Raw genomic sequence first — 144,179 nt, 5'->3', positions numbered from 1 at the left:
AGACATGCTTCCATTTCTTTTTTCAGATTTGTTGTGAAAGTGCCTGAACATTTAACATTCTCGATACATACCTCATGTCCATTTTTTATTCCATATCTGTATGTCATTAATTTTGTAAATTTGGTTGCTAAATTGGTTTTAGTTTTTTTTATTAAGTCACACTTGTGATGGTGAGAAAAACAGTAAGACACTAAGTTGGAGTTTTGACTAGAGCCTCATTCTCTTTACCGACAATTTTAATTGACCAAATTAAGTAACTTTTGACTTACATTTTTTAGCAGACACAATCTTAAACAACTGAATAACACAGTTTGTTTTTTTCTATATAGTATACCTTACATGTTTGATATATAGGAAAGATAGGATTAGTTTTTTTATACCTATAAGGTTACATTTACACTACATGAAATTAATGAAAATTGGATAACTACTGCTGATCATAATAAAAAGGTCAATTCCGGTAAATTCAAGTTATCCAAATTGGCGCTAACTGTCGTTTTTGATTGATACCATGCAAAAACCTATTTCCAACTTACAAAACTTCATGTGGTGTGACTGCAGTCTGACTTTGATTGCTAGAAAAGAAAAGGTTAAACAAGGGAAGAAGCTTAAGACCAATATCTTTCACTAATGAACTTAATAATTCCTAAATAAGTTAAAGGTAAAATTATGAGTATGATGCATGCATGAGTATTCAAATGAGGTCAAATGATTGTTTTGTGGGAATAACTTATGCAAAATTGAGGTTTTCAATTTATGATGACAAAATTAAACCAAACTGACTGCTAATAGTGAAAAATTGTTCAATATTTTTGCAACAGTATTAGATTGATAACTTCTTGTTTTCATCTTTTTTAAATGAAGGATGGAGCCTTTGGTTCAACTCCTCATGTTCTGTTACTTGTGGAGATGGTGTGATAGTGAAAACCAGAACATGTGACAATCCCCCACCGTCTGACGATGGACTGAAATGTGTTGGTTCCAGAACTGAAACATCACTTTGCAACTTAGGAAAATGTCCAGGTAAATTCTTTAAATACATCAGATTAAAATCAACATTACCTTATAATTTAATTGTTAACCAGAGCGGAACACTTCTTTTTAGAACTTATTAAAACCTGTTAAATCTATCATTATATTCTGTGAAGTCAGAATAAAAAAAAAACATTGAAGATGTAAGGCTTTTTCGCCATACGCGTGTTTCTTCTACGTGAGACTCATCTGTAGCGTTTGAATGAAATCAGTTTTGAGCTAAGATCAAATACATGGTAAAGGGAATAAAAAAGTAAAGTACCAAATATGGTTAAGGCAATCAAAAAACCTTAGCGTTTCCAAAAATTTCAACATTTCAAAAACAATAAACAGTCAGGGCAATAATATTTCTTTAAATCACTTATTCAAGTAACATTTCCTCCAGAAATGCTGCAAGTAAGAGTAGTCTTCTTTATCAATCACCTATTTAAATAGTACATTTAAATCACTAGGCTAAGTAGCTTTACATATATAATATTCATGATCCTGGAATTAATTATGATGTTAAATTTATCAAAAACAACATCTGTGTTGATAGGATGATCTGTCATGTCAGATGATGACCCTGTACTGAAAATGGGATAATGACATGAAAATCACTCATATCATACTTGTGTTTTCTTAACTGTCCTCTCCCCCACTCACACACACACACACACACAAACACACACACACACACACACGGTATTTTCAAAATCCCCGAACAGTTAATTTTTTATAGCGAACAGTAAAATTTTATTACATTATCTAAAAACCGAAACCTTGAATTTTACAGAAAAATACGCCCACTCATGGGAAAAATCTGTTTGGAAAGTATAAGATCATTATGTAAAGCCTTCATTGTAGCATTATTTTCAACAATTTTAGAATTTACAGAAGAATGATTGCATAGAAGGCGTAAACAATGCTACCTAACAGTATTTTTTATTATTTTTTTCAAATAATTAGATATAATCTCAACCTGTGTGTTTTTGGCAAAACTACAAAATCACAGAATTTCTAATTTGCTACTCAAATGAGTGATTTAAAAATCACTTATTTCATTAAATCCCCTGAATCATGAATTGACAGAAAATGAACAAATTATTTATATATCATGTCAACATGAAAGTGCTGATAACTGGCGTGGTGATACCCTTGGGTCATCGACCCGGTGGTAAACATCTTTATTTCAAAGCTGAAGCTGATTTTTGCTAACATGATAAATTGATACTGTTATTCTGAAAAGTATTTATAAATCTATTTTCCCAACCAAAAAACAAAAATAAACCAAAAAAGCTACAGGGTAACATACACTCAGTCTTCCTTACTAGACAGGTATCCATACAACATTTCACGCTTGCATTTATCATTCTAAGTTTGTTTAAGTTGTTAATAGGTTTAATAGAATAATTCAAGGATATGCCATTACTATCCAAATAAGAAAACAAGTTTAATGTGACATTAGGTGTTTGTTGTTATTCTGTGGTTTGCATGTTGAAATGTACTATTTAATTATTTATTTACGTATTTCTCTGTTCTGAAAGTTCTTGCATTTATTCGTACTGTGTTTCTGTAACGTAATGTTGTCATTTTAGCGGTATGTTTAACATTGCAATATATGCGGGAGGTTTGGCTAGCCATAAAACCAGGTTCAACCCACAATTTTTTCTTAAAATGTCCTGTACCAAGTCAGGAATATGGCAGTTGTTATCACATAGTCCGTTTCTATGTATGTTGGCGTTTGTTTTTGTAGCAGTCCAGTGTTTCTGTTGTTCCGTTTTGTTTCCTCTTATAGTTGATGTGTGTCCCTCAGTTTTGGTTTGTGACTCGGATTTGTTTCAGTTATTATATAGATTGATGACTATTGAACAGCGGTATACTACTATTGCCTTTATTTATAAAACAATTACTGATAGTCAAGATGGGTCTATAAAAGTCTCACTGTATTTAGCGAAATCTTGAGTCAATGAGATTGTATATTGTTCATATCTTTTTACAGAATCATGCCGTCACTCAAACAAAGGATCCAACAACAAATCAGTAGACAATTTGGACAATAAATCAGGTAGATTTCCCCCATAATCTTTTCATTCATTATGACAACCAGAAGTTATGGTCGACATTAATACAATGTTAGCACTGGCTACGGTTACCCGCAAAAAGTAACAATAAGAAATAATTATTGTTACTATTGATACTGCTTGCCGAGATATTTTACCAAGTGGGACCCGATTTCATACGGAAATTGCAGGTAACAATAATATAATGTGTTATTGTTACCTGCAGTAATTATTACCCGCAAAATATATTCAGGTAGGCACTGGTCTAAAAAAAATGTTTGATTTGCGAGCAATCTAGGAAATAAATTTAAACAATTAAATTATGATGTAACATTAAAAATGATTAAACTTCCAGATAAATTGACCAATATGACGTTTATTATTGCCATAGGGTGGTCGATTAAAGCAGCTCACTATTCGTTACTCGAATGAGCAAACTGTCCAATTTGTGGTCAGTGAAAAGTTTATATCTTTTAAAAATTTTAATTATAAACTTCAACAATTCCAAGATGCAAATTCTGTTCAATTATATAGAAGAAGTTGTGATTATAACCCCAGAGGAACAATTTCTTTCATTTGAGAAATTTCCTACGAAATTGCTCGACGAAAACATTAATCTCAATAGAATCATAGAATATTTTTCTAATGAGTCATGGAAAATGCAAAAAAAAAAACAGATATAGCAGAGGAAGAACACAGCAGAGTGGAATTGCTTAGTGTGTGGTATTCACTTCCATATATATGAATCTATTGTTTGCAACAGGTATCAGGGTACCACCTAAGATGTGTTGGCCTCAAAGTGTCAAGTAAGGCTATATACTCGATGTGCCAGAAGTGCCACCAAAATAAATAGCTATAATACTTCTTATTATGTATAAATGTATAAATGTTGCTGTGTTCATTAAATAATTTCTATTCAATTTTTTTTTCAAATATGTTAACCAAAGAATACGGGGCAATGACAGGAAGACGTACAAAGTATCCAGATGCTACACAAAAAAAATATGATTTGCAAATGTAAAATTTTGTGAGTAACTATAACTGCCGGTAACAATAAAAAAATATTTTATTGTTACCTGCAGATTCCGTATGAAATTGGATTCCTCTCCAGAAATAAATTTCAGGAATTAGTCTCAGAAGTAAAAATAATCTTTTTTTATTGTTACTTTTCGCGGGTAACCGTAGCCAGTGCATACAATTTTTGTCTCGCCTGTGATAAAAGTCGCGGAAAGCGAAATATAGGGATTGCATTTCCGGCGACGGCAACGATGGCGTCAACAATTGTTAAGTTTTCTGCCTAAGTTAGTTTGAAAGGAATTACTTGTGATAGATCATTGATATTTAATACAAACTTGCATTACTATCAGTACATATTAGTTTGACGGCCATTTTGAGGTCCTGTCCCTAGGTCATGGTTCTGCGACTTTGAATGAACTAACAATTTTAAATGTTAACTTTTCTACTTAACATAGTTTGATAGGATCTACTTTTGATAGATCAATTATATTTAATATAAGGTTGCATTACTATCAGTACATATCTGTTTGACGACTATTTTGAGGCCCTGGCCCTTAGGTCATGGTTCAGCGACTTTGAATTAATTATGAATTTTCAATGTTAAGTTTTCTGCTGAAGTTAGATTGCTAAGAACTGCTTACAATAGACAATGATATTGTCTATATAGTTACATTACTGTCTGTACATCTAAGTTAGTGATCATTTAAAGGCCCTGCCCACAAGATCATGGTCAAATGACTTTGAAATAATAAGCAATGTTACTGTCCATCAGATTGTCTATTTCTGACTTTTATGCCTACAGGCGAGACATATCTTTTTGTCATCAGTTTATTGTTGTGTCAATGCAGTTAATATTATTTTCCAATTTTGAATTTATTACGACATTGATATATCACCCACCATGTTAATCCACACTCAGTCGAAATATCACACATGTAAGACAGTGCGGCTGGTCATTTATTTATTCTTTTTCTTCCAGGAAAAAAACTGCGTAAATTGAAAGCCATGAACCAAAAAAGAAGGGACAAGTTTGATTGGAAAAAATAAAAACAAAGTGGATCGATTTCATTCTTATATAAAACTGAGGGACAATTCTAACATGGTTTGAATTTTATCATCATCATTGTGGGAAAAGTCATTCTTTGCTTTCGTTTCAATCGTTTCAATCGATACAATCTGTGTGGTTTATTTTCTCTCGAGTGCAAACTTACTTAGTCTTACTTGTATGTTGTAATCTTGAATTCAGTTATTAGGTTAGATGAGTTTTATTGGACCACCTATTATAGCATTGCATCTGTTTATTAATAATATGTATGACATTAAATTTGTAAAAGTGTGTGAGAATAAACGTTTTGTTATATCGTTTGAGGGTGTTTTGTGGGATATACATTAGCTACATGTTACATTTTTTTGGTGATATTTTGTGGGAATATTCATTGGTATTTTCAACTTGTATTTGAATAATTGATATATGTGATTTTTTTCTCAATAAATGCGGGTATAAATTTAATAGTACATGTTTCCATATTTTTTTTCCATATAAATATCAAATGATCAAGGCAAATGATTCATAATACCATATACATATAATTCACAACCAGGAGGTAAACTTGAATTCAGTTATTAGGTTAGATGAGTTTTATTGGACCACCTATTATAGCATTGCATCTGTTTATTAATAATATGTATGACATTAAATTTGTAAAAGTGTGTGAGAATAAACGTTTTGTTATATCGTTTGATGATATTTTGTGGGATATACATTAGCTACATGTTACATTTTTTTGGTGATATTTTGTGGGAATATTCATTGGTATTTTCAACTTGTATTTGAATAATTGATATATGTGATTTTTTTCTCAATAAATGCGGGTATAAATTTAATAGTACATGTTTCCATATTTTTTTTGCCATATAAATATCGAATGATCAAGGCAAATGATTCATAATACCAAATACATATAATTCACAACCAGGAGGTATACTTATTTTCAACTTTCAGTAACTCCAAATTACTGATGGGTGTAGTTGATGGTAAAATGAGACCCAAGTGAACCAAAACTATACACTTTATCTGAATAGATCAGAGCTATTCAGTCGTGCATTCAGAAGGGGATTCAAACTCTACGAATAAAATGAGCACATGGGTTTTTAATCCTTTCAAAAAATCCATTGTGCATGCTGTATCCTCTCTTCACGACAAATGTGTTGATGTTACAGCCAACACAGTCATTTACTGTTGTTTTTATATGGTAACATCATTATTTTGAGTGTATAATAGAGGCAAAGGATACCAAAAGGATAGTCGAACACATAAGTCGAAAAACAAAGTGACAATGCCATTGCAAAAAGCAAAAAAAGGATGGATAAGCAGGTAATCATCCACATGTTTCTCTCGTCTAACTAATGTATGCAATATCATCATTCACGAAGGGGAATATTTCATTAAATGAAAAACGTGACCTTCTCTCCTTTAGTATTAACATTAAAAGGACTATAAAAAGCTCAGTCCAAATATTGGGTAAAAAACTTCCAAAAAACCTTTAAAAAACTGCATATAGCCGGTGTCATAAGGTATTTTGAACCCCCTGAAAAGTGAACCCGGGGTAAAATACCATATGGAAAATTGACTCCGGGGTCATTATACCGCATGGTATTTTGACCCCCGGGGTAATTTTTCCCATATGTTATTTTGAACCCCACCTTGAAAAATTGAACCCTCCTGTTTTAGTCAAAAGCATTGCAGATTTTTAAATGTACAATATGTTGGCTATGTTTTTTTTTTAATTGGAGGTGTATAGTAAGGGGTTTAATATACCATGGCAGGGGGGTCGAAATACTATGGTTAAGTAAAATTTTCCAAACATCTTTATAGCCATGTTTAATACATACCAATTACTGATTGGAGTATAATTACTATTAAGAGGGGTTAAATTAGTTATAATATTTGAAATTGGAGGTGTATAGTAGGGGGTTCAATATACTATGGCAGGAGGGTCAAAATACTATGGTTAAGTAAAATTTTCCAAACATCTTTATAGGCATTTTTAATACATACCAATTACTGATTGGAGTATTATTACTATGTAAAGGAGTTAAAATAGCTATAATATTTGAAATTGGAGGTGCATAGTAGGGGGTTCAATATACTATGGCAGGGGGGGTCGAAATACTATGGCTAAGTAAAATTTTTCAAACATCTTTTCCAGCATGTTTAATATATACCAACTACTTATTAGAGTATTATTTTTATGTAAAAGAGTTAGAATAGCTATAATTCTTGAAAATGGAGGTGTATAGGAGTGGGTTCAATATACCATGGCAGGGGGGTCAAAATACCATGACTAAGTAAAATTTTCAAACATCTTTATAAGCATGTTTATTACATACCAACAACTTATTGGAGTATTATAACTATGAAATGGAGTTAAAAAGCTATATTTTTTTAAATTGGAGGTGTATAGGAGGGGGTTCAATATACCACGGCTGGGAGGTAAAAAAACCATGGCTAAGTAAAATTTTATAAACATCTTTATAAGAATGTTTAATACATACCAACTACTTATTGGAGTATTATTACTATGTTAGGGAGTTAGAAAAGCTATATACCTCCATTTGCAAGAATAATAGCTATTCTAACTTTTTTACATATAGTAATAATAAGTAGTTGGTGTGTATTAAACATGCTTATAAAGATGTTTTAAAATGTGTACTTAGTCATGGTATTTTGGCCCCTCTGCCATGGTATATTGAACCCCCTACATACATGTAGTAATAATACTCCAATAAGTACTTGTTATCTATTAAACCTGCTGGAATAGACGTTTCAAAATTTTAACTTATCCATAGTATTTTGACCCCCCTGCCATGGTATATTGAATCCCGTCCTATACACCTAAAATTTCAAAAAAAAAATATCTATTCAAACTATATTACATAGTTATAATGCTGTGACTAGTATTTGGTATATATGAAACATGTTGGAAAAGATTTTTTTAACAATTTTACGTAGCCATGGTATTTTGACCCCCTGCCATGGCAAATTGAACCCTCTTGTCTATACATCTCCAATATCAACAATCAAATCATTTAAACTTCTTTTCAAAGTTTTAATACTCTAATAAATATATGGTATATATAAAACATGTTGAAAAAGATGGTTTGACTATTTTACTGAGCCATGGAAACTTGACCCCCTCCCCCTTGTTTACCATGGAAAATTTAACTTCCTTTATATGTTAGGATTTCAAATAATCAAAGCATTTAAGCTACATAGTCTAGTTATGATGCTTCAATATTATTTTGATTGAAATTATGTTGGTAAAGACTTCAGAGCACTTATACCAAGCCATGTGGTTTTGTTTTTTTTTACCTACCATGGAAAATTGACCTCCCTTTTTTGTATGTCTGATTTTCAATCTACAATAAGCTTTAAAGTAATGTATCATGTTCTAATAATTATTTAGAAGGAAAAAAATAACATGGGGGTCAATTTACCATTGGGGGGGGGGCATCAATTTTCCATACAGAGGGGATTCAATTTACCATAGCGGTATTTTGACCCCGGGGTCAATTTTCAATGGGATTCAAAATACCATATGACACCGGGTCGTCAAGATGTTCAACTAAATTTCTTGCTAAAGTTCTTACTACCATTTATTCAACAATGATGAAAGGCATTCCGAAATTCATTTTTTCACAAAAATATTACGATAAAAATTGATCGGAAGTTACACTGAAATGCTCTGTGACTTACGAGTATTTTTTCTCGTAAGATTTTTTTGTGATATGAGCAGCAGGCTTTCATATAGATCTTAAAATAAATCTTACTCTTACTTATCAAACATAATGAATAGGTCAAAACCGACAGAAAACGAAACTTAAAGTAACTGAAATTAAAAAATAAATTGATTTACACAAAAAACTTTAACCTATTAATCTAATGAAAACAATGCTGATATTTTCCTGGCCAAGTAAAATTATGGCATAAAGTACAAATAGGTTATTGAAATATCATCATTTATTACGAAGAATAATCTATATTAAAGGATAAGTGTTGTATCACCCTTGATTGGGGGGGGGGGGGATTATCTCGACCCCCCCCCCCCTATTTGTTAACAAAGAGAGGTATCAGGGTCTTGTCTTTTACTCTTTTTTAGCATTCAAATGAAATGACACGTAAAATAGTTTCTCCTGACTATATGTAGATATGTCAAATTTGTCAAATGGCTTCATTTAAAATAAACAAAACGAAAAACATGGGACTATTACACTAACATATATATTATGTCCCAGAAAAAAAAATATTAAACAAGGTCTGCAAACAAATTGATTGTTTGACATATTTTGATATTTCTAAGAAACTCACTGTTTGTGTGTGTTTATAGCAAGCTTGCACTATGTGTATATAACAGTCACACATCACCTCTAATCTTTAAGATCAACAATGCAACATTAGTGTATTACTGTTGACAAGATGCCCTAATTCTTATAACACTTGAATTTTTCGTGTTGCTCAGTCTCTAGTTTCTATGTTGTGCTTTGTGTACTATTGTGTGTTTGTCTTTTTCTTTTTAGCCATGGCGTTGTCAGTTTATTTTCGACTTATGAGTTTGAATGTCCCTCTGGTATCTTTCGCCTCTGTTTTTAAAAAAAAAAATACTAGTTATGCATCCCTTAATAAAAGGTTTGTTTCTTCAACATTTCAAAACTGTATATCACTGCTGAAAATAATCTTGAATAAAGTTAACAATAGTATACCGCTGTTCAATAGTCATGAATCGATTAAGCGAAAACAAATCCAGGTCACAAACCAACACCGAGGGACAATAACGGAACAACAGACAACACTGAACTGCTACAAAAACAAACGCCAACATACATAAAAAAGTCAAATCCGGATTTCAATCAAATGTAACATTCATCTTCAAAACTTTTTTATTAGATAAAATTGACCAACATGACCAGAAATTCTCGAATAAGCATTGATCACGCATGACATACTCTCTCTGAAGTATTAAACGTGCCGAGAAAAACTTATAAGTATTGCTTTGATAATTTTTAAACAGAAAAATCAGTGTTAAGACGTTCCACGATGTAACTCTAATTTATTATAATTTTTATATTTAAAGTAATCAAAACGCTCTAATGAGGGTGTGGAAAGGGGGTGTCCTTCTTTTCTGTATTCTTTAATTTTTTATGTCATTTTTCTCTATTCTTATTTTCTCCCAATTATTCTCTATTCAGCCTATACGAGAAGTATAGCACGTGTCTATAAAAACACAAGTTTGTCTAAAAGGATAGCTGTGGAAAAAGCCAGGCCTACGTTAAACTGATATCCAATCAACTGCCTTCGGAAACATAAATTACAAAAATCAAACAAGGAAACAAAGATTTGGTTGCGCATTTAATATTTGAAAAGGTTTATATATAATTAAACGTCAAATAATGGGAAATTGGTGGGTACAACAATCAGCCCCTCTTTTTTATACTATATTTAAACTGAGAAATACAAAATATTACCGTACTGCAATATTTGCGATTTTACAAGCATTTTATACATCGATTTCCCGCAATTGTCATATCAGAGACATATATACACATGTGCTTTAATATATGTCTCTGGTCATATTTAAAATTTGACAGAGCTAGATAATATAATGTCTACCTATCTAGTGCAGAACAAACCATCAAATTCAATAAAATTAACAAACTAGAACATTTTTTGGATTATACAATTATAGCCTTTGTATGAGATCGATACGAGGTGATATCGACCTAAGAGAAGTATATTGACTAAGGACGAGGTCCGAGGTCGATAAGCTTCTCTAGGTCGATATAACATCGTATGGACTTCAACCAAAGGCTACAATTGTTAAATTATCAATTAACAACTATTGCATGAACAATGTTAAATTGGGGATTTTGCTGTAACATGCTGTATGCCCTGTTCAATATGCTGTTTTTGACCTCAGCACAACAGTGTTTTTGTGTAAACTGAAAGGGCTCCAAAATGACTAGTGTCAAACAAATGTGCATACAAATGCAACTGGCTTAAATGTTTTAACAGGCGCCAACCTTCACCCTAACAGGAAACAGTAGTGTAGCATTACAACTTAAAAAGACACACTATAAAATATCAATTGAAATGATTTAAATCGATCAAAAAAGACATATAAACAAAAACAAGTAAACATACACTGAACGAGTACATTTGATCTATGACACAATATAAATACAATATTACTAAAAAAGATGAATAACAATGTCAAAAAGACAACTCTTACCTAGGACAAAATGGCGATAAATAAAATATCGTACACAGGTAAATTTAACTATAATAATTTTGTTGTTAAGAGTACGGAAATATTTTTTACAAAATAGATACATTTGTTTTTAACAGTACGAGTACAGAAGTGAACATTTATCGTCATACTAAATACTTATCAAAGGTGGTACATTTTAAAAATAGTGAGACGAAATATATCACAAACTAAGTAAACATTGAATAAAAAAAAACGCATTACAAATTATGTCTACATGTCAAATTAACACGAAAGTACGATTTGAGAGTACTCGCAGTTACTGAAAGCTAGTTTAAAGCCAAACACAATTAATACTAAACAATCATGCATAAGAGACTAAAATCAATTAAAACACAACCAAGGGATCTAGTGTTTTAACGCCATGGACAGTCAAAGAAGTCATGACTAGTGCAATGCTAAAATAAAAGTATCGACAGGCAGCAGGATAGTTAGGATATAACCTCATAGTAAATTTGTATAATGTTATATATAGATAAAGTAATCTCTAAACATAAAAATGAACGTGGATGTGTATTTATACATAAAAAAAAACATTCGAAAGGAATACAAATTTAGTTATGTTTTAATTCGTTGATGACAAAATCGATGTCAGTGCCAATGTAAACAATATTCAAAGATCTTATTACAACATTTATAAGATAACCTTTACTAATAAGTTTGTTTAAAGGTTCGATGAGTTTACATGGATTACATAGTGATTTTCGCGCTTTTAGTACAACATTACCGTAAAATTTAGGATGTGAAATACCGTTTGTAATAAGTTTTCTACAGGAACAGCCAAATTTACTAATCAAATCTTTGTATCTATGAAAGAATTTAGTGAATGTTTAAGGTAATTTATGGTAACGAAATCCCTCCCTTAATAACTTACCAGTATACCGCGAACATGAGGTGCACAAACTTGTACACCATATCCGGATTTCGACAATTAATGTCTCTTCAGTGATGTTAGGGATCGAAACGGTATTTGGAAGGCCATATAATTTACATCAATTTTGGATAGACTCTTGAATTTTAAAGAGTAGCAATAGGATGAACGGATCATATAAACCCAAAGGAAAATATAATACAAGCCCAAACGAAAAATATAAACAAGTCTGAATTGAAAACAACGTTCAAACTTGTGATTGCGTTGGATAAAAACCGCAATTTTTATACGTGTGCATGCAAAACATATTTCTTGGTAGATGGGCCTAAATACAGCGCAAACAACATTTTCCAAAACACCAAAAAAGTGGAAAAGTATATTTGAACAAAACGCATTTGACTAGCAGATCGAAAAGAGAGGTGAAAGATACCAGAGGGACAGTCAAACTCATCGATCGAAAAAAAACTGACAACGCCATGGCTAAAAAAAGAAAAAGATAAACAGACAAATAATAGTACACAAGACACAACATAGAAGACTAAATTCTAAGCAACACGAACCTCACCAAAAACTGGGGGTGATCTCAGGTTCTCCAGAAGGGTAAGCAGATCCTGCTCCACATGTGGCAACCTTCGTAATGCTCATGTTATTACAAACCCGGTAAATAGTCTTATTCGGTAGGTCGCATTTGTGAAAAGGGAAGGGGAACATATCCGATATCATCAGTGAAACGGTTATTCCATAACGGTCAACCAACTCGTGATGGCGTCCGTAAGATTTACGACGGGATGATATCAACTTCGCCATTTGGAACTCTTGGTTTAATAGCTTCCTTGTAAGCAGCCACCCTCTTTCAAGGGAATAATGATAGGAAAAACAAGCCCGGGAATATCGTATCAATTAGGAGATACATATTCCGTATGTTGGCGCAGCCGGAATGTTGCTACATAGAAATGAAAAGTTCACAATTGGAAAGCTGAAATCATCTCTTTTGTCGTAAAGTTTTGTTTTCAACCGACCCTCATTGTCAATTTCTAGATGGACGTCAGGATATGAAACAGACTTAACTGTATCTGTTGTATCCTTTAAATCTAGTTCGATGGGATAGATGCGTTCAACATAGTCACCAAATTTGAGTTATTTAGTGGGAGAATATCATATATATATAGCGGAAAGTAAAGTTTAAGAATATTGCTAACTTCTCTTTTTTCTTCCTCAGAAGTTCCTCTATGATGTCAGCCTCATAATGATAAAGGAACAAGTCGGCAAGAAGAGGGGCACAATTGTTTCTCATTGGAATGCCGACAGTCTGTTGAAAAACTCTTCCTCCAAACGTTACAAATATGTTGTCAATCAAGAAATCAAGCATCTTGATAATGTCAGTTTCAGAGAATTTTCTGTTTGAATCACAGTGATTCTTTACAAAGTAGGATTTATCCCTCCCTAAGACAAGATACTTGTTTTTACTTTGGCCATTCCTTTTTATGAAACAAGGCAATACCAACTCTTTCAATTTGTATTTTAGTTTTGAATGGGGTATACTTGTGTAAAGTGTAGAAAGGTCAAATGTTTAATACTATTGTAATATGAAAGAATCTCAGATTGTATGTACTCTAAAAGATCTTTGGAATCTTTTAGTATCCACATCTGATTCACGCCACCTCTAGAATAGGCAGTTTCACAATAACTTTGAAGCCCGGCTTTGATTGTTGATAAAATAGATGTTAATAATTTAGAAAGAGGTTTCGTGGAGCACTTAGAAGACCCAGCAGTATACCATTGTTTGTAAAGACTCTTATGTAGTTTAGGTATCCAATACAGTGAGGGAAGATCCAGTTCTTCATCTTTGGTTGAAATTTCAAAGGAACATAGAACAGACCTATGATTAATCAGGATTTCCTCTTTGGTAAGTGTCGTGAGCGTATATGTTGAATTTCCAAGTTCCTAATTCATTTATCAAGCAGTTTATGTGGTGAGATTTACACACAAAAACGATGTTGTTTGGGGCTTTATCTGCGGGGACAAAAACATATTTGTCATGAAGGTAGGACAAGTGTTTTGCAACATCTGGGTCTTTAAAGATTGACGTAGCATAGGTATTGATAGACCTATTCAGTTTCTTAATTCCGATTTGTATCAACGACCACACAGCCTTAATCCATTCGAAAAGAGTGTCTATGTCTTCTTTTTTGCGTTTAGCCCATTGTCTGGCATAATCCTTTGACTGAATCCATCAGTATTTTTATGTTGTATGTCCAATTGATGGATTTAGACTCACGATATTTCGGACATTTGGATAACACATTTCGCAAAGAAGTGTTATAGACAATGTTGAGGTCACCGGTAATAACGTGGCTAGCCAGTGGAATAACGGATATTCTTAAACCCTACTGACTGCTATTTGCGATTTCCAAATAAACGAAATGGATCTTAACTATTGATTTAATACCAAACAGAATACAATAAACGTGCGGAAAAGATGGTATACCGCACACAAATAGTGAAAACATTTGTACACCATATCCGGATTTCGACAATTAATGTCTCTTCAGTGATGTTAGGAATCGAGACGGTATTTGGAAGGCCATATAATTTACCTCAATTTAGGATAGACTCTTGAATTTTGAAGAGTCGAAATAGGATGAACGGATCATATAAACCCGAAGGCAAATGTAATACAAGCCCAAACGAAAAAATATAAACAAGCCTTAATTGAAAACAACGTTCAAACCTATGATTTTCCAAAAGTATATTTTAAATATATGTGTGTGTGTGGGAGGGGGGGGGTGTTTGTGTGTGTGTGTGTGTACCGACGCACATACTGAACTGGGGACTTGCATAGGTTACACCAAAGGGCAAGTGGGGATTCTTACTCTAGTGGGGACTTGACTCGGGTCCCCACTACAAAATCCTCTTTGTTGTCTTAAATATTGATCATATTTGGTCACAGAAAGACTTCCTGGGTCTAAAGCTCTTAAATATTGCCAAAAAGTAATGTTCCAGGGATTCACATTGCGTTAAATGCTCATTTTCACAGTATGTATTTAGGTCCCCATTCGCATGTGACGTTTGACACATATTTATACACAATTTGACATCAAAGTTACACGTAACCGATGAACGCACCTGCGTGATTTCCCGCAGAAATTAAATATTCAAACATTCTAGGAAATATGCAAGAAAAAAATGTTATCAAAACGAAAAATTAAACTTCACAATACTTTGGCGTCTCATATTTAAACAGATTAAATAAACTTTATATTTTCTTGAGCATGCCTTTAGGTCATGACCTCACAAGGAAAATGGCAGCTTACAGGTGCACATCATTTTTCTCGCTGGTTTCCTTCTTTTGTTTTTTATATTTTTCAGTTCAAACGAAACTGTATTTGGAACAATTGGTAGGATGTTTTGCTATTGTTTCTTCTTAATCACATGATTTAATCCTATAGTATAAGTTTTCGTTCGGTTCACATGGTTCATATTGTTTGCTGTTTGCATGTTTGGATTCTGTTTGCATTCAACGGTGATTGGATATTTTTTTGTTTATATTAACAGTTATGGTTAGTATAAATAGAACGCCTTACCTGCTTACATGACGCCTGCTGTATCAATTTCTTATAGCCCGTTACAAGATGGTATTTGGACAGTAATAAATCTAGTGCGAATAATTTGGGGGGAGGGGTGGTTCTGTAGCGCACCAAATCATGGCAGTATAATCAGTTTGTTGATTGTGGCCATTATCTGGCAGAAGAATAAGCGATTCTGATATCTCAACATCTATAAGTGAGTGGTTTCTGGAAACAGAGCACCAACCTATCCTTTTACCCAAGTTGTATGGGTGTAGGATTTCATTGTAAACATGCACACATCAGATACCGAATGGTGGAGGGAGTAACAGCACTGTATATAGTAGTCCAAATACTTGGGCAAGATTGCCGTTTGGCTTTACTGTCAGGCGTCAAATGGTTATTTTTGGCAACAGTTAGCATCAATTGGTTAACAATTTACCGTGATTTGTCGAATTATCTAATCATGATTTGTCAGAGTTAGTTCTCTCGTTTGAATTGTTTTACATTGTCTTTTCGGGGCCTTTTATAGCTGACTGTGCGGTATGGACTTTGCTCATTGTTGAAGGCTGTTCTGTGACCTATAGTTGTTTAAAATTTCTGTGTTATTTGGTCTCTTGTGTGGAGTTGTCTCATTGGCAATCATACAACATCTTATTTTTTATACATTTGGAAATATGGTTCCTCTACAATGGGGGTTTTAAGATAAGTTTAATTAGATTAGATTAAGTGAACCGTGAAAAAAAAACGTTGAATGCAAACGATATGAACCAAACGAAGACTTGTTTTATCTGTTTATCATGTTTACAGCACTTTCACACGATTCTGAGCATCACAACCACAAAGTGAAACAGACCTTTATCATAATTATTAGCTTCAACTGATATATAATAACATTTTAACATGTTTAATCAATTGAATTGACGGATGTCAAGTTGTTTCAATATTCAACATTCAACATTCAACATTCAAATTTTTTTTTTTTTTTTTTTTTTTTTTTTTTTTTTTTTTTTTTTTTTTTGAGGGGGGGGATTGTTCCATTCATTTTCAACATACAACATTCGATTTCAACATTCAACATTCAAAAAATTTTTTTTGTTTAACTTTTTTTTCAATTTGTTTTCATTTCTTTTTTTTTTTTTTTCAACTTTTGTTTGTATTGTTTTTGAATTGTAGGTGTAGTTCTAGGAATTAAGGATTATGTAGTTTTCTTGAGGCTTGGCTATATATAGCTATATATTGAGACATACATGATACATTCCCCTGTTGTTAGTTGACCTGTTCACATTTGACCCTAACCTTTAATTTCGAGATCCAACTTTATTTCAACTTTTCTGTATGGGTGTATATCAGTATATTATGACTTGTGTCTAACTAAAGGTTCCTCTAAAGTAAAATAATAGCAATGCTGCAGGGCTTAGAAATTGAACATGTTAAATGTTTGTCTACAAATTATCATGAAGGGTTTACCGTTACAATAAAAACAGAAATTATGCGTCTTAGAGACTGTTATTTCATGTAAAATGTAAAATGACTTTCGTGTACATCATTTGATCGTACTTATTTCAAACAAGCGAGGTCAAATTCATATGTTTTTTTTTACGCCCATTTACTTGACGTACTATGGTATACTGTTGTCTGTCTGTCCGTCCGTCCGTTAATTGTAACTACTTGGGCATTCTCACTCACTTACATTAACGTAAATGTAAGTGTAGCCATAAGGTTGGAGAATCAGAACTTGGTCCCTGTTGGAATTTAAATCTTTTGTCCCTGGCTAAAATTTTGTATTCTGATAGACAATCGGCACCTGTTCATAGAATTTTCTTTTTCGTGTTTTTATAACACACAATATAGAAGAGGTAGAAAAAGTACATCCCGTGCCAAAGAAGGTAGTTTATTTAAATACTGAAAACAGAAACATATTCTGAGGAATATAGAAATGTCATCCATATTGACATGATTAATAATTCACTCGTGGAGTAATAACTCTGTGTGCAATGACACTGGACATGAAATAATTATCCATCATCATGATCATGTGCATCACCCTGATCAAATATTTATAGTGACTGTTTTGCTGCTTACATGGAGAATACTTTGGTAACATTTATCATCATACACATGACAATGAATAAATTTTACCCAGAGTTTAAAAGTCATGATGAAAAAAAAAAAACAATACATTCAGGAATATTGGAGCGAAAACCCCAATTCAATCTTTGCCTGAGGGATGAACTTAAACTGATGATTCAAAAGAAAAAAATATTTCACTCAATTGCCAAAAAAATGAGGAGTAAAAAACTTAATGAGCTCTGGGTAAGACATTATTTTTTTCTCTGAAAACCTGACTGATCCATATTAAATTAAAAATTTTAAGTTGGTTGTGCAGCTCTTTTTCCTGACCTTAACCATGTTAACCATGATTTAAAATTATATAACAACATGTATACATAGAACTGAGGGATGGTACTTATTTTCATGATACCTGTAGCTTTCATTTATATTTGGATTTTAATAAATTAACGCCTCGTTTTTGTGCATCAGAATTGATGTTAATACGTATACACACATATATATTTAAAAATTAATCATACATTTGTAAATGCACTGTCTTTTTAAACTTCTGTAACCTTTGCACCTGGGTTGTATTGGTAAAACATACTAGTAAATAGGGACTTTGGTTGTATTGGTCACACACACTAGCAACTGGAGACCTCAACTCAATTGGGGACTTGTTTCAGGTCCACACTAGATTTTCTCTCCTATTTCCTCTGATGTTAATTTTGGTCAGTGTCTGAGTGGTCTACACTACTGTGTCACTTGTCAACACTGAGGTTGTGAGTTCAAAGCATGCATGTCTGTTTTCCTACTGAAGGTTGGGGCTTCCTCCACCAATAATGACTGACTGCCACAAAATAGCACTATAGTGGTGAAACAGAAAGTGGCATTAAACACTAATCAAGCAATCAATCTTATTTAAATTTGTATGCATTTCTACATGACTAGGCTTTATAAGATAGTGAATGTACATGTATCAGGGCCATAACGACTGATGAGGCAGACAAGGCAATTTGGTCGTCCAAATTTCTGGATAAACAAATTTATTAAGAAACAAAAAGGAAAATTGAGAAAGCTAGGCATGGAGGCGTAAAAAACATCCTTGCATTTTCATATCAAGAATTAAGTAATGCATACTTTGAAATTAGTAATTAATGTTGACGTGCACTCTCTGTCTGACATTAAGTATCAACGTTTCTGTCTGATTAACATCGACAGTTAGTAAAGCGGCTTTTGGTTCTGCAATTATTTACATGTACATGTACATCTGTTTATTTTATATACCATGAATTGATGGTCTTGAAAACACTTCATCAGACTCCTGAATTCCTGCACAAGTTGACAACAGAAAAGAATTTTCAATTGTGCTACAGCAAAGTATTGCACAATAGATGCAATAGCAAGAAATTTTCAATAGCACATTACTGCACACAACAGCACAGTATTGTGCAATAACAAAAAATCTGCAATCATTTGTCAATTGAAAATAAATACGAATCTCATGAATCTGTTAACCAATTTCAATGGGATTAATTTTAAATCTTTTGTTTGTCTTTTAAGCTCACCTCCCCCAAATATAACTTTTCATACGACCGCACAAAATTTTGTGGTCGTATATTGGTATCACGACATTTAAAACAGAGAATGTGGGGGGGGGGGGGATTTTATTTCCTCAAGATTTCAAATATTATTTTTGCCCAAAAAGGGGGATGTAAAATTTTATATTTTTTTTTTGGGGGGGGGGGTCAATTCGCAACAGCATAGTGTACTAAAAAAAAGGGGGTAATTTTATTTAGGGGAGGGGGGGTCGATTTGCAACAGCATAGTGTATTGCACAATAGCAAAAAATTGAATGTAAATTCAAATCAAATAACCAATTCTGTGTTGTCAGGGTTCTCACTAGGAATTTTTCATGGTGAGTCCTGAGACTCATCACTTTTAGAAATGGTGAGTCCCAATAAATTTTGATGAGTCCAGGATACATGTAATTTTTTGTGTCTTAATATGATGAAATAAAACTAAAACGACGCGTGTTGGATAGTTAGTTTTTATTATATCAATAAAAGTTATGATCTCTTAAGTTATTGTTTATTACAACATATATCGACTGTTATTTCCTCTCTTTGTTTGGTTTAGTTGGTGTAGCGACTAAAGTTGTTGTTTCTGAAGATCTTTCTATGTCTATCAATTCTTGGTGTAGTGGGTCATTGACTCTTGGGTCTTTTACTTGGTTCAGATGATTCAATGTCATCAGGTTCCATTTTGAAGGACTTTAACTTTGACTGACTCTGACATTGTGATACTGATGTCATTTTTTTTTTTTTTTTTATAAGCCAGTATTTCTAAGAAATTGGGATTGCATAAACACACACTTGTCACAGTTCATATTAATCATTATTAATCACTTTTAATTATACAATGTATCTAATCATTGAGTTAATAATCACTTTGATGTTTGCATCATGATAATTTTTATAATCTTTGAAAAAAACAAGCAAATCTGAAGTGAACACCGTAACCGTACATAATTTTTTATCGGATTTGTTTCAATTTCAAAACATTTTTCACCTTTGTTTACCTTTGCCACATCTTGCTTTTTTCTCTTTTTAGATTACCAAGGCCTGAATGTCAGCTTATGCCATCACTTGGTTACTGACGTCATCGTTCGTCTGTCCTTGTTGTCGTAAACTATTTCAACAAACTTAGTTGGTAATTTTAAGGAAATTTTGCAGATTTTGATTATTATCTTGAATATTATTAATGATAAAGATAAACTGTAAACAGCAAAAATGTTCATCAAAGTAAGATCTACAAATAAGTTCGTATGACCAAAATTTTCAATTGTCCCCTTAAGGAGTTATTGCCCTTTGAAATCAATTTCTCGCAATTGCATGAATTTGTTCATTTAGTTTGCTTACTTTAAACAAGAGGCTCTCAAGAGCCTGAATCGCTCACCTGTAATTTTTTGCTTAAATCTTTCATCAATGATTATTTTTGCTTTTTAATATATATTAATGAGTGGCTTAAAAATTCCATTGAGATGTTCTTTGTATCTGTCATATTTTCTTCAATAGCATAGAAATACATTTTACCCCTATGTTCCATTTTAGCCATAGTGGCTATGTTTCTTGACGTACAAGAAAATAAAATAAAAAAAATATACTAGATTATCTGAAACTCATTCAGCCCAAGTTTGGCTGAAATCGATTTATCAGTTTCAAAGGAGAAGATTTTTTAAAGTTAGCAAACTAGATGAACAAATTGTGAAAAATTGTCTTTAAAGGGCAATAACTCGTTAAGGGGTCAATTGGCAATTTTGGTCATTGAATTTATTTGTTTATATTACTTTGCTGAACATATTTGCAGTTAACAGTTTATCTTTATCATTGATACTATTTAAGATAATAACCAAAAACTGCAAAATTTCCTTAAAATTACCAATTTAGTGGCAGCAACCCAACAATGGGTTATAAGATTCATCTGAAAATTTCATTGCTGATAGAACTTTACCTTATGTACACTTTGACCCCATTTCTCATTATTTACTTTGCGAATACTCATATATAGTGTTTAGTGTACATATTTTAACCGACTCAATGACCATATAAATTTGACACCTCATTGATGAGTATATCCCAAAACACCTGTCTACAGATTGACTGGTCAATGATGAGCGGCCCAGTCAAGTGAAATAAATCAAGTTGTACCCTATGTCATTTTTAACATACCGTTCCAAAGGAGTGGCGAGATTTTGCCACCACTTACTTGCATTGGCATCCATCTGTGTGGATCGTCGTCGTTCGTCCAGTGTAAACTATTTCAAACATCTTCTCCTCTGAAACTACTAAACCAATTCAAACAAAACTTAAGTTAAATGATCCTTAGGGTATCTAGATTAATGTTTGTGTTTTATGTTCTGTTTCGTCAAAAAACAGGGCCACCATGGCTAAAATTAGAACATAGGGGTGAAATGCAGTTTTTGGCGTATGCCTCAAAAACCAAAGCATTGAGAGCAAATATTAATCTGACATGGGATAAAAGTGTTCATTAGGTAAAGTTCTATCAGCCCAGAAATTTTCAGATGAATCCAGTGTTGAGTTGCTGGCACTAAATTGGTAGTTCAATGACATTTTGCAGTTTTTATACAACCACAAACATTTATTTGGGTTCATATTATGCAATGATGTTGTCGTCTTCGTCGTCCGAAGACACATTTGATTTCCAGACAAAAACTTTAGTTTAAGTAGATAGATCTCTATGAAATTTTACCATAAGGTTTATTACTACAATAGATAGGTTGGGATTGATTTTGGGGGTCATGGTACCAATAGGTTAGGAATTAGTTGCCAAAAAGAAGCATTTTTGTAGTTTCCGGACAATAACTTGTGTGCTATTGTATGGATCTCTCTGACATTTTACCACAATGTTCCATATCACAAAAGGAATACTGGTATTGGGTTTGAGGGTATTTGCCCTAAACATGAAGGAATTGGGGATAAAAAGGGGCCAAAAACAAGCATTTTACTAGTTTCCAAACAATAACTTGTGTTAAAGTGTATGGATCTATCTTAAATTGTACTACAAGGTTCCATAATACAAAGGGATGGCTGAGATTGAGTTTGCAGCTAATTGCTCCTATAAGGGGGAGGGGGGTTCAAGTTTTTTAAGGAGTTCATATTTTTTTTTTTTTTATATTTTTCAAATTTCAAATTTTGAAAAGTTTCAAGAAGAAATATTTAAGTGCCCAGATAGGGGGGGGGGGATTTCTTTTCAAATTGTTATAAGAGATTCAGTATCAAGCTTGAATATTGTGTCCAAATTTGCCCAAACTGTTCAGGGTTCAACATCTGCGGTCGTATCAGGCTGCGCTCAGCAAAGCATTTTATTGGTTATTATCTTGAATATTATTAATGATAAAGATAAACTGTAAACAGCAAAATGTTCAGCAAAGTAAAATCTGCAATAAGTTTTTATTACCAAAATTGTCAATTGACCCCTTCAGGAGTTATTGCCCTTTAAAGCACAGTTTTACACAACTTGTTTATCATGTTTTCTAACTTTAAAAACATTCTCCTCTGAAACTTCTGAACCAATTCTATTCTAGTCTATCCTTTAACCATAATCTAACCCCTCTCTAACCCTAACACTTGCACTTACTCTTACATCTAACCCTTACCTGTCCTTAAAGTACAGGGACCCCTAAAAAACTAGAGTCTCTGAAAAGCCTGTGTCGCTCACTTGAATCTTGAACAATAGCCACTTTTTAGTAAAAATCATTATTAAATGGGAATTTCTCTATTTAGATTTAACTGAAATTTCAGTCATGTTGACATATCTGAAGATCTTATTCTGCTGATAGTTTTTCCTTTTCAAAGTTTCTTTTTATAAATTATAGTCTTCAAGATAATAGGCGAAAATGTTAAAAAATATCATTAAAGGGCAATAACTCCAATAACAAGAAGACAGAAGATTTTGGATAGTATGACTTATTTGTGGATCTTGTCTTGTTGATCATTATTGCTACTTAAAGTGTCTATCTATATATCTATTACAGTTTTCAAGAAAATAGGCAAAAATGGGGAAAATTTTTATTAAAGGGCAATATCTTCAATAAAGAGTAAACTAACAATTTCAGTCAAGCCCACTTATTTGTAGAATTTGTCTTGCTGATCATTTTTACTATCTAAAGTTTCCATTTATCTAATATAGTTTTTGAGATAGCTGGCAAAAATGCAAAAAAAATTGTATTAATCGTCATTTTGCAGTCGAGGCAAATAGGAAATACCATAATATTATGAAATTTCATAATTTTATTAAAATATAGGAACCAAGTTGAGTTGTCTTTCTTAGACGCCAAATAGACAACTTTTTATTATAATAAGTTAAAATTTCAAACAGAAAATGGTATAACAGGCTTTCATTTTCCTATCTTCTTTACGTTTCTTCAATTTTTGTATCGTTCATGTTTTTTGAAACACAAATATAATGTGTTGATAGTTTAATCCATAGGAAATACATATTTTTTTTAAATGTTAAATATTGTTGTCCCATTCGCATAAATTATATCCATTTTATGTTTTGATGTATAATCCGTTGATCCTATTGGTGAAATGCTGGTGTTACAGAACAAACCGTTTTTGTTTAAGGTGGTACCTAACACTACAGGGAGATAACTCTGTAAAAATCAGCTATACGTTTTAATAACGTTGTATTGTTAAGGAAATATTAGGCTTCTCAATGATCAAAATAAGTGTTTGTCAAACTGCTATATAACCAATGAAATTTTTCTGATAAAGTGGTTGGTTCAAATTTTTTGAAATTTTTATATTTTTGTCAAAAGGGTCAAAGTAAACATTTTGTCAAAATTTTATGAAAATTAAACGAGCCAAATTAATATTAGTCAAGGTGTTGGGTACCACCTTAATACATTAATTATTATCACCAAAGAAGAATAGAGTGTTTTCATTGTTGTTGCGGGTTTTTTTTGTCGAAAAATATATAAATTTCTTCCTTTTTTTCTTATCTGAGACAATACTACTACGCTATTTTTGAAATATTGTATTGGGTTATTTTATCTTTATTGGAATGCTGAGTGCAGCATTTGATTGTTGATTAATATTTGCATATGTCTTTATATTGAAAATAGGCTTTCTCGTCGTCCTTCCAATTTTAGATTATAACGAGCATATATAATAATTTGATACCAAGATGTACCATGTTTCTGTTTAGTTTATAGCTAGTCTTAAACAAAAACAAAAAAAAACTCACTCTCAATATTTGTCACTGGACATTGAGAAATAAATAACAATCAATCACTGAAACAATTTGTTTTAAAATATTTTAGTGACTTTAGGAAGAACATATAGAAGCCTAATGCCCAAGCTGAACTTTAAAATCGAAAATTGAACAGAAAAATAGTTTTCTTTTTCTACAACCGATGTTCAATGTTTAGAAGTTATATAACATGTTAAATAGCATGTCGGAAAAATCGTGAAATCCACATTTAAGAATTTATTTGAAAGCGTTTTGCATTGCAAACTCAAATATCTAAATACATTGAGTGCGAGAAATAAGCAATTATGTGTATACCTAAATGAATATGCTTCATGAATATTACATCCTTTAATTTGGACGTGTGCTAAATCATTTTATGCAGAAAGGTTTATAATCTAAAAGCAGTAATTTTAAAAACAATAATATGTAAATGCGTTACAAAATTGAAAAGTCTCTAATACTTCCTTTTCTTTCAACAGATGAGTTTTCTAGGAGGAGAGTGGTTTTTAAGAAGAAAAAAAAACTAAGATAAAATCAGAATTACCATGGGAATAAACTCCTCAAAACTGTAATTCATTTTTCTACTGGCTGTTCTTTGGAACACATCGATTCTTCGTAAATTTAAAAAAAAATGTCAAGAGAGATCAAAAGAAATATCAACAACGATATGCAGCAAAGAAACTTTTGACTTAAAGTCACTTGGCAAAAACATTTACATTCACAAAAACCAATGAAAATGCAAATGAATTTATTCATAATATATCGCATATTCAGATATCGTTCTGGCTTGGCCAAAAATGAGTATCCTCTTTTTACGTTTTACCTATGAATTTTATGCAAGGTAATGAGTCGTGCCAGTGATTTATGGCTTCAATGGATATCTATGATTCCTAAAGAAGTTCCCGAACTTAAGATTTCCTTGAAGTTTTGTTCCAATGATTTTTTCAAATGTATTTGCACTATATTTTATTTAAAATGTTCGAATATTTTAACACATAGACAATAAGAGAAAAGTTAGGCACATGTTAAACGCCCCAAAAGTAAGATTGTGTTTACACATGTTACAATAGCAAAGTATAATATTTGTTTTATTTAGAACATAAATAAAACAGACTAAAATAAAAAAATGGGAATTTTCCCTCAAGCTGGGTTAATTTTCCCAGCCAAGGCATATTAGTTCACGTTCATAGATCTCCCTAAGGCTTGTAGTAGAACTTACCAATATTGCAGCCAAGGATATTTGATTAAGTCGTTTTCCTGTTAATTGTTTCTTTTGTGTGTTTTGCCTCTATTGATACAGATAAAAGTAATGGGGTAAAAATCAGCAAAATCAGTTTGATATCACGCTTTATTCCTCTCAGTTTACATGCATACGCTATTGTTCTGTAGTCAGTCCTATAGAAATTTGCTTTTAAAGCAATCAAATTCTCTGTAATTTTCTTTAGGAAATCCTTATATAATACACGATCTCTAATTCTCCAAACGTTCATTGCATATGCACGTTTGCAATCCTACACATCATCCGAAATATTTTTCGCGTCACATGATATTGCTGCTGATATTTAACATTTGCGCATGCGCAAACGGATGATGGTCGGAAAAATTGAGATCTTTACCTATTCCTCCGGCTGCCTTTACAATAGACACACCGCAAAAAAAACCCAAATAAAAACACAAAAACGTACGTGTCAATATCAAAACACTTTACATTAATAACAACTGCATGTATGCACTAAATCTCATTTTTAATCTCGTTTATAAGTTTTTGGCTATAGTTACTAATTTGTCAGTAAAGGAAAACGTGTTCTTCATCATCTAACAATTTCACAACGTTTGCCATCTCTATCTTGTCTATGTTCTTTTGGAATTGTTGCTTAACCTACTGGCATCAAACAAACAAAAGCTTAAAGTCTTTAATTTTTCTTTAAACCTTTCTTTAACTACATTACAAATTTAACTGTTTTCCAATCCATGTACAACCTGTGTTCATACACTTTGACCGTATATGTATACAGCTTTATACATCTCTGCTTTTATTAACACAGTTTATTTTGACCTATTTCGGTTAACGATATAAAAATTGAAAGATAAAAATATGATAGCCAACTCTCTACCAGAGACCAAATGATGTAGAAGTTACAACTATAGGTCACCGTACGGACTTCAACAATGAGGAAAACCCATACTGCATTGTAAGCCACACAAGGCCCCGAAATGACATATACAAAATAATTCAACAAAACTAGAGGCCCTAAAGAGCCTGTGTCGCTCACCTTGGTCTATGTGCATATTAAACAAAGGACACAGATGGATTCATGACAAAATTGTGTTTTGTTGATGGTGATGTGTTTGTAGATCTTACTTTACTGAACATTCTTGCTCCTTACTATTATCTCTATCTATAATGAACTTGGCCCGGTAGTTACAGTGGAAAATACTTTGTAAAAATTTACAAAAATTTACAAAACTTATGAAAATTGTTAAAAATTGACTATAAAGGGCAATAACTCCTTAAGGGGTCAATTGACAATTTTGGTCATGTTGCCTTATTTGTAGATCTAACTTTGCTGTACATTATTGCTGTTTACAGTTTATCTCTATCTATAATAATATTCAAGATAATAACCAAAAGCTGCAAAATTTTCTTAAAATTACCAATTCAGGGGCAGCAACCCAACAACGTGTTGCCTGATTGGTCTGAAAATTTCAGGGCAGATAGATCTTCATCTATTGAACAATTGTATACTCATCAGATTTGCTCTAAATGCTTTGGTTTCAGAGATATGAGCCAAAAACTGCATTTTACCCTATGTACTATTTTTTAGCCATGTCGGCCATCTTGGTTCGCGGGCGGGGTCATCGGACACATTTTTTAAATAAGATACCCTAACGATGATTGTGGACAAGTTTGGTTAAATTTGTCTTAGTAGTTTCAGAGGAGAAGATTTTTGTAAAAGATTACAAAAATTTACGAAAAATGGTTAAAAATTGACTATAAAGGGCAATAACTCCTTAAGGAGTCAACTGACCATTTTGGTCAAGTTGACTTATTTGTAGATCTTACTTTGCTGAACATTATTGCTGTTTACAGTTTATCTCTATCTATAATAATATTCAAGATAATAACCAAAAACGGCAAAATTTCCTTAAAATTACCAATTCAGGGGCAGCAACCCTACAACGGGTTGTCCGATTCATCTGAAAATTGCAGGGCAGATAGATCTTGACCTAATGAACAATTTTATTCTCATCAGATTTCCTTAAATGCTTTGGTTTTAGAGATATGAGCCAAAAACTGCATTTTACCCTATGTACTATTTTTTAGCCATGTCGGCCATCTTGGTTCCCGGGCGGGGTCATCGGACACATTTTTTAAACTAGATACCCTAATGATGATTGTGGACAAGTTTGGTTAAATTTGTCATAGTAGTTTCAGAGAAGAAGATTTTTGTAAAAAATTACAAAAATTTACGAAAAATGGTTAAACATTGACTATAAAGGGCAATAACTCCTTAAGAGGTCAACTGACCATTTTGGTCATGTTGACTTATTTGTAGATCTTACTTTGCTGAACATTATTGCTGTTTACAGTTTATCTCTATCTATAATAATATTCAAGATAATAACCAAAAACGGCAAAATTTCCTTAAAATTACCAATTCAGGGGCAGCAACCCAACAACGGGTTGTCTGATTCATCTGAAAATTTCAGGGCAGATAGATCTTGACCTGATAAACAATTTTATTCCGGTCAGATTTGCTCTAAATGCTTTGGTTTTAGCAATATAAGCCGAAATCTACATTTTACCCCTATGTTCTATTTTTTGTCATGGCGGCCATCTTGGTTGGTTGGCTGGGTCACCGGACATATTTTTTAAACTAGATACCCCAATGATGATTGTGGCCAAGTTTGGTCTAATTTGGCCAAGTAGTTTCAGAGGAGAAGATTTTTGTAAAAGTTAACGACGACGGACGACGGACGACGGACGACGGACGTCAAGTGATGAAAAAAACTCACTTGGCCCTTTGGGCCAGGTGAGCTAAAAACTAACGGCCTTAACAAACACCTTAAAATTGAACTCATCGTATCGGTCTTGGAGAAAGAAAAATTCATATTCCTTTCATATTAACATCTTCTTCACCTGCTATGCATATCATGTTTGCCACATTACACAAATCCATTATTTCAATAAGCGAATAGGATATAATACATCTGTTTTTATGTATATAAGTTAAAAGTATGTGATGTGTATTGTCTTGTCTTGTCTTGTCTTTTAGTTTCAGGACAAATAAACTGTCACTGTTTTATAGTTCTATTACAACAATCCTTCTCCTGGTATTACTGACAGAAGAAAATGACTGTGGTTTGCAGTTGTTAAAACATATCATTTTGTCAAAGAATAAGAGAAAAAAAAATGAAAATGAAAATGAAAATATATAGTAAATCAGACATTTCCGCTCAAATGACTTTGTGACATGAGGATTATAAGACCGCATTATGCATTACCCGCATTTGGAGATTAATTCTTTTCACATACATATTCAAATTTAATTGGAAGTCTTTATGATAATACATGGGACATATACAATGGGTTCATATCTTTTCATCACAACCTTAAACATATTCTCTTTAAGTTTAGAGAGACTATTAACGTATCCAGCAATAAACTGCAATCTTCTTTATTAAACCTAAAAAATTGTCCAGAAGTGATTGATTTTGAGATTCCAAATGTATTATTTATATCCTTAAAAAGTGTTAAATATGTTTTCGTCCCAACATGTGTGAAAGATTTGCCAATGGACGTTAAACAATCAACATGAAATAAACTTGTGTCTGTCAACATACATATTTTACAAGAAATATGAAAATAAGGAGATTGGGTATGATTGCCAATGAGACAACTATCCACCAAAGTTCTATGGGGGTATAGGATTTGGAAAATGATAAACTTTGGTTGGTACATGAGCTGAAAATAAAGAACTTTGCACAAGACGGACTGAAAATATTTTTCTGCAAAACAGACGGCAGGAAACTAATATAAACAAATTAAATAAAAAAAGGATTCGTAGTAACCGATGAATATAAATGATCAGTCCTACTTACCATCCCCCACCCACCCAACGAATATTAAATAGCCGTACCCTAACTGTAAGTGTTCCAAATAGGGAAAAAACATAATTGAACAATTACATACAAAGAAACACTCTCTCTCTCTCTCTCGTTATTTCGTTACTTTTAAACTTAGTGGGGGTAGGGGTTAGCGTGATGGAGTAAGGAGTAGGGAAGCAATTTGGTCTTTTAATTGTTTATCTTTTTTTTGGAGGAGAGGGTGTGTGGGAAGGACATAAGGTTGCCTATAGCCGTTAAATATACCTTGTATTTCAAATATTGAGATTTTAGAATAAATACAGCGTATTATTTATACAAAAGACAGATATAATGCCATTTATATACATCTGATATAATAATATAATTAGATGAGCTAGGTAGATGAGGAAATCTTGACAACTGAACTAATTTTTAGGGGGGGGGGGGAGGGGGGGAGGGTTTGAAAATAAATATCCTGGCCTGGTAAGAACTGTAAATAAATAATATTGCACACGGCGGGATGATAATATTCTGCAACACACAATTGGCCATTCCAGGTTATATTGGTAGGGGAGATTTTTTTGATATATCAGAAAATACATCATGAAAAACTACCTATCAGATTTATAAAAATTAAGACCTATCAGATGTAGAGTTTCTGCTCATAAAGGGTGGATGGGCAATCATGGCAAAAATTGACCTATTAGAATTTTTTTCTGCAAATGTTGTACCCATCAGAACTTTGCTGAGACATCGACCTGTCAGAAGATATCTTCCACCTCTTGTAATCTTTCATTAAGTACATAATCTCTGACTAGTCATTATATCTTCGTTATCAGGCAAAATGTATTAACTTCATTTTGGACTCTGGGGTGATTTAGAACTTTGCATATGGTATAAACATTTGCCTCTAGATTTATGGAAGATTGTATGCTGACTACTAGAAACCTTTTGGGTTGCTGTCATATTTTTGTTTACCCCACACAACCTTTTATTCATATTTGTATCATTTGAAAGTATTAAAATAATAATAAGGTAAAAGAAAATAGTGGGCTTGGTTCATTAAATTTTAGTTCTATGGTTGTTACTGTTTTTTTTTATAGGAAATTGTTTAACGGTCACAGGGATGTTAAAAAAGGATAGATTAAATAAAAGAACCAAATACTGCATTTGGATTTGCTTGCTTTCGCATGTCTAAAAAGCTGTAGACAATCACATATCTATTCATTTACATGTAATTTAATTTTTGGTGCTTGAGACAAAAAATTGACAATAATTATCGGAAAACAATAGTGTACACAGGTCACGCTTTTCTCTGACTGATAATGACGTCTTTACACTAAATCCATCGAATGCTGGATGTGTTCTGATTGATATTTAAGTCTTAGCCTTTAATCCCACCACATTCTATATGTGCATGTCACAATTCAGGAGCCTGTAATTCAGCAGTTGTCATTTTTTGGTGTTTCTCATATTTGTATTTCGTTTCTGAATTTGCATAATTATCTTGTACCTGTGTTGTGCTGTTACACCACTGTCCCAGGTAAGGGGAGGGTTTTCGCCTCCAAACATGCTTAACCACGCCATATTTCTTATGTGCCTGTAGTTCAGTGGTTGATGTTGGTTCTTGTCTGTCATATTTGTTTTTTTTTTTCGTAAATTGATTTGAACTTTGGTGGATAGCTGTCTCATTGACAATCATACCACATCTCCTTATTTTTATATAGTGTACAAAATTGAAAATAATTTTTCGAAGATAAAAAAAAGCATGAGTACCAACAGATGAAAATAAATAGTCAATCTCCCTCCCTTTTTCTTTCAACATATCAAAAACGGTCATCCCCTTATATCATCAATAGAATGTAAATATTAACCTTATCACAAATTTCATCTGAATTCTGCTGTGCATGAATCATCAAAATCTTCTACAAACATAGTGTACCTGTACAGTACAGTGTTATTAATATAAGAGTAAGGATGTAGATACTGCATAGACGATCACTATATGCTCCCAAGAGAAGCAAATTTGGTAGAAGCGATTTTGGTCATACCACTAACGTACAGACGGACCTTCAACAATTTGGCAACGACAAAATTCTTTCTGGGGTTTCGTTCCTTTTGGACCATTATAGAGCATACGATTTCCCGCATATTTGCATAATTAGGGACGACATCAAAATATCAATGTAGATATATATATCCTGTCTTTTTTATTGAAATATAAACGTCGGTACCAGCATTTCTTTACTTTCAGCATTGTCCGAATACTATTCATGTCCATATATTGAGAAAAGTACACCCAAGGACCAGCCATTCATCTTCAAAAGGGGGTATGTTTTTTCTGAGTAAGAAAATTATTTAATTTTTCAACGCTATCACCCAAATATCTTTTTTTTTCGAAATTAGCACTATTATATACGGTATTCGGAAAATCAGGAATCAGAACATTATTTTGTTATCTGCTTGACCACAATATTCTTTTTTTTTCCATAAAATTGCGGATCAGAATATTTTTGTAGGAAAAAACAATAACCCCCCTTTTGAAGTTAAATGGCCAATCCCTTAGTGTACTGATATGAATAGTAATATACTGGAATTGTTTGAAAACAAATAGTTATTGATGCCAACGTAAATATTTTAATAAAAAAGACAGGAAATATGTCGGTGAAACAAAAAGTTCAAATCTAATTGAAATTTAAAGTGCCCATGAACTCACTGATTATGCACGAGTGATTCTATGCATGAAAAGTGTCCGTGTGACAACTAAAAAGTGTCAGTGTATCATGTAACAAGTGTCCGTGTAACAACTAAAAAGTGTCTGTGTATCATCTAGAAAGTGTCCGTGTAACACCCGTAATGTACTGTTTTTCTATAGCTCTACTGGTGGCAAAGTCGCACAATAATATTTAGAATATAGCAAAGTGCTCTCGACCAATGAAATTGTAGGATTGGATGCCTCTTAATTGTGAAGAATGCATGTAAATCATGTTCTTAGTAAGGGATTATTCTATTATTTGGGTCTATTTACAGTTCAAAACAAAGAGTTTCTATAAATGAGTTACAACTGCCCCGAAGCACATTTATCAGATTGGAAGGATTTATCACACAGTGATTGAAACTGACTACATGTTCAATTGTGAAACAAACAAAAATCTCAAAATAAGTTGAAGTTTACTGGTGCAGTAAAATTTGTACCGTGAATGTTATTATGAAACTATTAATAACTTCAAATTACTAAAAAAATTAAACAATACCAAAGCAAAGCAAAATAAGAAAAAAAATCTTTCAGATAAAAAAATAACCTAAATGTTTAGGTTTCAAAAACTTTGATTACTTGATCAGTGGTTGGGAAGAATAGTTATTTCCAATATTTATATAAAAAAAAAACAGGAATTTAATTTTGAACATATTAAAAACTTTTAAAGGCATTATTTTTTAACATTTCCCTGAAATAATGAAATATTACTTGATGTAAAAAGCCGGACCAAAATATTGGCTGTGTAATAAAATTTAGTTGTAACTCAAATGTATTAATTGATTTAAACTGTAAATAAAAAAAGGATAATTCCTCACTAAAATATTACATGATTTACATTCATACTCACAATCAAGAAACATATCCAATTCCTACCTTTTCTTTCTACTGTTGTGTCACCTAATATCTATAACGCTTTTTTAAAAAAAAACTATTTCCCAAATGATATGAAATTCCTTACATCACTAAAACTAATCCATAAATGACATGCCCAAAAACGAAGTCATGCATCAATTATAAACATTGCACTGACAATGAAACTAATTCTTGAATAGATCATTTGAGCCTTGAGCACTTTACAATATTCTAAGTTTGTAAGAGAATGATAATCCCTTACTTCATGATAAGTACTCGCTAACGCTCGTACTTAATCATGAAGAAAGGGATTATCATTCTCTTACATATACGAAATTTTGTGGGACAATCGGGAATATGTTTGTGGGACAATTGGGAATTGTTTTGATAGTGATTAATTTGTTTTTATAGTCTGTATCAGTTAATTACAGGTAACTAATCACTGTAACTTATAAAATATGACAAAAACCATGAACAAATAATAATACTTACATATTATATTTTGCACATACATGTAGTAGGTACAATTGAATATAATATGAAATCATAAAATTTTAGTCTTAGATGAATGATTTTTTTAATTAGTTTTTATTGGCTTTGAACTAGCTGTCAGTAACTGCGAGTACTCTAAGATCTGTACTTAGTGTCTTTGTTGTGGGGATTTATAAGTAGCCGTCCACGTCCATGTCCACTCTGTGATTTGTTAGATGTATTTCTGTCTGTACCCATCTGATGAGATAAGCCTTTTTCAACTTATTTATTTAGTTTATTCTTATGTTGTACTGTTACAACACTGTCCCAGGTTAGTGGGAGGATTGGCGCCTTCAAATAATTTTAACTCCGCCACGTTCTGTATGTGTCTGTCCCAAGTCAGGAGCCTGCAATTCAGTGGTTGTCGTTTGTTAATGTGTAATACATTTGTTTTTCGTTCATTTTTTTGTACATAAATAAGGACGTTAGTTTTTCTAGTTTGCATTTTTTTTTTACATTTTTCATATGGGACCTTTAAAGCTGACTCTGCTGTATATGCTTTGCTCATTGTTGAATGCCGTATTGTGACCTATAGTTGTTAATTTCTGTGTCATTTAGTCTTTTTTGGAGAGTTGTCTCATTAGCAATCATACCACATTTTTTTTATGGAAGTCTGGTTCTTCTTTATAGTTGGTGACGAGTCCTGTTGACTGCACTTTATGGCAAAGACACTGGGAATATTGGAAAAACAACCTTTGATATTGATTCTTAGGAAGGCTGATCTGGCAGAATTCTAGACAACAGCTTCGTTATCAAAAAAAGGAAGTTGTTAGGTTCAGGTGAATCTGACGTTGGGTGTTAGCAGTCTTCAATAGTGCAGAGAATGTTGTATTAATTAATGTCCTCTGACTTCCCTAGTAAAATTGTAAAGACTTCTGGAAAAATCTCTCCATCAACAAGTTCGTGTAAAGTGTAGAATGTAAATGAGTTTATACCTTTTTTTTTAAATTGCATGCATTATTTATTCAAAAACTTTATAGAGAAAATGTAATTAAAATTACGGGATTGAAATTTGTTATATAAATAACGTAACACGGTAGATATATTTCATAAATCAGAAATAAATTTTTTTTTTAATCAAAAGTGCATTAATCTAATGATTTAAAAAACATTTTTTTATACTTCTATAAAATTAATATTAAATGTGCAATAAATTAATTCTTGTTTATTTAGCAAAACAAACAACAGTTACATTGTTTATCTAAGAACATTTTACTTCATAAAATAATGTGGGACAATCAAAACTTTTCATGTGGGACAATCAAAACTCTAAAATTTTAAAAAGTGGGACAATCGGGAATAAATCGGCATATTCATGACATGTGTGAAAACAAATTCATATTGTGTTTTCTTGTTTTCTTAACAATTTCAGAAAATTGACAATTAAGAAAAAATTATATAGTGTAGTTGTCAAAATAATTTATACCGGGTATTTATTTGCAGATTTGGCTATGTATAGAATTATAGGACATATACGGAAGATATAATAGCATAAGATATTTTCCCCAACAATTAACATAATTAATGTTAAAATACACTCAATGTTGTTCTGCTCCCCGACTTACAAAGCTTCAGCAAGATTTGACACTTTTCTGTTTAATACTAAACAATTTTGGTATTGGTTTTTGTCCTTAAAATCTTTTGAATAGAGCACTACTTATGAGTTTTGTGTAGACGAAAGAAAGGTGTATTAGGGTAAACCATCATCAGCTTGCTTCTCGTGGATAGTTATTATCAAAACTACTGCTTTGGTGCATCCTTTCAGTGTTTAATCCCAGAAGGAATCGATATTTCAGTGGTACGTATGTATGAAATTGCATTGAACTTATAATTTATTTGTAAGTTTACTGTTTTTCGCATTCCGTATATATGAAATAACCCACAACGCATGCTCTTTTTTGACATGAATTCTTCCATCCAGTAGGCTTTCTAACTGAAAAACATGATAGGGAAAATATTATCTGCTGTGCTAGGCAAACGTAGCTGTCCAAGTATTACGAAATGATTCCAGCCTTTCCGAACTTAGTCCGGCAGATGGTGAAACCAGATGAAAATCACAGGAGAACATTTCTTCAAATTTAGTTTTCTCTAATTTCTACATAATTGTTGGTTTTCTTACCAACTATACGTCCAGGATAATCAGGAGAAAGTTGGAACGTTGAAGTTTCCTTATAACTATACATATCTGTTTTCCCTCTCATTGTATCAGTGATTTGTTTAGTAGTGGCGAAGCATTGAAAGGACTGCGTTAGGATCATGAATTGTATTAATAATTTGTTTAGTAGTGGCGAGGCACTGAAATGACTAAACAGATCTGTTTTCCCTCTCACTGTATCAGTAATTTGTTTAGTAATGGCGAAGCATTGAAATAACTGCGTTAAGATCATGAATTGTTTATTAGTTGCAAAGCCTTGAAACAACTGCGTTAGGATCATGAATTGTTTAGTAGTTGCAAAGCATTTAAATGACTGCGTTAGGATCATGAATTGAACTTCCATCTTAACCTATTTAAAAACACAAAGACTTTCATGTCTATCTTATCATACTTTATAAACAATTGGGTTTTGAAATTAAAACTACAACCAACAAGTCTCAGTGTCTGCATTTTGTTCAATTATGTAAAATTGTATTTAGTTTGACCGTTTTGACAGAATGTATGACCTGGTTAAACTAACTATGTTGTGCATAATGTTCGAAGTATATACTAGTAAACCGAATAAAAAATTGTCATTTTGACTTGTATTTGAAAATGTCAGTTTAACAGACACTACAAACTGCAATCTCGTCAAAGACAATATTTTGTGCTCGACCAGAAAGATCGAGCACAGATTTTACTTAACAAGACTCGACATAATCTCGACAGTACTTAACTGTACTTAACTGTATTCGGCTCTGGTCTCGACTTAACTAAATAAGTCTGATTCAGAACTTGATAATCTTGGTATAGTCTGAAATGGTCTCGATAAATGCTCGACCGGTCTCGACTCAACTTTGACCAATCTCGACCTGTCTAGACATGTCGAGACCCAGACCTTTAAATTAAGTCTCGACTGGTCTGAATCATCCCATCTAACTCAATTATGTATTGATCTTACAAAATTTCAGGTTATTTGATATATTGGTTCATTGCTGTCAAATCAAAATATTTAATTAGTAAGTAATAAAAAGCTAAGATTTTCAGTTTTGATTAAATACTGATAGTCACCTTTAAATCTTTTTGTAGCTTTTTCAAATCAACTTGGATTTTCATAAAGCTCTACAGCTATCTCAATTATACATTGGTCTTACAGAATGCCAGGTAGTTTGGTAGTTTGGTTTATTGCTTTCAAATTAAAGGATTCTATTAATAGGTAACAAAAAAAGCTAGAATTTTCAGATCGGACTGAATTCAGATAGTCACATGTTTTATTTCTTTTTCAAATCAACTTGGATTTTTATAAAAACTATACGGCTATCTCAGTTATATATTTATCTTACAGGTTGCATTTCTGTTAATATAGACAATGCAATTTCCCATAGGGACTCCGTTTACGGTTAAAACTGTGCCACTTTTAATGTGAAGTTTATCCTAGAGTGGCAAGTTGATATGCACTACTTTCTTATTCAAAGGTCAAAACATAGGTCTGTGCGGCATATTTTCAACATTTATATGCCTCGAACTTCTAAGAGTTTAAACTTATACTAAAATTCTGTATTACCCCTCACTTCACTTAAGGTCTTTCTCAGAATTCAATTCCACCGCCTACCATGTGCATTTATACTAGTAACATTCCCAAGTTATGTCTCTATGACATGAAACCTAGAGATCATATCGTGGAACCAGTACGTAAACAAAACAAAATATCTATGAATATTATATATCTCCCAAAAAGAGGCGTGGTTTGTGAAACAGCTGTATTTGCAAAGTGCAACCTACAGATTGCCAGGTTGTTTGGTAGTTTGGTGTATTGCTGTCAAAATAAGAACTTAATAGGTAACAAAAAGCTAAAATTTTCAGTTTTGACTAAATTCAAATAGATACCTATAAATTTTGAGATAGCTATAAAGTTTTATGAAAATCCAAGTTGATTTGAAAATGTTATAAAAACATGAATAGGTGACTACCAAATAACCTGGAATTTTGTAAGATCAATATATATATAATAATTGAGTTAGTTGGGCTGATTCAGACCAGAAAAGACTAAATTTAAAAATCAATACTGAGTCTAGACAGGTCAAGACTGATCGAGACAGGTTGAGACTGGTCGAAACTGAGTCAAGACTAGACGAGACAGGTCGATACTGAGTCGAGACTGGTCGAGCATTTGTCAAGACAATTTCAGACTATAAGATTATCAAGTACTAGATAAAACTTATTAAGAAAAGTCGAGACTTAAGTTGAGTAGAGTTAAGTACAGTTAAGTACAGTTAAGCATAGTTAAGTACAGTTAAGTACTATACTCTGAGCAGTTTGTTGTGAGAGTTTCAAATAACAACAAGAATATGGATCCCTTATCATTTCTTCGTCTTTTTGTCGTTGATATTGAAACCATCAAGGAAACGAACAACCAGGTTTATATCATTGTATTTTAAAGCATTATAGGGAATATTTTTTCTTCTAATATTGCTATTAGAAGAAGATTTGTTTCATTTTAATCTTGATGTTATTTCAGATATAGTTTTTTTTTTAAATCACAGCATCACTTATAAGTTAAAGTTCCATTCACAACATTTAAAACATGAATATATCTTTCTTCAACTTCGAGCTGAATGGCAGTTACTCTCAAGCTGAAAATTGTATATAACTTTTTTCCAGAAAAAACGGCATCATGTGCCTTTTGTTCTTCTTCAAAAAGCTCTTCTGTAATGTTTTCAGTTAAATTTCCACTACTTCTATTTCGATGTATATTTACAAAAAATCGACATAGTTCCTCCGTATTATTGTCTGTGTTTATTGTTAACTTTTTTTGGTGTTCTGCATCACTTTCAAAACTCATTACTTCTTTTTGAAAGCTATCAGTATTTTTTTGGTTTAGGTGAATCCACGAAAACCATATTGTAGATCATCAATTTCCTGTGAATAAATTATTTATTTGTTTAGTAAAATACTAGTTACAAAAATACAGAACTACAAGGTAAATTAAAAATAGAGAAATCCTTAAAACTGACTTAATCAAACATAAGACTTTGTCAAACATCGGAACAAATGGAATACAACTGTTATCTTCCTGACTTGATATATGTATTTTTCTAAGACACTGGTGGGTAACACCTTGTTTTATATCTAGCTCAACCTCCTACCTGTATGACAGTGTTTTATAATTATGTTATATTGGCAAAATTGGGCGAGCAACTAAAACAGACAGTATAGGTTCCTAACAGAGCCTACAGTGTAAATCGTCATTTTTTTCTTATCCAATTAACTTTTTTTCATAGCTTCAATAGCTGAAGGCTAGTGTTCTTATTTGTTCATCTACAGTTATAAGGATTCTGTCAGTTCTAACGTTGTGGCAAGGTTTCTTTAAATCCTATTTTAAGGGACAATGAGAGTGTTTCCTGCAGACGGTCGATGATTCATTCCTGAATTTACTCCACCAATACAGATTGGTCTCCTTGATTCAGCTATTGTAGCTGAAAGTAGAGTTAAACACTTACAAACAAGCAAAAACATAAACATTATGTTTTTTAATTTAAAAATAAAAAAAGTCCTTTATAGAGATATATCTCGTTTAAGTCAGATGTTTGACTAGATTCACATCTATCTCATCACAGTGCAATAATACTTAATCACTACATTAATAACTTCGTCAAATTTTTCACAAGAAAACATTTATAGGTCTCATATTTTTGTAATATATATTTTTCACGCTGTATGATTATCATTTCAACATAACGTCGACTCACCTTGTGTTATTCAACCAGTAACTGTTTAAAATACTTGAGATGTGTGTCTTCCGATTTGTTATCGTTTTGCTTTACGTAAGCTCTGCTTATGGACAGATTTCAAGACTCAGTGAATGTCCATCAGTGAAAACTGTTTCGTATGTCAATTGGAATAAGATAGGACTTATATTGTTTAAAAAAGAATTGTTTAGGTGTAACACCACTTATTAAAGAACGGTAAAAAAGAACATACCAGATATAGTACATATTTAGAACAAAATAGTTGCTATAAATAAATATATGTTTTGAAATATGTTGAATACTTTAGTGATCAAACAAAAGTTGAATGACTGGTGATCACTCAGGTGTCACTGTTTTGACAGATAATTTTGAATGATAAAAATTTTGCAGGAAATTTTAAAAACGGGTCATTTCTCGTCGTATCTCAAGTCATAAGTACATGATTTGATAAATCTTAGGTTACAGGAATCACTACGCTCTTATGTTCAATTAAAGGCATGTTGATGTGTTCACCACAACAAGAGTAGTTAAAATAGGACATTAACTGACTGTCACTGTATGTGATCTTAAGCCAATATACGCGTCATAGATACCAGAATTTAAATTGTGTACACAAAACGCGCGTTTCATATTCAAAAGACTTATCAGTGATGCTCGAATGCAAAATATTGAAGGGACTATACAAATTTGAAATTGAAGCATTTTACATATAAAGCAAGGTGACCATATTTATTTTAGTGGTTGTGTCTGCTAACAATTGAAATACTAGAAAGTCTACAAACTTTGGTGATAATTATGATAGTTGTAAGGCATCATATGCATATGATAGTAATCCTTTTAATTTCCTGTCGTTACATTTAATATGCATTTAGTCAAACCTTTTAGGAAAATCGTAATCATAATTATTATTCCATTTTGAAAGAAAGCCAACAAATACCAAAGGGATATTCAAATGTTGTCAAAAGTATTCCAGAAAGTAAATAAAAAAGGTCGAAGTACCATTTGCAAATTATATCATTTTGTTAAATCCGTGTTTCAAAAAAATCAATAACCCTGTCAATAGACGTACGTATAATATAATAGTGTTTATGTATTTTAACCAAGTCAACGTGTGAACTACAATTAGCGAACCAAAAAAACTCCGACTAGACACTTGATACTTATCAAGTGATATACTTGTTAGATATTTTAGATGAAATACAGGTATTTAAGGTTGAAAAAAATGTATCTGTATGACTGTTTAATTTATGTAACGTTTATTTTCTAAAGTATTCGTTTTTAGTTATTTTGTAAAGAATATCGCTGATTAAAACGACTAATACACTGTAGACAATGTCGTAAAACATTCAAGACTTTTTTTATGTGATCAAAGACAAACATTGAAAATAGGTTAAGCAATAAGAAGACATGATAAAACCATTTCAAAATTAACAAATAGTATATGTGACCCTATATGACATTTCCAGTCTGATGGAGGTCATGTCATTGTGATACAAACGCCGTTCAAAATAAAAAATAAACATAACAAGTTTAGTAAAACATCTTGTTCTTCCTATTTTTTACATAGGTGCATTGTACATCACATTTTCTAATATTTGATTCTGTCATAAAACGGGTATTCTTATAAATCTATAATAATTCTCAAACTGATATTCCCAAACTAGTAACGACAAGAAATATTTTGAAGATCTGTTATTATGTGCAACGTTTGATCAATTAGATTTCATTTTCAACAAAACGCTCAGTTGTATTGCAATATTATATAACCTCAATTATATTATTTATTTATGTATGTCTCTGTCCTGAGTGTTCTTGCGTTTAGTTGTAATGTATTCCTTTCACGTAATGTTGTCATTTTAGCGGTATTTCAACATTACCATATAAGCGGGAGGTTTGGCTAGCCATAAAACCAGGTTCAACTCACCAATTGTTTTCTTAAAATGTCCTGTACCAAGTTAGAAATATGGCAGTTGTTATCAAAAATTTCCGTTTCTATGTATGTTGGCGTTTAGTTAAATCAATTTATGACTATTGAACAGCGGTATACAAGCCTTTATTTATCTGGAAAAAAATTAACGTTTTACGTTTTTTATTTTTATTTTTATTTTTATTTTTTTAAGGTAATAATTACATTTCCTCTTTTCCTTCATGAACTGTTTAACAAGTTTATAATGGATTTAAAATTCAAAATGTTCTGCTCTATATAGTTTTCATAATAAATCCATTTAAATCACCGTATCAAATGTCGTTTGGTAATCTACTTCTTAAACTGTTATTCCTCGACTGTTATGAGTTGTAATGACATGCTTCTTTGAACTGTCGAACTTCAAAGACAAATTCAAAACATAAAGTACAAGTTTCCATTTAAATAAATTTTAAACTAATGTCATTGCAATTTTATATAGAATTTTACGAACAAAAACAAAGAACTGTTTGTAAACTAAGTACATAATTTGTGTTCATATAGGTTGTTAAATGTTACTCAGCACCACTGAAATATGTGTGCACTTTATAAATAAATGCGTTTGTAAATCCCAAATTTCGTCATTGAATACTCATTATTCCGATACCCAAATCATCTGTCATCATAACTTTTCAGGACTTTTACTTTAAGAACTTAATGGATAAAAGTTTATGCACATTTAATTACTTAAAACGCATCATGTTCGTTAACAGCGCCTACAGGTTATTTTTACTTCCTTTTATAGTTATGTTCTAATAAGTGAGGTCAATATTGGGGACATTAGTTCTGTTCTTCCCCGTATTGTTAAACGGGCTTCTTCTGTGTGACTTTCTAAACAAAAGTGTGCATTTTTAGTCATTCCTGAATGAATAAAAGGTAGCTTCAGCACTCAGAGGCAATATCTCTAATAAAACTCAATTCGAAATAAAATCCGTAAGTATAATATATGTCTATAAGTAAAACTAAACAGGTTGAAAGAAGCATGACAAGTCTACTGAGAATATTCAGTTACATTACAGACACTGTCAAATCATTACAGAAACAAAGCTGATATCGTGGAGTGCATTTGAACAGAACCTGTATGCAAAATAGCAAATTTTTACAAAATACCTGTTTAACCCAGAAATCTTGTACTTCAAACCTTTGAATCTGCTCTAAACTGTTGTGAACATCATGTTTATCATAATCAATTAAGGGTGATTAAATACCAGTTTTAATACCTTGCATAGAAGATAGGAGATATATTGTACTGTCATTGATTTTTTTTGTATACAAGATGGAAGGTCGATGGTACAGAATAAGTGAGTTCCCAGAAAGAGATCCACGGTTACAGAATCAGACCTGTTTATCAGAAATAAAAGAAGTAAACAATGATGGTACTATAAGTGTGTTTGCTTCCTGGCTAAACACATTGTAAGTAAACTATCACGTGAAGATATAGAATTGACGGACCAATGTGTAAAATTGAATGCACACACAGAGAAAGCTATGAAAACTTAAAGTATTATTGCATAAAACAGCATAATACACTGATCCCGTGAGACAACTCTCAACCAGAGATCAAATGACGTTGAAGTTAACAACTATAGGTCACCGGAAGGCCTTTAATATTGAGCAAACCCATGCTAACTTTTAAATATTATATGAAAAAGGAATACACAGCTATTGCTCCGTGTGCTCTGAAATGGTATTTCAGTTTTGTATGTTCTTATAATTATCTTCATTAAAAAGCTTCATACTGAGCTTGAACTGATATTGTACAATGACATTGTATATACTGTAAAAATAGTTCATTTTATATTCATGTTTTTCATAACTTGAATTGTTCTCATGCAAAATAAACTATATCCAGAAATGGAAGGATTCTCTTTAATGATTTGAAAAATCCATTCACATGGGTCGGGTCCAATTTTAGTATGTAATTTGAACATGTTGATTTCCAGTCATTGTTTCCTAGTGGTAGTTTAATCTGAGTGGTATTAATTTTGGCGAAATCTTTCGGCATTTATTGCCCTCAGAGATCCTCAACTTTGTACTATGTTTTGCTCTTTTTTATTTGATTTTATTCGAGAGTCACTGATGAGTCTTCAGTTTATGAAAAGCGTGTCTGGCGTACATCATTATAATTCTGGTATTTATTATGATTTTTTTTTTTTTTCATTTCTATATGGCGGTCTGTCTTGTAAATAAATTATGTGTATCATACAGATAATTGTTGCGCTCTAGTCTTTAAAGCAATTTCTTACACAATTGTATAACTTCTATGAGTAAACTAATTTCTTGTTATCTTAAAATAATTTTTTGTTCAATATTGAATCATATTTTATGAATTTAATGACACACAGTACTGGTCAATTCTTTCAAGATATGTTTGTTGGTAGAATTATACCTGATGCAGAAAATCCAGGAATGGCCTCGTTTGACGGAACTCTTGACTGTGAGTTGAAACATAATGTTGATACTTTATTTCTGTTCTTGTTACTAGTTTCAATTACGGAATAATGATACGATGTCATCATTTACTTGAAGAAATTGTTATGCCTGCTTTACTCTGAACACCAAACAGAAAACCACACTAGTAGACCAACTTTGATCTGGTCATTTGGATTTTAACAGTTCTTAAATTATAACGTTATTTCAGTCTTTCAGTTAATTTTCAGACTTGTTCACTGTGCTAAATTCAGTACTGTTAAGACAATTCGCTGACAGTCAATCACGATCTATTCAGTCTAGGTTCAGACTGTTCGGTTTTAGTTGATTACCTGCACACATTATCAATATATCAAATTGACTGAAAGTTTACTGAACAGTTCTGTATTAATTGGAAGCGAATTGTCTAAAAAATAATAAATTTAACGCAGTTGATATGATTGTAAATTGACTGAAAGAGTAAACATGACTTGATAACTTACTGTTCAGACTTTGCACATGTTATTAAGATCCAAAATGATCGTCTAAGACTAAAAGCATTTACAATGCGAATTCGTGCCAACTCTGAATGATGTTTTAATTGCGTACAATCTTGTTACGGTTTCTTAAAAGTACATCCCTGAAAACAATCAACTAAAATAGATTTACCAACTGGACATTGCATCTTATGTTTCAGCTGTTCCGCAGTATCAATATTCTATAATGACGGTACAATACGACAACTTTCATTTGCTCTATGGTTGTGAAGATGGTAAAGGACGGCAAGATAGTTTAGGTTCGTAAATAGCGATAAATATAATAATCAGTATCGTAAGATAATTCGAAGTTAGAGGGAATTGATATTGAAGGATAAGTACAACAACTTCCGATAAAAAGAAATTACTTACACATAGTGGTGACTTTCGGAAGCTTTAGAACAGGTTTAGAGCAGACAACAGTATGGAGATGAGACTAAAATGGATGTCCTATGATGTATTAGAATGTGTTATGTTTGCCCAAACAAATATTATTTGCTCAATACCCATCCCCCTTTTTTCGCCTATGCCACGCCAACATATGCATACCATATTGTTTTTTGAGGCTGACATACTGCAGTCATTTTAAATCAGAGTAAAACTAACAAAACACAATTGTTGATAGCTCCTTTGCTTTCAAATGATTGGGTTTGAGCGTTCTTGGTGAAGATAAATACGTGCTTCGGGCGCATGATATTTTTATCTGAAGAAACCTATCAGTATAATTTAAGTTTAAAATTTTTTCAAGATCAATATCGAAGTTTACCCCTAACAGCCTAAAAGAAGTTGACCCCATGATAAATTTCTGTTCTGGCATAACATTTCTCTACTGTATTTTTTTACTTCCAATCCATACCACTTGAGTTTTTGTAAAATTTATCATTAGTCCAGAAAGTTTGCATACCAATCAAGCTCTAATAAAGCTTCTTCCATAGATTCTTCACTTCCATCCAAAACCAGTGAAGTGTCATCTGCAAACTGAGATAGTTTATGTTCAACTTGAGAAATTTCTATACCCTGTATTTTCGTATTACCTCTAACCTTTATTGCCAAAATCTCTACACATAATATGAAAAGGTACGGTGATAGTGGTTCCCCCTGTTTACAGCCTCGTCCAATACCAAAGAACTCTGATAAATTTCCACCCTGAATGACTGCAGAGCTAATATTATTCTAAAATACTTTTATCCAATTGATTATGGAATTCCCAAAATTGAAAAAAGTCAGAACTGCTAAAAGAAAATCCCAGGATATTTTGTATCAAAAGCTTTTTCAAAGTCTATCAACAGTAATAAACCAGGGATATCTTTTTCTTCAGTATTCTGCAAAATATCATATATAAGTCGGATATTATCTCCCATATGACGCCCACTTATGAAACCAGTTTGATCTAAATTAATAAATTTATCTAAAACTTTTTAAAATTTATTTGCAATTACCCCTGACCCAATTTTATAAACTGTATTTAATAATAAAATGGGGCGCCAGTGGCTTATTATCCTTTGGCAAACATGTGATAATGCCTTGTTTTTGAGTGACTGATAATGATCCAATGTGAAATCCATAATTTAGAGATTCTACAATAAAATATTTTAAATCTTTACAAAAAAATTTGAAAAACTCAGTCGAAAAACCGTCAGATCCAGGAGATTTATTATTTTTCATTTTTTGTAATGTTAAACCTGCCTCAGCTATAGTTATCTCCCCTTCTAAATTATTTTTTTCATCCTCTGTCAATTTTTCAAATTATAAATTTTTTAAATCATTTTCTAACTGTTTAATTTTACAGCCATTTAAACTACAATCCCTATTTTTATAAAGTGTTTCATAAAATACTTTTGTTTCTTTTAAAATATCATATTGCTTTGTTATAATCCTTCCAGCTTCTGTTTCAACTTTTTGTATAATTTTACTACTAAAATTTTTTGACTCAAGACCACAAAAATATTTAGTTGGCTTTTCCCCTTCTTCAATCCATTTGACCCTTGAACGTATTAATTTACCCTTCATCTTTTCTTTCCTTATATCCTCCAGTTCTTGTTTTTTATCTTTTAATTGATTTATTAATTCTTCCTTAGAATTTTCTTCTAATGAATCAATTTCCCTTTGTAAATTAAGAACCTTTTTATCCTTTTCTTTTTTCTTAAAACTTGCGTACGAAATCGTCTTTCCCCTGATTTCCATCAATAAAGTCTCAAGAAATAATTGCTTGTTTATAGTAAGTTGTAAATTTTCATCATAATTTTTCATCAATATGTTCCAAATCATAAACATGTGCACAATATTGTTTCTTGACATCAATTATTTTTTCGTTTACAATATTTACATAGTTTTGAACATATAATAAGGAATTATTGAATTTCCACAGTCATTTACCTCTTATAAATGGGTTGAATTGTAGCTCTAAAATTACAAAAGATCCGAGCGATAGCTAGGTTCAATTTTACAATTTAGTAAATTTGTTAACATGTTATCTGTAAAAAGAAAAAAATCCAACCTAGCTTGTTTAAAGGGCTTCTTTTTCTCCATGTATATCTACGCGAGTCTGGAAAAAGTTCCCTAAAAGGATCTATAAGGCTCCATTGATCTATGATTTCTAAAATTTTATCTCTAGCATTAGGGTTATTAATATGTAGATAGTTACAATAGTCTATATGGGGATACAATACAAGATTAAATTGCCACATATTATAAAGTTTTCATTTCCAAAATCTTCTATAATACACATAATAAGATGGTAAAAATTAGGATTATCTGAATTAGGCCCATACAATGATAGAAGTGTTACTCTCTCTTTGTCTATAACAATATCTAATGCTAGATAATTACCATTTACATCTTTCTTCTCTTTTAATACCCTAAATTCAAAATTATTATTGAAGAATACAGCAACTCCTCTAGAGTTTGACGAGAAAGTGGAAAAATAACACTCATAGCCCCACATGGTCTTGATATTCATTTCACTTTCATTTGTGAAATGTGTATCATGAATACAAAAGATGTTGCATTTTTTAGACTTAAGAAAATCAAATACATCTCTTCTCTTTTCTATGTCACCTAGACCTTGACAGTTAAATGATAATATCTTAAAAGAGCCAATTAAATTATGAGTATAATTTTGTGTAAATTCCAAAAAGAATACAATAAAATAAAAGCAATATTCATCAGATGGGTTATTTGTACTGAGAAAGTATCTTGTTTTAACCAAAAAATCAAAAAAGGAAAAAAAAATAATTTGAAAAAGTGATGAAACTATTAGATAAAAAATTATAAACAGTATCAAGACAACTATGAATCATAAAACAATGACAACCTACAATGATCGACGCATGGTTGAGATAGATTTTCTTGATACTGGCGCTAAAAATTGAGGTTACACCATTCTAACATGTTCATGAGTATAAAGATCTATTGACTTCATGTATCCAGACTGTATTTCCTTAAACTAAAAATACAACAATAAACCCGGAAGAGGAGGTACCAACAGGATAACCACTGACTTGAACAAGGAAATAATACATGCAAATTATCTTAAACACAATGTCAAAATATAAAAAAGAAACTAAAAAAGTTAGCTACAGCTGTTCAATTTTTTAGTTTAACGACAATAAAAATATAAAAAAAACCCACGTGTAGTAAATAACTTTCTAACTATAATTGTAGAGACCGCATTTATTTTCTCACGTACACCAGAGCCAGAGATCTGAGCTAGATAACATATATTGTATTCTGAGAAGTAACGGCGTAGATCCAGATAAGTTTGTGTTCGTTGACCATCGCAATTGCCAAAATCTACAATAGAGGCTCACAAATGTATTTTAGTAGACTTCTATAATAAAAACATATTTTGAATTTGAAATATACAGTGTATGTCTTTGTTTTATGAGTTGCATTATGATACTATCTGATGTCTTATTCAGTGTTGTGTTAAAAAAAAAGTAAAAAAAAAAAAACTACGAGGAAAACTTAACACGGAAAATATCAAAATCAAAAGCTAAAACGTATCAAACAAATGGAAAACACCTGTCCTTTGGGGTCTTTCAAGCTGACTTTACGGTACGGTGACCTATAGTTGTTCACGTCTATGTCATTTGGTCTCTTGTTGAGGGTTGTCTCATTGGCAGTTATATGACATCTTCTAATTTTTATAATTATTACATTTAAATTAAGATTTAAGTCGGTCAGTGTGCAACATTTACTTGATTGAAATAACATCAATTTCATGTCCTGAACAAATAATCACTTTGGATCATCTAAGCTATAGGTGTGAATTTGACCTTTAATTTCATAGCATCAATCACTAAACAGATTATAGAATAAAAAGCCATGTAAAAATTAAATAACACTCAGCATGACCTCAGCTAAAGGAACGATAAGACAGTTGGCCGAGTTTCATGACAATATGATATATATTAAAGACAATATGACCATTTTAATTTTGAACTTTTGGTGTTCATTTTGACAGTTCAAATCAAATAATTTCAACTTTTAAGATATTTAGATATTTTGATATTTAGATGTTGAAAAAATTTGCTTTTGAAATGCACTTTTATATTATAAATCATGTATTAAAATTAACTGAACGCTCGTTTGGTGTATCAGATTCATTACATTGGTTTAAAAGTAAAATGTATATGAGCATGCGTCTAGGAAAAGAGATTTTCAATGAACGACAAGGGGGGGGGTCTTATATGAACATGTATTTGTTTTCCTACAATTGAACAATTTTGAAATTATTTTGGTACAAAATAAATCTTTCATATATATCTAATGTACCTTAAATGAAAATAAAGTTACAAATACATACTACATGAGTATAGTATGGTCTAAGGCCTTGTTAGACTGGAAACTATTTAAAGTCAATAGTCCGTAACACATATTTAAATATAAATTACATACAGAAGCTATATAAGAAATAGAAATATGCTGGGTTTTTTTCTGCTCATTTCTGTGCTACGATGTTATGAAACAAGATATCTGAATGCAATAGGATTCTTGAATTCAATACATTTTGGCAGACAGTATGGTCTGATGCACAGATTGTTCACTTTTCAGTGGAAAACTTGCATATAATTTTAGTCTGATATTAGGGATGTATTTGAAGCACTTACTATACTGCAGAAGAAAATAGAAGTGCTTTTAAATATATGAAATGACACAAGTATCCTTATCATTGTTAGGTGCTTGTTTTACAGATTTATTAAAATACTTATGATTCACCTCAACTTTTATGGGCAAAGCCCCTCACATTTCATAGAGATGTAAATTCTGTACATTAATTCATTTTGACGAATTGATACCAGCAACCATTCAGGAAAGTACAGAATCTACATTTACTGAATGCATCTCTTGGGCCCGAGTACATATTTATATCTTAGTGTATTTCTTTTAGACAAAAAATACAAATCTTAAAAATCATACATGCTCCATCTAAAACACATTTTTACAGCGTAATGTCCTTCTTTTGTGTCAAATTATATTAAAAGTATAGAAAATTCTACCAGCGTTAACTTACATTATTGACAATTTGATGCTAAGGGGGTCAATAATTCAGTTTGACAGCTTCATCATACTAGTTGTGTGCCTTTTTCAACTGGACAAAATAAGTATTTTGCCTTAAAATTCCTAATCGAAATTGTTTTGCCTGTAATTTTTTCCCCCTTCTTACCACTTTATGAATAACATTGTTAAGAAATAAATTTGAAAGATCAATGAGAAAAATTGCAAGTTATACATTATTCACAACAAGGGCCTATATGTGTAGACAGCGAAACTTAAAGGACAATGCAATAATACATCTTGACCCAATATTGAATGAATTGACATGTGTCTAAACAATTAAACAAGCTCAAAATTGTTCCTGATTAAATAAAACAATTTGGATAAACTAAATAGACACATTGACTCAAAAGAAGGACATTACGCTGTAAAAATGCGTTTAGATGAAATATGTGTGATTTTTAAGATTTGAATTTATTGTCTAACAGAAATACACTTAAAAATGATTATGTACTCAGGCCTAAGATATGTGTTCAGTAAGTTGAGATCTCACAAAACATGTTTAACCCCGCCGCATTTTTGCGCCTGTCCCAAGTCAGGAGCCTCTGGCCTTTGTTGGTATTGTATGTTTTTTTTTTTAACTTAGTTCATTTATATGTTTCGGAGTTTGTTGTGACGTCCATTTTCACTGAACTAGTTCACATTTTTGTTTAGGGGCCAGTTTAAGCCCGCCTCCGGGTGCGGGATTTTCTCGCTGTGTTAAAGACCCATTGGTGGCTTCATGCTGTTTTTTGCTCTTTGGTCGGGTTGTTGTCTCTTTGACACATACCCATATACATTCACAATTTTAAATTACAATATTTGCCATCAACTCCAAATGTTTTGGTATGACATACACAAACTATAGATTGTTGTTGATCTGATACTAAATACCATTATACGTTTCATTTATATGTGTTCAGAATAATGAATTGTAAATAAAGGTCTCATTGGCACTCATACCACATCTTCTTATATCTATATAATAGTAGTATACCGCTGTTCAATAGTCATAAATTGATTTAACTGAAACAAATCCGAGTCACAAACCAAAACTGAGGGAAACACATCAACTAAAAGAGGAAACAAAACGGAACAACAGAGACACTGAAACTGCTACAAAAACAAACGCCAACATACATAGAAACGATTATGTGATAACAACTGCCATATAACGACACTAACATTAAAATTTTCTAAAGATTAATTCTATATTTCAAGAACGAAAACAAGTTTAATTGAAAATGACATATAAGACAACACGAGTTGCCTTTCTTGTACATCATTCTTTATAAAAAATAAACAGGTGTGATGTATCATTTATTGTTAGGTAGAAATAACGACAGTTTTCGGATGACTATTATTATTAGATGATCACAACAATAGCACGTCCGAATTGTCGAAACTGATTAGCAGTGTCTAGAAAAATTATTTTCCGGACGTATCAAATTTGTTTTTGCGTGCATTATTATGCAATTCAAAATTTTCCAAATTGATGGCTTGAATGAAATTACCCGAAATATTTCTTAATCTCATAATATGATGGATTTTTTTATAAAACTTTAATAACGGCATTCCATATTATTATGGAGTTTGCTAAGTACCCGACTGTTCATTGTATGTTAACAAAAAATATAAGTGTTTGTATTCCATATATCCCAGTAAATATGCCATTAAGGATATGTCATTAAGGATAACATTTAAACGAGCAGCTCTGCTTCAATCATATCTCGATATTTGTGTTATAAAAACATAGGAACGATTTCAAATAGGATCTCTCACAAACGTAACTATTCCAGATTTCTATTTTTGAACTTCTCCCATTTCCACCATATGTTAAGCATTACATCACAGAAAGGTTTAAAAAGTTGTGTATATATTTCACAAAAAATAACAAAATATGATATCATTACCAAATTTCATATTACAAGTGCTGCATAGATAAACTTTAGATATCACCACCAGTAGTGTCAATTTGTGCATTATCTACAAATTGTTTAACTTTTATCATGTTTATTTTCATTAAAAATTACTATTTTACAGTATTACCATGATTACATGATCTTTTATAAATAAAATCATAACATGAAGAAGATAAATATTAATATGGTTCTAGATTATGAACTTAGATAGACGGTAAAACGTACATATACTGGTGTATATTGTCTTTTAAACAGGCACATTGAAAAAGCATGTTAACAATCGATCAATTATATTACGTCCCTTCTTACAGTACTAATCACATTATTGAACAAGATGTTACTTACACTCGTTTATAGGTAAAAACTATTACATTTAAACACAAAAGAATATCAACTTGTAAGTGTTTTCTTCGTAATATGACCTTGATTAATCTAGAGATGTTTCTGTTTCAATTGTTGAGCGTTTTGCTCTGCATATTATCTTCGTCTGGACAAGTTACAAGACCCGGGGGATGTCCAAATGTGAAGACTTTTTCCCATGTCAATTGGAAAAAGGTAAGATCGATTTTGTCATTATAATAAAGGTATTACAATAAAAGTGACAGAATCTTCAAAACCGTAATTTCGTTTTGAATCAGAAAACAAATGATATACAATTAGAAAATACAGGTAGGGGATGGCATGAGTTTAAAAGAAATAAACAGGTATGTCGGCTTGCTATGTGTATCTTGCTATGTGTTAACGTGTTGTGCATCAAAAGGGGTTTCCCAGAATTAAGTATATCATGACACACACACCTTAAACATATCAAAGCTTAGAATGTACCAATCGTGATCATAATAGGAGATATTTGACAAAATTGACATAAAAAAACAATTACCTACTCCACTTTAGTAATTTGCTTTAGGCATAATGATGTCTTGTCGAATTGTTTACTGTAGATAAAAGAACGATATATCACCATGTGTACACCAATACAATATAGCAAGTACGTCATAACACTGTTGAACTAATGATGTTTTTTTTTTCATTTGGGGGATGATCAGACAGGACCATGACAATTTGCATATACACTTGTATATTGTTGAGGACCAAAGCTAAACAACAGAAATCTTTCTGTTTGTTTTTTTCTTCTGTTTTTTTTTTTTTTTTATTTATTTTATTGTCTTATAGACGTATAGTCCATATTGTGTGTTAATGATACTACTTACAGATAACTTACATTTGTTACCATACATACATGATAGATAGATTTTAAACTATGTTTTTTGCTTACATAAAGTTCAATTGGCAAATGATTTTTAAAGTCGTAGTATGTTTCATGTCGTTAGGCTTCAGTAAGACATTATGACAAAGCACTGAAAATACAATGTACCTTTACAATTTTATTTTTTTATTTTCGTAATATATTATGTTGCACTTAATAACAGACATATTAAATGCGAAATATATGTTGTTATCAATGATTTCGATTTAAAAACATCTTACTTACATATTTTGTCGGATTAATGTAAATAACCTGCGCATTTGTGTTAACATAATACGATATTAACTTCGTGTTAAATAGATTTCTGACATGTAAATAACATGTATATTTTTGAAGGAAACTTTGTTATAAAAATGAATGAAGAATAATTGAATATATCTTGCAGATGAATTGTATATAACAGTTCAGCGTATCATAATTGTATCAAACTAACAATGTCTAAAATTATCAAGTAGCTACTGGATACAAGGCATTCGATATTTGAGCATTAATTAAGGCGTTTTCTCCGATGTCGGAATAAAATCGTGTAAGCTGTCTTGGTGTCAACATTTATAAATTCACGCTGATCGACAATCCAGCTTCATCTTTTTATTGCTTGAATCGGTTCCCTTAGGCTAGAAAATTTGATTTTTATTGAATGATTGATTGTTTTTTAACACAACTTTCATGGTGGTCAGCTTTTATTGGTAGAGGAAGACAGAATGCCTGGAGAGAATGGCCTACCTTCAGTAGGACAATCTTAGTCAATTAAGATTAGTGTCGAGCACACCTGCCACGTGCGGGATTAGAACTCAAAACATCAGTGTTGACAGGCTAGTGATACAGTTGTTCAACTAATAAGTTTCTGCGTTTTTTATATACTATTGTGGATTCTGTGATTTTCGTGGATACCAATTTTTGTGGAGTGAAAAAAAATGGATATTGGATAACGCGCCAGAATCTGCCAAATATATGTATGGCCCCAGTACCCATGCTATAACTGGACACCTTAACATAGTCCAGGACCGAGTGTTATTTAATTTTTTAGGAAAGGGCCCTCAATATATCCCTCGTCAATTTTTAATTGGAATGAGCGTCATGGCATCATCCAAGACTCACATATAACTGTTCAAAGTTTTGATTTTTCTAACCTATACACCACTTTGCCTCATAATCTGATTTAGAAAAATCATATACCTAACCAAATGAGCATTTTAATAAAAATCAGAATGTGGATGTAGGTTTAAATTCTATTAGGTCATTTTAGTAACAAAAAATTAAAACAAATATGTCATTTGGACCTGCTTTGATATAATAAAGCACTTGAACTTTCAATAGATAACATGGATATACCGTATATGGCCAAGTAATCGGAATTCCAATTGGGACTTATTGTGCGCTACTTATTGTGGACCTGTTTGTGCTTATATATCTCAACTTCTTCGATCCGCTCCTCCGATATGTATTAAGATATTTCTTTTTAACAACAGAAATGCCTGTCTTATTGAAAATTAATTAAACAAGGATTTTTGATATTACAGACTTGTCAACAATTTTACTAAATTTTATCATCGCTTGAAGGCAGAGATGGGTCCGATTACTTTCAATGTAATTGATTAAATTACAATAACATTGTCAATTGTACGATTAAATAAGATTAATGATTACATCATTTCTCAATGTAGCTGATTAAATTAATGATTACCTTGGCAAGTAATCATGATTACATCTGATTACAATGAATTTCAAAATAACCCATTTGAATGATGATAATATTTAAAGATTATAACTGTAGCATGTTTTGAGAAAGGATTTTATTTGATAAAATTTTCTACATTAGGAAATGCCTGTACTAGGTCAGAAATATGACAGTTGTTATCCATTCATTTGATGTGTTTGAGCTTTTGACTTTCCATTTTGAATTTTCCATGGAGTAGAATATTTTGTTATTTTACTTTTTGATGTGTTATTAAATGATTACTTCAAAATTCATTAATTTAATAGACCACAAAGATTTATATATATATGAACATTTTGTCACTGGTTATAACCCTTTATACTCTACCATTATATACAGTGATATATAATTATTAATCTTTGAAATATTTTGACTTCGATTGAATAAAGGTTTGTAAAGAAGTTTGGTTATTGTTTTTCTGACATCTTACAGATTTTATATGCATTTCAGTTAACAGTCATAAACATATCTAAAATTGTAATAGTATTGTGTAATTATCATTGCATTTTATATGTAATTTATATATATATACCAACATTTGTTTATTTTAAACAACATATTTGTCACAATTTTTGTTTGTGCTAATTAGATAAATTTTCTTTTATCTTTCATCATATTGCCCGAAGTACAGAATTTGGGTAATTAAATTAAAAACATACTTTAATTGGTCTCCTTCCTGTCAATTAAAAGGTGACAATAATTACAATATTAACAAAAGGATTAAAATTCAGGGTTAAAGAAAAGATAACATGAATAAAACAGTCATTATCAAATAAACATATTTAAATTGTGAATATATGTATAATACTTTTTACTTTAGGCTAACAAGGACTTTCAATACTATTACAGTTTATTTCTAAAGAAGTAAATGAATCAATTAAGTTTTAAATACTAGCATGCATTATTTACGATAAAAACCTATGTTCAATGAAATAGTTATTTCTTGAAAAGACTTTTTTTTTATTTAAAAAAAAAACAGAATGTAAACCTTTTCACCATGTTCACTCCAAATCTGAATTATATCAGAAATGTAGATGTTTGAATCCTTTAATTTTTTTATAAATATTATTCATATTTCTTTTGATTTATTCAATAAAAGTCAAGCTCAGAGTCTTAACTGTCCTCATTAACCTCAAATAAATCTAATAAATCAAACATATTATAATAATAATCCTTATTTTGAGACGTGTGTTGTTAGTTAATTACAGCTGATTAATGATTACAATTACAATTACCCCTAGTCTGATACAAGGACATTATTCGTAAATATAAATCAACGTGCAGACATCTTATACGTTCAGGTTTCACATCCCATCTTTTATAGTAATATTCCAAACAAAGCACAAACATTTCGTCATTCGCATCAAAAGTTAACCAAACATTTAAACAGACTTATACACCAAAGCTATAGTTACGATACTGTTGTAAAATCAATTTTTTAATATTGATTCCCAAGTATGGTCTTTGCACCGGAAATAAACAAATCCTAAAACAAGTTGTTGGCATGACACATGTTATGTTTTTCTCTAATAATTTATGAGGGCATATTACTAAACCCTTAACAGTAGACATTATGGTTGATATTCATACGATAAGGACGTACTCGTTCAATCATTTTAATTGGAGCTGACATGTCAGTTACTGCTAGTAGGCCTATGTTAATTGATGTTTATCATTGTCATTTTGCTTAGTTTCTTTTGTTACCTATTCTAACATCGTACACTGACTTCTTTTTAGCTGAGTATATATATGATCAAAAGAAAACGAATCCCTACGACTTTCGATAAGATTATAGATGAAAGGAAAGGCTTATAAATTAGGTCTGTATGACGGGAATATTCTTATATGAGAGTAGGAGTATATTAATGTTAACAAAACAAACTGACAGTGATAATGTTAGATATGTTTTCTACCGATAATCGTCATTTCGAATCTTTCCAATAAGAGACATAGCTACAGTAGGATATCGTTATTCATCTCTGTTAGATGTTTCTTTTTACATCGAGTATCTAAATGTAATTTCACCTATTAGATAGGATAAGAGAAGGAGAGAGTACAAAAGTGACCGGAACGGTGAACATCCTCTTTTATCCAAAACCTCAAAATTGTAGTCGGAATTTTCAGATACAAAACCAAACATATTTCTTTTTTAATACAAGACAGAAGGTCGATGGTATAGAATCAGTGAGTTCCCTGAAAGAGATCCACGGTTACAGAATCAGACCTGTATATCGGAAATAAAAGAAGTAAACAGTGATGGTACTATAAGTGTGTTTGCCTCCTGGCTAAACACATTGTGAGTATTTCACTTTAACAGATACTTTCTAAGAAGCGTAGTGTCGGTATACGTTAAAAAAAAAATAGATATAAAAAAAATTATACGAGAGTTAAATAAAGACAACAGTAGTATACCGCTTTTCAAAGGTCATTAATCGATTGAGAGAAAATAAATCCAGGCTACAAACTAAAACCGAGGGAAACACATCAACTATTAGAGGAAAACAAAAAAACAACAGAACACTGAAGTGCAACAAAAAACAAACGACTACGCAACATACATAAAACCGAACTATTAGATAACAACTGCCATATTCCTGACTTGGTACAGGACATTTTAAGAAAAAAAGTTATGTTGAACCTGAAACAAATGAAAATGTTTAACTTCATACAAGACCAGATTCATTACCGACGTTAACATTTCCTGTCGTGGATAAATCGTCTGTTATATCGTCATTTTAGTTGCGTAAGAATCATTTCGAAGAAGCGTAGTGTCGGTGTTAGTTAAACAAATTTTAGATATACAAAAATATAAGAGAGTTAAAACAAATGACATTTTTGTTGCGTAAGAATCATTTGTCAAGTTGACAGCGAGATCCAATTTTTGTTACGCATAACTCATGCAACGCATGAATCATCCGCCATTTTGACAGGTTAAGCATGTCATGCCACCATTATTTTGACAATTTAAGCATATTTTGCCACCATTATTTTGACAACTTAAGCATATTTTGCCACGCATTACTCACCAGCACCGTCTGCAAAAGCATGTTACGCCACTTAATATACATCCCACAAGATTTCAGGTTATAATATTCTACATTAAAATACGGATATTATTGTCTTTGTTAGATTATTGTGTGCGTTTTAAGACAGTTATGTTGTATGTCTGTGAATGAATTGTATGAATGTTTATACAGTTTTTGCTGTTTGGTTCCAATTATTGTAATATCAACCTATTATGTCTGGATGGTCTGTTTGGGTTGATCACCTTATTTTGTCAATAGAACTGAACTATAAACAACTACCATACAAGACGGAGGTTTGGAGTTGATTTTTAATTGTTCTGTTGATTGATAGCGCTTGAGTTTGTCCGTTTTAATGGATTTGACTTGAAGTGGGTTTATTAATTTTTTTTAATTAAACTGGGAAATCGTTTAAAATTTTCAAATCTCCGTAATGCAAATCTCTTTTCCTTTGCCTGGGTTTTTCTTGACTTATTTACTTAACTGTTTCAGGTTAGGGTGAAGGTAGGTGCCGGTTAAAACGTTTAAACCCGCTGCATTTGTATGCACCTGTCCTAAGTCCGGAGCCTGTTGTTCAGTGGTTGTCGTTTGTTGGTGAGGTTTATGAATGTTTCTCGTTTCTCGTTTTTTTTTTTTTAAAGATAAGACATTTTGTTTTCCTTTTTGAATTGTTTTACACTAGTCATTTTGGGTCCTTGATATCTTGCTGTGCTGTATGAGCAAAGGCTCCGTGTTGAAGGCCGTAGTTTGACCGATAATTGTTTATTTTTTACACATTGCAATTGTGACTTGGACATGTTGGATGGAGAGTTGTCTCATTGGTACTTATACGACATCTTCTCATTTCTTTTTAAGTCATTTTCGTTTGATTTCTATCAAATTCTAAATTTCAAATATATTAGCCTTAATCATCGCCGAAGAAATATTAATTGTCGATCTGCACATCTGGTCCTGGGCAGTCAAATTTATAATGTACATGTAATTATGTCAAGTGACAAGTATCGAAGCCACGCATATGGTAAAACAGTAAGTAATGCTGAATGGGTGCAAAGGGTCTTCTACAAAATGAAACATCTTTAAAAAGTAGAGAAAAAAAAAACTGTGGCTTTATAAATTTAAACATCATGTGAAACTTTCGTAGAATTGCGAATCGATCAGTATAGACGTTCAGCCGAATGAAATTGTCGAGAACAAAAATACATTTATGTTGTGAAGTTGATAAATATATACAACTTCTAAATTCAGTATCTATTTGTTAAAATTTATGTGTTAATAATAAGAGCCAATAAATAGATAAAGTCATATTTGCATTCGATTTATGGTTTTGATTGCTTTATTGTTATCTACTTCCTTTCTAATAATATAGTTGTTCTTTGCATGTGTTTGTACTTGTATCATTGTTAAATGTTTAAGCATTGTTTATTTACAGTACTAATCAGTTCTTTAAAGATGTGTTTGTTGGTAAAATTATACCAGATCCAAGTAATCCAGGACAGTCTACTTTTGAAGGAACACTTGAGTGTAAGCTAAACTAACTATAGTTTTGTTTTCATTTCATTTTTGAATACTGTAGTATCAGGTTTGTAATGATATCATTCTCCATTGGAAGAACACCAGGAAAAAAGAATTTTTATTCTAAAAATGCAACTTAATGCATGTAGGGAACTCATATATATTTACTGACAAATTTCCATACAATCTCTATACTCTCCCACTCAACCCTATATTCAAAATTAATCCCATTATTTTCATCAATTTGTGCAATCTGCAATGATTGATTTACATAGGAAAATTGTCTGCTATGAAATTAATGTTCCTACTTTGATACAAATTAACATGCATACAACACTGATTTGCTAAATACATAATATTCTTACCTGTCTCCTTTAACAAATAATGACTTATTGTTATACTTATTTCTTTGTTTATTGAAGACCTTAGATTACGAATACACTAGTGTACAGATTGTTTATATATTGATAAAATTTAGCTAATAAGTTAAAACAGAAATGGACCACTAATGTACTAGAATCACCAAAAAGTACTCAACTATCATATTCATAAAGAAAACTATGAATTTGAATACCATTTAAAATATTTAGAAGACATGTACTTTATAACTTTGTGTTTAGAAGGGGGAATCATAAATATCCTATTGAAATTGAAAGATGGCAAAATATTACAAAGAGAAAATAGAAAATGTTTACTTTGTAACAGTAAAAAATATCTGAGATGAATTTCATAATATTTTTACATTTTCTGTATTTTATTGTGAACATAAGCCTATATTGAAAAACAAACATACAAACAAAACAAATTCATTGAAAATTTATGAACTGATGAACAGCGAAAATTTTTATGCTCTTGAATGACTAAAACAGCTAGTAGGCTCTCCTGGATAAACTCTTGAAAAATTTACATTTCCCTTAATGTCTGTAATTGCCTCTGTCCTACTTTTGTTTTTTTTTTTTTTGTATATCTGAAAATATGCATTATTTAATATTAATTGTGTGTATCGCTATACTAATGTAATTTGGTAAGTTGAGAAAAAAATATATAAATCAATGGTGTATCCGGGAGGCTGTTAAATTGTTTATATTTTTCTCCAAAAACCAAATAATTTTAAGATTTTAGAATGTGTACCAAAGGAATTGTAGAAAACTCATATACAGATCATTATTTCAGTTTTACATATGATATAACTGCATATTACCTTATTCGTTTCAGCTACGCCGCAGTATCTCACTTCTCTTATGAAGATGCAATACGACAATTTTCATTTGTTGTATGCGTGTGAAGATGGTGGAGGACAGCAAACTAGTCTAGGTACGCATATGTCTCTGACGTACAAAAGGAGCTGACGCAAAAATATTTCAGAATGATTTGTTTATGCATGAAAAACTCATGAAGTATTTTGACAATCAAAATAAAAACGAATCTTTCCAAACGTATAAACAAACTTATGAATTGAAGTGAATATAAAGACATATATAGACTGATATAAAATTTAAACTATAATATATTGTTTTAGTGGGGGAAGCACAACATTTCCATTAGAAATAACTGCATCCTTGCTACACATTCAATCAGCCGCCACGATATGACATCTTTTTAACATATGTTTGTTCAAATCGGTGATACATTTAGACAATAGAAAACCAATTTAACTGTACACACCTTTATCATTTTCCTGAAACCAAACGTATTACTGCAATGTAACCAATGTATATGTAATTAAAGCTATCTGAAACTAAATTACTTTTTATTACACATAGCAGACCGCTTGTTCCTCAAAGAGCCAATGTTTGTCAACGTTATCTGTAATAAAGATTGATGATAATAATTAATAACACATATTTATAAAAAAGAAATATAGGCATAATATACCAAGGGGACTAACCGTAGGTCTAAGAAAAACAAACAACATCATGGCCAAAACAAAGCCACAATCAGTCTACAAAATATTCTATCCATTTGAATTACAACACATTAATCAAACTTTGCCTCATACATCTTTATGTTTTATAAGAGAGACGAAAGATAACAAAGGAACGTTTAAACTCATTAGTCGAAAAAAAACTGACAAAGCCATGACAAAAAGTATTAAAAGGGCTAAAGAACAAACAACAATATACAAAACACAGCATGAAAAATTATTGAGCGACACGACCTCTATCAAAACCAGGTGATCTCAGGTGCTTCAGAATGGATAGCAGATCTGAGTCACATATGACACGTAAAGAAATGTTGTGTATGCGAACACGGATACATAACACAAACAGACATGTCTCTCCTAAAAACTAACTTTTTACAGACAACATATGAGTGCTCCTTCTACCAAACACATGTCCTTAAGGAATTAGATATGTGTGGTGCAAACAAACGCCTACTTTATTGAATATTTTCATTAAACCAATGTAATGAACCTTTCATAGAAATAAAATGTATAGATTAAGAGATCTTTTTTCATACGAATTGTTCCAATCTAAATGGACATTGAACGGTAAAATCAAACTTCAGTGATGTTTGTTAACTTTTAACGGTAAGTGTTCTATAACATTTTTTAACGAATTCTAGTCTCATGTGAACAAGAATCTGTGTGAGAGTGTGAATTCGGATGGATAGTGCAGATTTGATTGAAATGGTCTTTCGTCTTATATATATGAAACAAAGCATATGATTGTTTAGACAATTCTTTTATTATATTCTGAATCGAATAATTTAGTGGAAATGATTATAAATTAAAAATTAAAAAAAAAGAATAATTTCCCTGACTTTTACAGAGACCGCATTGATTTTTTCCCGCAGAGCAGAACCAATGAAGAAGTCTACCTTACAGAAAATATATTGTTTGCTCAGAACTAATGGTGTTAATCCAGATAATTTCCTATTTGTTGACCACAGTAATTGTCCCAATCTACAATAGAAATTGGAGTATTTCTTGGATTTTATTTACTTGTTTGTTTATAATAAAGTTTAAAATCATAATTTTAAGTCCGAGATTTAAAATAAAAACAATATTTGTTTCTGGTGCTGATTTTTTTAAACTTTTTCTGTGCTATTTTGCATATCCGGCCCAAACAAAAACACTACCATTTTACCATTGTTCTTTAAAACACAATATTGAATACATTACAACAATTCTGTAAAAAGATGCTACTCCATGATATTCAGTACTTACATTGTGTGATGTTCTTTCTAGAATTTTAGACTACTATAGTATACAAACTAATCAAACAAATTCGTCATAGCTACCAGGAATGAAGTTTTGCACGCCTGACCGGCAATTTGTCTTCAACAGACTCACCAGAGACGCTCAAAGTTACCATGTCTATAATGTGGTACTTCAGACGTGCGGTTTGTCTACACAATAACCAGTGTCGCTTGAATCAAAACATTTGAAAAGCCAATCAAAGCATGGAGTTGAAGAGAGTCATACCAATGTGTTGAATTATACGTGAGTCATGAATAGAAAGGAGAATAATCAGTCATGTTCTATGACAAATCTTTTAATTACTAGATCAGAAGTATATTACTATTATAATAATTATAATACATACAAGATAGTCCTAACCTTAGCCCGTGTAAAAATTAAATTCACGTAGATTTGAACATAATATTATATCATGCATTCTATCGTTCATATAATGAAAGTTCTAGAATTTATCTTAACTTTTTGAGTACCGGCTCTTTATAATAGCTAGATAATGCGAGGTCAATCTTAGTTCACAATACATTTTCTATATATAGAATATGACAGTTTATTCCATTTGTTTGATGTGTTTGAACTTTTGATAATGGTCTCTCTGCTTTGTGAATTTTCCTTGGAGTTCAGTATTTTCGATATTTTATTTTTTATAAAAAACATAAACATCTATGGCAAATCATCTGTTCTTTATTCCGAACAAAACATGTCATCGACAAACATCAATAAGAATACACTTAACTCTTCAACTCTTCAGCATCACAATTTTTTATTTATAAATTCCCACCGCACAATCAAAAATATGTATAGCAATCAAAATAGGAGACGATATATCCCCTTGTATAAAATACAAAAATAAGTAAGCAATGAACGAGGTTGTTAAATTTGATATGTGCTTTTTTGTGCTTGTTTGTTAGATATTTGTTTGTTTTTGTTGAAATTAAGATAGTGACACGGTGTTGACTACTATACCCCTATTTTGACATTTTTACCTATTATGTTATGTCTGTTTGTTTTATTTACACATCGTTGTCAATATAATTGGAATTTGATGCGACTGTCATCCAAGTGAGAGGTTTAGCGCTGTAAAACCAGGTTCAATCCACCATTTTCTACATAAGAAAATGCCTGTACCAAGTCAGAATTTTGACAGTAGTTGTCCATTCGTTTGATGTGTTTGTGCTTTTGATTTTGCCATTTGATTAGGGACTTTCCGTTTTGAATTTTCCTCGGAGTTCAGTATTTTTGTGATTTAACTTTTTTCTTCTATGAAACCAAAATCGTTATTGAAAACAATCAGAATAAAACCCATTGTATATATATTTCGGACGCTTTATACTATCAATAAATTCGGACAATAGTGTAAAATGCTTTTATATAATCACCAAAACAGCAATAGAGTTTCTGCTTATCGAACATTGTTTTTGTCATCACTCTTTGTTTAATGCTTGTAAAGGTTCAACTAAATAGAATCCAAGGAAGTCATTTTGGATTTTAGGATATCACGTATATGTATAAAATAAGAATGGAGTGGGGTTTCGAAAGATGATTCATAAAGTTATATTTCAATTTCCGTTGAGATAAGTGTTTTACACTGTTTACCCGTAGCTTTTCATCTCATTGTTTTAACAAAATCAATAAAAGATATTATCTGAACAAGTGCTTTCCAATTTGTTAACAAGGAAGTTTCTTCTATCTCTTTGATTCAGCTTCTTTAAACGACTGCTTTAAATAATTCAGTGATATTGAGGAAGTAAGAAACAAATGTTTATTCATGACTGAAAGGAAGTGTTTGCGTTTGAATTGTTTACATTTGTTATTTTCGGGGCTTTTTATAGCTTACTACGCGATATGGGTTTGCTCATTGTTGAAGGCCGTACGGTGACCTATAGTTGTTCTATGTCATGTAGTCACTGTTGGAGAGTTGTCTCATTGACAATCATACCATCTGTTTATGTTTCTTAAAAACTGTAAAAACTGTTTAATCGAATATTATTTTTGTCTACATAAAACGTTTTCCCTAGATAACTTTATTGACTGATGACAAGCATTTGGCTATTATACGTATCTGTCTTTCTGTTCAACTCTCTGAAAATATAATGTGTGATGAATAGTTTGACAAAAAACAAAAGCCAAAATAAATCGACAACATCGCAAAATAAAAAAAAACGTAATTGTAAGTCTTTTTTCACTTCATTTAATTTCCTTACGGTACAGTTGAACAAGTGTTAAACACTTATGATAATTACATTTCTATTTATGTTAAACTATGAGTCAATAAAAATTTCCCCCAAGACAAGTATGTTTCTTCTTTCGTTTTCATCTTCCTAGAATTACAGCGTTAAATCATATATGAAGTAGTATAGTGAGCAGGGGTTACTGTAACTGTGAATGTATCTCCATTAAAGGGAAGGTAAGGTCTATCTCATTGCAGTAATGTATCTCCATTGAAGGAAAGGTAAGATTTATCTCATTGTAGTATATGTATCTCCATTGAAGGAAGGGTAAGGTTTATCTCATTGCAGTAAATGTATCTTCATTGAAGGATTAGTAAGGTTTATCTCATTGAAGTAAATGTATCTCCATTGAAGGAAGGGTAAGGTTTATCTCATTGCAGTAAATGTATCTCCATTGAAGGAGATGTAAGATTTATCTCAATTCAGTAAATGTATCTTTATTGAATGATAGGTAAAATTTATCTCATTGCTGTAAATGTATCTCAATTGAAGGAAGGGTAACGTTTATCTCATTGCAGTAAAAATGTATCTCCATTGAAGAAAAGGTAAGATTTATCTCATTGCAGTAAATGTATCTCCATTGAAGGAATGGTAAGGTTTATCTCATTGCAGTAAACGTATCTCCATTGACGGAAAGGTTAGATTTATCTCATTGAAGTAAATGTATCTCCATTAAAGAAAGGTAAGTTTTATCTCATTGCAGTAAATGTATCTCCATTGGGGGAAGGTTAAGGTTTATCTCATTGCAGTAAATGTATTTCCATTTAAAGAAAGGTAAGATTTATCTAATTGCTATAAATGTATCTCCTTTGAAGGAAAGGTAAGGTTTATCTAATTGCTGTAAATGTATCTCAATTGAAAGAAAAGTATGATTTATTTCTTTGCAGTAAATGTATCTCCATTGAAGGAGAGGTAAGGTTTATCTCATTGCAGTAAATGTATCTCCATTGAAGGAAAGGTAAGATGTATCTCAATTCAGTAAATGTATCGTCATTGAAGGAAAGGTAAGTTTTATCTCATTGCAGTAAATGTATCTCAATTGAAGGAAGGGTAAGGTTTATCTCATTGCAGTAAATGTATCGCCATTGAAGGAAAGGTAAGATTTATCTCATTGATGTAAATGTATCTCCATTGAAGGGAAGGTAAGATTCATCTCATTGCAGTAAATATATCTCCATTGAAGGAAATGTAAGGTTTATCTCATTGCAGTTAATGTATCTCCATTAAAGGGAAGGTAAGGATTTGGCTCACTGCAGTAAATGTATCTCCATTGAAGGAAATGTAACGTTTAACTCATTGCAGTAAATAATTTCTATTGAAGGGAAGGTAAGGTTTATCTCATTGCAGTAAATGTTTTTCCTTTGAAGGGAAGGCAAGGTTTATCTCATTGCAGTAAATTAATCTGCATTAAAGAAAGGTAAGGTTGATCTCAATGCAGTAAATGTATCTACATTGAAGAAAAGTAAGGTTTGTCTCATTGCAGTAAATGTATCTCCATTAAAGAAAGGTAAGGTTTATCTCATTGCAGTAAATGTATCTCCATTAAAGAAAGGTAAGGTTTATCTCATTGCAGTAAATGTATCTCTATTGAAGGAAGGGTAAGGTTATCTCATTGCAGTAAATGTATCTCAATTTAAGGAAAGGTAAGATTTATCTCATTGCTGTAAATGTATCTCCATTGAAGGAAAGGTAAGGTTTATCTCATTGCAGTAAATGTTATCAGAAATCAAAAACACATTTCATTTACAACTTTATTCACTATTTTATCATTTCAAAACATACTGGCATCACATAAATGAAATATGGATATTTTAGTCTAACTTCACGTGGCAATCACAAATAAAATGTAACAATTAAGACGTATATGGTCAGCTCCAGAGGTATACCTTTTTTTTTTAATTGTTTATTTTGTGAGGCTCTGTAAAATGTACCCCACTCCACATTTACGCGACATTTTGTACTAACAGGGAAATAGGAAAGTGTCGACGTTAATTTGGTTACATTCCACCATATCTTTTGCATGTGTTTGGTAAGCACATGTGGTTTTTTTTGGTGGTCGTGTTTCCAGAGGAGCAGGAAGTAGGTAGTGAGTATTCTCAATAGTACTTTAATTTTTTTTTAACTCTTATTTCACTTTGAATTATCATGAAGTATCTCATAGGCTATTTACTGTTTGTCTCATTGGCAAACATACCATAACGCATTATTGGTATTTCTCAGTTATTGGTTTAAACATTTCAAAACGATATTACAAAGTTTGTTTATGAAACGTGTACATTACATAAAACTAATGAGGTACCAGAGGAGAGATATAGAGCATTCATTGGACTGTTACATGTGGTTTTCGGGAAATGTATGTATAAAAGTAAGAATGGAGTGGTGTTTCGAAAGATGATTCATACAGTTACGTTTCAATTAACGTAAAAGTCCATTGATATAAGTGTTTTACACTATTTATCAGATTTTAATCTATTTGCTTTTAGCTCACTTCAAATCACCTAGGTACCAAAAACAAAAGAAGTTAAAACAACAATTCATCAGATTGTTACATTTGACCAAGTGGGATTGTCTGTGGAAATCATTACACTGAAAATGATGTGAAAATTGTGTGTGGTTATTATGACTCAATAAGGTTTCAGTTATCGTCCGTTAATACAAGTGTTTTACACTTTTATTGAGTAGCTACCCACTCCTGTGTTTTTATAACAAACACACAAACAATATATATCATCTTGAAAAGTGCTTTACAGTTCTTTAACCAGTAAGTGTTATTTCACTCTTCATGTTAGCTTCCTTAAATGACGGCGTTAAATATTTTAAGTGATACTGAGGTATTTCGCAACGGATGGTTATACAGGACCCAAATGATAAATAGATTGAGTTTGACATTTTTCCAATTATATCAATTCAATGAAATACGATTATGTCCGAAATGTTACGAAAGAAAAGTATTCCTCAATCCTGTATTACATGTATTATAAAAACATATTTACTTATAATGACACAGCCTTTTCATACTCAAACTCTTATTCTTAATTTAATAATTATCAGCTTTGTACAATAAGTAAACAAAATGGCGGCCGTGTTCATACTAGACGTCTCATACTCTAAACCTGTTTACAATAAATTTCTTGTAATTAATATTGCTTTCACATTACAGGGGAGGGAGGCATGTTTGTTTTCTTTAATTGATTCATAATGTTACGATAGAAAAGAAGTAGATGTTTCAGAAGAGAAGTGAAAAAGTTGTGTTTCCATTAAATAAGTTTGAGTTTCGATAACAAATGTGTGTTCCTTTTTATTCTTAACAGTATAATTTGTGTTTTATCAGAGTCGAACACAATTGTTTTTATTAAAACAAAGAATTATCGGTGTCTAACAAAAACAGTTCTTCTGTTTTGGAGTACCTTTAGAGTGCTTAGGATGGCACGATTATGTAAAAGGAAACATAGTCCACAGCTGTGTAATAATAGAAGAAAAAATAATGAAAGTTTTAAGTAATTGAGTAACGCAGGATGACTGCAACTGTCATATTTCTGTCCTCCATTTCTGTGTTTTTTTTTCTACTGTTAAACTGTTTCTGCATATTGTTCTGCTGTCCTTATTTTATTTATACCCTATATTTTGGGTTTTATTAACTCAAAACACAATGTGTGCGAATGAATGAGGTGTGTGATTATCGTTTTCAGTCTAAATTTAGGTAAAAATCGCTTTTAGAACTTATACATGTTATATTTGTTTAAAGAACAGACCAATATTTTGAGTTTTGAACAAATAAATCGGTTAACATGGTAAAAGTATATAACCTTGTTTATTCAATAGATGTGTTTTCCGTAAATATTTTTAATATAATGCAAGCTCTGAATATCTAGGTTTAAGAACAATTACGACTCACAAGGCGAACAGTGACTATCGACCGAAGATAATCAAATATAATTTTACTACATGTAAACATTGAACGTAATATAGTGTACGCGTTGAGGACACCATCACCACATAAAGTTTAGCTCGGCTGAAGTTATCAACAGTTCACGGCATGAACAGGGATGTTAAACTTCGAACAGATTGCTCTTTTAAAATCATTTTAGTTTATAATTTAAAATCTTTGATAATTTCTATTTTTAGATTCCTCATGGACACAAATCATAGTAGCCAGGACAATGACGACAAAGAGCACATGTATGGAATAAAAAAAATTGCATACTGGGAGAAATATGGGGTTAAATGTTGTCCTTACCGTGGAAAGCGCAAATACACACCATTGGTTTACCAATCTGATGATGGAGGAATCGTAATCTCAAATGATGTTTTCGGATTGACAATCCAGCAGTTTGATCGAATGTATAAAGATTGTTTATATAGAAGAAAAACACACGCAAACTGGATAATGAATCTTAGATATCCTGACAAAGCTTCAAATGAATATCTGGAATACTTAAATAATTGTACAGACTGCAATAAAGGTAAAAAATTTTTCATTTCTAATAAAAAAAAAGAGAATTGCAAATTATACCAGATGTTGATGTACATTGTAGAACACATATTGTTTGTTTATTGTCCTGGTCAGGCAATCGATTGTCTCGCATAAATTATTTTACCTTATTTTTGTCAGAGCCTTTGAAAGCTTGCTTTTTGGTATGGGTTCTGTTCATTGATGAAGGTCATTTGTATATATATAAAGATGTTAGAGCAATCGTTCAATATTAACCCTAACGAATATACAAATTAGTCATTACAAATAGCAGGCTTACCATTAAAAATTCAAAACTAGAGTTTCGTCTCGTTAATTCCACCAATAAGTAGTACTTTGATTAAAACAGTTGCACGGCATAATACATGGGTTGATAAAAAAGAATTTCAAACAATTACTCCAATAATTGTATTTATGCTAGATGTAGTAAACCTTTAGTTTCGAATAACATTAACATGTTATAACAATGAATATTTTTATAAATTAAAGGTCGATATTTGTTCATGTAAAGAACTAAGCCGATGATACTACCGGGACAAAATAGTCAATATGATGTGTATTGTTCAATGGGTTGTAACATGTCATTAACTACACTTGGCACGTAAGACTCCATTTTGTCAACATGCAACGGATCTCGGGGATATACCTTTATATTACGAACGTCATTATACGCTTTAAATATATCAAGTATATATTTTTTTTATAGGGTATTTGTTTTGGAAGGAAAATGATTCTATAGAAAACGACTTGGTTAAACACCTTATAAGAACAGTAGGTACTGAAATAGACATACGTAAAAGACAACTACTGTTTATTTTACATGATAAAATATGCAATGCAAATGACGTTAATGTAACACAAATATCAAGTGGGAGTTTAGCAGAAGGAATGGATTTACCAGGAAGTGACATTGATATAATGTTTGTCGATGATGTAGTAAACGTAACACGGATGGTAAGGAATATCAAACATCCGGTACAACGTTTTGAATTTGCTATGGAGACAGATACTGATCATCCTGGATTTACTAGACTCAGATTTGTAGCAGTAGGGAAAAAAAAACTAACTTTCTATCTCATGCATGTTTTGTCAGTACACAAACAGGTATATATTTGTCAACGACCGATTTTTTAAATGCAAGAATGCAGATCCAACAGGAGAAGTTATCATTACACGGCCCCTGTATATCAGATGAAAATCAGAATCTGGATATGGCATTCTGCCTAAGAAGTAAATATATTCCATACAATGCTATGCCATGGAAATTACGTTTTCGACGGCAATGGCCTCCAAATGTTATTATTGACAGGGTAATTAATTATGGTTGTTTGTTAGTACCAATAGGACCCAAGAATCTGCCCGATTGTAATTTATTATGGAGAATATCTTTCTCTGTGGCAGAAAAACAACATGTACATTCGTTTAATTTCACTCAACTCTTGTGCTACGGTCTTCTCAAATTAACATTAAAACGTATCGTAAACACAAACGACGATGTCAAAGATTTGTTGTGTTCTTATTTTTTGAAGACGGCTTTATTCTGGGTCTCAGAGGAAGTGGATATTGAAACATTTCAGTTACCTAAATTGTTTATTTGTTTTTCTCTCTGCCTAGATAAATTGATATCATGGGTAAACAATTGTTACTGTCCGAACTATTTCATACCTGAACACAACATGTTCTTAGAAAAGATCACGCCAGATAACAATAAATTACTACTCAGTGTACTGAATAGTATAAAGTATAGTGGAATCGATGGATTAATGCAGAATTTATTTCAATCTAAAACATGTAATACTAGTTCTTATCCGCCACTTAATGAAAACAGTGAACAATCAATACTAATGTTAGACTTCCTGTTTTACAGAAATAATGTTATTAGGTTTGCTAATGCGGGAATAATGTCAAATATTGCCATAAGTTATAAAGCCCTGACATTTATTGAATCTTTACAAAGTTGTGAATCGTCTACATTTCATATTGATGTGTGTAAGTTTCATTATGCTACCATTAGTCAATATGCAGCACAACTATTACCACCACCGAAAACAATAAATAAAAATTACAACATACACACAAGTTATTATAGACATTTACAAGACAGTCTAAAGAGGGATGCTTTGACGGGTTGGTTGTTATACGCGTCGTTTTATTATGTAACAGAACAGTACAATGTAGCACTCAGACTTACGGAGTATGTGCTATCAAAATATTCACCCGATATGGTGTTTCTAGACAAATACGTATTCAGTGAAGCAGATATAAATAAATACAGACATAATGTACATTCTTCAATGACATTGAATGACAAGATGAAAAGAGCTATTGGAAGTTATGTCGTGTACGTACGGCACTCATCATTAATACCAATAGAACTACAGTTGGAGGTAGAAGACACATACTTCATCATATCACCTATCATGATGTCTCACTTTCTTATATTTCTATGCTATCATCATATTGGTGATACTTTCAACAGACGACAGGCATTATTTCAATTACGTTCAACAACATATATGACATCTACAAAAATATCTCCATTAACTACATTATTAACACTAACTGGAATATGTTATGAGATTTCCGGGAATAAGGACGTAGCTATATATTATTATGATGAAGCTTTGCAATGTGATGAATGTATACGTAGTTCAGTAGAAAAAAGGAAGTCAAGACTTTTAAACGCCTAAGTAAAAGTTGTATCGCTACAGTGAAAGTGTCTTATTGAACCTTACCAAACTTAATATACCTGGGTTATCGAACTACACTATGTAAGGGATGTTAGTCTTCTGCCTAATTAAAATTGTATCACAGTACAATAATGTATTGATACAATGTCGACGAAATCTAATATGAAGGTTTTCATGCTGAAAATAAATTATAAAATAATGTAATCTCTAAAAAACAGAATTACGACGGAACAATTTCCGGAAAGCTTTCTATTCACTTGGAATATTTATTTAACTTACTATACAACATATATATAATTACTACCTAGGTCTGACTACTTCTTAGTATTTGCATATACCTACATGATTAGTGCATACATGATCGAACATTTTTTTTTCTATTCCGCAAACCAGATCATGTATACGAGTGTGGCGTCCTTAAAGAATTAACATACTTGAAAGCATGTTTTATTTAATAGTATTTTGTAAAAGATATATATAACATTTTATTTGTTAACTATTCATTTTACTATTTTTTTGTTTTTCTATTTTATTTATCATTAACGCTTACCCTGACTACACAAAAAAAAAGGATAAATGAATTGTTCTCCTCATCTGGAAAACAAAATGATTAGACAGTTGAAAATAGGAAGAAATCCACAAGCCAAAATAACAAAAAGGAAGCGGCAAAATTGCTACTTTATTAAGAACGCAGCACATGTCACTATTCTGATGGCTTTAAAATATTATTGTAATGATCATGATGATTATCTGTTACTTTCAATATTGAATGTTTTTAAATACAGTTGTTATCCTTTAGTTTTGTGTGTTTCAGCTTTTGATTTTGCCATTTGATTAGGGACTTACGTTTCGAATTTTCATGAGAGTTTGGAAGTTTTGTGAGTTTACCTTCTGCCTAACTTATGTATAAATTGTATGTTTTCTTTTTCCATTACACTATGCATCTGTCCTAAGGAATTTTATTTATTTTGGTTAGTTTTGTTCTTTTGAACAAAATATATCTGATACGTATACAGGAACACAAAAACTTACAGCATTTGGACATAACGTAGCCAAAAAAACCGACACCTCAGAAGAACAAAGTAGTAAGAACTATAACGCACAACACATTGAAAAGATAACTTCATACTTTTAAGCATCATTCTAATTCGAAAAAAATCCAGAAAACATTTTTAGGCATGTTTCTGGTCCTTAATGTACTTTGCTATAAAAAAGTTCAGTAATAACTTTTGTGAAGGTATTATAATATTTTAATGTTTTGTAAAAATATTGATCTCTAGTTAATTTGGCTTTCTAACTGATTATTTGTGTACAGAGAAAATTAATGACGCAAGACTAATTTGACAAATGACTAGTTTTATTATATGCAGTTAAAGTTGAACTGTCAGATGTCATTAAGACAGGTCACGATGTCTTGGGGTGTAGGGTAATAAAATTAGTTATGCCTATTATATTGTCTAGAGTGAGAGTAATTTAACTTTCTGATAAAGGTCAGTTGGTCAAGATACTGGATTGTGTATCAGCTGTGATACTGTAAAAATGTGATTTCCTTGAAGTCTTGAATCAGTTAAGATTCTGAAGGACTTGTTTTTAAAGTTTATATGTTTAAACTTTGTAGCTAACTTTGTCAATGTGTCCGAAGTAATTTACATTTGTGAATAGACTTGTGAAAGATAACGTATTATGTAGTTCATGGGACTTACAATAGGATAAATTGACGTGCCATAGTTGGCTATGTTCGTCCGTCTGTGTCGGTTTTTTGCCTCCCCTCGGTCACGTTACAGTATGATTTTTATTTTGCAATAAATCACATAAGTCTAATGTATATTTGCCTACTGTTATGAGGTTTTTTTTTTCGACCTGAATAAGGTATGTTTGATAGTTTTCAAAATGATAAAAAGGGATACAAGAATACCGAATAATTGTTGCCAGTACATCAGGTCATACACACTACCATGCATTTCTCTGTTTTTTTCAGGGTTTGCTTTTACTTTTCGTCCTTTTAACGTTTGTATTAGATTTAAGACTCTAACATCAATGAAAAGACATTAATTGTCAAATCACGTATCAAATGCAATACAATTGGTATCAGTAATGTTTTTAAAAGAAGACTTTGCTTTGGAAACTCCAGCTTTGTCGATCCCTGACGATCAACAAAAACATTATTAGAGACAACACTCATTTTTATGTTTGTAATGGTGTAATCTTACATAAAGTGATAACAAGAATACCAAACTAGAGGCTCTAAAGAGCCACGCAGTGTCGTTTACCTTTCCTATATCGATATAAGAAGATGAGGTATGAGTTCCAATGAGACAACTCTCCATCCAAGTCATAATTTTTAAAAGTAAATTATTATAGGTCAAAGTACGGCCTTCAACATGGATCATTGGCTGACATCGAACAGCAAGCTATAAAGGGTCACAAAAATGACAAGTGCAAATCCCTTCTAACTGGAAAACCAACGGTCTAATCAATAAAAAAAAAATCGAGAAACAGATTTGAACCATATTAACAAACAACAACCAGGTTCCTGACTGAGAACAGGTGCAAACAAATGCAGCTAGTTTAAACGTTTTAATAGGCGTTAACCTTCACCCTTCCTGAAACAATAGTATAAGATCACAACATAGAAAGTCACACTATAATGTATCAACTTAACTTAATTCAAAAGACATATTAACAATATTAAAGTCAGTGCCCACCTTTGAATTTGAGATGCGGCCATTGTCGGTATAGGTTTATCTTCTCGAAATAAACCTATGAGCGGCTTGTGATCAGTTATGATTGTAAAGGGTTGTCCATACAAATATTGATGAAATTTCTTATTACCAAATATTATGGCCAGACTCTCCTTTCCAAAAACGGAATAATTTTTCTCTGCTGCTGTAAGTGTTCGAGATGTATAAGCTATTGGTTTGTCACTGCCGTCGTCCATTTTATGCGAAAGTACGGCAACTACTCCATACGGAGATGCATCACATGCTAAGATTATTTTTTTTTTCGGATTGAAATGTACATGTACTGATGCGGATTTTAACAGCTGTTTTGACTATATGAACGATTTTTCCTGTTCTTTTTCCCAACTCCATTTTGTGTTTTTCTGTAGAAGAACATGTCGCGGCTTTAACAAGAGAGACAAATTTCGTAAGAATCTATTGTAATAGTTCAACATTCCCTGATAAGCTTTCAATTCTGTCACGTTTGTCGGTGCTTTATCGATTGCCTCAACTTTATTCTCAACTGGATAAATTCTGTGTTTGTTTATTTTAAATCCCAAATAAACAACTTCGCCAGCCATAAACACACACCTATGTTTCTTTAACCGAATTCATATTCTCGTGAATCTAGACAAAACCTCAAAAAGAGTATTTAGATATTCCTCCCTTGTTTTACCCGTTATCAGTATATCATCTGCTCGAACCAAAACATAGGAGATACCTTGAACAACATTTTCAAGTGTTCTCTGGAATATACCTGGGCTGGAGGCTACACCATACGGAAGCCTATTGTATCTGAATAAACCCTTATGCGTGTTTATAGTTACATACCTTTTACTGTCCTCATTAAGTTCAATATGTTGGTATGCTTGATTTAAATCAAATTTTGTATATTCGTGTACTCCTCTAAACGTTGCGTATAAATCTTCAGTTTTTAGGAATCGGAAAATTATCCAACTTCGAAACGGCATTAATGGTTACCTTGTAGTCACCACAAATTCTAATAGATCCGTTCTCCTTAACTACAGGTACTATCGGAGCGGCACAGTCGGAAAATTCCACTTGCTGAATCTGACCCTCCTTCTCAAAACGTTCAAGTTCTATCTCCACTTTATCCTTCAACGCATACGGCAAAGGGCGAGCCTTGAAATGTTTCGGTACGGCACTCTCATCAACATAAATCTTGGCTTTCATGCATTTTACATTTCCAAGTTCATCTTTAAAAACCTCCTTATTTGCTTCCAAGATCACATTTAAATCACTCGGTTGATTATCACTTCCAACGACGGAGAAAATATCCTTCCAATACATTCGGAGTTTGTTCAACCAGTCTCGGCCAAGTAAATTCGGACGTTTACGCTTTACTATCAGTATTGGCAGCTTTGTGCTTTCCTTTTATAAGGATCTGCTCGCCCATGTACGTTTGGAGTTTAGCACTTGTCGGTTCGATTCTGAATTTCGACTTGTATTTCTTGTAAGTATCCTCGCTCATGACAGAAACTATTGGCAGATCTGTTACGGCATTTCTTTTCGATATGTCCTTTCTTTTTACAACTGTGGCATTTTGCATCCTTAAACCTACAATCAGCGGCTAAGTGATGTCCTCCACATCGGTAACAGTCTCCTTGTTTCGAATTTCCAGAGTTGTTTCTTGTATATGATTTTGAAACTTTGTTGACTTGTTTCTGAATTGTTGCATTTGTCCCACTCGCTTGGATGTCTTGTGCGTTCTTCTCAACAGTCTCCATAGCGGTATCCTTGTCAAAATTTAAATTCGGCTCTGCTAATAACCTCCTCTGTTTGCGGTCACTCTTAATTCCGACGACTAACCTGTCTAGTAACATCGCATTTAACGTGTCACCATAATTACAGTGTTCTGTCAGACTTCTTAGTGCTGCAATAAATGTGCTCAATGACTCATCGCTGTGTCTTGTTCTACTGTTAAATTGACATAATAATTTCTGATGGTACTGGATCTCGGTGGTCTTTCCCTAGTTTAGTTAAATCGGCAAGTGATCTAGTTCCTGGTTTGGCTGGCGCTAATAAATCCCTAATTAATTAGTAGATATTCTTCCCACATACAATTAAGAAAATATCTCTTTTCTGGCCTTCTTCGTCTATCTCATTAGTGTTAAAATAATGTTCCATACGTTCTACACATTGTGTCCAATCTTCGGATTCATCAAAAGAGTCTAATTTCCCGTAGGTCGGCATTGTTACGTGTAGAAATTCATATTTATTTTAATATTTCAGTTTTTTCCTCTTCGCCAAAATGTGTAATATATTAGTTACATAATAATACAATCGAATGACAACATGTGTATGATAACTTCAATTAAACACTTAAATTAAGTTTAGTTAAGTACGTTCAGACATGTAAGAGTTGCTGATCTGTCAATTATAATTACTGTAACAGATGATACGGTAATAAAGTGCGGTGAACTTTATAACATTGTTAAAAGCAAAAAAAACAATTAAGAATAAAACATCAAGCATCAGAGACTTAAATCAACTAAAACTCATCCAAGGGATTTACAGTTTTAACGTCATGGACAGTCAAAGAAGACATGACTGTGCAATGCCAAAATAAATGTATCGACAGGCAGTAAGAAAGTTAGGAGTTTCCCTTTTAATAAATATGTATAATTGTAACGTTTTTCATTTATTACATGCATCAGTGGGTTTTATTATCATTGTATAATCAGATCATTTATTCTCATTTACCGTTATGAAGTAATTCATTACAATCTATTTTTATCGCCTTCAATAAGTTTGTACTTGTAAAATGTCAAATCAATCATGTTAAACAGCTGGTGCCCCGTTGCTATGTTTATACATTTGTTTCGGTTGACCTCAGCTCTGGGCTCCGGGCATATGTAAACCTAGCTCCGGTTGATTATTTCTTTGTTCAGAGTAATTTAACAATATGGTTATCATGGCTACTAGGGCAAATAGAGTGGTATAAAAGAGAGAAATAGCTGTAAAGAGGAAGATACGATTTTGTGTACGAGAGAAGTGTACTTAGGAGATTTGAGATTATGCCACCGTATTGTTGAGCCTGCAGTTTAGATGTGGTAAATTGTATTACTGTTACCTTAGATTTTGAATAATACAGTATTGAACTTTTATTCGACTTTGTGTTTATGTTCACTTGCAAGACTTCGTTCAGACTACACCAGGATCCATTTTTTTTATTTATGTGACCAGGATTTCCTGAATCACGCTACCAGTAGATTTCTAGGGTAACCCTGTTTAAGAGTATACTTGGCATTTGTCGTCCGTGTACGAGTGAAAGGCACGATCTAAAACTTATATACCCAACAAGACAGCACAAACACACGTATACACACTTTAGATAAGTTGTTTAACTGTATATATGTAATTTTTAATATATAACTGGTATCCTCTTGTATCACCATACGTGTGCCTAAGTTGTAATAAATTGTCTTGTCTTGTCTTGTCTTGTCTTGGCAACTTTTCGTCACATAATGTTATAGTTGGATAGAGTAATCTCTATATAGAAAATGAAACTGGATATAAAAAAGAAGATGTGGTATGATTGACAGTGAGACCACTCTCCACAAGAGACCAAATGACACATAAATTAACAACTATATGTCACCGTACGGCCTTCAACAATGAGCAAAATCCCAAAATAAAACGTTTGAAAAGAATACATATTTAGTTGTGTTTTAATTTGCTGATGATAATATTTAAAAGATCTAGATACAACGTTGGTAAGACAACTTTTATTAATAAGTTTGTTTAAAGGTTCGCTGAGTTACACGGATCACATAGTAATTTCCGCGGTTTTAGTACAATATTACCGTAAAATTTAGGATGTGAAATACCGTTTTTAATGAGTTTTCTACAGGTACAGCAAAATTTACTAACCGAATCTTTGTATCTGTGAAAATAAAAGTTTTAAGTTATTTATGTTAACGAAATCTCTGACTTAATAATTGACCAGTGATGCTTATTCAACTAACAATGACAAAGGACACTCTCCAACATTATAGATGGTAAATAATTCATGACAAATCAGCCGTTTTATTTATCCTGTATTACTCATCATTTAGTCTGTTTAGCTTTTCTCTATCTTCTTTAGTTTGGCTCAAAACACAATATGGGTAAAAATAAAGGTACTAATTTAAGGCAATCACTCCTGTAAAAGGTGATAATCTACTAACTATGAAAACAAAATTTGAATTGTTAGTAGATCTTGCCTTCCTGATCAATTTTGCTTATTATCTATCTACTATAAAAATATATATATATATATATAAGGCAAAGCGCAAAAACAAAATGACAAAAATCGTCAGTTAGGGGAAATAATTCCAATAAGAAGTCGTCAGATAATTTGGACCTTGTTAGATTTATTTTTAGAACTTGTCTTGCTGATATTTTTTGCTATTGAAAAATTTTCTCTTTCTATTGTAGTTTTCAAGATAATAAGCAAACATTGTAAAATTTGTCATTGAAGGGCGACAACTCTTATAAGAAGTCGCCTGGCAGTTTTAGCGTAAAAAGCCAATTGGTAGAGCTTAGCATTCTAAGCATTCCTGTCCTTGTCAGATTTTCTCTCTTTATGACATTTTTCAAAATAATGAACAAAACTTGCATTTTACCCCTTTTTCTATTTTAGTCCAGCGGATATCAGAATAATTTATCACTTTATGGTAAAAGCATGAAACTTGGCATAGTGAAAAAAAAAAGGGGTATAAACAAAATTTAGATATGGAGCCTCGAAAAAAATCCAATATAGCCGCCAAAATAAAGATGGCCGACATAAGGTACTGGGAATACAACATCATACACTTGACGAATTCTACGAATAAGCAAGAGTTTAGGAGATATCACAAATTTAAGGAAATACCGTTAAGATATGCCAATAACTATTTTACAAACTATATTAATACATTATTACTTAAAATAGCGTCCAAATTCAAAATGGCACCGTCAAAAATGTCAGAGTTATACAGTATTATATATGCAGTATCAAAGTGGTATAGAAAGTTAACACATTTGTGAAACTGACCATGTTATAAAGATACTGGCCTAAAATGTGTTAATTATACCAGGCAACAGAGATTTCGTTTCAAAATGATGGCTAAATTCAAAATGGCGCCGTAGAAAATATCCAAATTTGACGGTTTTTCGTAGAGATGGCGTCTCGGACAAGGTTTTAATTTTCATTAGTTATAATAAGTGTTTTCATGAGTTCATAATATCTTCTAATTTAATTGCAATGAAAAATATGTAAGAAATCCTACAGAGACCTGTATATCTTTTCTTAAAATATGAGCACAAAAAGTAACTTTTTGGCATAACAACTTTATTGAAACTATTCATATTATTCATAACGGAAAGAAGATATACATACAAAATAACAGAAATTTAGCACACTCAGTCTCTATCACCACCTCACAGTCAAGTGACCAACTACATAATAAATGCTATGCATTTTAGTGCTGCTTTCAAACATTTACATGACTCTCGACATCCTTTCCTTGTACGTCCGCAAATATTTCTGGTGATGGCATAACATAATTTGGGTTTGGGACTAAACAAACTCACCCCAAATAACACTACATTGGGAAGCTACATGTGTTGTATGTTGAAGAAGTGTATCTCGGGTTATAGGAATATTGCCTATCATTCTTGTCCACTGTGTGAATATATGCTTTTCTCCATTCATTCATTTTATTGGAATAACTAGACCGAACATACAGAAACACAACATACCATTCTGCAACTATTATTACATTTAATATTTCCACGTCGTTTGGATTTTCAATAATTTGTAAAAATGAAAAAGCTGATACTGTGTCACAAACGGTGAACACATGGACCAATTGTTAGTCTAAATTTCAATATGTTAAATGAAATATGTTGGAATTTTTATTCTATGGCCAAAGACTATCCACAACTGTTCAATCTGCAGTCTCTTGTTACAAGACACAGCAATACAGAAAGTATAAGTATCAACTGTTCTGATCAATATTTTGTTATGACCTTTTTCTATTCAGAATCAATATCTAAGGAAAGCAACAATATATTGGTATCTGCCATCTCATATGAACATTAGTTCAATAACTCATAGCTGTTTTCTGCAGTATATCTAATGTTGTTGACCTTGGCTGTTTCTACGATCTCTTTTTTTTTTGTCAGCTTTGGTTATGTTATCAGCGAGAAATACACTAACTCAATTTTATAATCGCCCATACTCAATAAGTATTGCCACTTTCCTGGAACATTAATCTTGCACTCGCCTTCGAATACCTTGACCCTGTTTTCTACGAGTAGACGCTTTTAAGCTATTGTCAACGTACGTGTCAAACACAACGTCGATTCTTCGTCCATATATATTTCTCAATACTCAGATTATGTAGATCCCCCAAAAATAATAAAAGATTACAGGTTTAACATCTCTATCCTATTAGAGATGACAAATCATCTAGACATTTTGACAAAAGGTTAGGTTTGTGTCTAGACGGATGTACCATTTTGACTAAGCGATGTTTCCAACTCAATTAACCAGCAAGTCTTAAAAATAAAAGACAATTAATTTTAAGATACAGTAGTATGTGATCCATCGTAAAAATTTTCTTTCCAGGTGGTGGTGAAAACAGTTGTGTCAAAACCAGACCTTGTTTAATAAACAATAAAACAGTCTCACATATAGACCTTACGAATATCAATTCTGTCAATTCAATTTGAATATCAAAAACAAGGAGATTATTTGACCTTTCAAAACACAATTATTCGAAATCTATGATATCCCCAGCATCACTCAAAACATCTGTGTACTATCGGTAAGCGTATGATAATAAACGGTGAAGTGAAAATCTGTAAATAAATGTTATCTAAGTGTTTTGGAACATGTGACGCCCTCATAATTGAATCTGCTGTACCAAATGATGTAAGCTGGGCATTTTCGTAAACTCTAGTCAATCCAATATCTTCAAGGCAACTATCGAGTGCTTTAAACGCAGTCCTTTTTATGTGTAGGCCGACGAACATCATGAAAAAGTTTTCCTCACAATACATATTAGGCCAGTTGCTTTGTATTATTTTTACTAAGTATGAAACGTGGTCGGTTGACAGCAACAACAGAAGTTTGACCTTGATTTAGCTTTGTTACAGAGCTATGAATAAGTTCAACAAATGTCATTGAAACATTTTAAGATGTGGTCCATAGAAGACGAAGTGATAACAGTTCTGCAGTAGATGGGTAGGGCAAATACTATCTTTCTGGGTATAACGTAGTCATGCATCATTCCTATAACGCTGTCTTAGAAAACAGATGGTCCAAGTTTGAAGAAAGTGTCTACTAGCTATATAGATCACGTCGTTTTTCTGTAGTTGTACAGTAGATCATGATTCTCAAGCACAAACAGGAGGTTTGTCGTCTTTCATGTGAAGGTTGGATTGTTTCTTTGTACAACTATTCATCATAAGCTGTGCCATTGTCAATGTCAAATGAGAATTTGGAGGCCATGACGGTTTTTTTTTTATGGCTCTACAAAAATGTTTATAAGCATCAAAACTAACGCTGTGCAAAAGTTTCATGCTTTTACCATTAAGTGGTCAATCAAACCAACATGTAGAACTTGACAATAGGCGGCCATTCTGAATTTGGCGGCCATGATGGATTTTTTTTATGGCTCCATATCCAAAAATATTTATTATCATCAAACTAACTCTGTGCCAAGTTTCATTCTTTTACCATAAAGTGATCAATTGTGCCAATATATTGGACTTAGCAGCTGGACTATTTTCAGCCATGTTGGCTATATTGGTTAGCAGGCAGTGTCATCGAACTATTTTTTTGAATAAAATACCCCAGTGACGATGGTGGCCAAGTTTGGTTAAATTTGGCCCAGTTGTTTCAGAGGAGAAATTTTGCAGAAGTTAACAGACGAAGACAGAACACGACAACGGACACCAAAAGAGGGACAAAAGATACCAGAGGGACAGTCAAACTCATAGATTGAAAATAAACTGACAACGCCATGGCTAAAAATAAAAATAAAAACAGACAAATGATAGTACAGAAGACACAACATAGAAAGCTAAAGACTAAGCAACACGAACCCCACCAAAAACTGGGGATGATCTCAGGTGCTCCGGAAGGGTAAGCAGATCCTGCTCCACATGTAGCACACCAAGTGATGACAAAAACTCACTTGAGACCTTGATCTAGATTCGTCAATATCACAAGTTTGTGATGACATTGAAGTGCCTCAAAAATGTTTTTTTATGTTTCAGACCGAAATCCATACGCCTTTAGAAGTGCTGTTCAAGGAAACCTCATACTCCCTAAACCATAAACGCATTGTTCAAGAAATCTTTTATGTATTCTGGACCATTCTTGTGGAACAATTTGCCCATATCATTACAAATAATTACAAATGCTAAGTCTTTTAAGTACAAAATAACAGAAATTATTGAAATCAGCCAGTTGAAAAAATATGAATATTAGTTATTTCATCATGTTTATTTTTTCATAACATTATATACAGTTGTATTGAACAATATCATTATAGTTGATTTTCATACTAATTTATGCCATGTATATCTTTTGCACTTTTGTTGATTGTTTTTTATAAAATGAGGTCCTCTGGGGAGATTCGTTATATAGGTAACTGTGTAAGTCTCTTGAAATAAAGTATTGTTGCTGTTGTTTCTGTTATCAATGTTAATTTTTTTTTATATTCACCCACGGCCTGCTTGTCCGTATTTCTACTTTAATTAAATTTACTATAAACTATACAAAAACAGAAACAGGATTAGCTGATCGCAGTAACATATTTTTTTCCATCTATTCCCATGACACAATTTTTATTGTAATAAGCAGTTTTTTACCATTCAAAAAGACATAAATGCATGTTATAAAAGTAGATGCAACTGTATTTAAATCAATGTGAACAACTTCGATAGGCCGTAACTGCGAGCACCTACGATATTAATACATGTATGTGCCAAACTTTATTTAGTACCATAAAACCCATCCGTAGAAACCGTACCTTAAACCAAACTTTAAAGATAGTATTACTAGTACTATTGCAGCACTTGTTATACTAGTTCCCATCTATATATTAATCCACAAATTCCAAACTCGAAAAATCCAATTTTGAACGAAACGAATATATGTAATGTAATGATTGTCGTTGACAAATGGTAAATGTTAAGCATTGTTATAACAAAACGTATACTGTCAATTCAGAAATTATTGCGATGTTTTTATTATTGCGAAAATAGGACAGGATTATAATCGCAATGGTTTAAACTAGAATTTTTCAGATGTATGCATAGTCAACTATACGACAAAGAGGGAATGACCTGAAGACACAATACAACCATGGAGATGTATTAACCAATTGACCAATGAACCATGAAAAAGAGGTCTAGATAATATGATACCTTCCAAACAGATACGTAAAACTAACATTCATTACATACGCCTCATATAGTTTACGTCTTGCAAAAAGTATATGAATTAAGGAACACACTACATTAATATTTATCATTAAAATCATGGACATGGCGTTATTACTAGAAGATGCCTGCCAGATGGACATCTTACAATCACTTCATACGCGAAATATAGAACCTTCAAGACAAGGTGACTATGTTGAACGCATTAATCAAATATTAAATGAAGTGCGATAAATAATACAACACATATAGTAACGTCTGCCTAATATCTTGACTTACATATAGCAATTGACAATGAGGGTCGATTGATAACAAAACTTTAAGACAAAAGTGATTTTTTGTCAGCTTTCTAATTGTGCACTTTCCATTTCATACGTATAGCTACATTCCAGCAGCGCCTGCTTACGGAACATATATTTCCCTGTTGTTGATACGATATTCATGGGCTTGTATTTCCTATCCTGACTTCCCTTAGGTTTTTTCATGTTGTGTTTTTGTTCTATATATATTGTTTGTCTGTTTGTCTTTTTCTTTTTTAGCTATGCCGTTTTCCGATTATTTTTACTTTTTGAGTTTGAACGTCCCTCTGGTATCTTTCGCTTCTCATTTCTGCCTATAGGATATATTCAAAACAAATCAAAACCAAAATCTAACTAGTAATCCTGTGTTAGAATGCTAACACAAAAGTCGCCAAAACGGACCCCAAATCATTGTTCTGCGGTATCCATGGTCCCATTATATTTAAAGCATTTTGCATTTTTTGTCACATATTTAGCAGTTACCATGGTTACGGAGGACATTTTGGATATTCAAAAGTCGAAAGTCGTGTCTTCATATGCCAGGCAATATTTGTGTTAAGTTTCATTAATTTTGAAACTTTTTGAATGTTTCGCATTTTAGCAGTTTCCATGGTAACGGCGGCCATTTTGAAAACTCCAAACTCAAAAGTCACGTCTACATAAGCTAGGCAACATTTGTTATTAATTTCATAAAATTAGAAGCATTTTCAAACTTTTCATTGTTTTGCTGTTTCCATGGTAACGGCGGCCATTTTAAAAATTCTAAAGTCAAACTGTGGCTGAATATTGTTCTCTCCATAATTATATACGTCGTAAAACTTTTAATGTCTCTAGAATAAATTTAACCTTGATGTTCTGGAATGTTCCATGAAAATTCACCCCCCTTAAATTATGCCAAGGAGACCCCCTTCTGAAATAAAATAAATTCCATGTTGAAGCAGACATGTGTCTCTAAATATTCATAGAAGTCATCATGATTCTATCTACTCTACATACAGCAGCAAATTTAAAAAATGTAAAACAAATTTGAACCCACCCATCTTTGATCCCCCCTAATTATGCCAAGTGGACACCCTGGTATCATGAACATTAGGTTCAGCAACCTCCATGATGCAGGCCCATACCCAGAATAAATATTACGTTTCTATCCTCTATTGCTTCCAAGAAAATGGTAGGACAGTTTAAGGGGTCAGAAAGAGAAGAATAAGAATAATAACTAGATTTGTAATTGTTAGCAATAACGGATGGCATCCTTCCCCATTGCCAGGGTAACGGCAGCCATTTTGAAAATTCCAAAGCCAAAGAGGGTATTAACACATGCCAATTAACATTATTGTAAAGTTTCATTGAGTTTGGAGCATTTTGATTTTTTTTACATTTTTGCTGTTTCCATGATTACGACAGCCATTTTGGAAATTCCAAAGACAAATGGGACATCTGCATATGCCAGTCAATATTTGTGTGAAGTTTCATTTACTTTGAAGCATATTGATTTTTGGACATTTATGCTGTTTCCATGACAACGGCAGCCATCTTAGATATGCCAACCCTTATTTGCACATCTGCAAATGGTGGTTAACATTCTGGTATAGTTCCATTAAGATTGGTTCATACAATTCCGAGAAAACGTCTGGACAAAAAAAGTGGAAGAAAAATAATAAAGAAAAAGAAACGTAGAACTAGATTTGTAATTGCTAGCAATAACGGATGGCACCCTTTCCCCATTGCCAGGGTGACGGCAGCCATTTTGAAAATTCCAAAGTCAAATAAAAACTCTTGATACGCCACTCAACATTTTTGTAAATTTTCATAAAGTTTGGAGCATTTTGAAATTTTTGATATTTCTGCTGTTTCCATGGTAACAGTGACCATTTCCCAAATTCCAAAGACACCTACCACATTGGAACATGATTAGAAACATACCATTAAATCTTCATTGGTTTGCTATACCATGTTAAGAGTGTAAATACTACTTTAATTTTCTTCCCATAGCGTACAATGCTAAACATGTCGAGTTGCTATGGCAATATAGTAGTTCCAAAGATTCTCAAAATCATCCAAAACCTGTATATAGTGGACACCAACATTGTATGAAAATTTGATGATTTTAAGTTCAAACATATTGAAATTATTCACCAAAAACGAATATTTATTTTTTTACATTTGTTCTGTTTCCATGACAACGGCAGCCATCTTGAATATGCCAACCCTTATTTGCAAATCTGCACATGATGGTTAACATTATTACATAGTTCCATCAACATTTGTCCATGCAATTCCGGGAAATCCTCTGGACAAAAAAAGTGGAAGAAAAATAATAGTAACTAGATTTGTAATTGCTAGCAATAACGGATGGCACCCTTCCCCCATTGCCATGGTAACGACAGCCATTTTAAAAATTCCAAAGTCAAAGAGCGTATCTACACATGCAAATTATCATTTTTGTAAAGTTATATTAAGTTTGGAGCATTTTGAAATTTTGGACATTTTTGCTGTTTGCATGGTTACGGCGGCCATTTTAAAAATTCCAACTTCAAAATGCAACTCTGCCCATGCAGGTTACCATTTCTGTAAAGTGTCATCCAGTTTGCAGCATTTTGGATTTTTTTTGGAAATTTTGGTTGTTTTTGCTGTTTCCATGGTTACAGTAGATAATTCCAAAATTCCGGAAGCAGACATCTCATTGCCACATGTCATGTTATATATCAATACAGTTTCATTGACTTTGATGAAATACTCTTTAAGAAAATGCTGATTTTATGCATTTTTCCATAGGGTCAATGTAAAACTTGCCCCCAGTTTCCATGACAACGACGACCATTTTTGACTATCCAAATATTGTCTTGACATCTTTGCATACTGGGTAACATTTTCATAAAGTTTCATCCAGTTGGGTCTTATAACGAAAGAGGTAGAATTTTTGATATTGTAGCTGTTTCCATGGTAACGGCAGCCATTTTGAAAATTCCGAAGTCAAACTGCAAATCAGCACATGCCAGTTACCATTCCTGTTGAGTTTCTTTCAGTTTGGAACACTTTAATTTTTTTTGTATTTTTGCTGTTTCCATGGAAACGGCGGCCATTTTTAACCATTCCATAGCAAGGTGCACAACTTCACATGGGGTTCCTCCTTGTAGTTGAGTTCCATAAACATTGGTCCGTTTAGTTCTGAGAACTCGGGCGGACAAAATGTGTGGAAGAAAAATAAGAAAAAAAAGAAACGTAGAATAACAGTATGTCACCCCAACTCCGTTGAGGGTGCCATAACTAGATTTGCGATTGCAAGCAATAGCGGATGGCACCCTTCCCACATGGCCACTAAACTGCAGCCATTTTGAAAATATAAAACAGTATTTACACATAAATACATCACAACATATTTGTTTGTAAATTTTCTGAAAGTTTTGAGCATTTTTCAATTTTTCACATTTTTGCAGTTTCCATGGCAACGGCGGCCATTTTGGAAATTCCAAAGTCCAAAGTCTTATATTTACTTGCCATTTACCATTTATAATGAGTTTCATTAAGTTTGGAGCATTTTGTCATTTTTGGACATTTTTGCTGTTTCCATGGTAACGGTGTCCATTTCGAAAATTCCAACAACAGTTTTATTTTTGATTTATACCATGTTATATATACATGAAACTTGTTTCAATTTGATCTTATATTCCTTAAGAAAATGCTGCTTTGATGTTTTTTCCCATAGGGTCAATGTAAAATTTTTCTCCAGTTTCCATGGTAATGGCAGCCATTTTGAAGAAGCAAAGTACTGTTGGTACCTCAGGGCACCACTGCCAACATTTGTATAAAGTTTCATTAAGTTGGCTCTTATAACAAAATATTTAGAATTTTGATTTTTTTTCACATTTTTACAGTTTCCATAGTAACGGCGGCCATTTTGTTCCATTACAATATCTCTTGCACAACTTCACATGGCGGTACATATTATGGTATAGTTCCATCAACATTGGTCTGACCAATTCCGAGAAATAGCGTGGAAAAAATGTGTGGAAAAATAAAAATAAGACAAAAAAGAAAGGAACAATAACAGTATGTCACCCCTACTCCGTTGAGGGTGCCATAACTAGATTTGTAATTGCTAGCAATAACGAAAGGCACCCTTCTCCCTCTGCCAGGTGAGGGGCAGCCATTTTGAAAATTCCAAAGTCAAAAAGCGCATCTACAGATATCTATTAACATTGTTGTAAAGTTTCATCAATTTTGGAGCATTTTGAAATTTTGGAAATTTTCTGCTATTTCCATGGTAACGGGTACAATTTCCGAAATTCCAAAAACAGGTGCCACTTTGGGATATGCCATGTTACATATCCATTAAGTTCTAGAAGGTTAAATGCAGCTTCAATGTGTTTTCCCATAGGGTCAATGTTAAACTTTCGCCCTGTTTCCATGACAATGCCGGCCATTTTGGAATTTCCTAATATTGTCACAACATCTAGGCATACCAAGGAACATTACCATAAAGTTTCATCCAGCTAGGTCTTATAATGAAAGATTTAGAATTTTGAAAATTTTTCACTGTTTTGCAGTTTCCATGGAAACGGCGGCCATATTAAAAAATTCCAGAGTCAGATGCACAACTTCACATGGGAGTCCTCATTATAGTATAGTTCCATTAACATTGTATCACTCAATTCTGAGAAACAGCGTGGACAAAATGTGTGGAAGAATAATAACAATAACTAGATTTGTAATTGCTAGCAATAACGGATGGCACCCTCGTTCCCCCATTGCCAGGATAACGGCAGCCATTTTGAAAATTCCAAAGTCAAAGAGGACATCTACACATGCCAATTAGCCTTCTTAAAAATATCATTGAGTTTTGAGCATTTTGAAATTTTTGAAATTTCTGCTGTTTCCATGGTAACGGCGGCCATTTTGGAAATTCCAAAGTCGAACATCGTATCTGCATATGCCAGTTACCATTACTGTAAATATTCAGAAAGTTTGGAGCATTTTGAAATTTTTGAAATTTTTTATGTTTCCATGGTAACGATAGATATTTCAAAAATTCCAAAAGCAGACGCGACATTGGCACATGCCATGATGCATATAAATACAGTTTCATTGATCTATATGTAATATTCTTTAAGAAAATGCAGCTTTTATGTATTTTCCCATAGGCTCAATGTTTAACTTGTTTCCATGACAATGGCGGCCATTTTGGAATTTCTAAATATTGTCTTAACATCTAGGCATACCAAGGAACATATCCATAAAGTTTCATCCAGCTAGGTCTTATAATGAAAGATTTAGAATTTTGAAAAATTTTCACGTTTTTGCAGTTTCCATGGAAACGGCGGCCATCTTAAAAAATTCCAGAGTCAGATGCACAACTTCACATGGGGGTCCTCATTATAGTATAGTTCCATCAACATTGGATCTCTCAATTCTGAGAAACAGCGCGGACAAAATGTGTGGAAGAATAAGAAAAATAATAAGAAAAAAAAGAAACGTAGAATAACAATATGTCACCCCAACTCCGTTGAGGGTGCCATAACTAGATTTGCCATTGCAAGCAATAGCGGATGGCACCCTTCCCCAATTGCCACTAGATTGCAGCCAGTTTAAAAATTTTAAACAGTGACTGCACATATATACTGATGTCTATACGTCTTTCTGATTTTTTTAATACATTTAGCGGATTTACTAATTTAACGCATAATTTTTCCTTTTTTTGCCTTGTTTCCAGGGTAACGGCAGCCATTTTGGAAATTCCAACGCTAATTGCCGTTTCACAACAGACAGTCAACATTATTAAGAAGTTTCATTAAGTTTGAAGCATTCTGAAAATTTTAAAATTTTTGCTCCTGTATCCATGGTAACATAGTAGTTCCAATGATTGTCAAAATCATTCAAAACCTGAATATAATAGACAACTATATTGTATAGATTTGATAATTTAAAGTTAAAGCATACCGAAATTATTCACAAAACCCTGAAGATTTGTAGCATTTTGACCTTTTTGCATTGTTTTCATGGTAACAGCAGCTATTTTGGAAATCCCAACTCCAAATGCCAAATCGTTACTGTGAAGTTTCATTAAGTTTGGAACATTTTGATATTTTTGAAATTTTTGGTGTTGTTTCCATGGCAACATAGTAGTTCCAATGGTTGCCAAAATCATCCAACACCAGTATATACTTGGCACCTACATTGTATTAAAATATAATGATTCTGAGTTTAAGCATATCCAAACAGTTCACCAAAACCAAATCCTGGATTTTTTCGCATTTGTTCTGTTTCCATGGTAACGGCAGCCATCCCGACCATTCCATGCTTCGTGCAACTCTTCACATGGGGGTCCTCAATATAGTAGAGTTCCATCAATATTGGTCTATTGGATTTCGAGAAATCGCGCGGACAAAATGTGTGGAAGAAAAATAATCATAATAATAATAACAAGTAATTCTGTGTTAGGATGCTAACACAAAAGTCGCCAAAACGGCCCCCAACTATTGTTCTGCTGTTTCCATGGTGACGGCAGCCGTTTTGAAATTTCAAAGTCGAATAGCACATCTACACATGACAGGTCACATTACTTACAAGTTTCATAAAAATTGGACCAATTTTCAAATTTAGACATTCGTGTTTCCATGGTTACGGTTGCCATTTTGGAAATTCCAAAGTCAAATGCCACATCTACATAAGACAGTCAACATTTGTGTAAAATTTCATTAAGTGTGAAGCATTTTGAATTTTTTGACATTTATGCAGTTTCCATGGTTACGGCAGCAATTTTGAAAATTCCAAAGTCGGATGGCACATCTACACATGACAGATCACATTACTATCAAGTTTCATAAAGATTGGACCAAATCTTGATTTTTTGCATTTTTCTTGTTTCCATGGCAACGGCGGCCATTTTGGATATTTCAAGGTCAAATTCCAAATCTACATACACTCGTTAACATCTCTGTAAAATTTCATTAAATTTGAAGCATATTAAAAAAAATTCACATTTTTGCAGTTTCCATGGCCATTTTAAAAATTCCAAAGTCAAATTACAGATACATATGGTGCTACCTGTAATAATCTATCATTATATAACATAAAAAGTACATAGGAATAATTCAACACTATCACATGACTAATCACATGACTATTGTTCTAGAATGTTCCATGAAAATTGACCCCCTAAAATAATGCCAAGATGACCCCGGGCTGAAATAAAAAATGTGAAATGGACACCTGGACATCGGTCTCTTGTATTACACAAAACTTAAAGGTTCTACCAGTAGCAAATCAATAGTCGAAAAATGACCCCACCCATGTTCCGGCCCCCAAATAGTGCCAAGTTGACCCCCATTTGAAATAAAAAATAGTGAATGCACCCCTAGGGATACTACCCCATCATCATACCAAATATAAAGTTTCCATCATTTAAGGCTTGGAAGAAAATGGTCGGACAAATAAGGGTTAAGAATAATAATAATAATAATAATAATAATAACTAGAATTGTTATTGCAAGCAATAGCGGATGTCACCCTTTCCCCATTGCCACTAAGCGGCAGCCGTTTCGAAAATTTTAAACAGTGGATGCACATATATGCAATGCTATACACCTTTCTGCAAATTATCAGAACATTGAGAGCTTTTTGAAATTTTTCACATTTTTTATGTTTCCATGGCAACGGCGGCCATTTTTGAAATTCCAAAGTAGAAGGTCTCATCTATACTTGCCAGTTAACATTTATATTAAGTTTCATTAAATTTGGAGCATTTTTGAAATTTTTGAAATTTTTGCTGTTTCCATGGTTACAGTGATTAATTCCAAAATTCCAAAGACATATGCCACACTGACTGATGACATGTTACATATAATTGCATATTCATTTGGTTTAATCTTATATTCTTTAAGAAAATGCTCCTTTAATATGTTTTCCCATAGGGTCAATGTTAAACTTTTGCCCAGTTTCCATTGCAATGGCAGCCATTTTGGAATTTCTAAATATAGTCGGTGCTTCCACACATACCAGGCAACATTTCCATAAAGTTTCATTGGGTTTGGTCTAATAATAAAAGAATTGGCTTTTTGAAAAATTTTCACATTGTTGCGGTTTCCATGGAAACGGTGGCCATTTAAAAAAATCCAAAGGTGTCCTGCATAACTAGAGTTGGTGGTCCCCATTATGGTACCCATTCATTATGATTGGTCCACTAATCTACGAGAAAACTCTAGGACAAAAAAGGTGGAATAATAATAATAATCATAATAATAAAGAAACGGAGGAAAAGCAATATGTCACCCGACATTGTCGATCGGGTGACATAATAATAATTAGAAACGGGACAAAAAAAAACTCCGTTTTGGCGACTTAATAAGAAGAAAAAAAATGAAACGGTAGAATAACAATATGTCACCCCAACTCCGTTGAGGGTGCCATAATTAAAAACCAATTGTTCAGAGAACAATTGAAGGTCTTTCCACCCATAAAGATCAATTTTGATATAGAACTATTAAAATATCATATCCAGCGTCAAATGATAGCTTATTGTACACTGATTCCAAAAATATATGGTTTCTATACATTTTTTTTCTAAATAAGGGAGATACATTGTTACTTCCGGTTTATAATGCATAAATGCATATCACGTATATCAAATGCATAAGGGGAAATAACTCTCATATGGAGTGTACGTATGGCTTCGGTCAAAATTGTACAAATCATGCGAAGGATATAACGAGCAATTTTATAAAAAAAAAATTGTCGCTTTCTTATACGGTTACGGAGAAGATGCAGTCACAAGGAAAACAGTGTTCGGGGAGATAACTCCTACAAAGAAAAGTATTCGGTTACGCAGGGTGAATTTCAAAGGGGCATAAACTGTTCGATATCATATACCAAACATCTAAGCGACATCTTGCGAAACAAGATTTATACGCAAGAAATAAAAGTGGCGGAAGAAGAAAAAAATAAAAAATAAAAACCAATTGTTCAGAGAACAATTGAAGGTCTTTCCACCCATAAAGATCAATTGTTATATAGAACTATGAAAATTCAGTTTGAAATATCATATCCAGCGTCAAATGATAGCTTATTGTACACTGATTCAAAAAATATATGGTTTCTATACATTTTGTTCTAAATAAGGGAGATCAATTGTTACTTCCGGTTTGAAATATGTCACTTCCGGTTTTATTTGATAGTTTACTAGATACTGATTCCAAAAATATATTGTTCAATATACTTTTACATTAAATAAGTACAAAAAATAGCTACTTTCGGTTTACACAAGGTCACTTCCGGTTGGCTTTTCCATGGTCAAGTGTCTTGCATCGTAATGCAAAACGTCCCATGGCTTTATCATGTATACATATGAGGTAAAAGCAAAGGTCAAAATCTAGAACGTCAATTTTACCTATGACCTTGAGTTCAATTTCAAGGTCATAAACCAAGGGCTTTAAATCAAAAGACCATAGGTCTTAATTATATATGGTTAATGAGTTATATCATTATATGCCTAATTTTTAATATAAGAGGGGAGAAAACTCCAATCTAATGTTAGCGTACCCTTTCAACCGAAATTCATGTGTTACGACATGTCGCAACTTACAATTTAGTAAAAATATGTTGTCGATATCTTATACGGTTTTTGAAAAGAATTGAAAATAAGCCAAAATCAAAATTTAAAATATGACCTTGACCTCTGACCTTGACCTAATTTTCTTATTTTTGGATCAAGGACTTCAAATCAAAAGATCCTAAGTCTCTATCACTTATGGTTTACAAGATAGAAATGCATATCACTTATATCAAATGCATAAGGGGAAATAACTCTCATATGGAGTGTTCATATCGCTTCGATAAAGCGGAAGAAAAAAAATAAAAATAATAATAATTAAAAACCAATTGTTCAGAGAACAATTGAAGGTCTTTCCACCCATAAAGATCAATTTTGATATAGAACTATGAAAATTCAGTTTGAAATATCATATCCAGCGTCAAATGATAGCTTATTGTACACTGATTCCACAAATATATGGTTTCTATACATTTTGTTCTAAATAAGGGAGATAAATTGTTACTTCCGGTTTGAAATATGTCACTTCCTGTTTTATTTGATAGTGTACTTGATACTGATTCCAAAAATATATTGTTCAATATACTTTTACATTAAAGAAGTAATTTAAAATGTAAAGGCATCCTGAAGTCAGTGTTTTCCATTCGGCATTTAAGCCGGGTGTGCCGACCACCTTCTTTTAAAGGCCGACCACCTTTCCATTTTAGGAGGTGGTCGGCTTTTTTTTTCAAATTCCGGCTTTTTTTTTGGTTCCGCACCGTAAAAATTTGAATACTAATCGCGCCTCGCTGATTTGTTTGCATTGACAAAATGGCGGATCGGCAAATGTCAATGTTTTCTATTATTATTCGGGGGAAGAGAAAGGCAGATGACGATAGTGATAAGGAAAACTTTAGGCAAAATAAGTCAACTAAAACGGATAGTCGTATTGAAATTGTTAAAATTGAAAAAAAAGTATCAAAACAACGGAAAAGGCACTCGAGCGATCGCGAAGGTAAACAGCGTAAAGAAAAACTAAGATTGTTTAACTTAAAAGGGGGAAAACTCGTTATAAAATCGAATCAAATCAAATAGTTTATTATTCCAATCAGGGTCCCACAGGTGGCATTTACAATAATTTATGATAGTATAACTATAAGCAACAAACATGAGACATTGTACAGTTATGTAATATTTGGAACAACTTTTCTAAAAGAGGGTCCCTTTTTTTTAATGATGTAGATATAATTCCAGGACTATTACAAAATTCTTGGACATGTATTGACCATATAATACCAAATAGATGTATAGTTATTTGGAAAAAGTTTCTGTAAATGAAATAAATATGTGCTCATTTGTATCTCTTGAAAAATTTCCTTCATAAAAGAAATAGTCATTACATTGAGAGGTTCAGTGAAGTATCAAAAATACTGAAATGTGTTCACCATTCAAGAAGGTACATGCTGGTACTCTAAATTGATGTGGAAAATATTTTGTAGTCATTGTGTTCCAATATTGCTGTCATCTTTATTATACAATCTGTCTGATTTACTATGCGACTATAAGATTTACATAATAAAGAGGAAATATGGTCAGTTTTGGTTGATGCTGACAGATAATTTTGTTATATGAATCAGTCTGAGGTATACAAACTACTGAGATTTGTTTACGATTCAATATTTTGAATAAAAAGAGGACAAGCTGGCACTCTAAATTGATGCGAACAAAATTTTGTAGTCATTGTGTTCCAATATTGATATAATTTGTATTATACAATCCATCTTTACATGAAAATATTACTGATTTACTATGCGACTATGAGATTTACATAATAAGGTGCAAATATGGTCTGTTTTGGTTGATGCGGACAAATAATTTTCTTATACAAGTCAGTCTGAGGTATGAAAACTATTGATATTTGTTTACGTTTCAATATTTTGAATAAAAAAAATTTGATGCGAACAAAATTATGTAGTCATTGTGTTGCAATATTGCTGTCATTTGTATTATATAGTCCATCCTGACATAAAAATATAACTGACTTACTATGCAGCTATATAGATTTACTGGATAAAGTGGTCAGTTTTGGTGTTAATGAGATCAAATAATTTTGTTTTAGAGTCATTCTGAGTCAGCCAGTCTGAGATGTGAAAACTGTTGAATTTTTGTGATGATTAATAAATTATTTGAATAAAAGAAGGACATGCTTGCACTGTTTATTTGTGAAGAAAAAGAAATTTACTATGATTCATTTTTAATTAATTAAGGAGGTGTAATCACATTATTAATTAACTGTAATCGTCAATATGTCAATCGAAAATGACCAGTTGGTCATTTAAAATTGATGTACCTTATTATGTTATAATTAAGGTCAGTGTATCCAGGATACGATGACAATCTGCGTTTACGCGCGTTTACTACAAACAGTAAACGTGCGTTTACTTTTGACGAAAATAGAAGACGAGCCTTTTTTTAACGTTAACGCAGTAGTAAACGCGAATGTAAACGCCCGTTTACTCTTTACAAAATTAGAAGACGCACCGGTTTTGCGTTAACGCGGAGGTAAACGGGAAAGTAAACGCCCGTTTACTTTTTATGTCTACTGAAATTTCGGAGTTAACGCACAGTTAACGCGGCGTTTACATGAAGTGCACGCAAGTAAACGCCGCGTTAACTTTTTTCGCCCGTCTACATGTAATGCTTGGTCAGCACCCAACTGTACTCCACTTTAGTAATTTTGCTTTAGGCATAATGATGTCTTGTCGAATTGTTTACTGTAGATAAAAGAAAGACATATCACCATGTGTACAACAATACAATATAACAAGTATGTCATAACACTGTTGAACTAATTTTTTTTTTCATTTGGGAGATGATCAGACAGGACGATGACAATTTGTATATACACTTGTATATTGTTGAAGACCAAATCTAAACTACAGAAATCTTTCTGGTTTTTTTCTTCTGTTTTTTGTTGTTGTTGTTAATTTTATTGTCTAATAGACATATAGTCCATATCATGTGTTAATGATATTAGATTACAGATAACTTACATTTGTTATCATACATACATGATAGATTGATTTTAAACTATGTTTTTTGCATACATAAAGTTCAATTGGCAAATGATTTTTAAAATAGTATGTTTCATGTCGTTAGTCTTCAGTATGACATTATGACAAAGCACTGAAAATATCATGTACCTGGTTTACATTTTTATTTTTTTATTTTTGTAATATGTTATGTTGCACTTAATATCAGATATGTTAAATGCAAAATATATATTGTTATCAATGATTTCGAATTAAAAACATCTTACTTACATATTTTGTCGGATTAATGTAAATAACCTGCGCATTTGTGTTAACATAATACCATATTAACTTCGTGTTAAATAGATTTTGAGCATGTAAATAACAAGTGTATTTTTGAAGGAAACTTTGTAATAAAAATGAATGAAACATAACTGAATATTTTTTATAGTTGAATCGTATATAACGGTTTAGCGTATCATCATTGTATCAAATTAACAATGTCTAAAGTTATCAAGTAGCTACTGGTTACAAGGTATTCGATATTTGAGCATTAATCAAGGCGTTTTCTCCAATGTCAGAATAAAATCGTGTAAGCTGTCTTGGTGTCAGCATTTATAAATTCACGCTGATCGACAATCAAGCTTCATCTTTTTATTGCTTGAAGCGGTTCCCTTAGGCTAGAAAAAATTGATTTTGGTTGAATGATTGATTGTTTTTTAACACAACTTTTATGGCGGCCAGCTTGTATTGGTAGAGGAAGAAGGAATGCCCGGAGAGAATGACCTACCTTTGGTAGGAAAATTCTAGTCAATTAAGATAAGTGTCGAGCACACCTGCCACGTACAGGATTCGAACTCATAACATCAGTGTTGACAGGCTAGTGATACAGTTGTTCAACTAATAAGTTTCTGCGTTTTTTATTTACTATTGTGGATTCTGTGATTTTCGTGGATATTAATTTTTGTGGAGTGAAAAAAAAATGGATATTAGATATCGCGCTAGAATCTGCCAAATAAATGTATGGCATCAGTACCTATGTTATAACTGGACACCTTAACATAGTCCAGGACTGAGTGTTATTTAATTTTTTAGGAAAGGGCCTAAATATATACCCCGTCAGTTATTAATTGAAATGAGCGTCATGGCATCATCCAAGACTCACTCCAAACACAACTGTTCAAAGTTTTGATTTTTCTATCCTATACACCACTTTGCCTCATAATCTTATTTAGAAAAATCCTGTACCTAACCAAATGAGCATTTTAAAAATCAGAATTTGGATGTAGGTTTAAATTCTATTAGGTCATTTTAGTAACAAAAAATTAAAACAAATATATCATTTGGATCTGCTTTGATATAATAAAGCACTTGAACTTTCAATAGATAACATGGATATACCGTATATTGCCAAGTAATCGGAATTCCAATTGGGACTTACTGTTCGCTACTTATTGTGGACCTGTTTGTGCTTATATATCTCAACTTCTTCGATCCGCTCCTCCGATATGTATTAAGATATTTGTTTTTAACGAAAGAAATGTCTTTTTTATTGAAAATTAATTAAACAAGGATTTTTGATATTACAGACTTGTCAACAATTTTACTAAATTTTATCATCGCTTGAAGGCAGAGATGGGTCCGATTACTTTCAATGTTATTGATTAAATTACAATTACTTTGTCAATTGTACGATTAAATTAGATTGATGATTACATCATTTCTCAAAGTAGCTGATTAAATTAATGATTACATTGGCAAGTAATCATGATTACATCTGATTATAATGAATTTCAAAATAACCCATTTGAATGATGATAATGTATAAAGATTATAACTGTAGCATGTTTTGAGAAAGTATTTTATTTGATAAAATTTGCTACATTAGGAAATGCCTGTACTAGGTCAGGAATATGACAGTTGTTATCCATTCATTTGATGTGTTTGAGCTTTTGACTTTCCATTTTGAATTTTCCATGGATTACAGTATTTTGTTAATTTACTTTTTGATATGTTATTAAATTATAACTTCAAAATTCATCGATTTAATATAACACAAAGATTCATATATATATGAACATTTTGTCACTGGTTATGGCCCTTTATACTCCACCATTATATGCAGTGATATATAATTATTAATCTTTGAAATATTTTGACTTCGATTGAATAAAGGTTTGTAAAGAGGCTTGGTTATTGTTTTTCTGACATCTTACAAATTTTATATGCATTTCAGTTAATAGTCATAAACATATCTAAAATTATAATAGTATTGTGTAATTATCATTGCATTTTACATGTAATTTATATATATATACCAACATTTGTTTATTTTAAACAACATATTTGTCACAATTTTTGTTTGTGCTAATTAGATAAATTTTCTTTTATCTTTCATCATATTGCCCTAAGTACAGATTAGGTAATTGAAATAAAAACATACTTTAATTGGTCTACTTCCTGTCAATTAAAAGGTGACAATTATTACAATGTTAACAAAAGGATAATAACTCAGGGTTAAAGAAAAGTATAACATGAATAAAACAGTCATTATCAAATAAACATATTTAAATTGTGAATATATGTATAATACTTTTTACTTTAGGCTAACAAGGACTTTCAATACTGTTACAGTTTATTTCTAAAGAAGTAAATGAATCAATTAAGTCTTAAATACTAGCATGAATTATTTACGATAAAAATCTATGTTCAATGAAATAGTCATTCTTTATATAAAAAAAACCTAGAATGTAAAGCTTTTCACTCCAAATCTGAATTATATCAGAAATGTAGATTTTTGAATCCTATAATTTTTTTATAAACATTATTCATATTTCTTTTGATTTATTCAATAAAAATTAAATTCAGAGAGAGTCTTAACTGTCCTCATTAACCTCAAATAAATCTAATAAATAAAACATATTATAATGATAATCCTTATCTTGAGATGTGTCAAAATGTTTGAAGTTGTCCAGATATAAAACATATACAACTTAATTTAAAAAGTAATTGATTAAATTAAATTACATGTAATAAGATTTTTGACTGATTAATGATAACAATGATTACTTGAAAAATTGTAATTAATTACAACTGATTAATGATTACAATTACAATTACCCCAAGTCTGCTACTAGGACATAATTCGTAAATATAAATCAACGTGCAGACATCTTATACGTTCAGGTTTTACATCCCATCTTTTATAGTAATATTCCAAACAAAGCACAAAAATTTCTAAAATCAATTTTTTAATGGTGATTCCAAAGTATGGTCTTTGCATCGGAAATAAACTAATCCTAAAACAAGTTGTTGGCATGACACATGTTATGTTTTTCTCGAATAATTTATGATGGCATATTACTAAACCCTTAACAATAGATATTATGGTTGATATTCATACGATGAGGACATACTCGTTCAATCAGTTTAATTGGAGCTGATATGTCAGTAACTGCTAGTAGGCCTTTGTTAATTTATGTTTATCATTATCATTTTGCTTAGTTTCTTTTGTTACCTATTCTAACATCGTGCGCGGACTTCTTTTTAGCTGAGTATATATATGATCAAAAGAAAATGAATCCCTACGACTTTCGATAAGATTATAAATAAAAGGAAAGGCTTATAAATTAAGTCTGTATGACGGAAATATTCTTATATGAGAGTAGGAGTATATTCATGTTAACAAAACTGACAGTGATAATGTTAGATATATTCTCTACCGATACTCGTCATTTCGAATCTTTCCAATAAGAGACATAGCTACAGTAGGATATCGTTATTCATCTCTGTCAGATGTTTCTTTTTACATCGAGTATCTAAAAGTAATTTCACCTATTAGATAGGATAAGAGTAGGAGAGAGTACAAGAGTGACCGGAACGGTGAACATCCTCTTTTATCCAAAACCTCAAAATTGTAGTCGTAATTTTCAGATACAAAACCAAATATATTTCTTTTTTTATACAAGACAGAAGGTCGATAGTATAGAATCGGTGAGTTCCCAGAAAGAGATCCACGGTTACAGAATCAGACCTTTATATCGGAAATAAAAGAAGTAAACAGTGATGGTACTATAAGTGTGTTTGCCTCCTGGCTAAACACATTGTGAGTATTTAACTTTAACACATACTTTCTGAGAAGCGTAGTGTCGGTATACGGTAAAAAAAATTAGATATAAAAAAAAATTATACGAGAGTTAAATAGAGACAACAGTAGTATACCGCTTTTCAAAGGTCATTAATCGATTAGGAGAAAATAAATCCGGGCTACAAACTAAAACCGAGGGAAACACACCAACTATTAGAGGAAAACAACGAAACAACAGAACACTGAAGTGCAACAAAAAAAAACGACAACGCAACATACATAGAAACGAAGTATTATATAACAACTACCATATTCCTGACTTGGTACAGGACATTGGGTTGAACCTGAAACAAATGAAATTGTTTAACTTTATACAAGACCAGATTCATTACCGTCGTTAACATTTCCTATCGTGGATACATCGTCTGTTATATTGTCATTTTTGTTGCGTAAGAATCATTTCTAGGAAGCGTAATGTCGGTGTTAGTTAAAAAAAATTTAGATATACAAACATATAAGAGAGTTAAAACAAATAACATTCTTGTTACGTAAGAATTATTTGTCAAGTTGACAGCGTGATCCATTTTTTGTTATGCATAACTCATGTAACCCATGAACCATCCGCCATTCTGACAGGTTAAGCATGTCATGCCACCACTATTTTGACAGTTTAAGCATATTTTGCCACCCATTACTCACCAGCACCGACTGCAAAAGCATGTTACGCCCCTTAATATACATCCCACAAGATTTCAGGTTATAATATTCTACAGTAATATACGGATATTATTGTCTTTGTTAGATTAATGTGTGCGTTTTAAGACAGTTATGTTGTATGTCTGTGATGAATGTTTATACAGTTTTTGCTGTTTGGTTCTAGTTATTGTAATATCAACCTATTATGTCTGCATGGTCTGTTTGGGTTGCTCACCTTATTATGTCTGCATGGTCTGTTTGGGTTGCTCACCTATTATGTCTGCATGGTCTGTTTGGGGTGCTCAACTTACTATGGCTGCATGGTCTGTTTGTGGTGCTTACCCTATTATGTCTGCATGGTCTGTTTGGGTTGCTCACCTATTCTGTCTGCATGGTCTGTTTGGGTTGCTCACCTATTATTTCTGCATGGTCTGTTTGGGGTGCTCACCTATTATGTCTGCATGGTCTGTTTGAGTTGCTCACCTATTATATCTGCATGGTCTGTTTGGGTTGCTCACCTTATTATGTCTGCATGGTCTGTTTGGGTTGCTCACCTATCATGTCTGCATGGTCTGTTTGAGGTGCTCACCCTTTTATGTCTGCATGGTCTGTTTGGGGTGCTCACCCTATTATGTCTGCATGGTCTGTATGGGTTGCTCACCTATTATGTCTGCATGGTCTGTTTGGGTTACTCACCTATTATGTCTGCATGGTCTGTATGGGTTGCTCACTTATTATGTCTGCATGGTCTGTTTGGGTTGCTCACCTATTATGTCTGCATGGTCTGTTTGGGTTGCTCACCTATTATGTCTGCATGGTCTGTTTGGGTTGCTCACCTTTTATGTGTGCATGGTCTGTTTTGGTTGCTCACTTATTATGTCTGCATGGTCTGTTTGGGTTGCTCATCTTATTATGTCTGCATGGTCTGTTTGGGTTGCTCACCTATTATGTCTACATGGTCTGTTTGGGTTGATCACCTATTATGTCTGCATGGTCTGTTTGGGTTACTCACCTACTATGTCTACCTGGTCTGTTTGGGTTGCTCACCCTATTATGTCTGCATGGTCTGTTTGGGTTGCTCACCTATTATGTCTTCATGGTCTGTTTGAGGTGCTCACCCTATTATGTCTGCATGGTCTGTTTTGGGTGCTCACCCTATTATGTCTGCATGGTCTGTATGAGTTGCTCACCTATTATGTCTACATGGTCTGTTTGGGTTGCTCACCTTATTATGTCTGCATGGTCTATTTGGGTTGCTCACCTATTATGTCTACATGGTCTGTTTGGGTTGCTCACCTATTATGTCTGCATTGTCTGTTTGGGTTGCTTACCTATCATGTCTGCATGGTCTGTTTGAGGTGCTCACCCTATTATGTCTGCATGGTCTGTTTTGGTTGCTCACCTTATTATGTCTGCATGGTCTGTTTGGGTTGCTCACCTATTATGTCTACATGGGATGTTTGGGTTGCTCACCTATTATGTCTGCATTGTCTGTTTGGCTTGCTCACCTATCATGTCTGCATGGTCTGTTTGAGGTGCTCACCCTATTATGTCTGCATGGTCTGTTTGGGTTGCTCACCTTATTATGTCTGCATGGTCTGTTTGGGTTGCTCACCTTATTATGTCTGCATGGTCTGTTTGGGTTGCTCACCTTTTATGTCTTCATGGTCTGTTTGAGGTGCTCACCCTATTATGTCTGCATGGTCTGTTTCGGGTGCTCACCCTATTATGTCTGCATGGTCTGTTTCGGGTGCTCACCCTATTATGTCTCTATGGTCTGTTTGGGTTGCTCACCTATTATGTCTACATGGTCTGTTTGGGGTGCTCAGCCTTTTATGTCTGCAAGGTCTCTTTGGGGTGCTCACCCTATTATGTTTGCACGGTCTGTTTGGGTTGTTCACCTATTATGTCTGCATGGTCTGTTTGAGTTGCTCACCTATTATGTCTGCATGGTCTGTTTGGGGTGCTCACCTTACTATGGCTGCATGGTCTGTTTAGGTTGCTCACCTTTTAATTCTGCATGGTCTGTTTGGGTTGCTCACCTATTATGTCTGCATGGTCTGTTTGGGTTGCTCACCTATTATATCTGCATGGTCTGTTTGGGTTGCTCACCTTATTATGTCTGCATGGTCTGTTTGGGTTGCTCACCTATTATGTCTGCATGGTCTGTTTGAGGTACTCACCCTATTATGTCTGCATGGTCTGTTTGGGGTGCTCACCCTATTTTTTCTGCATGGTCTGTTTGGGTTGCTCACCTATTATGCCTTCATGGTCTGTTTGAGGTGCTCACCCTATTATGTCTGCATGGTCTGTTTTGGGTGCTCACCCTATTATGTCTGCATGGTCTGTATGGGTTGCTCACCTATTATGTGTACATGGTCTGTTTGGGTTGCTCACCTTATTATGTCTGCATGGTCTGTTTGGGTTGCTCACCAATTATGTCTACATGGTCTGTTTGGGTTGCTCACCTATTATGTCTGCATTGTCTGTTTGGGTTGCTCACCTTATTATGTCTGCATGGTCTGTTTGAGGTGCTCACCCTATTATGTCTGCATGGTCTGTTTGGGTTGCTCACCCTATTATGTTTGCACGGTCTGTTTGGGTTGTTCACCTATTATGTCTGCATGGTCTGTTTGAGTTGCTCACCTATTATGTCTGCATGGTCTGTTTGGGGTGCTCACCTTACTATGGCTGCATGGTCTGTTTAGGTTGCTCACCTTTTAATTCTGCATGGTCTGTTTGGGTTGCTCACCTATTATGTCTGCATGGTCTGTTTGGGTTGCTCACCTATTATATCTGCATGGTCTGTTTGGGTTGCTCACCTTATTATGTCTGCATGGTCTGTTTGGGTTGCTCACCTATTATGTCTGCATGGTCTGTTTGAGGTACTCACCCTATTATGTCTGCATGGTCTGTTTGGGGTGCTCACCCTATTTTTTCTGCATGGTCTGTTTGGGTTGCTCACCTATTATGCCTTCATGGTCTGTTTGAGGTGCTCACCCTATTATGTCTGCATGGTCTGTTTTGGGTGCTCACCCTATTATGTCTGCATGGTCTGTATGGGTTGCTCACCTATTATGTGTACATGGTCTGTTTGGGTTGCTCACCTTATTATGTCTGCATGGTCTGTTTGGGTTGCTCACCAATTATGTCTACATGGTCTGTTTGGGTTGCTCACCTATTATGTCTGCATTGTCTGTTTGGGTTGCTCACCTTATTATGTCTGCATGGTCTGTTTGAGGTGCTCACCCTATTATGTCTGCATGGTCTGTTTGGGTTGCTCACCTTATTATGTCTGCATGGTCTGTTTGGGTTGCTCACCTTATTATGTCTGCATGGTCTGTTTGGGTTGCTCACCTTTTATGTCTTCATGGTCTGTTTGAGGTGCTCACCCTATTATGTCTGCATGGTCTGTTTCGGGTGCTCACCCTATTATGTCTGCATGTTCTGTATGGGTTGCTCACCAATTATGTCTACATGGTCTGTTTGGGTTGCTCACCTATTATGTCTGCATTGTCTGTTTGGGTTGCTCACCTTATTATGTCTGCATGGTCTGTTTGAGGTGCTCACCCTATTATGTCTGCAAGGTCTCTTTGGGGTGCTCACCCTATTATGTTTGCACGGTCTGTTTGGGTTGTTCACCTATTATGTCTTCATGGTCTGTTTGAGGTGCTCACCCTATTATGTCTGCATGGTCTGTTTCGGGTGCTCACCTTATTATGTCTGCATGGTCTGTTTGGGTTGCTCACCAATTATGTCTACATGGTCTGTTTGGGTTGCTCACCTATTATGTCTGCATTGTCTGTTTGGGTTGCTCACCTTATTATGTCTGCATGGTCTGTTTGAGGTGCTCACCCTATTATGTCTGCAAGGTCTCTTTGGGGTGCTCACCCTATTATGTTTGCACGGTCTGTTTGGGTTGTTCACCTTATTATGTCTGCATGGTCTGTTTGGGTTACTCACCTATTATGTCTACATGGTCTGTTTGGGTTGCTCACCTATTATATCTGCATGGTCTGTTTGGGTTGCTCACCTTATTATGTCTGCATGGTCTGTTTGGGTTGCTCACCTATTATGTCTGCATGGTCTGTTTGAGGTACTCATCCTATTATGTCTGCATGGTCTGTTTGGGGTGCTCACCTTATTTTGTCTGCATGGTCTGTTTGGGTTGCTCACCTATTATGTCTGCATGGTCTGTTTGGGTTACTCACCTATTATGTCTACATGGTCTGTTTGGGTTGCTCACCTATTATATCTGCATGGTCTGTTTGGGTTGCTCACCTTATTATGTCTGCATGGTCTGTTTGGGTTGCTCACCTATTATGTCTGCATGGTCTGTTTGAGGTACTCACCCTATTATGTCTGCATGGTCTGTTTGAGGTGCTCAACCTATTATGTCTGCATGGTCTGTTTTGGGTTGCTCACCTATTATGTCTGCATGGTCTGTTTGGGTTGCTCACCTTATTATGTCTGCATGGTCTGTTTGGGTTGCTCACCTATTATGTCTACATGGTCTGTTTGGGTTGCTCACCTATTATGTCTGCATTGTCTGTTTGGGTTGCTCACCTATCATGTCTGCATGGTCTGTTTGAGGTGCTCACCCTATTATGTCTGCATGGTCTGTTTGGGTTGCTCACCTTATTATGTCTGCATGGTCTGTTTGGGTTACTGACCTATTATGTCTACATGGTCTGTTTGGGTTGCTCACCTATTATGTCTACATGGTCTGTTTGGGTTGCTCACCTTATTATATCTGCATGGTCTGTTTGGGTTGCTCACATTATTATGTCTGCATGGTCTGTTTGGGGTGCTCACCTATTATGTCTGCATGGTCTGTTTGGGTTGCTCACCTATTATGTCTACATGTTCTGTTTGGGTTACTCACCTATTATGTCTGCATGGTCTGTTTGGGTTGCTCACCTTATTATGTCTGCATGGTCTGTTTGGGTTGCTCACCTATCATGTCTGCATGGTCTGTTAGGGTTGCTTACCTATTATGTCTACATGGTCTGTTTGGGTTGCTCACCTTATTATGTCTGCATGGTCTATTTGGGTTGCTCACCTATTATGTCTGCATGGTCTGTTTGGGGTTGATCACATTATTATGTCTGCATGGTCTGTTTGGGGCGCTCACCCTATTATGTCTGCATGGTCTGTTTGGGTTGCTCACCCTATTATGTCTACATGTTCTGTTTGGGTTACTCACCTATTATGTCTGCATGGTCTGTTTGGGGTGCTCACCTTATTATGTCTGCATGGTCTGTTTGGGTTGATCACCTTATTATGTCTGCATGGTCTGTTTGGGTTGCTTACCTAGTATGTCTGCATGGTCTGTTTGGGTTGCTCACCTATTATATCTGCATGGTCTGTTTGGGGTGCTTACCCTATTATGTCTACATGGTCTGTTTGGGTTGCTCACCTATTATGTCTGCATGGTCTGTTTGGGTTGCTCACCTATCATGTCTGCATGGTCTGTTAGGGTTGCTCACCTATTATGTCTACATGGTCTGTTTGGGTTGCTCACCTTATTATGTCTGCATGGTCTGTTTGGGTTGCTCACCTATTATGTCTGCATGGTCTGTTTGGGGTTGATCACATTATTATGTCTGCATGGTCTGTTTGGGGCGCTCACCCTATTATGTCTGCATGGTCTGTTTGGGTTGCTCACCCTATTATGTCTACATGTTCTGTTTGGGTAACTCACCTATTATGTCTGCATGGACTGTTTGGGTTGCTCACCTTATTATGTCTGCATGGTCTGTTTGGGTTACTCACCTATTATGTCTGCATGGTCTGTTTGGGGTGGTCACCCTATTATGTCTGCATGGTCTGTTTGGTTTGCTCACCTATTATGTCTGCATGGTCTGTTTGGGTTGCTCACCTATTATGTCTGCATTGTCTGTTTGGGTTGCTCACCTATTATGTCTGCATGGTCTGTTTGGGGTGCTCACCTTATTAGGTCTGCATGGTCTGTTTGGGTTGATCACCTTATTATGTCTGCATGGTCTGTTTGGGTTGCTTACCTAGTATGTCTGCATGGTCTGTTTGGGTTGCTCACCTATTATATCTGCATGGTCTGTTTAGGGTGCTTACCCTATTATGTCTACATGGTCTGTTTGGGTTGCTCACCTATTATGTCTGCATGGTCTGTTTGGGTTGCTCACCTATTATGTCTGCATGGTCTGTTTGGGTTGCTCACCTATTATATCTGCATTCTCTGTTTGGGTTGCTCACCTATTATATCTGCATGGTCTGTATGGGTTGCTCACCTTATTATGTCTGTATGGTCTGTTTGGATTGCTCACCCTATTATGTCTGCATGGTCTGTTTGGGGTGCTTACCCTATTATGTCTGCATGGTCTGTTTGGGTTGCTCACCCTATTTTGTCTACATGGTCTGTTTGGGTTACTCACCCTATTATGTCTGCATGGTCTGTTTGGGTTGCTCACCCTATTATGTCTGCATGGTCTGTTTGGGTTGCTCACTTATTGTTTCTTCATGGTCTGTATGGGTTGCTCACCTATTATGTCTGCATGGTCTGTTTGGGTTGCTCACTTATTATGTCTGCATGATCTGTTTAGGTTGCTCACCTTATTTTGTCAATAGAACTGAACTATAAACAACTACCATACAAGACGGATGTTTGGAGTTGATTTTCATTTGTTCTGTTAATTGATTGCGCTTGAGTTTGTCCGTTTTAATGAATTTGACTTGAAGTGGGTTTATTATTTTTTTTCAAATCAAACTGGGAAATCGTTTAAAATTTTCATATCTTCGTAATGCAGTGCTCTTTTCCTTTGTTTGGATTTTTCTTGACTTTGTTACACTACTGTTTCAGGTTAGGGTGAAGGTAGGCGCCTGTTAAAACGTTTAAACCCGCTGCATTTGTATGCACCTGTCCTGAGTCCTGTTGTTCAGTGGTTGTCGTTTGTTGATGAGGTTTATAAGTGTTTCTCGTTTTTTTTATTAAAGAGTAGACTGTTTATTTTGTTTTTGTTTTACACTAGTCATTTTGGGGCCCTTGATATCTTGCTGTGCTGTATGAGCAAAGGCTCCGTGTTGAAGGCCGTACTTTGGCCTATAATTGTTTACTTTGTACACATTGCAATTGTGACTTGGATGGAGAGTTGTCTCATTTGCACTTATACAACATCTTCTCATTTCTTTTTAAGTCATTTTCGTTTGAATTGTTCTTCAACTGAAGTATTTAATTCTAAATTTCAAATATGTTAGCCTCAAGCATCGCCGAAGAAATATTAATTGTCGATCTGCGCATCTGGTCCTGGGCAGTCAAATTGATAATGTACATGTAATCAGGTCAAGTGACAAGTATCAAAGCCACGCATATGGTAAAACAGTAAGTAATGTTGAATGGGTGCAAAGGGTCTTTTACAAAATGAAACAACTCTAAAAAGTTAAGAGAGAAAAAAAACTGTGGCTTTATAAATTCAACCATCATGTGAAACCTTTCGTAGAATTGCGAATCGATCAGTATAGACGTTCAGCCTAATGAAATTGTCGAGTACAAAAATACATATCTGTTGTGAAGTTGATAAATATATACAACTTCTAAATTCAGTATCTATTTGTTAAAATTTATGTGTTAATAATAAGAGTCAATAAATAGATAAAGTCATATTTGCATTCGATTTATGGTTTTGATTGCTTTATTGTTATCTTCTCCCTTTCTAATAATATAGTTGTTCTTTGCATGTGTTTGTACTTGTTAAATATTTAGGCATTGTTTATTTACAGTACTAATCAGTTCTTTAAAGATGTGTTTGTTGGTAAAATTATACCAGATCCAAGTAATCCAGGACTGTCTACTTTTGACGGAACACTTGAGTGTAAGCTAAGTTAAATATAGTTTTGTTTTCATTCCATTTTTATATACTGTAGTATCAAGTTTGTAATGATATCATTCTCCATTGGAAGAATACCAGAAACAAAAAGAATTTGTATTCTAAAAATGCAACTTCAAAATGCATGTAGGGAACTCATATATTTACTGACAAATTTCCATACAATCTCTATACTCTCCCACTCAACCCCATATTCAAAATTAGTCCCATTATTTTCATCAATCTGTGCAATCTGCAATGATTGATTTACATAAGAAAATTGTCTGCTATGAAATTAATGTTCCTACTTTAATACAAATTAACATGCATACAACACTGATTTGCTAAATACATAATATTCTTACCTATCTCCTTTAACAAATAATGACTTATTGTTATACTCCTTTCTTTGTTTATTGAAGACCTTATATTACGCATACACTAGTGTACAGTTTGTCTATATATTGGTAAAATTTAGCTAATAAGTTAAACCAGAAATGGACCACTAATGTACTAGAATCACCAAAAAGTACTCAACTATCATATTCATAAAGAAAACTGTGAATTTGAATAGCATTTAAAATATTTAGAAGACAAATACTTTATAACTTTGTGTTTAGAAGGGGGAATCATAAATATCCTATTGAAATTGAAAGATGGCAACATATTACAAAGAGAAAATAGAAAATGTTTACTTTGTAACAGTCAAAAATATCTGAGATGAATTTCATTATATTTTTACATTTTCTGTATTTTATGCCTATATTAAAAAACAAACATACACATTGAAATTTAATGAACTGATGAACAGCAAAAATGTATATGCTCTTGAATGACTAAAACAGCTAGTAGGCTGTCCTGGATAAACTCTTGAAAAATTAACATTTCCCTTAATGTCTGTAATTGCCTCTGTCCTACATTTGTTTGTTTTTTGTATATCTGAAAATATGCATTATGTAATAGTAATTGTGTGTATCGCTATACTAATGTAATTTGGTAAGTTGAGAAAAATATATAAATCAATAGTGTATCCGGGAGGCTGTAAAATTGTTTTTTTTTTCTCCAAAAACCAAATAATTTTTAAATTTTAGAATGTGTACCAAAGGAATTGTAGAAAACTCATATACAGAACATTATTTCAGTTTTACATATGATATAACTGCATATTATCTTATTCGTTTCAGCTACGCCGCAGTATCTCACTCACTTCTCTTATGAAGATGCAATACGACAATTTTCATTTGTTGTATGCGTGTGAAGATGGTTGAGGACAGCAAACTAGTCTAGGTACACATATGTCTTTGACGTACAAAAGGAGCTGGAGCAAAAATATGTCAGAATGATTTGTTTATGCATGAAAAATTCATGAAGTATTTTGACAATCAAAATAAAAACGAACCTTTCCAAACGTATATACAAACTTATAAATTGAAGTGAATATAAAGACATATATAGACTGATGTAAAATTTAAACTATAATATGTTGTTTAAGTGGGGGAAGCACAACATTTCCTTTAGGAATAACTGCCTCCTTGCTACACATCCAATCAGCCGCCACGATATGACATCTTTTTAACATATGCTTGTTCAAATCGGTCATACATTTAGACAATAGAAGACCAATTTGACTGTACATCATACATTTAGACAATAGAAGACCAATTTGACTGTACACACCTTTATCATTTTCCTGAAACCAAACGTACTACTGCAATGTAACCAATGTATATGTAATTAAAGCTATCTGAAACAAAATTACTTTTTATTATACATAGCAGACCGTTTGTTCCTCAAAGAGCTGATGTTTGTCAACGTTATCTGTAATAAAAATAGATGATAATAATTAATAACATATATTTATAAAAAAGAAATATAGGTAGAATACCAAGGGGATAAACCGTAGGTCTAAGAAAAAAAAACAAACAACATCATGGCCAAAACAAAGCCACAATCAGTCTACAAAATATTCTATCCATTTGAATTACAACTCATTAATCAAATTTTGCCTCAGACATCTTTATGTTTTATAAGAGAGGCGAAAGATACCAAAGGGACGTTTAAACTCATTAGTCGAAAAAAAACTGACAAAGCCATGGCAAAAACTATTAAAAGGGCTAAAGGACAAACAACAATATACAAAACACAGCATGAAAATTTTTTGAGCGACACGACCTCTATCAAAACCAGGTGATCTCAGATGCTTCAGAATGGTAAGCAGATCTTGAGTCACATGTGGCATGAAAACAAATGTTGTCGATGCGAACACGGTTACATAACACAAGCAGACATGTCTCTCCTAAAACTAAATTTTTACAGACAACATATGAGTGCTCCTTCTACCAAACACATGTCCTTAAGGAATCAGATATGTGTGTTGCGAACAAAAGCCTACTTTGTAATGAACCTTTCATAGAAATAAAATGTATAGATTAATAGTTTTTTTTTTTTTCATACAAATTGTTCCCATCTGAATGGACATTGAACGGTAAAATCAAACTTCAGTGATGTTTGTTAACTTTTAACGGTAAGTGTTCTATAACATTTTTTAACGAATTCTAGTCTCATGTGAACAAAAATCTGTGTGAGAGAGTGAATTCGGATAGATAGTGCAGATTAGATTGTAAGTGGTCTTTCGTCTTATATATATGAAACAAAGCATATGATTGGTTAGACAATTCTTTTATTATATTCTGAATCGTATTATATAGTGGAAATGATTATGAATTAAAAATTAAGGAAAAGAATAATTTCCAATACTTTTACAGAGACCGCATTGATTTTTTCCCGCAGAGCAGAACCAATGAAGAAGTCCACCTTACAGAAAATATATTGTTTGCTCAGAACTAATGGTGTTGATCCAGATAATTTCATATTTCTTGACCACAGTGATTGTCCCAATCTACAGTAGAAATTGGAGTATTTCTTGAATTTTATTTACTTCTTTGTTTATAATAAAGTTTAAAATCATAATGTCAAGTCAGAGATTTAAAATAAAAACAACATTTGTTTCTGGTGTTGATTTTTTTTTTAACCTATTGTTTGCTTTAATGCATATCCGGCCCAAACAAAACACTACCATTTTAGCTTTGTTCTTAAAAACAAAATGTTGAATACATTACAAAAATTCTGTAAAAGAGAATATTCCATGATATTCAGTACTTATATGTTGTGATGTTCTTTCTAGAATCTGAGACTACTATAGTATAAAAACTAATAAAAAAAACTCGTCATAGCTACCGGGATTTAAATTTTGTACGCCAGACAAGCGAGTCGTCTTCCACAGACTCATCAGGGACGATAAAAGTTACCATGTCTATAAGTTGGTACACCAGACATGCGGTTTGTCTACACAATAACCAGTGGCGCTTGAATCAAAACAATTGAAAAGCCAATCAAAGCAAAGAGTTGAAAAGAGTCATACCACTGTGTTGAATACTATGTGAATCATGTAAAGAAAGGAGGATAAACAGTCATGTTCTATCACAAATCCTTTGATTACTATTATAATAATTATAATACATACAAGAAAACCCTAACCCGTATTATAATTGCATTCACGTAAATTTGAACATAATAATATAGCATGCATTTCATCGTCCGTATCATTCAAGTTCTAGAACTTATTTTAACATTTGAGTACCAACTCTTTTCAATAGCTAGTTTATGCGAGAACAATCTTAGGTCGCAGTACATTTTCCATATTTATTCAGAAATATGACAGTTTTTTCCATTCGTTTGATGTGTTTGAGCTTTCGATTTTGTAATTTGATAAGGGACTCTCTGCTTTGAGTTTTCCTTGGAGTTTAGTATTTTCGTTATTTTACTTTTTAGATAACGCATTTAAAGTCTACGACAAATATAGATTAGTTGCAATAATCATGGACATTGCTAACCATAGACTATTCAAATCCGTATCGACTACATCAAAAAATTAGGAAAAACGTAATTTTTTTAAGGTAGAATTCGCCAATATAGGTTTAGATGCTGTAAATATAAGCAATATTTTCCACCAGAAATCTGTACAAAAAACTATATTTGATTACTTCAAAAATAACGCTACACCTGTTATTTCTTATACTTACACCAAGTCTATTGCATCCAAGATTTTCAACCACAAGAGGGTTTTAGAGGCCTTTAACCTCTAAGATGTGAAATCCAAGGCTCCGGATTGCTCATGTGCATCGTCGCAATACTGCTGGTCATGTTATTACTGGCGACCTTGGCATCGTTACCAATGAACAACTAAGAGAGTTGTTAGCCAAGGGACCAAAATATAGAATTCCCCAGCCCATCAACTGAAAAAAGAACTTCAGGTTACTGATGGGTGCAGTTGAGGACTTTGCAAGAAAATGGGTAAAGCGCGAACCAGACGAACAAGAACTGGACACTTTACAGTTAAAGATGGGCTTCAAAAATATTGTGATGAGATATACTCTACCAGTGGTGTTAACCAGATGTAGATTCTCAAAAATTAGAAAGATCTACTGCTTAATCTTCAATCACAATCTTTGCAATTTTGCAGCAACATAAAGTCTTTTGATTTTTCTACGCTTTACACTACTATTCCCCATGCTCAGTTGAAAGATCGACTTCACCATCTCATCAAACAGAGCTTTTTCTGTAAAAATGGGAATCGTAGATACAAATTTCTTGTTTTGGGTTACAATAATTCATATTTTGTAAAGAACCACACTGAATCTACCAGAAAATATACTGAAGATGATATTATGAAAATGCTGGACTTTTGATCGACAATATATTTGTTGAGTCTTGAGGATTTATATTTCAACAGACAGTCGGTATTCCAATGGGTTCTAATAGTGCACCCCTACTGGCCGATTTGAATTTGTACTCGTATATCATATATCCCAGTGAACTTGAAATTAAGGATACTACTGATACTAGAAGGACTGCTTCATACCTTGATCTTTTCCTCAATATTGACACAGATGGACGACTTCACACGAAAATCTATGATAAACGGGACGATTTCAACTTCCCAATTATCAATTTCCCATTTCTCAGCAGTAACATACCCTCTGCCCCTTCGTATGGTGTTTTAATATATCAGTTGATACGTTATGCTCGTGCATGTTCACACTATACGGACTTTATATACAGGAGTGTGCTCCTAACACAGAAACTGCTCCAACAAAGTTATGAGGAGGACAGATTAAAAATGACACTCCGTAAATTTTACGGACACCATCACAAATTGGTTGATCCATACGATGTGTCTTTGTCCAAACTAACTAAGGACATTTTACCACGTGTTAGATTGTGGTTTGACATTACGTCGTCTGATCTTTTAATTACCGAACGTGACTTATTCCCGATTGTGACTGTTTTGCTTAGTGTGAATTCGCATTGCTATAAGACGTGTCACGGTACTTTTCTATCCAAAATTCATGGATTTAGTTTTGATGTTATATTTGTTATTCTCATCGGATTTTGTCAAATGTCTTATCGTTTGTAGTTGTAAATCTTCTTTTTTCTGTTGTATTCGTGTGTTATGGAAAAGATAATTAATCATCCAGTTCATTTATTAGATTTTAGTTTGGGTCAACTAAATTTATACGATATATTTGGTTTACAGTTTGATTTAGAAGAAACACCGACATAGCTAGCTAATACAATTAATCATCTGATTACTACCACAATTTTATATTAATTAGTATTGTAGTTTTCATTGTTATTAACAAATGTTATATGAGTATTACAAACCTACTCTTGAATTATATCCTAATTCTATCCTATTTTGGGGAAATTTTTAGAAATTCAAATGTGACGTCACCTTGTGCGTTGATCTCTTTGGCTAACTCGACTGCGAATTTTTATGTACTAGTTTATGTTGTTTTATGTATCCGTTTTTATTCTGTAGTTAGTCACCACTTCGGTGTTATCATGTATACATGTATCTATTATATAGTCATTTTTATAAATTTACTCTTTTCAACCTTTTAAATTATTCTAAATAATAAGGATGTTCTTATCCCAGACAGAAAACCTTAGCCGTATTAGGCACAACTTTTTGGAACTTTTGGTCCTCAATGCTCTTCGACTTTGTACTTGTTTTGGCTTTCGAACTTTTTTGATCTGAGCGTCACTGGTTAGTCTTGTGTGGACAAAACGCGAGTCTTGCGTATTAAATTTTAAAACTGGTACCTTTTGTTAGCTATTGTTCGTATGTTTCTCTATCCTATATGATCTCCCATTTATTTGTATTGTAGTCCTGTCATGTAATGTTGTCATTTTAATGTTATATTTAACATTGCCATAAAAGTGGGAGGTTTGGCTAGCCACAAAACCAGGTTCAACTCACCATTTTTTTCTTAAAATGTCCTGTACCAAGTCAGGAAAATGGCCATTGTTATATTATAGTTTGTTTCTGTGTGTGTTACATTTTAATGTTGTGTTTCTGTTGTGTCGTAGTTCTCCTCTTATATTTGATGTGTTTCCCTCAGTTTCAGTTTGTAACCCGGATTTGTTTTTTTCTTAATCGATTTATGAATTTCAAACAGCGGTATACTACTGTTGCCTTAATTTTTCTTTATTTCGAACAAAAACATGACATCGGCAAACATCAATAAGAATAAACTTAACTCTTTCAACTCTATAGCATAACACTTTTCATTTATAAACTACCACCGCACAATCATTAGAATATATAGCAAACAAAATGGGAGACGATACATCCCCTTCCATTAAACCAACGTTCTCATTGAAAACAATCATAATAAAACCCATTTATTGTAATGCATGATTTCACATTTGAACATTGTTCAATACACAGACTTAAAAAACGACAGTGATTTATCTTGTATATATATTTCGAACGATTTATAATACCAATTAATTGGTAAATAATGTCAAATGCTTATGTATAATCAACAAAACAGGAATAAAGTTTCTTCTTGTCAAACCATGTTTTTTGTCATCACACCTTGTTTAATGATGGTAAAGGTTCAGCTGAATAGCATTCAAGGAAGTTATTTTGCTTATAAAAATATAACGTTTTAAGACTGGCTCCATTCGAATACGTTTCATTATTGGTTAAGACGACAACACACCGTTAGCTTATTTATTCGTCATTTGCAGCAGCATATTCTTGAATTCAATAAAATACTCAAGACTATACGATGATCTAAGATAGCTCAAATATTTGCCCTTTACTCTATGACTAGTTATTTCATTGGCAAACATACCATATCGCCTTATTGTTATTTCTCCGGTTTGGTTTGAACATGAAAAAAAGGTTAATACTAAACGGGTCTCTATTAAACGTGTACTCATGCAAAAAACTTATCAGGACCCAGAGGGATAATATAGAGCATTCATTGGACTGTTTCATGTGATCAACGGGAAATATATGTATAGAAATAAAAGTGGGGTTTTGAAATATGATTCATAAAGTTAATTGTCATTTACCGGCCTTTTTATTTTTTTTTTGAAATAACGGTACTATCATTGTTGAAGGCCGTACCATGTCCTATAGATGCTGACTGTCAATGCTGTTTGCTCACTGGTGACGAATTGTATTATAAGGAATGATGCAACATCTTCTTATTTAATAAAAATTAGCATTTATATTTTCACATATAACTTTATTACGTTTCGGATTTCACACGTAAGTATGTTTGTGATACTTTGAAAGAGACACATTCGAATTGGAAATCCAGTATCATTTGATTATCAACATGACACTTAGAGGAAATACCAACTGTTGTACACATCTATGTATACGTTTCTATATATATGTAATGAGGTGTCTCCAACTTTCCGGCAAAGGATTTTTTTCTATCTTGATTATACTTGATAATCTTTTGCTTCTGTTCTGATATTCTTCTTCTTTTCAAGGATTACATGCAATTTTAAAACAAAACATTGAATTAAAACATATCGACGATATTTAAGCACATGCGACATTGACTATCCATTATCTGTTAACAACTCTAACTGAACTGTTTCCCCCTGATAATGTTTTCCTTGGAATTGCTATTCAGTTAAAAACTGATAAACTATTCAATTCAACTTATTTACCATGTTATGTCGACAAACGACAACTCTACAAATTAAAATTCTATGGCGAAAACAAAAGTACCTTAGAATGTATTGTTGAGGATCTACAGAAGCGTTATGTGACAGTAATGCTTGAAATGATTGGGTAACATCTGATATACCATAAGGGACAAAGAATGATCCATGTTACACAATATACTGAATATGTTTAAAACTTAGTAAGTATTAAAAAAGACCAACATTAAGCTAAAGCCTAATTTTCATAAAGTAAGCACAAAAGGCTTTAGTACATACTATTCCTTAAACAATATGTTTAGTCAACCATTGTTTATACTACTTTAAATGTAAAAAGATAACAAGCGCAACAATAAAACAACAAAAAGCCACTGTGAATGTTCATAAAAAAAAGCATTTTCTCAAACCACAAACCAAGCCTTGAAACAAAGATGTCTCGTCAGACGTGTTTGTATGAAAACAACAAGCTCAAACACATCCATACAACCAGAGGGGATATCCCATAAAACACCAATGCATTTCACACTTCGTACTGATGTTTTTTTGTTTGTTTTTTGTTTAGGTTATAATTGGAACTTTATAATGCAATAAGTATTATTTATAAAAAATAAACTTTAGAAGGTGAAACTGAAGAATATCGATGTTTGTCGAATTTCAAATCTCGTCAACCATATTAAAATACAAACAAATATTTGCAAATCAATCTGAGAGAATCGTATGAATCAAAATACGAAGCAAGACCCTGTGTGTTTAAGGGTAAGCGTATTCTGCCTAAACAAGCATCATCTTTCTTGCGAATCAACATTCAAATAAAATTTCACAATATGGGATAAGCTCAATATGTTATACACAAGTTGAGATGACTTATCTGGTATACAAAGATCTAAGACAATAAAAACGTTTCGTTTTTTAGTTACCACACCAAAGTGTGATGGTGACGATCAAACTTGTGTTGTGTTAAAATAATTTTCAACATTTACGTCTTTGGAATTTGATAAGGGACTTTCCGATTTGAATTTTCTTTGGAGTTCGGTTCTTTTGTTATTTACTTTTTCAACACAATCCTAATTGTCGTCACATTAATCTCTTATGTCTGTTTGGGTTTCTCACCCAATTTGGTCAATATGACGGAAATATAAACAACTGTCACATAGGTTAAAAATTTAGCTAGCTATAACACTAGGTTATACCCAACATGTTTTTCGGAAAATGCCTGTTCCAAGTCAGGAATATTGCTTTGATTGATAGTGTTTGGTTTTGTAAGTATTTATGGACTCCCCCTTTTGAAATTTGCCTTGGAGTTCGGTATTTGTTTTTTATACTTTTTTTATGATAAACGTTTCCGATGTTTGCCACAATCCTTGGAACAGCCGGGTCGTTTTTATACACTCTCTGAACCGTTATCTGTAAAAGGACCCAACATTGAAAAATGTAAAACGATGTTTTAACAAGCGTAAGAACAACAGCAAAAACAACAAAAAAATGTGTTATTTAACATTTTTTTTATGCAAATATAAAATAAAGTTTTATGAATGTAGATGGCTTGTTTTAAATAATCTAGGAAGCCAAACATAGTTGGAAGGTAATACTATATACACGTGTTATCACACGTTTATTTCCTTTTGATATAATTATTGCCTTCCTCCTGTGATTAAATATGACGTCATTTGTCAGGTTTGGAATTAGGTCATATACAGACATTCACGCTTTAACCTAATGACAGTTCATAAACGATATTATTAATGTATTTAAATAGATCATAAATATATAACACTTTATATAAAATCGAAAACACATCCAGTACCTACTAAATTTGCGTTAAAAACTTCATAATAGCATACGAATACAGAATGGACGTACATTTATTTAATACGTTTTCAAATATTATTTTTAATTAAATTGAAATCCTCAATCAACATTCAGACCATAGATAGCGTCCATATATTTTGGCGGTTTTTATAAACAGTGTATTTATGTTTTTGTAACATTTTTTAAGTGCGTGAACTTTTTCAACGTGAAACACCTGATGATTATCGGTTTTATTAGTTCAAGCTTTTGACATTAAATTTACAAGAACAGTAATAAAAAACACATTGTACATTTCAATTTCTTTTTTTTTTTATGTATTCATCATTTTGATTGGTTTGGTCAATAAATTTGTTGATAATTATGTTGCGTCTGATCATATGTCACTATATGTAACTCTTACTGGAGAAAAACATAAATGTTTTAATAAAGATAATGATTAGCAATAGTTATATTCGGTAAATTTGAATCAAATTTAGTTAGCAGAATTTCGAAATGGAGGTGTGATATATATTGTCCTTATGATCTGTAAGCAACATTGGTGAAAAAGGTTCATAATTGTCTCAAAGCAAATAGTTCATTACAATGTATGCCATAGCTGCATCCATGATACTGTAACTTTTTTAATTGATTTGATACATTGATTTACTTAGCAACAAACTTCACCCATAACAAGATTTCGGCATTCCAAATAAATTGTTAAATTTTTGGCATTCTCTTTTACATTAATTGTTTATACATTTAGTCTTACTTAAGTCTGTCATAAATTAAGGTCAGATCTATTTTTTTTTTTCAATAATGATGTGAACTTATAATACGTTTTTTCGAGTTGATCCAATAAAATATACTTAAAACATTTTGAAGCTCCACAACTTATAGTTCCAAAACAATTGCGGACTTTTTCACATTTTGAATTACTTGTTACATATGTTAGTATGGTTTAATCAGTAGAAAAATTACTACAACAGGATTAACATGATTAATAAAAAAAAACATCTTATTCTAAAAGTTTATAATGAAACACTTTTATTCTGTGAGTATTGTTTTTATCGGTATAGATTCATTTTGTTTGTTAGGAGTCAGGAGCTTGTAATTTATTGTGCTTTTTTTTATACTGTATAAATAATATTTGTGTTTCGTTTATTATGTTTGTACATATATCAGGCTGTTGTTTTTTTTTCGTTTGAATTGTTTTACATTTGTCATTTTAGGACCTCCCATAGTTTGCTATGCGATATGTTTTTTTTCCCTCATTGTTGAAGGCCGTACGGTTAACTATTGAAGCTAATCTTCTTTGCCATTTGGTCTCTGCTGGAAATTTGTCTCATTGACAAACATACCACATCTTCTTATTTTTAGAAACAAAAGCATTTAAATTCTCTAATATAACTTTATTGCGTTACAGTTTTCACATGTAAGAATGTTTGTGATACTTTGAATCAGACACCTTTAAATGGGAAATCCATTATCATTTAATTATCAACATGACACTTAGAGAAGGTACCAACTGTTGTATAAATCTATTTCCGGTTAATAAATAACTAATATATATATATATATATACGTAAGCAGGTGTCTCTAACTTTCAGTCAAATGTTTTTGTATATTATTCTGAACATGAGCTTTTGATTTTTCTTCTGCTCAATGACTTAAATATTCGATCATCTAAATGAACTTGTTTTTTTTTCTCTTCTAAACCTATCGAAAAGTTCTGTAACACATGATATTGAACATCGACTATGTGTTTGCTGTTAACCCTGTCTTACCGAACACTTCCCTGTCATGTTTGCGAGAGAGGGCAACTAATTTCAAATCGCTAAATTTACCAATTCACATATATTCTATATAAAGGCGACATTAGATCTAATAAAGTCCTTTACAAAAAACTATTGAACAAATAAAAATCGTAGAACGAAAACAAATATACCTCAGCATTGATTGGTGAGTTTCTACAAACATGTACCTTAACAGTCATGACTGGCGGAGGACAATCTAAATAAAATGGTGCTACATCTGGGGTACCACAAGGCACAATTCTAGGACCGGAAAACTTTTCTCATTTTGATAAACCTTTTGGACCCTGAATAAAAACAATAACTGCACTTTGAATTAATGCCGATTACATCATCATATACTGAAACATTATAAAACAAACATAGTGACTCAAAACAATCAACAAGGCGTTTGGCTGCACAATATCACACATACTTGTAAATGTCGTATCGTCGATCATCTCAATTAGCCTGTTCTTCAAATAGGAGGAATACAAACTAGATTAGTGGTATTCTATATAAGTATACGCCATAAACTTCTACAATCATAACAAGATTTGTTTATAGCATCAAACTGCAGAGCTCGACATTACCATACTTACAGTTACAGGCAAATACCAGCCTAATGACTAATGCATCTATCAATTTTCATTTTATCCGCAACTTTAGTTATCTCGGATTGGCTACAAAAAGCAGTCCTTTGACCTACAGTGAACATATTTCAATATTTATATCCTAATTCTGTTTAAATTATATAACAACTGTCAAATTATTATCAATGATTTTTTTTGTAAACTGAATATAAGCCCAGCATAAGCTGACTAGTAATAGTAAAAGTTGTGAAAGAGTTATATGATCAAACTATTTAAGAATGATTGTAATATTTTTTTCTGTCTATGAAATTTATTTTTTTAAATGCGGTGAACACTGAATAACATGAGTAGCGGGTTATCTAAAAGTGTGCGCCAAATTTTTTAAGGTTATTTCGAATATAGACAGATAAAGTATTACAGTCCTTCCTTATGATTTAAATCTAAATTCAATCTTTAAAGAGTAAATCATGACCAATTGTTGATGACGTCAAGGCCACATGACAAAATTCGTGTATGAGCTTATAGACAAAAACGTTCAGCCAATCAGAAGATGTGTTACAACTAAAATTAAATTACGTTGATATATTGACATGTTTTTGTACAGTATATACCAATACCAATATACTGTAAATTTTCAAAACTCTGTAAGTATAAAAAAAGTTAGTAATATATCATCAGTTAGACATAGAATCATGTTTAATGGATTAACACATATGATTAAAGTACAAACCATTCATTGAACCATAAGTATAGTAAACAATTGTTTGTTCCCAGTATGTTTGACAATAAAAAAAGGTACCAATGGAACAACAAAAACAGATTAGCGAATGTTCAGGAAATAAGCACAAATTGTTGAATAACACACCAAGCCTTGCAAAAAAGATGTCTAGCAGACAGTATATGTAATAAGTGTTTTTGGAAAACACATGCAAACAGGAAGCCTAATCATGATACTTAAAACAATCTTCAAATGTTTGTTTTCAAAAACATGTCAAGCCCTGAAAAGATCGGTAAACCATGTTTGTTTCAACTTATGACGATTCCAGACAGAGAAGGCCAGACGCGCGTTTTACCTACATTAAACTCATTTGCAGTAGTTTTTTAATCAAAACTATTGCGTGCTAAAATCAAATGCGAGGTTAAAGGGCATTGCGAAGCAAAAGTTCCAAAACGTCGTGTTTAACGTTACTTCAATCTGTTCAAAAAATGAATAAACTGTATTATAAATTAAATACTCATATGTACGTGTTTTTTTTTTTTAGGTTTGAAATATACATGAATGAAAAAAGATATATGTTTGTATGCGATTATTTGTATTAGAACTTGTTTGTAACGATTACAAGACCATGTAAGATATTGTAATTGATCTTTGAGTTTATAATATAAGCTATCTTTATTATCAACACCGATTATCTACATTTGTTAACAAAAACAAATATGCTTTTTTCAAGGATTTCCTGATACATAAATACCAAAGACGCCTAGGTTACATACTAAGGACCAGTGTATAATTGCTTTTACCTGATGAGCATCGATTATCCAGCTTCACATTTTTCAGTATGTACACAGTATATTGAAAAATAACATAATAGGAAGTATCATAGATAATAGATACACTAAGATAAAAGAACAATATTTTGTATTACCATCCAAAGGGGAGTAACCCTAAAATTGTATTGAATTTCAAACTTCGTGTAGATGGTTTTTTGCCGTTATTAATCTGACCTACATAATGCAATAAATATTAATTTATTAAAACTTAAAAATACACACAACATAAGTATATCAATGCTCAAATTTTAACGATTAATATACAAATCAAGATAAAAAATCTGAGAGAATCGCATGAAAAACAAAACGACACGAGATATTGTGCGTTGATAGGAAAATAGGAGAAAAGCGCCACCTGTAATACTAATGATGAGACGACTTGTCTTGTATCTGAAGATCTAACACACCGAAAACGTTTCTTTTTTATGAGTTGACACGTCAATGCATGGTGCTGACCATCAAACTTATTTTCAACAATTTAAGATGTACCTCCACAATCATCATGTTATATAAAGCAGTAGGTTAAGTTATTAGTAAAGCTTCCTGTCAAATGTGCGAAATGATTAGTGTTTCCAATGTTTGCAACAGTCCTGGTGTCCGTAGTATATAGAACACTCGGGTCTTTTAAAATGCTAATATGGTAAATCAATCTCAGTTCATCGCATTTATGAAACGAGTACTAAATATTGAATCTTATATTCCAATGCAACAAAAGCGTCAACAACATTGTATAGTGAATTGAGTTATTTCCCTTTAGCTGTTGAATTGCAGGTTTGACAGATTAATTGAAAGGTATGGTAATACATTAGCTTGTAAATTAAATATCTGAGAATATATAACTGTTACAGAGCTTTAGTATGTATAAAGATAATATATAACTATGGCAAAGTAGGCTTGTAACAATGAAAAATAACACTTTGAATAAATCAAATGCATAATTCATTGAGAACTGAGCTTTTTAACACTAGAAACAAGTATTCAATTTCAATATTGATACATCATATGCAAATATATATTCTGATAACTTAATATATATATAAACAAATGCGATCTGTCAAAATTGAATGGGTTTTTAATCTAACCTTAGAAGTCATCACATATATCATTTGAGTTGTCAATGGTATTTAGTTTTAAAGATTATCATAGTTAATCCATTACTTCATTCGTTACTTGGAATTATTTTGTCAGACAGTTATATATATCAATGCTTTGGGTGAAGTTCTCATTGTGTGTCTAAAAGTATATCCAAAGGCAAACACGTCATGTTGGAATGTTGGGAGAATGCCTTTTGTTCTGCGTGTTAGTGATCTAGGTGGGAAAATGTTTGTAGCTAACCGTTACAGGGCTTATTTGTATTCCAATCTTAAGTTCCCTTCTTCTGACACAATTCACTCCTGCCATTTTTTTTCAGCCACTGTACACAACCTTCTTTTTTGATCTGTATCTTAACCTGTTCTCATCCTCAATATGTATCAAATTTTGACTTTGGCTGTTATGATGAAAAAAGTCAACAAATTGTTCTAAATTGAACTGGATTAATACTTATATGTTCATTTGCTTATGACTTTCAACAATGCTTTGTCATGACGATTTAAAAAGGATGACGATGCATAAAAATATACGCATCATACATTTTAATATATACGACATTTATAAAATGCTATCTGATCATGCAGAAGGGTGATGAATTCTGACTGAAAAATATCAATAATATTTCATATTTAAATATCATAAAATGTCAGGACACAATGCAAGGGTATTGTGTTTTTAAAAACAAAGTATGGCAATAATATGTTATTTCCTGAAAAAAATGATACCAACATAAGGTCACGATATTATATAATGCCGACATTAATTTAGAAGAAAATATCGTTAGTGTCAATATAATCGAGAAAGTAGACCAATCATTTGAACAACTGAGTATTGGGCAATTGTACGAATTTCTTTTTTTAAAGGACGTTATAAAAGTCGAACTTATATTTATTTATATTATAAAAGTGGATGGGAACCATCTATATTACCCTCTCTGAAAATTCCTTGCTAAGGGCCTGTATTCATCTATTTTTGTCATATTTAAAGCAGTATCTTATCATTTTGGTATCAACTCAAAATGTTTACATTATTTCACTCTATGGTACCACTAATCTTTTTAACTTTGGAAATTTTCCAAACAGCTAATAACTTAGAGTTAAATCTATACAGTGACGTTCCATCATCTATGGTCCCTGTAATGTTTCATTTTATATTTTAAGTGTTTTCTTTTTCTTCTTTTATGTTTTTGATATTTTGACAATTGGTACAGTGGTGAATTAAGTATCCAACAATAAGACCTGGCAGGACTGTTTTTTATAAACATGATGGTGGTTGAAGTCAAAGTTTAGAAGAGTGTTTCAAATTTATTAAAGTATAATTATGAAAGTGCAACAATAATGTCATCATCCACTGCCTATTATTCTTATTTAATGCGCAGAAACACCAAGGAAAAGAAGTCATTCTGTAGATGTATCAATAAACTCATCATAAATACCAGGATCGAAATTTTGTATTTGCACCAGACGCGCGTTTCGTCTACAAAAGACTCATCAGTGACGCTAGAATCAAAAAAAGTTAAAAGGACCAAATAAAGTACGAAGTTGAATAGCATTGAGGACCAAAAATTCCAAAAAGTTTAGCAAATACAGCTAAGGTGATCTATTCCTGTGGTAGAAAAGCCTTAGTATTTCAAAAGTTCAAAGTTTTGTAAACAGTTAATTTATCATTATGACCATGTCAATGATAATTCTTGTCAAGTGCTGACTACTGGGCTGGTGATACCCTCGGGGGAATAAAAACTCCACCAGCAGTGTCATCGACCAAGTGGTTGTAAATAACTCATCATTTATACAAGGATTATGGTATCAATAGGTCTTTTATACACTTTTTTTGTATATCTTTGTTAGCACTTTATTTTTCATGAAAACTAATCTAAAAAGGTGAAAGGTGTGATATGTGAAAACAATATGATAACCATAAGCACCAAACATATATATCAAACAATTTTCTCGATATAGATATTCCAATAAATTGATAGGTATGGTGCAAGGGAGCTCACATATGTTGCATATGTTGCATTAAAAATGTTATAAACGAACACACACTACGCAATGACTGGTGATTGTTTTCTCATAGTGTTGTTTATGTCAAGAATATTGTGCTTTTAAACTTTAAATATTTTTAACTGATCCATTAAATGTTACAATGCATTAGGTTTTTTCTGAGGTTAGTGATCACATTTTCCACGTAACAACTAGATGAAAGAAATGATTACAATTACACACAGTAATAAAAAATCAGTCAATCGTCAATAATATTTCAAAAAACCTAGATCGATGTCGATATATAAGTATCATAATTGATACTTTAGCTGTTATTTGATTTTCTTAAATAGCAATTGGATCAACATCTGATAACATCGATATCGAATTCTTATAAGTATCTTATTGATGAAATACTGATTGTATGTGGTGTGTACTAGATGAAATGCATCATATCGTATTATTCCTTTTGTTTAATTGTTGATGCAAACTGTGTATGTGTTCCGAATCGGTGGCCCATCATCAATCTTAACAGTGCTCAATGCACAATGCAATATTAGTGGTACCTTTTCGTATAATTTTTTTCTCAAGCAGAAAACGTCTTGGCAGGCATTGGACATTTAACTACCAGCCATTCATCCATCAATTTTTCTGGACACAATTGGTCTTATGTTATCCTATTGATTGATTTATATAAGATTTTGCATGAAACATAGTGAGCTTTAAAAGAAAAGACTATACATAAGACCGTAAAGTCATCGATTATGAGGAGAGGTGACAGCAGCACTTCCGACTCCATTAAAACGTCAGGACGGGGAAAACGAGAGAATCGGTATATGTACAGAAATTATGGTAATTTTTTTTCATTTTACAATCTTAGACCTCAAAAAACATGTTGATCGTTAATAGCCATATACATTGTACATACAAATTGTATCGTTTACCCAATTCGTATCGGTAACCGTACAACTCGTTTAGTGAAGTTTATAATTGCTCTAATTTAAGTCACATGACCCCCATAAAACATTTTCATATCACTATGACAGTATAATATGATCAACTACACATGCTGAAGGACAATAGTAACAAGTAAGAGGTTTCTTTGATAGGTCTAAGTTCATAGTTTCTACCTATCCATTATAGATTTTTTTAAGAGTATAGGCAAAACTCGAAAAATAGTTGAAAATCGTTATATGCGACAATACTCCTGCCGCTGAAGCACCGTTTCTTCAATGACAGTACATCATATATATATCTAAACGTGAATTTCAAGAACTCGCCACTGTTAGTACAATGAAGCTAATAAATGATGCATTGTATTATCTAACAGCGAGAGAAAACATAATTTCTACTATCCCTTTTTCTTGAGGCAGATAAAAATTTAATGTTACGCGACTGTACAGGTTTATATTCTGTACCAAACCCGTTTTCACTGTGATATTCTAATATCTCTTTTCACACGTGATAAAAAGTGATTCGGCCAAACTGTGGAATTATAAAACTTCTTTCGTTACAGCAGTCACTCATTAACTAAGGTTGAGTGCAAAGTGCTAGTTATATAGGTAAATTGTATGGCTTTCCAAATACCCTTTCAATTCCTAACATCACTGAAGAGACATTAATTGTCGAAATCCGGATATGGTGTACAAAAACCTTTGCACCTTTTGTTTGCGGTATACCATCTTTTCCGCAAGTTTATTGTTTTCTGTTTAGTATTAAATTTATAATTTAGGTCCATTTATTACATCGGTGATCAGTTTTTTGGCAATCGCCAATGACAGTCAACAGGGTTTAAGAACATTTGTTGTTCGACCTGTTAGTCAAATGCGTTTTGTTAAAATATACTTTTTCACTTTTTTGGTCTTTTGGAAAATGTTGTTTGTGCTGTATTTAGACCCCTCTAACAAGAAATTTGTTTTGCATGCACACGTATAAAAATTGCAGTTTTTATCTAACGCAATCATAGGTTTGAACGTTATTAAACTATTAATCGGGCTTGAGCGTTCCCGATGAAGAAAATCCCAAAGCGCGCTTCGGACTCATGAAATGTATAAAATGTTGTTTTCATTTTCCATTATCTATAGTTCTAAGACCACAGACACATGCCACTAGCGAGTTAAAACAGAGACAAGTAGTATTTGTCATTCAATTTGTAATGGTAACCGTATAACGTATAGTGTGTCGATTTTAGTCGCTTCTCCTGAATACTCTGCCGCAGCACTACCCTTAATTATGAGGAACGTATATTGTGCATGGTATTGATTGAAATGAGTGCATGCCAAACACTATGGCAGAGGGTATTTTACTGCTTGTAATGAAAAGTTAACAATTGGGAAGTTGAATTCATCACGTTTGTCATATGTTCTAGATTGAGGTCGTCCATCTGGTGTCAATGAGATGTTAAATTAATCAATCATAATCATAACAGCTTTTTCCAGTAATATCGATACCATTTAATCTTTACGCTATATATACTACTTTTCCCTATTCTCAAATGAAAAATCGTCAGCCTCATTGTACATATTCTCGTATTTTCAGCTTAGGGCTATATTCCTTGATCCGAATTGAAAGGGAATATACACCCTAATCCTGGAATGTCTGAAACGGATCTGTTATAAAACATGAATCTGATTCTATCAAAATATATGATAAACAGATCAATACATGTCAATATATGATAAACAGATCATTACATGTCAAAATCTGTATCGCATGCTGTATCACCACTTTCCCCATATAAACCCCCGGGACCTTCGGCCCTCCAGATTGATATTGGTTCCTCATGGTGATACAGCATGCGATTCGGATTTTAATTGCTATGTATTATTCTATATGTATCGAAAGAATACATCCCTAATCATAATGAAGACAGATTATTATAGAATGCCCTAGGTTTTTTATCAAGGTCAGCAGTGAATTTCAAAGGTCAAGTGTTCTGTAGTGTCGACTCTATTCGAACGTATGTTTGTTGATAGCACCCATTAACAAACCTGCTGCCTTTAAACAATTTGTTAAAGATAAAAAAAAAATAATAAGGTCTGCTATAACAGTCAACAATATCTCAAAATTGTTCTAAGTAATTTATACTAGTTTTGATATATAATCACATGTCATTCATATATGGCTTTAATACAATTATTATTATTATGCAACTCATATTTTTCTATGTTTATGATAAAAAAAATCTTTGCAGGTAGAACATTGCACCTACTACAATTATCTGCCAAAAGGGATGAGGAGATGTATACTGCATTTGTATTACCATCATGCCAAGTAACACCGAAGGCCGCTAAAATCAGAGGAATTACGTTTGAGAATGGCCAGCTCTTATTCAAAGGAAATGTTATGCCAGCTGTTGGTATCAAAAAATGTTTGAACGATTTTATTTCTTTTCTTGATAAATCACATAATAATTTTATTATAGGCCACAATATATGTAATTATGATTGCATGTTATAAGTATGGCACAAATTATTGCCAAGAGTGGACTTTCCTTGCAGCCTTTGAAGTTAGCCTTTTCAAGGAATGGTGCAAAAGGGATAAGAGATATTTCCACAGAGAGCTGTGGGTCAGGTGTACGTGTTACAAATTCTCAGAAGATAATAAACACAGTTTCAGAGTTTTTACAACATTGAAATCTTACAATTTTGCAGATTGATTAATATTTATGTATGTAATATAACAGTATGCACATTATCAAATTTTAGAATGTAATGAATTCTTTACAAAATTGAAAGTTCCTGATATAAATAGGAATGATCAACATAAAAACAATGGGAAACCTATGGTGCCTGGCTAATTGCTCTTATACCGCACGCAATTGTTGCATAATGTATAACGTTTTTGACCAGTCAGTCTGTTTGTCTGTCTGTCCATCTGTCAGTCCGTCAGTCCTGTTCTTGTCATTGCAACTGACCTTTCAAACCACACAACAGAATTTCATGAATCTTTATAGATAATAAGGACATACAATGTAGATTTGCATATTGACAGAAAATTATAATTCAATTTTTTTTCTAGGAGTTATGCCCCTTTGCACTTATTGGCCTAAATATACTACTGCAACAGTTTGTCATCGCAACTCCTCTAACACCACACAACAGAACTTCATGAAACTTTGTAGATAATAAGGACATACAATGTAAACGTGCATATTGACAGGAAATTATGATACAATTTTTCAATGTAAAAATTTGTTTAATACGCCAACCATAACAGTGTGGGCTTTTTTGCATTTACCTTGTCCGTCCGATAGTCCAATAATAATTTCTGTCTTGCTTTCTGAGAAACCGTTTAATGGAATGACTATATTTGTTCAGCAGCTTACAGTGACGAGTTCTAATGCATTTTTCAGATTTGTTGGTTATCTACCTTCTGAATTTTAAAATATCTTGAATGAACGTGAAACTTTGCGTCTTACTTTTTCAAGTACTAATGAATAACCTGACTTCGTACTTGTTCAGCAACTCGACAATGATGAGTTATAATGTGTATGCACTTTTCCAATCTGTCGGACACCTGCTTCCTATATATATATAGCTATTTGCCCATATTTTAAATCATAAGTTGGGGTATGATTGGCATTGTAACATTTAAGTGACAATCTGCCTAAGAATCAGGCAGTGGTGAAAACATGACAAAAAAAACCCCACTCAAGTTGATATTAATTTATGTTCAAATTGTATCATGGTGCACAAATATAACATTTATTTCCTCATCCTGCTCTGGTAACTCAAGATATAATTTGGTTGAAATGCACTAGAAATTAACAATTAAAGGGAGATAACTCTGTAATTTTCTATCATTCTAACCAAAAGTTATCTAGAGATTTCTTGAATTACCAGAACAGCAGAAACAAAAGACCTACCATTTCTAACTCAGGATGAGGGTAACTTCAAAATAGGGTAGATTGGTCGGTGGGTTTTTTTCGGCCATGTTTTGAAATTTTTCTAAATTGCCTGATTCTTACAAAGACTGGCACTTAATTAGTGCGTTTTTGTTTATTTTGCCAGGGGATTTGTAAATCTACAATTGATTTTGTTCAATAACTTGCAAAAAAACTAATTGTTGAACTCTGCTTTATGAACTTTCATGGTTTTGTTCAACTCCTTATACCGTTGGGTTAGTCTGTTGCAAGTTAGAAACTTTATTCAACCTAGGGTGTTTATACTAGTGTCAAATAAATGATGTGTGCATACATGTATTATTAAATCAGGTTCAGATTTCATTTATACTGTTACCTATGCTGGGACTTAATTATGCGTATAAGTTACAAATAATTGTTATTGCTTGTTCATAAATACATCACACTTGTTGCTTGGTCTTTAGTTTCCTATGTTGTGTCATCTGTATTATTATTTGTCTGTTTGTCTTTTTATTTTGGGCCATGCCGTTGTCAGTTTGTTTTCGATCTATCAGTTTGACTGTCCCTCTAGTATCTTTCGTCCCTCTTTCTTTGACAAAGAGTTATCTTACCTAATATATGTTAAATCTTTATTTTTGAACAAACCCTGATGATTTGCATTTCTGACAAGGAATGGTCATTGAAGAACAATGTTATACTCTTACTGCAACATGAATGGTTTATTTAATTACTAGACTTATAACTCATACTGAAATTGTCTGCTAAGTAAACTACTCATAACTTATGTACTTGTAAATATGGCATCAAATTAAAAAAACTCTATGACCACCATCATAGTACAATTATTGTATTGAAATGAAGCAATATACTCAATAAAAGTTTCTTTTTTCTCCGTAGATTTTAAGAATAAGAGTTAATACACAATTTCTGTAATATATGATCATTTTTTGTTAGTATAAAAGGTGCCTTTAAAAGAATTTAGTTGAATGATATACAATTTACCGTACTTTTTGTAAATTTTTAGCTCAAATTCAAAATTATGCACACAGACCTATACTTTTTTTCTTTATAAATTTCAAGAATATGATGTAATACACAATTTCTGAAATAATTATTAATTTATTGTTGTTTTAAAATGTGCATTAAAAAGAATTCAGTTGAATATTATTCATTTCCGGTACTTTTTGTAATTTTTTGGCTCTAATTCAAAGTTTTGCCCACGGACCTATACTTTTTTCTTTATAAATTTCAACAATAAGACCTAATGAAAAATTTCAGAAACTATTGTAAAAGTCTTGTTATCTTAAAACGATGATTTAAAGAGTTTTGTTGGATGTCATATGTTTTACCGTACTCTCTTGTTTTTAGTGAAATCAAGTAGGTAAATAACTGTGACAAATGACTTGTTTACAAATATGTTTGTGTAAAATGAAACAATGACATGTTTTTCAGCATTATTTTAACAAATAATGTTCATACTTATTTGAATGATTGCTTTTTGTTTCTTTGAATGCACATATACTGATTTCTGGAAAAGGCAGATTGTTATCAATTAGCCATTATTATGAACAATATAGGGCTGCAGTACGGAAAAAAAAGCACACGGACCTATATATTTTTTTTTTATTTTTTGACTTGCCTATGAATGAACTCTAAAAACAACCACATAAGAAAACTTTATTGTTATTTTGAAATTGAGGAGCAAACTTCCTGAAATAAGTATATTCCACCTCTACTTATGCACATTATTTTTCAGGCCATTCTTAGATTGATACATTAGAGGCAGATATAGTCAAGTTGATTTTGCATTTTGATGGAGATCTTTCTGTTTTTAATTTTCCTTGGAGTTCGGTATTCATGGTATTTTTGTTATTTTACTTTTTACACCTTATATAAGAATCCTGCATTTTTCTAGGTTGATAGCTAGTTTATTGACATGGTTGTACTTTTTACGCCTTATATAAGAATCCTGCATTTTACTAGGTTGGTAGATAGTTTATTGACATGGTTGTACTTTTTACGCCTTATATAAGAATCCTGCATTTTACTAGGTTGATAGCTAGTTTATTGACATGGTTGTACTTTTTACATCTTATATGAGAATCCTGCATTTTACTAGGTTGATAGCTAATTTATTGACATGGTTTTACTTTTTACACTTTATATAAGAATCCTGAATTTTACTAGGTTGATAGCTAGTTTATTGACATGGTTTTACTTTTTACGCCTTATATAAGAATCCTGCATTTTACTAGGTTGATAGCTAGTTTATTGACATGGTTTTACTTTTTTTTTATATTTGTTTTCATAAAGATTAAAAATTCAATCATTATGTACCAAATTATCACTTCAATGTGAAAATTTGAACTGTCAATTTGATATCGATTGGTTCTCTTTTTGTTGGATGGCGGATGTTGCATACATAACAGAAAACACTTATATACATTATAACGCGCTTTTGTTAGTATCATGCGCGTCCCAATGGTTTTGTCTGATACCTTGATTTGTGTATTTTTACACGAAATACGAAATTTTAACATCAATAATTACTGTCACCTGAATCTTATTTCTTCATTTCAGTTTCTCTCAAGATCGCTATATTTCATAACTATATTATGATTACACATCAAAGCTACAATACCTACACTGATGATTTGTAAAAAACCATTAATATTAAATTAAGTGTCACGATTTGTTGAACTTTATTTCCCCAATAACATACATCATCTTTCGTAACAACAACTTACATAAGTATCCTGTATTTTTATTGATTGGTATTTTGGTTATTTTTCATGTATTAACTTTCATTAAATAACTTTGTTTAGTTTACAGCATTGTCGAGGCATCAATAAAGGCAACAGTAGAATAACTCATAAATCGATAGAGATAAAAACAAATCCGGGTTACAAACTAAAACTGAGGGAAACGCATCAAATATAAGAGGAGAACAACGACACAACAAAAACACAACATTAAAATGTAACACACACAGAAACGAACTATAATATAACAAAGGCCATTTTCCTGACTTGATACAGGACATTCTAAGAAAAAAATGGTGGATTGAACCTGGTTTTGTGGCATGCCAAACCTCCCGCTTGTATGGCAATGTTAAATATAACATTAAAATGACAACATTACATGACAGGATTACAATACAAATAAATGGGAGAACATATAGGACAAAGAAACACACGAATAATAGCTAACAAAAGGCACCAGGTTTAAAATCCAATACGCCAGACGTGCGTCTCGTCCACACAAGACTAACCAGTGACGCTCAGATGAAAAACGTTTGAAAGCCAAAACAAGTACAAAGCTGAAGAGCACCGAGGACCAAAACTTCCAAAAAGTTGCGCCCAACACGGCCAGGGTTTTCTTCCTGGGACAAGAAAATCCTTATTAATTAGAATAATTTATAATTTTGCAAACAGTAAATTTTATAAAATGACTATATAATAGATATACATGATTAAATCGAAGTGGGGACTAAATACAGAATAAAAACGGATACATTACACAAAACAACTTAATCCAAGACATAAAAATACACAGCCGAGTTAGCCAAAGCCTCAACGCACAAAGTGACGTCACATTTGACACATAAGATAGGATTACGATTGATTCAAGATTAGATTTGTAATACTGACATTACATGTATTAATAACAATGAAAATTACATTACTTATTAATATCAAATTGTGGTAGTAATTAGACAATTAATTGTATTTACTAGATAAGTCGGTGTTTCTTCTGAATCGAACTGTAAACCAAATATATCGTATAAATTTCGTTGAACAAAACTAAAATCTAATAAATGAAGGGGGTGATTAATTATCTTTAACATAACACACGAATATAACAGAAAAGACGTTAAGACATTTGACAAAATCCGACGAGAATAACAAATATAACATCAAAATTAAATACATGAATTTGGAATAGAAAAGTACCGTAACACGTTCTATAGCAATGCGGTTTCACACTTAGCAAAACAGTCACAATCGGGAATAAGTCACGTTCGGTAATTAAAAGATCAGACGACGTAATGACAAACCACAATCTAACACGTGGTAAAAATGTCCTTAGTTAGTTTGGATAAAGACACATCGTATGGATCAACCAATTCGTGATGGTGTCCGTAAAATTTACAGAGTGTCATTTTTTAATCTGTCCTCCTCATAACTTTGTTGGAGCAGTTTCTGCGTAAGGAGCACACTTCTGTATATAAAGTCCGTATAGTGTGAACAAGCACGAGAATAACGTATCAAGTGAGATATGTAAACACCATACGAAGGGGCAGAGGGTATGTTACTGCTGAGAAATGGGAAATTGATAATTTGGAAGTTGAAATCGTCCCGTTTATCATAGATTTTCGTGTGAAGTCGTCCTTCTGTGTCAATATTGAGGAAAAGATCAAGGTATGAAGCAGTCCTTCTAGTATCAGTAGTATCCTTCATTTCAAGTTCATAACCTCATTTATATGCTTTTTTAGAACTTTTTGCCATGGTATTTGGATTTGCTAAATAAGAAATTTGAAATCAACAACTTCATCAATTTTAGTTTAATCCAATATTTAATATCATTGGGATAAGGATATTAATGTACCTACGTTATTAATAGCGAATCATGAAATCCAATACGTGCACAACTTCAAAGCTGATGATATCAAGGTAATACATCAAGTAAGCCGGAACACCGCCTCATTATGCACATAACTAAACAAGAATTTATTCAGGCTTTTAGCAAGTAGAAGCGTATCATGTGAGCGATATATCCGGAACGCCTTGAAGAGTTTGATGCTTAAAAAGAGGGTTAAATTATTTTTCATACATCAAATTTCATAAATTCTATGGAAATAAATTATATCACACAGTATTCTCAGGAAAAGCAGCTTTTTTTTTTCTAAGAGAGAAACATATTAAAGTAGACAAGAGCAAGAGAGGCCGTGACATTCTATCTTGAGTAAGAGTGGGAGACCGGATGCATTGACATTGTAAGACCTATTACGCAAGGATCACCCGTTATGCAGATTCACACTCAATTAAATTGTCACAATAAAAAAAGACATAATCGGTAAATTTGCAGATCAGTGAATATCCTGCATCATCAAATCTATGAAGGAAATAATATTTTGCGACAGACATGAGCCCTCAACACAGCACAACGTATTTGTCAAACAATTCGTATGCATGTCAATTTCAGTCGTTCTACATAATAATCATACTTGAACACTTTTTGTGTAAGAACTACGACCCTGTTGAAGAAGTCCGTATTATGTGAAAATAAAAGAGCGAAAGGTATTATTCTACATACATAAACAAGATAAAGGCCATGTGATTGGGCTGAGAGATAAAACAGTTGACAATGATAAGGCTAAGATCATAACGCGTGTCATCGAATCTAGCTTTATATATGCCATCTTTGTCAATATCAGAAAAATGATCAAAAAGCAAACCTTCTAAATTCGGACATATCCGTAATTTCCAGTTCGCTGTGATAGACATGATGCAATCACCTACTGCAAAGACGATTTTTGAATGACAGAACATACATGACATAGCTAAACAAATCATAAGAAATACAATGTCTACAAGTATTCTCACTAGACACATTACCATGTTATAGTTGATTCAAATCATTTATTTTCTTTCCAAACAACAAAATGCGGATACCAGGAACATATATTAGTATTGAGAAATAAATCTAATTCTTTATTATAAGTATTTGCATTCCTTTCATCATGTTCATGAGCGTTTATATTTCACATTTTTTTAGTTCTATTTGGAAGCAATTCCATGAACACTCATCAAAGCCCCAATCTTTCTACTGAATTTGTCAATTTTATATTAGTATTCGTTATTACTATTTGCTCAATATCGTCATTGGTTTTTTTTTTATGCGTAACTGCTATTGACATTCGTCTCTCGTGGCCTATATTTTAAAACTGTGCTAAGGCAAAGACGTCAAATTTCATTATTTACATTTGAATACATACCCTCAATGTTACACACAATGAAAAAAGAAAAAAAACTGTCTCTAAATATAAGATGAAAATATCATGTATGACGTACATTTATATAAAACATCAAACATAGTTTAAAAATTGTGAAAGTGGTATTGGAGTTTAAACGAAAATGATGTTTTTCTTCTAGTCAAAATGTATTGCATATACGTTCAAAAATTTGAAGAAAAAAAAAATTAACAAGTCAGGCAGCTTGAATTCAAGGTACTAGTTGGGTAGAATTTTACGCATTCTGTATGGATTAAACAGTGAATCAGTAGACGATATAATGTTTAAAGTTACAAATATGATAAAGACTGCTTACATAAGTATATTCCACCTCTACTTATAAAATGATTTTTAAAAATCAACAGAAAGTATGGGGTCAACATACGTATTTTCCTGCTGTTACAAGAAAAAGAAAACAATATCGTAATATCCTATAACAATGTTTAAATTCCTATATAAAAATTATATATTTATTTATTTATAGTTTAATAGTACTGTTTAAAGTTCATAAAACTAAAGATTTTGAGCATAACTTATTAATAGAGATATATGTACGCCGTACGATGGGGCAGTGTGTCATTGAGCTTGTTACTGTGACTAAATCGAAAGTTGCTAAATAGAAGCTAAAATCATCACGTGTGTAACGAAATCGTCCATCTGTGACAGTATCAAGACCAATTTAAAGATATGAACCAAAGCTTTACTTTTGGTAACATTCTTAATTTGAAGTTTACTATGGCATATGAATTGATAATACTCACTGCAAGGTGGTTCATAGCTAGAGTGGAACGACAAACCAATGTATATCTTAAACATGTTTAAGTGAATTGAAAACTAGTTGGCAAGAAAGTTTGCCTTCTTTCAAAACGTAAATAATAGATCGTGAAAAAATGAAAAATAGTAATGAATGAGAAAAAAAACGACCTTATTGTTTGGAGATGGTTTAACTTTTGGTTCAAACAATGTATGTTAAAATTTACTAATGTCAATTTTGTAGTATTAGATATATGTAACTGGATGTATGTTAAGGAAACCTTGATGATACGTCAATTCTAGTCAATCGACAATACATTTTATTTTTCAAACCATTTATCAGCGTTTAAATACACTTTTATGTTATCACTTTTATACACTATCTAGTTCCATTTTGATGCCCTGTCAAGAGAATGCTTGGATATCTGTAAGTTGAAGTTTCCCATCAATTTCTTTGCTTCTCAGGCTGTGTGTCTGGATGGATGGTTTATTGTCACATGTTTACCATTATCATTGCTTGCTTAATATCTGCGTTATATATTTTACTGATTCGCGACTGCTATAAACCACCGTATCCGATGACCTATATTATAAAACGTTGCAAAATAATTACGTCAAGCTTCCAAAGGTTTAATCATTAGACGCCCTCAACGTTATTGATAATTAGAATAACAAAAACAAAACTTTTTTTTGGATATATGGAATTTTTATATCATGGATGACGCACATCGATATAAAAGATTGAAATAAGCATAATACGTCGTTTTCAATGTTCACCAAAATACTGTTTTGATAAATTTCTAATAGCAATTGATGTTTTTATGTTAGTAGTGTAAATCGTTTGGTTTGAGTTGTCCATATTCACTTGTATTTCAATAACATTTGTTACAATAGATGTAAGGAATACAAAGTGTACGTTTGAATTGTATGTTGTATGTAGCAGTATAAAATGTGTATTCCTCAGAAAAACAACATGTTTGTTTGAAATTAACAAAAACAAATTGTTATTATAATTTCTATTACTGACGCAGAAAATTATTCATCAAACCTTATATATGCATAAATTTATAAAAGTTCAAGACAGAGTATTAAGGAAAACTAAATACAACAGTCGGATACATCGTCAACACTGACACGACACTGATAACATGATTTGAATTTGAATAATGGAAAATAGACAAATGCATTTAAAAAAAGTTAACAAACAAAAAAGCCAAACAAGATTGTTGGACAAAGACTAATGACTCGAAAGCTACTACATATGTCATAAATCATGTTATACCATTTTTGGTAATGAAAGCTGAGGAATTCAATGACAGTTTCCATAGAATAGAAGTAATATGTATAAACAAACTTCTCATCTTAATTTAACTAGATTGTATAGTTGTATCGTTTTATATTTAGTCACTAGTTAAGATGACCAATTTAAATAAGAATTACTCACTAGGTAGATAAAAAAAATTATATGCGATAGATTTCTCTAAACTGATCGAAAAGAGGGACTGAAATGTTTATTTATACACACATACATGTATAAATATACATTTTTTAAATTTCTAATTGAAGAACCATCATCTATTTTTTTCATCAGTTAAAGAAAATATTGTTTTTGTCTGAACAATGAATGCTTAAATACGCACCTAAAAATGGAACAGAATAAATATACTAATTGGCAAAAAACAATGAAAGACGACAACAAAACAAGTCGACAAACACTTGAGTGAACACTAAAGATTGAGCAATACGAATCGCATCGTAAACTGGGGTAATATTGAGTGCTTCGGAAGGGTGAGCAGATCCTGAATCATAAGAAGTACCCTCCATGCTGCTAATGATTTGTATTATTTCGGTGATAAGTTTCATTCTGTGATATTTCAATCGTAGGCACGGATATTCCATAACGATTTAAAAAAAAACTAGCGAGTGTGTCCTTAAAACCATCGAAAGGACTTAAGATTGATTCAAATTTGGCAATTTGCGACATCTCAAATTTTGATTTTTTAGACCACAAGTTGCTCGATGCTGATTTTCTTGTTTGCGCTTCTGTTTTGTTTTTCTTCATTATTTTGTTTCGTGGTGTTTCTGCATATTTACTAGCATATGATTGGCTCTTTGAATTACTTTTGTCCTAACATGGACATAATGGATGTAAGAATAAGCATTTTATTTACATATGCTAGTATTATGTAGGTGTATAAAGAAGAATGAATTTGAAAACAATATCGAACCATACAACTGTTTGTCATAATCCGTTACATCATTTTCGTGTTTTGTCGATTATTGTAAGGAATTTAGTTTAGTATGGTCCAGACTCTATGCAATGGTCTAGAAATGGTCTGGAAAAGGTCAGGTAAAAGTTTAGACTCTGAAGTATTGTTCTGGCTACAGTCGAGTAGTATGAGTAAAAACCAGACTAATTCATAATGATCGCGTAAAAACCAGTACAATCCCATACCTATACTACTCATTTCCGGCTTTTACTGGTAAGTAATGGCATGTTGTTGGTACTTCCAGTCTAAAGTGTAAAAAATCATATCCTACGTTTTTAGTATATCAGCTTTAGTATTTTGATAATTTCTCCAAAGACTGAATTATTGACGTTTTGTTTGGTTGAGTTAAAAGATATATACAATCATTTTTTTCAATCACACGAAAAACCGAGAAAAAACGCCATGACCAAATTAACATATGTTTGTTTAATTTTCCTCAAAAACTGGATATGTAGCTAGTTATATATAGTAATACAAAATCATGTTTGGCCTATCTAATTTATTACAAAATTTAGATCACGTAAAACACGCATATAAATATAAAATGCACGCAAATTGTTGAAAAATGTTATCAAAGTTAACTTTCTAATCCACAATTATCAAAATAAAAACAATAACTGTATAATAGATTTGCTGTTCGAAGATATTTGTTAAGATAATGGTCAATATTGGCAGGATTCCGGGTGGAAAATCTGATCAACAAGGACACTACATTTTTCAATGATTTCAACCACAGGCTTTGGCTTTTTAGAATTTAGAGGTAGATTATTTGAACAAATTATCGGCATTCCAATGGGAACGGACTGTGTGCATCTCCTTGGTGACCTCTTCTTATTCTTATTTATGAGTCGGAATTCCTTTGGACCCTGGTCAAAAACAAGAAGATCAAAGAAGCCAGATCATTTAATTAAACATTTAGATATATTGATGATGTTTTTTCAATTAATAATCTCAACTTTTCTGATCGATGTCCGTTGATATATCCTCCTGCACTAGAAATTAGAGAAACGATAGAAACAACTTCTTCTTTCAATTTTTAGATTTATACTACCAATTTGACATACCGATCAAGTACCATAAGTTATGACATACTAGACAATTTTAATTTTGAAATTATCAATTTCCCCCACCCTAGTAGCAATATACCAACTTCACCTGCAAATGAGATATACATTTCCCAACTCATTCGGTATTCAAGAGCTTGCAGCTGCTACTCAGACTTTGTAAAACGTCACCAGTGTTTCTGAGCAGAAAGTTGTTGAACCAGGGTTATGTCAAAGAACGTCTCGCCCTTACTCTAAATAAGTTCATCGGAAGATACATAGACCTTGTTGATAAATTCTGCATCAGCTTTACAAATGATACACGATGGTCTTGAGGTATATATTCCAGGTACTGACGTTGTTAATCATCTTAGTAACGTGTTTATTTTTCTTTGTTAATTATAACTTTTACTGTTTAGTCTTGTTTAGTTAATATCCATTTAACGTGGCTCGAAACTTATACATCCCGTAATTGTGCTATGGCATAAAATTTTTTGTATTCCTATCTTTTGTTTTTGCTTGTGTGCTTTGTCTATGTGTCTTTTTGTTTTTCCTTGTTTTTACATATTTGTTTTTTTCTATAGTGAATAGTGATTAAGATTATATTGTAAATTTTTGTATTCTTGTCTTTCGATTTTGCTAATGTGCTTTGTTAATGGGTCTTTGTGTATATCTTTGTTGACATATGTGCTTGTTTTATAGTGATTATGATTGTAACACAATGTTGACTGATGTACCCCAATATTTGACACTTTTATCTATTATGTCTGTTTGTTTTGTTCACACATCACATGGTGGTCAATATTATACGACTGTCTGACAAGTGAAAGGTTTAACTTGATATAATACCAGGCTAAATTGACCGTTTCCTACATCAGAAAATACCTGTATTTCCTTGGATTATGGTATTTTTGTTATTCTACATTTTTTACTTTCAACAAATTCTAATCATTGTTTGTTGATGTTTTCATGTTTTGGCGAATTTCAGTTTGCGTGTTCTTTCAGTAGAATGCTTATATCCTTATGTCATCGTTCAATGACGTCATGTGAAACGTCTGACACCGAGTAATTAATTCATAAAAAGCATACAATGTGGGAGTAGGATTGGAACAGCCAAACTAATCCATAACGTTGAGGATCAGCATATTTTACGACGAAAATCCATTTTCCGAAATATGATTAAGATAATCAATCACTTTGTACAAACCAGTCTTAGTATGTTATTGTCAAAAATGTAAGCATGTCACATTTTCAGTTTTCTTTGTATTTTACGTCAATATTGATAGTATGTTCAATTACGGGAACAGCAAACATTTACCCTCACCTAAAGCGTTTCGAAACAAACGAATTGTTCTCTTTGTCCTATTAGAATAGAAATAATTCATAAGGGCTTGGCATTATATTGATTTTACCACGGATTGTCCCTTTATGATGATATCTTATCCTTCGCTCTTGTTCGTGATAAAATATTTCGTATAAGGGCCATCCCGTGGTAAAATATAGAATGATTGGTAGCGCTCTCATCAAGACTGTTGGAAGATATAACCAAGAAGAGGAGCATTTTGCTCGCAAAACTATTTGATTTAAGTAGTAATACCACAATTGATTTTCCCCTATTAATCTTTGTTAGACTGGCACTTTTCAAAAAATTGTGCAGAATTTATCTTTGTTTAAAAAAAAAAGAAATACTTTTTAAATTGTATCCTGTCCAGTACTACAGACAAAAATTTCACATATCATTTTATTGCATATAAGATAATAATCATCACTGGAAGTTAACTTATCAAACGTTCAACCCCTTTTTTTGTGTAAAAGCATTGGTAACCATGTCACCTCAAGATTCAAAAACATTTTACAGAAACACCAAATAAAAACAAATTACCTTTTGTCAAGCTATATGTTTATGACTCTTACAATTTTTCTGCAACGAAAACTTCTAAAAAGTTAAATTCAAAGGAAAATGTTTTCGACCCATTTTCGTGTTAAACTGAATGTAACGTTTTATGATTTGGTGGTATTATATCTTAAATTTACATATCTACAGAAGAAAACAATATCATAAAACCTCATTTTTTGCAATTTGCATTATGACTCAATCATGGGATAAATACAATTTGTGCATTTGCAAGGTTTTGACTATGTACTTGTTTAAAGTTATAATTATTTCAAAGTAATGCAATGACGATCGCATGAACCGATATTAACTTGAAGAGGTTTTTCGGGTAATAAATTTTACACAACTTAAAAAGTAAAAAAAAAAATATATACAGCATAACAGAATGCTCACAGATACAAACAGCTACTCTATATTACATATTATTTTTGTGCAAGAAGAATGGGTTTTTTTGTAGATATGTTTACAAAGTATGTAGCAATATCGAAATTGTTTCTATTGGAACACCAATAAGTTTGCGATCTATCTCTCCACATTAATGCCCAGTCATATAATTAAGCAAGGAAAAATTGGTGTATTCTTTTCACTGTATGTCTTTACT

At 32.5% G+C, this 144,179-nt stretch overlaps 1 protein-coding gene across 1 annotated transcript in view; it reads left to right on the top strand.

Moving 5' to 3' along the window:
* The window catches only part of LOC127723092 (ectin-like), a 6,245-nt gene extending 270 nt beyond the window's left edge, over window positions 1-5,975 (top strand). Inside the window, exons 2-4 of the mRNA XM_052229539.1 lie at window positions 865-1,023; window positions 3,014-3,079; window positions 5,071-5,975. Of these exons, the coding sequence (XP_052085499.1) occupies window positions 865-1,023; window positions 3,014-3,079; window positions 5,071-5,138 (293 nt within the window). The 3' untranslated portion in view covers window positions 5,139-5,975. The remainder of the gene's footprint in view (window positions 1-864; window positions 1,024-3,013; window positions 3,080-5,070) is intronic.
* Window positions 5,976-144,179: the final 138,204 nt, after the last annotated feature.

The sequence above is a fragment of the Mytilus californianus genome, unplaced genomic scaffold (genome assembly GCF_021869535.1).
Source record: "Mytilus californianus isolate M0D057914Y unplaced genomic scaffold, xbMytCali1.0.p SCAF_13, whole genome shotgun sequence".
Taxonomy (NCBI): domain Eukaryota; kingdom Metazoa; phylum Mollusca; class Bivalvia; order Mytilida; family Mytilidae; genus Mytilus; species Mytilus californianus.
The sequence above is the reverse complement of the archived record's forward strand: the minus strand, read 5'-3'. Positions and strand labels throughout refer to the sequence as shown.